This window comes from Oncorhynchus nerka, linkage group LG25 (genome assembly GCF_034236695.1).
Source record: "Oncorhynchus nerka isolate Pitt River linkage group LG25, Oner_Uvic_2.0, whole genome shotgun sequence".
NCBI lineage: Eukaryota > Metazoa > Chordata > Actinopteri > Salmoniformes > Salmonidae > Oncorhynchus > Oncorhynchus nerka.
Window position 1 is genome coordinate 17,837,674 of NC_088420.1, and position 142,998 is coordinate 17,980,671.

At 42.7% G+C, this 142,998-nt stretch overlaps 7 protein-coding genes and 1 non-coding gene across 13 annotated transcripts; 6 read left to right on the top strand and 2 right to left on the bottom strand.

The window, feature by feature from the left end:
* The first annotated feature begins 3,085 nt into the window (after window positions 1–3,085).
* Window positions 3,086–10,724, top strand: LOC115109103 (lipoamide acyltransferase component of branched-chain alpha-keto acid dehydrogenase complex, mitochondrial-like). The gene is made up of 11 exons (XM_029633702.2): window positions 3,086–3,195; window positions 3,856–3,982; window positions 4,338–4,413; window positions 4,593–4,774; window positions 5,011–5,138; window positions 5,691–5,943; window positions 6,074–6,240; window positions 6,905–6,982; window positions 7,234–7,425; window positions 7,659–7,730; window positions 9,571–10,724. The coding sequence occupies exons 1-11, from the start codon at window positions 3,151–3,153 to the stop codon at window positions 9,736–9,738; spliced, it is 1,488 nt and encodes a 495-aa protein (XP_029489562.1). The 5' UTR covers window positions 3,086–3,150; the 3' UTR covers window positions 9,739–10,724.
* Window positions 9,336–9,468, top strand: LOC115109823 (small nucleolar RNA SNORD94). Its single transcript, XR_003860565.1, has one exon. It is a non-coding gene; the product is annotated as a small nucleolar RNA SNORD94 (small nucleolar RNA).
* A 1,654-nt stretch (window positions 10,725–12,378) lies between the features above and the next one.
* lrrc39 (leucine rich repeat containing 39) lies at window positions 12,379–17,473 on the top strand. Its single transcript, XM_029633705.2, has 8 exons — window positions 12,379–13,107; window positions 13,253–13,358; window positions 13,506–13,662; window positions 13,872–14,008; window positions 14,389–14,534; window positions 14,638–14,790; window positions 15,043–15,215; window positions 15,605–17,473. Exons 1-8 carry the CDS (start codon window positions 12,986–12,988, stop codon window positions 15,676–15,678), a joined length of 1,068 nt encoding a protein of 355 aa, XP_029489565.1. The 5' UTR covers window positions 12,379–12,985; the 3' UTR covers window positions 15,679–17,473.
* trmt13 (tRNA methyltransferase 13 homolog) lies at window positions 14,932–25,494 on the bottom strand. Its single transcript, XM_029633704.2, has 11 exons — window positions 25,165–25,494; window positions 20,009–20,058; window positions 19,841–19,907; window positions 18,370–18,432; window positions 18,148–18,217; window positions 17,952–18,058; window positions 17,695–17,862; window positions 17,500–17,572; window positions 17,051–17,125; window positions 16,447–16,870; window positions 14,932–16,304 (listed from the first exon to the last, which is right to left on the bottom strand). Exons 1-11 carry the CDS (start codon window positions 25,297–25,299, stop codon window positions 16,130–16,132), a joined length of 1,407 nt encoding a protein of 468 aa, XP_029489564.1. The 5' UTR covers window positions 25,300–25,494; the 3' UTR covers window positions 14,932–16,129.
* A 123-nt stretch (window positions 25,495–25,617) lies between these two features.
* sass6 (SAS-6 centriolar assembly protein) lies at window positions 25,618–58,320 on the top strand. The gene is made up of 17 exons (XM_029633703.2): window positions 25,618–25,801; window positions 26,151–26,211; window positions 27,660–27,739; window positions 27,811–27,915; window positions 27,998–28,172; window positions 28,488–28,565; window positions 28,682–28,801; window positions 40,144–40,335; window positions 40,587–40,781; window positions 47,055–47,144; window positions 47,387–47,566; window positions 47,763–47,844; window positions 47,986–48,119; window positions 48,655–48,780; window positions 49,133–49,236; window positions 49,467–49,561; window positions 57,637–58,320. Exons 1-17 carry the CDS (start codon window positions 25,737–25,739, stop codon window positions 57,702–57,704), a joined length of 1,950 nt encoding a protein of 649 aa, XP_029489563.1. The 5' UTR covers window positions 25,618–25,736; the 3' UTR covers window positions 57,705–58,320.
* A 9,099-nt stretch (window positions 58,321–67,419) lies between these two features.
* Window positions 67,420–85,606, bottom strand: LOC115109107 (hippocampus abundant transcript 1 protein). Of its 2 annotated transcripts, none has more exons than XM_029633706.2 (12): window positions 85,382–85,606; window positions 82,365–82,460; window positions 81,617–81,679; window positions 81,390–81,517; window positions 81,022–81,136; window positions 80,562–80,780; window positions 75,585–75,698; window positions 73,971–74,042; window positions 70,537–70,649; window positions 70,348–70,445; window positions 69,676–69,842; window positions 67,420–67,723 (listed from the first exon to the last, which is right to left on the bottom strand). In XM_029633706.2, exons 1-12 carry the CDS (start codon window positions 85,460–85,462, stop codon window positions 67,517–67,519), a joined length of 1,473 nt encoding a protein of 490 aa, XP_029489566.1. In that variant the 5' UTR covers window positions 85,463–85,606; the 3' UTR covers window positions 67,420–67,516. The 2 variants fall into 2 exon arrangements, with proteins under 2 accessions (XP_029489566.1, XP_029489567.1); XM_029633707.2 differs by lacking the exon at window positions 85,382–85,606 and adding an exon at window positions 84,419–84,505.
* A 14,744-nt stretch (window positions 85,607–100,350) lies between these two features.
* LOC115109765 (B-cadherin-like) lies at window positions 100,351–104,419 on the top strand. 3 transcript variants are annotated; one of them, XR_010461079.1, is made up of 8 exons: window positions 100,351–101,119; window positions 101,257–101,429; window positions 101,516–101,644; window positions 101,818–101,975; window positions 102,153–102,246; window positions 102,368–102,432; window positions 102,613–102,752; window positions 102,873–103,991. XR_010461079.1 is itself a non-coding variant. In XM_065009625.1 (8 exons), exons 5-8 carry the CDS (start codon window positions 102,380–102,382, stop codon window positions 104,201–104,203), a joined length of 480 nt encoding a protein of 159 aa, XP_064865697.1. In that variant the 5' UTR covers window positions 100,410–101,119; window positions 101,257–101,429; window positions 101,516–101,644; window positions 101,818–101,975; window positions 102,153–102,379; the 3' UTR covers window positions 104,204–104,419. The 3 variants fall into 3 exon arrangements, 2 of the variants coding, with proteins under 2 accessions (XP_064865697.1, XP_064865698.1); XM_065009625.1 differs by adding an exon at window positions 104,142–104,419 and having other exon boundaries at window positions 100,410–101,119; window positions 102,153–102,432; window positions 102,873–103,097; XM_065009626.1 differs by having other exon boundaries at window positions 100,419–101,119; window positions 102,153–102,432; window positions 102,873–103,097; window positions 103,249–103,982.
* Window positions 104,420–116,438: 12,019 nt separating this feature from the next.
* LOC115109110 (B-cadherin-like) lies at window positions 116,439–127,029 on the top strand. Of its 3 annotated transcripts, none has more exons than XM_065009627.1 (13): window positions 116,439–116,613; window positions 122,210–122,294; window positions 122,408–122,445; window positions 122,548–122,688; window positions 122,778–122,933; window positions 123,046–123,190; window positions 123,318–123,490; window positions 123,577–123,705; window positions 123,867–124,052; window positions 124,232–124,473; window positions 125,818–125,957; window positions 126,078–126,302; window positions 126,442–127,029. In XM_065009627.1, exons 1-13 carry the CDS (start codon window positions 116,581–116,583, stop codon window positions 126,603–126,605), a joined length of 1,857 nt encoding a protein of 618 aa, XP_064865699.1. In that variant the 5' UTR covers window positions 116,439–116,580; the 3' UTR covers window positions 126,606–127,029. The 3 variants fall into 3 exon arrangements, with proteins under 3 accessions (XP_064865699.1, XP_064865700.1, XP_029489568.1); XM_029633708.2 differs by having other exon boundaries at window positions 116,440–116,613; window positions 122,210–122,249; XM_065009628.1 differs by lacking the exon at window positions 123,577–123,705.
* Window positions 127,030–142,998: the final 15,969 nt, after the last annotated feature.

Sequence of the window (142,998 nt, forward strand, 5' to 3'; positions counted from 1 at the left end):
TTCTTGCCTTGATGACAGCTTTGCACCCTCTTGGCATTCTCTCAACCACGAAGGGTCAATGATCCACACACAATACTCTGTAATGTCTTAAGTGGAATAAAAAGTATACTATATACTATTATACTTGAATAGATAAGTATTCAACCCCCTGAGTCAATACATGTTAGAATCACCATTGGCAGAAAATTGTGTTTTTTGAGTGTTTTGGGATAAGTCTCTCTTGGGTAAGAGCTTTGCATACCTGGATTGTACAATATTTGGCTGTTATTCCTTTAAAAGTTCTTCAAGCGCTGTCAAGTTAGTTGTTGATCATTGCTAGATAGCCATTTTCATGCCATCGATTTCAAGCAGATTTAAGTCAAAACTGTAACTAGGCCACTCAGGAACATTCAATGTCATTTTGGTAAGCAACCCCAGTGTATATTTGGCATTTTAGGTCCTGCTGAATGGTGAATTTGTCTCCCAGTTTCTGTTGAAAGGCAGACTGAACCAGTTTTTCTTCAAGGATTTTTCCTGGGATTGCTATTATGTTTGCTTTATCCTAAATAACTCCCTTGTCCTTGCCAATGACAAGCATAACCATAACATGATTCAGCCACCACTATGCTTGAAAATATGAAGACTGGTACTCAGTGATGTGTTGTGTTGGATTAGCCCCAAACATAAATTAATTAATTAGCCAAATTTTTTTGCAGTATTATTTCAGTGCCTTATTGCAAACAAAATGCATGTTTTGGAATATTTTTATACTGTGCGGGCTTCTTTCTTTTTACTCTGTCATTTAGTTTTGTGGAGTAACTACGATGTTGTTGATCCATCCTCAGTTTTCTCATATCATAGCCATTAATCTGTTACTGTTTTAAAATCCCCATTGGCTTCATGGTTAAATCCCTGAGTGGTTTCCTTCCTCTCTGGCAATTGAGTTAGGAAGGACGCCTGCATCTTTGTAGTGACTGGGTGTATTGATACACCATCCAAAGCGTAATTGATAACTTCACTATGCTCAAAGGGATATTGAGTGTCTGCTTCTTTTCTTTTCACCCATCTCACAATAGGTGCCCTTTGCGATGCATTGGAAAACCTCCCTGGTCTTTGTGGTTGAATCTGTGCTTGAAATTCACTTCTGGACTGAGGGACCTTTCAGATAAATGTATGTGTGTGGTACAGAGGTGGGGTAGTCATTAAAAAATCATGTTAACCACTATCATTGCACACAGAGTGATTCCATGCAACTTATAATGTGACTTGTTAAGCACATTTCTTTAAATGTAGGCTTGCTATAACAAAGAGGTTGAATTCTTATTAATTCAAGACATTTCAGATTTTCATTTTTTATTAATTTGTACAAAATTCTAAAAACAAAATTCCATATTGACAGTATGCGGTATTGTGCATATATCAGTGACACAAAATCTCGATTGAATCCATTTTAAATTCAGGGTGTAACACAACAAAATGTGGAAAAAGTCAAGGGGTGTGAATACTTTCTGAAGGCACTGTAATTTCCATGCCAAAAGACACAACACAAATCTACAGCCATCAACATACTGTCCTGCAAATCTAATTTGCTTCTTCTATCTATCGTCAGGTACTGACATTGATTGTATTTTGTACTATTTTTGTCATTGTTTTGATGTTTGATTACAAAAAACCTAGTCTGATACCGACTGACAAGCAACAAATCACAAATCTACAGCCATTAACATACTGTTGTCCTGCACATCTAATGTGCTTCCTTGTGTCTATTGTCAGAATAAACACCAATAAACCTTGATCGCTGACTGGACAGTCCTTTCTTTAAAAATACAACACAAGAGAATTATGAAGTACAATGACATCGGTTACATTAACATCCCCTCAAGTAAAGTTGTACTGCGTATGTGTTATGAATTTGCTAATACATTTGAGTAATTTAGCAGACACTCATAAACAGAGCTACTTCCTGGAGCAATAAGGGGTAAGTGCCTTACTCAAAGGCACATCAACAGATTTTTCACCTAGTCGGTTTACCTAATCACATAGTCAGCTCAGGGACTCAAACCAGCAAACTTCAATTACTGGCCCATCACTATTAACCCCATTAAACATCGCCTCAAGTAATGTTGTAACACAGACACAGAGTGTGAGATGGAACGAGATGGATTTTGGCCGATATTCGGCACATTTTCTCGTCGATTAAACATTTTTATTTCAAAATCGTTTTCTTATCCCAAAACTAAAATCTGTTATGAACAGAGTGGACTAAGTTTTTTGTAGACTTTACCGTTTGCAAAACGTTTAAAAATCGCGTTGTTTAGAAGGAGTGCAAAGGCGAATGTAGTTTCTGCACAGGCACACTTCACATAATATGTGTTCCCTAACGGAAATTTGCAGATATATGTTGGAACGCGCCAATAGGATCTCGCTAGCTTGTGCTTGAATCTGCCCACCTCATTGCTTTTTCTGCCCACTGTGACTCTTTATTCCCATTGAAAACAATAGGCTGTGGTCTATCTTGGTTTAGTTGTAAAACTCTTTGGCTGAAGCATCCGTTTAGAACTTTTTCTCACTCCCAACTATGGTAGTGAGAGGCAGTCCAGTCACGGGTTACTTAGCTCAGTAAATACATTTATGTTCCTTAAACTAGAATATGTTAAAATCACAGTGCACTTAGTTTTATAGACTTGACGAGCAATTCACGAGGGAGGCGTTCCTCTATTGAAATATGCAAATATATGCTACAACGCGCCAATGGGATCTCGCTAGCTCGTGTGCTTGGCTTTTCCCACCTCCATGCTTGTTCTGCCCGCTATGAATAATATGCTCCCACTGTAAACGACACATATGAACTATTTTGGGTTAGTTAAACATATATTTGGTTGTACTGCGTATGTGTTATGGATAATGAATGTATTATCAACATCCCCTCAAATAAAGTGTTAAGGAACTTTCTTAGTGAATCAAACAGCCAAGGTAAATGGAACACCAATTTAGTTATTTTGACTGGACTAGCAGTCCAGAATATACTAGTGGACCACTAGTCCAGTCAAAACTGATTTGTTTTCTATTTAGGAGTGGACAATCCCTTCACACTGCCCTATTTGTGACTGATCTCCGATTGGCCATTGAAAGGGGTGTGCAATTGTCTGTCAGATCCGAAAGGAAACAAAGATGGCGGCATTTACTAGAGGCTCATTCACATTTATGAGACGCTTGGTATGTTTGTTTGAGTTTTTCCAAATGTTAATCCCCACATGAAAGCTTTGCATAAATAGTTGATGATGCACAAGTATCATACGTTTAGAAAACCTGCCACTATACCTACTATCTAGAGACTTTACCCATGCAGCTGCTAGCAAACAAGATACCTAGCTGAATGGCTAACGTTAGTTAACGAGTCTACACTACGGTGGGATTGAAATTAAATGTTTCGACATTGCTTTGTATTGACAAAAAATGCTATCTGCTCGCTACTACTAGCCAAAATATGTAGCTAGCCAACAAATTGACTCAAACTCTTGACGTTGTGTGTGATGACAGAATTGAACATGAATGTCAATGGTTACAATGTCTTTTCAAAAAGTTTCCAGTTAACGTTAGCTAAAGTAACTTAGCAACAATTTAGAAACAATTTAGCCATGAATGGCTACAACACTTTGGGATTGACGATTTAACTTTGTTGGATGGTAAATTGGTTAGATAATAAATAACTTAACTTGCTTTGCATCTAGTTAACTTTTGATAGCTACCCAACAGTCATGCTATATAATAACTAAAGATGCTGTGTATAGAAGTAGCGAGCTCCCGCAGTGTCCAACCCCATAAAATTAATGGTAATGACATGGATCTCTTTATTGTCAATGTTTATCATCCCAGATTTTGGAACACCGGCACAAGCGTTGCTGCTCCAGGGTCCAAACTGGCCGACCAGACTACACCCTCCATCCCCACTCTGTCTTCATCCCTCAGCTGTGCAGCACTAGGTTTTTTCGCACAAGTTATGGTGAGTAGGCTTCTGCACTAACAGTATATTCCAACTGAAGCGTGTTCTTTTTGCAGGGCCAGGTGCTGGGGGGTGGGTTTGCTTTTTTTTAGACCATTCCCTTGGTCCTTAAATTAAATCTCCAACCACCCGGGCATTGTACCATTCAAAGCGAACTAGCCCAATAAGGAAGAACGCTGTTGACAGTGTACACACAGGCTGTAAACAATCAATCTTACAGGTTCAAATTATGTTACAAATATTTTATTTTAAATAATTCAGTTCTATTACAACAGATGTCATAGACATAAGGCTATGTGGAAGTTATAGGCTAAAGAATTAATGTTGTTTTAATGATCACTTGTTCTTTTTACAGTCACACCAGGACCAATTCTGCCATTCAAACTTTCAGATATTGGTGAGGGCATCATGGAGGTGACGGTGAAGGAATGGTATGTTTTAAAAATATGGTACACCGATGTGAGCACCACTTTTTTATGAATTAGGTTTTTATAAGAGTTGCCACTAGAAGGCACACAAGTTCAATTATTACAGGGCTTTGCTGCTCCAAGATTTGCTGCTCCAAGATACATCTTTTGTTAGGGTTCAATGTCTCTTTCTCTTCCCATAGGTATGTAAAGGAGGGAGACAAGGTGTCTCAGTTTGACAGCATCTGTGAGGTACAGAGTGACAAGGCATCTGTTACCATCACAAGTCGCTATGACGGTGTCATTAAAAAGCTCTACTATGAGGTGGATGCTACAGCCTTAGTGGGCACAGCGCTGGTGGATATCGAGACAGAGTCCGGTCCGGGTAGGTAGGGCACCAACCCTAGAGTAATGGGAATCTCCCAACTTCTTATGTATGAAGTCGCTGACAGTGAACATTTTCAGAACAGTTGGAACTGGAAACCATTTCCTTTACCTTTTTATATTACCGTTCATCATAAAAATACAAATGTAGAAACACAACAGAATATCTGGAAGTCCGAAAACAACATTGACTCCCATTGGTTGGTGGTGATGGTGACTTTGTGGTCAATCTTTCAGAGGTGGCCCATGAGGAGGATGTTGTGGAGACCCCGGCAATGTCACACGATGAGCACACACACCAGGAAATCAAGGGACACAAGACCCAGGCCACCCCTGCAGTCCGTCGTTTAGCTATGGAGAACAATGTGAGTTATTAAAACATACACACACTGTCAACACAAAGTATAGCAGCACACTGCCCCTTTAACCAGTGGTACCAATGCTCATCCTAGAGAGCTAATGGGTGTGCAGGATTTTGTGGATGTCCACTAGGGCTGGGAATTGCCAGGGACCATATGATGTTATCACGATACCAAGGTGCTGATATGTATTGCAATATGATGTTCCAAACATATTGCTCACTATATGTTCTACTACAGAGAGACAAGAGAGAAAATGAGTTTTGATCAGTCAGGAAAATAACTGCTGAAAACATGGTGTCTCACTGTTTAAAAAGAAGATCGACCACAAGTTATAGGTAGGAAAATACCGCAGTTTAGGCGCAGGTGCAGCCGACTAGCGCCAACTACAGCTATCTACAGTAAAAATATATATAAAACAAATAAATAACATTGCGATATGTAAGTGTATCGACCCCCACCACACTAATGTCCACCTGTCTGTCATTTTACCTCATTGCCACTCCCCATTATTTCTTTACCTCATGTTCACCTGTCTGTCTCATTACTCCTTCTCAGATAAAGCTGAGTGAAGTGGTCGGAACGGGGAGAGACGGACGGATCCTCAAAGAGGACATCGTCAACTTCCTGGCCAAACAGACAGGGGCCATCTTACCCCTGACCCCATTCCACGAGATTCAGCCTCCACTTCCCACAGCATCCGCCCCCTCTTCGGGTGTCAAGCCCAAGGCGAAGTTCCCACCAAGTGTTCCGCTCCCTGCAATCTCCAGGCCTGTCTTCTCGGGCACGGACAGCACTGAGCCCCTGAAAGGTAGAGGCAGTTTTACAGAGATGGTTAATGCTTCCAGTAAATGTATTTGCTTTCTGGGATACATCTCTGATTCAGATAATAATCACTATGGGTGATCCCTTTTTCCCATTGTATTCCTTGGAACGACCAGGTTTCCACAAAGCGATGGTAAAGACCATGACTGCCGCCTTGAAAATTCCCCACTTTGGATACTGTGATGAGGTGAACCTGACCAGGCTGGTACAGCTGCGCAAGGAGCTGAAGGGCCTGTCAGAGGCTCGTGGTGTCAAGCTCAGCTACATGCCCTTCTTCATCAAGGTGAACTTTGACTCCTGACATAATATAATGATGTTGTGAGGTGACATTTGGGTGTCAAGCTGCCCCTGAACAAGGCAGTTAACCCACTGTTCCTAGGCCGTCATTGAAAATAAGAATTTTTAACACATTTCAATGTCATAACAATCATGCCAAATAAAGTGTTATAGTGAGGTGGCAAGGTGGCACTATAACACTTTATTTGGCATGATTGTTATGACATTGAAATGTGTTATAAGCTCATGTCAGTTTATGACCACCCATGCCAAATGACATATTATTATTATTATGACAAATTAAACGGCTTAAATGGCTTCTGTTATGACTGGAGAGCAACCTCACTGCAACAGGTGTCATAAGTCTCATGATGCAGTGGGATGCATCATGCCATTTTTAAAAGTTTATTTAACTAGGCAAGTCCGTTAAGAACAAATTCTTATTTTCAATGACGGCCTAGGAACAGTGGGTTAACTGCCTTGTTCAGGGGCAGAACGACAGATTTTTACCTTGTCAGCTCAGGGATTCGATCTTGCAACCTTCCGGTTATTAGTCCGACGCTCTAACCACTAGACTACCTGCCATACCATACCAAAAGGACTATGTTGGAGGATTTGGAGAAATAGTCTGTTTGCTGTGATGGTGATAAATATCTTGTCTGTTTGAGCAGGCTGCTTCTCTGGGCCTACTCCGTTTCCCCATCCTCAACGCCTCGGTGGACGAGGCTGTTCAGAACATCACCTACAAGGTAAGGCTGCCGGAAGGTCCCCCAGCTCTAGATATTGCAGTGTTATTATAGATAATGACGCATCAAAATATTCAAATAAATGGTGTATTTGTGCTTGATCACGGCGAGCACAATTCTGGACGGTAGAAATAGAAGGAATCATTAACATGAACATGAAGAGTGTTTAAACTTCTCAGATACCCCCCCCCCCCCCTGTCGAAAAGATTGAGAACCCAAACTGGGTCAGCTTCTTTTTCGTCTCCTCCAACCAGGTGTCCCACAACATTGGCCTGGCCATGGACACGAGACGGGGTCTGCTGGTACCCAATGTGAAGAATGTGCAGATGCTGAGTGTGTTTGAGATTGCCGTGGAGCTCAACCGCATGCAGACTCTGGGCGCCACGGGCCAGCTGGGCACGGCCGACCTCACAGGAGGCACCTTCACCCTCTCCAACATCGGCTCGGTGAGAGGGGTTGGGGTTTGGGGGCCTTGGGAGAAACTAATGCTAAAGCTGGGAGGATGCGCTTGTTAAGTAATACTGATAAATCAAACTGGTTGGGCTTTGTGGTATTCATCTAGTAATGCTTACTTGAATAGTAATTGACTGCTAGCTACTGCATTATTTGTTTCCTATGCTTGCATGGGTCGCTTGTTCAGTATTTACATGTCATGTATCTGTGTATTCCCTTGAATCAGATTGGAGGCACGTATGCAAAGCCAGTGATTTTGCCTCCAGAGGTGGCGATTGGCGCTCTGGGAAAGATCCAGGTTTGTGAATCCTAAATGACTTTATCAGCTACAGTTGAAGTCGGAAGTTTACATACACCTTAGCCAAATACATTTAAACTTGGTGGTCCACAATTCCTGACATTTAATCCCAGTAAAAATTCCCTGTTTTAGGTCAGTTAGGATCACCACTTTATTTTAAGAATGTGAAATGTCAGAATAATAGCAGAGCGAATGTTTTATTTCAGCTTTTATTTCTTTCATCACATTCCCAGTGGCTCAGAAGTTTATATACTCAATTAGTATTTGGTAGCATTGCCTTTTAATTGTTTAACTTGGATCAAATGTTCCGGGTAGCCTTCCACAAACTTCCCACAATAAGTTGGGTGAATTTTGGCCCATTCCTCCTGACAGAGCTGGTGTAACTGGTTCAGTTTTGTCGGCCTCCTTGCTCGCACGCGCTTTTTCAGTTCTGCCCACAAATCTTCTATGGGATTGAGGCTTTGTGATGACCACTCCAATACCTTGACTTTGTTGTCCTTAAGCCATTTTGCCACAACTTTGGAAGTATGCTTGGGGTCATTGTCCATTTGGAAGACCCATTTGCGACCAAGCTTCAACTGATGTCTTGAGATGTTGCTTCAATACATCCAAATAATTTTCCCTCATGATGCCATCTATTTTGTGAAGTGCACCAGTCCCTCCTGGAGCAAAGCATCCCCACAAAATCATGCTGCCACCCCCGTGCTTCACGGTTGGGATGGTGTTTTTCTGCTTGCAAGCCTCCCCCTTTTTCCTCCAAACATAATGATGGTCTTTATGGCCAAACAGTTCTATTTTTGTTTCATCAGACCAGAGGACATTTCTTCAAAAAGTACGATCTTTGTCCCCATGTGCAGTTGCAAACTGTAGTCTGGCTTTTTTATGGTGGTTTTGGAGCTGTGGCTTCTTCCTTGCTGAGTGGCCTTTCAGGTTATGTCGATATACGACTCGTTTTACCGTGGCTATAGATACTTTTGTACCTGTTCCCTCCAGCTTCTTCACAAGGTCCTTTGCTGTTGTTCTGGGATTGATTTGCATTTTCGCACCAAAGTACGTTCATCTCTAGGAGACAGAATGCGTCTCCTTCCTGAGCGGTGTGACGGCTGTGTGGTCCCATGGTGTTTATACTTGCATACTATTGTTTGTACAGATTAAATTGTTCCCAATGATGAACCAGACTTGTGGAGGTTTACAACTTTTTCTTGGCTGAGGTCTTCGCTGATTTCTTTTGATTTTTACTATGATGTCAAGCAAAGAGGCACTGAGTTTGAAGATAGGCCTTGAAATACATCCACAGGTACACCTTCAAATGACTCAAATTACGTCATTTACACAATCAGAAGCTTCTAAAGCCATGACATTTTCTGGAATTTTCCATGCTGTTTAAAGACACAGTCAACTTAGTGTTTGCTAACTTCTGACCCACTGGCATTGTGATACATTGAATTATAAGGGAAATTACTTGTCACGCACAAAGTAGATGTCCTAACCGACTTACCAAAACTATAGTTTAATAAGAAATTTGTGGAGTGGTTGAAAAACAAGTTTTAATGACTCCAACCTAAGAGTATGTAAACTTCGAACTTCAACTCTATGTTGTCCATGATGGCTATGGTGAGAAGCACAGGGGTATGGAACTCGGCTGATAATGGGAGCTGAGTGTTGGTTTTTAGCTCAGTGGGTATGTGTCTGGCTGACTGGGAGGTGCAGACACGATACAGATGCCTGACTGAGCCTCATGACTCTCTCTGTACTTGTTACATTATATTTATTTGGTGGTTATGTATGTCTTGATTGCTTTATGAATAATAATCTCCTGACATATTCATGCCCCTTTCAGGTCCTGCCGAGGTTTAACTCAAGGGACGAGATGGTGAAAGCTCACATCATGAATGTCAGCTGGTCGGCAGACCACCGGATCATCGACGGGGCCACAATGGCGCGCTTCTCGAACCTGTGGAGGGACAACCTGGAGAACCCAGCATCAATGGTCCTGGACCTAAAATGAGCCTGCGGCACCCTGGACGGCCTCCTCTGAATGCAGCTCTGCGACGCAAAACCAGTCACCATGATTATGTGAAAATGGTCTACTGTACTCTGACTCTCTGGGTAGTCACATTGACTGGGTGTTACTGGTCCCCATACTGCTCCCGCCTCCTTGGCCTTCCAAAACCTTTCTTCTTCAGAATATGAATGGCTGCACATGCCACAGACACTACAAGTTACCTACTACTCAACATTGTGAAACTAATATCAAGTTGCAGGCTGTTTTATCTTTGTGTGTTGCCTTAGTTTGATTTCTCTCTTCCGGTTGCCTTACTGACATAGGATGGTTAGGAACAGTAGCGCTTTTTGCTGAATGTTGGAAAACAGACCTTTAGTAAACCTACTCTATTTCTGAAATACTGTATGGCTCTGTAAAAAAAGGCCCTGCACCTTTTAAGGGTATTGGTGCCGAAACCAGGGAATAACCTTAAAGGTGCAAGGGCTTTTCTTAATTTTTTTTATGGCCCCACACATTCCCTCAGCAACACTAGAAAGCTCTTTTCAAGAGTGTGTGATTTAGTGATTCCCCTTGAAAAGCATCATTGCACAACACGCACTTGTGAGTGTACACATCTGCTATGAGTGGACATAAGGCTCCTACAATAGCTCCACAATTGTTAGTTTGATAAATGTATCTGTTAGTCTGCTTTTATTGCTGTCAGATAATGTATTGCTTTAAAAAATTATGGTTGGAAGTGAACACCTAGTGTAGGATTTTGGGGAATGTGTACTGTGATCTCTCTGTACTTAAGGGAGATTGTATTATTTGATGGGACAGGAGAAATGCCAGACTGACTCGACAACCACTGTTCTTTCTGATAGTGTGAATCCTGAAAACAAGTTTAATACATTTAATGTGTAAAGCTTTGTTCTTGTGTTGTGCATTATATGTTCCCCAAGACTCGTGAAGCTCATTATTTTGGCAAAATAAAGCCTTTCATTTATCTATATCACGTGTCAATCTCATTCTATGAATGAAGGGCAGAGGGTCTGCGGGTTTTCTCTTAATCGATCTACAGCTATGTATGTCAGCTCAATTTGGAAATGACCTTAGTTTCTGTAACGTTTCATCAATACAGATTGAACAGAGCCCTAGGTTTTCATTGAAAGGAAAAAAACAGCAGACACTAGGACAGGGATCAACTATACTGAAATAAAATATAAATGCAACAATTTCAAAGGTTTTACTGAGTTACAGTACATAAGGAAATCTGTCAATTTCAATAAATGCATTAGGCCCTGATCTATGGATATCACATGACTGGGCAAAGGTACGGGCCTGGGAGGGCATAGGGGAGCCAGGCCCAGCCAATGAGTTTATCTCAACAAAAGGGCTTTATTACAGACCGAAATACCCCCTCCTCCTCAGACGATTCCGCAGTTGAAGAAGAGGGATGTGAAGGTCCTGGGCTGGCGTGGTTACACGTGGTCTGCAGTTGTGACGATGGTTGGACGTACAGCCAAATTCTCTAAAATGACGGAGATGGCTTATGGTAGAGAAATTAAACAAACTTTCTGGCAACAGCTCTGGTGGACAGTCCTGCAGTCAGCATGCTAATTGCATGCTCCCTCAAAACTTGAGACATCTGTGGCATTGTGTTGTGAAACAAAACTGCACATTTTAGAGTGCCATTTTATTGTCCCCTGCACAAGGTGCACCTGTGTAATGATCATGCTGTTTAATCAGCTTCTTGATATACCACACCTGTCAACTGATTGGATTATCTTGGCAAAGGAGAAATGCTCACTAACAGGGATGTAAACAAATTTGTACACAACATTTGAAAGAAATGAGCTTTTTGTGCATATGGAACATTTCTGGAATCTTTTAGTTTAGCTCATGAAACATGGGACCAACATTTTACATGTTGCGTTCATTTTTTTGTTCAGTATTGATTCAGCCGTGGGACAATTTTGTTCTTGAACAGAATTGCTAATAATTTGTAATCCTGCAAATTTACCACAAGAAGCCCAAACATACAATATGTGACTGAACCATAATGTGTAACCTTGCTTAGATTTGTATACGAGCACATATCTCTATGTTGGGAATCATTTGGAACAGTATTTCAAAATTAAAATCACAATTTTGCTGGTGTTTATAGAGTATTTTTGTCCAACAATAATGAAATAATATATTTTTTTTGGGGGGGGGGGGGCAAATCTGGTCCGAACCTTGCACTAGGCCCTCCATGGAATGAGTTTGACTGCCCTTATCTATAGGAACTGAAAAGTTGTCACCAAACCTGAAAGTAAAGCATGGGAGAGAAGTACAGGTTGAACATTTCCAGTATTTATTTATGGCTATTAAAAGGTCTATAGATCACATAGGCCTACAGTCTATTTAAAATGTAACCATCTTTCCATTGACCATTGCTCAATCTTTTAGTCTGTCTTTCAGATTTTGAAACAAATAGAGCTGATCCTAAATTACTCTTATTTCACTCCCTGTTAAACAGAGGACAAACATGTTGCATGGACATTGAAGGTTTTCCACCACAAACTATTTCACTCTATTCTTTCTACCGTCTCCTGAAGGTATGTGTTGTCAGGGGAGACAGAAGTCCATGTGCCAAGTTTAGCATGTGACCACCAACACTATTTTCAGTGTTCTACCCCTGACTAAAATTAGACCTCCTCTAGGGTCACGTTTCATCACCACTGACAGACATGGGACGAGGTCTATTGCTACTCTGTTACAAGATTTTCAAAGCAAAGAAGTTATTCCATCAACACAATGGAATACACTGAAGAGATTTGTGAGGAATTTATTACAAGGGTTTTCTTGAAGCAAATTTGTCCAATCTAGAAAGTTCTATTTGACCATTTCTTACAGGACTACTACAGCTGTGCTCCAATCGGTTTTGAACTCGCACATTGTGTTCGTGCTTCCTTGAACTTTACAGTCTATTTGGTGTGACAGATGTATTTCATCATTTTTGTCAATTATGTGAGAGAGTAATCTCCTCTTGATATGGAAGATGAATGAAGATCCAAATAAAAAACAGGCTACATAATCTTATGTTATCAATCATCATTATGAGTGAGTTTCCTTCTGCAGTGAATACATCTGAGCAGAGAATTTCCTGCATCTGTCCTTGTCTAGCTCTGTCCAGCTAATTAAGGGAAGCAGTGATCAACCAGACTCCAGTCCTGTTTTGAGTTTAGACTTTTTTGGGAGCTGTTTGAACAGTTGGTGTAGGGTCACCATGACCGGGGTGGCAGTGTGCAGTGGCTCCGTCAGCTCTATCAAGTCCCTTTGGGAGACTAGAATTAAGAAAACGAAACAAGATCTGCAGAAGCAACAAGAACAAAGGGCCGGTGTAGGTAGGTGAGTGATATTTATCCTTCATCATTTTATTGAATATTTAATACCCATGGGTAAGCCAATAGGCTTAATTGAAAGTGAATGAGACCAAACCCACTGAGATAACTTGGACCTGTCTATGACGTATTGCTCTACATCTATACCAAAGGGTGAGACATAACTGGGAAGATCGGATTATATTGGCCAAGCTGAAAGAGAAGGTGGTGACAGAGGAAGGACGTGTCATTTTAAGTATAGAGAAAGAAGAATGGAAGGTACCTTCCGTCATCTTACCTCTATGCCGTATGATTGTGTAAAAACACTTGCTGTTCTATTTTGATGACAAACTCTACTTTTGGTGAAAATTGACAAGCATAGCACCAGATAACCTTTTTTTAATGTTGAATACTCTTCTTTGACAGACTTTGCCTCGAGCCTTGGTTCACTTTCCTCAACTCATGGAGTGGCAGCTTCACAGGGTTGGACTACAGACAATCCCCCGCTTTGTTTCCAGCTTTGAGAATCTGCTTGTTCTTGACCTGTCCCGAAATGCCATCACAGAGATCCCAAAAGAGATTGGTCAGTAAACCAGTTACATGTAACATCCCCTCAATGAATGTATCACAGGCGCTGCCCACTGGTTGAATCAACGTAGTGTCCACGTAATTTCATTGAAAGTATGTTGAACCAACATGGAATAGACATTGAATTGACGTCTGTGCCCAGTGGGTGATGACTTGTGCTTCATGTCAGAACACATTACCTACTGTGTAGCTTTCCCTCTCTAGGTAAACTGACCAGGCTAAGGGAGCTGCTGGTGAGCTACAATAGAGTGCAAAGTGTTCCAGAAGAACTGGGCTGTTGTGAGAACCTGGAGAAACTGGAGCTGGCAATGAACAGGGACCTTGACGAGCTGCCTTCAGAGGTACCCAACATGGCATGATTGTTGGTTTAACGTTAAAGGGAAACAAACCCATTTTTCAACTTCATATTCATTCTCTCCAGCACCACCCCACCATCAACATATGTGCATTTTTTTATTTTTTGTAATAAAAAGGATATAGAAATTTAAGTATTTCCAATGACATCATCGGTGTGCATCGTGTGATTTTGACCAGTTGTGAGTAGGCATTGCCTACTAATTTGTTGATGTAATTGGAAACGCTTATCTTTCTCAATATTTTTTACTACAAAAAATAGAAACGTGCCATTTTCACAAATATTCCTTTATTGGAACCTTCTAGGTACATGATGATTCATGTGCTTGTCCCTCGCTGTGCTAATTTCCCATTCTGTTGTCCTCAGATTAGCAACCTGAAGAAGCTTTGCCACTTGGATCTCTCCATGAACCAGTTCACAGAGATCCCAGAGAGTGTGGTGAGTCTGCCTGCCCTGGAATGGTTGGATATGGGTGGAAATCGGCTGCAGAGCTTACCACATGACATCCACAGGTAGGCTTGCACACATCTACCATAACCATATATCCAAGCACAGCATATTGATAGAAATACACAAGAGAAAAAAACTACATACATATGTGCTTGCTCTGTCCAGAATGGAGAAGCTGCATACTATGTGGCTGCAGAGGAACGAACTGGAGTTCCTGCCTGACAACATCTGTTACATGCGAAGCCTGGACACGCTGGTGCTTAGCAACAATAAGCTACATGACATTCCCTCAATGATGGAGGACATGAACAACCTCAGGTGAGTGCCATGTCTAGGGGTGGGAGCTATTGGTTGTTTTGGGGATGAGTGGACTGTAGACAAACAAATGTATTGGCCCAGATCGGCAACAATTAACCTAATAAAAGCGGGTTAACAAATACGTAAGCCAGGAGTCATTAATTGTATTTCCAAAAGCTTTATATTCATATTAAAACTAGCAAAAGATTTCCACCAATGTATTTTATACCAAAACAAATTAATCTTCATTCATCATGTTCGCTATACTTGCAGGTTTGTGAATTTCAGAGACAACCCTCTAACATATGAAGTGGAGCTGCCTGCTGCCCCGAATAAATCTGAGGATGAGGATGACAGAGAGATGTTTGGCCGAGATTTCATGCGCGTCTACTGCCAGGAGGCACGGAAAAGAGTTAACGCCATGCTAAATATGCATCGTGTAAATCGTATGTACCAACAAATATGTACTTGAACTGTATGGTGATCTGTTGACTAATAGCAGGGTAAGCTGACATATTATTGAAAAGTTCATTCAAGTTTAATCCACGCAGAAAAACAAAGTAGGCAAACAAGCTAACGGTACCACTCCCAGTCCCAAGAGGTGAGAAAAGTCCTCAGCTCATCCACCTAACGTTACGTTCTGTACTGTGCCATCTAGTGCAGTTTGACTCACTAGATAGCTTCCAAAAATACGTCATTTGCTGACTACTATGAATATTTATGACGGATATTACTAATTGTTCCTGGAACAAATCGTGCCAAAAGGTATTTGCATTTTTGTAGACCCCCGGAATTGCTCTTTAATGATACTGTCCTTTTGAAATGTCTGTTTCAGCACCTGAGTCAAACTACACCTCAGAACTAAATGTGACCCTTGAAGCTGTGGCAGAATCTGCACCGTTACTGTGACCTACTGTAGCAGTCATTCATGTTGGCCTCTGTCGGTTCCTGCCTTGTCTGTTGTGGACAGCGTCTCGTCTTCCGTGTAGTGACTGCCTGGTCTTGTCAAGCATGTCCTTCTGAGCATTTCTTTCTCTTTTTGGGAAATCTAACTTGTCCAACATTGGGGTCAAATCCACTTAATTTCCTGGACATTTTAAAAATACATTTACAAAAATTAAATGACTAAACTTTAAATGGAATTGACTCCAACCATAGTCTTGTCTGCTATGTCCTGAGCTTTTTGCCTTGTTAACAGTCTGTTTTCTTCTGTTACCAGTGTAATGTTTTCTGTAACTGCAAACAGGTTTCTTGCTTTCTTGGGCTTAAAAAAAAGAGGAAAAGTATCAAGATAAATAGCACTGCTCAAAATAGAGAGTTGTGCTGCCCGTGCACCGTGCACCGTCAATGGAATTTATTTTCACCGCAAGACGGGAAGTGCAGTCAGCAACACGTTTTCTAGAGAAACATCTGAGCTGGTGTAGTAGAGTAGGCGGGAGTCAAATCCCTTCTGCTGCAGGAAGTGAACCCTGCCCTGGTCAATCAGCAGCTTGCACAGGCGTCCTATGTTTTCACGGTCCTCAGCATTCAACACTCTAATAGTACAGAAGAAGAAAAAAGATGAAGCAATTGAGGTTTATGTTGGACACAATGTGACGACAGGTCTTCAGTCTATATTACAATGACTATGCAACATGGGTGAAATGTATGTCTCTACAGCTCAATGGCAATACTCACCCTTCCAAGCTGTCTAGTTCAGCCTCTTCTGTCGCCTCGTGCTCCTCTTCCTCAAATGTTTGGTCAGTTTGACCTTGTGGTGGAGAGGTCTGTCTTGCTTGTCTCGAGCCACAGGTCGCCCAACTTGACATGCGCAGGAAGGCAGCGAACTCAGAGGCACCTAGTCCTTTCTCCTTGAAGAACTCCTTGCCTACATAATGCCTCCAGTCACAGCGGTGGTGGCAGCACAAGGCGATGGCCACCCCACCCACCCTCAGCTCCTGGCCGGCAGCTGTCTCCCCTGCCACCCTGGGAATGGGCTGAAGCTCCGGTCCTGTAGACTCTCCAGGCTGCTGCTGGAGCTTTGAGCGCTTGCTGGGTGGCTGATCTTTGATCCCATGGGGCACAGTCTCTGAGCTGCCCAGTAGGCATTGAAGAGCAAGGTCTATTCAGTGCGGTGGAGGTTAGTGAGCAAGGAGTGACTCAAAGACGCATTAATCAATAACTATTATTTTGGAACCACTTCTATGTTGCCTTTCAAAATTCAACACCATTCAAGATTCCAGTACAAGATCTTTCCCCCCTGGTGAGACCTAGTACTCAGAGATGTAGTGCCTGGTCTTACCTGTTGCTGCGCCACACAAGTGTTTGCCCACTCCAACCACAGGAAGTCCCTTTTCTTGGAGGAGAGGAACTTTACCTAAAAGGCAAATAACAGGAAAAGGTTTCAGAAAAGCTCAACTCAACGTGCCTGCTAATGCTTTGTTCAATTCTTAAATCAACTATGTACTTGGCTGTACAAATCCTTATAATCTTCATAATATACAAGTGTGCTTCTCAGGCAATTTGTCAGTGCCAACTTGTGTTTGAAGGGTGATCTCATCAGGTACATTTTTAGAGGGTGTGGCATCTCTTTCACTGTGTTGAAAAGTATAATCCACTTCACCTCCAGAAAACACTAACAGGGTAGGGTGCCTGTTTGTGATGATGTATTTTACATGATAACTGATTGACTGTTTAATGTGAATAAATATTATTCAAATTAAAATGTGTTTTTTAAATGTAGTTACTTACGCAAATCAAGGTGCTGAATATCCACTTGTAGTCTTTCAAATTTGGTATCAGAATTCTGGTGTTTGCCATCTACCTGAATGAGAATGAATTGGGGGGACAATTACCTAACAGTGAAGATGTGTGCACAGCCAAATAAATCACTTTATGTATAAACGGGTTGAAAGATAAAACATAGCTTAACAGGTGGTGTTATACTTTAAAACGAGCGCTTGATCTTTCCACAAGCAGGAAATGGATGTCGTCATAGGCTTTCAGAGCGACATGGATCCAGTGGGAAAGCTTGCCTTTCCCTGCACCAAACTCAACAAAACACCGGTTAGGTCCAAGCAGGTGCAAATCCTCCATGTTTCCTAAAAGGGACGCCTTTTAAAACAGGCAAATCATACATTCATTTATATTGAAAGATAATGTATATAAATGAATGCAAATCATGTGAGATGAAATTAAAGTACCTGTTGCTTCAGGTGTTTGAATGCAGAGTCCCCATTCTTTGGATCATTCAAAGCTTCATGGAGAGCAGGGTGAAATTGTATATTTTCTTCATGTTTGCATTTGAACCCTGCAGAAACATTGGGGGCTCATACATTAAGCACCACATTGGATTAATCATGTTCAGCATGTCAGTGAATGCTGTTAGGTATTGCTTACCTTTGACGGCAGTCTTCAGTTTTTTTATGAGCAGGTTCAACTCTGCTTTGCTGCGATCTGATAAAGGTACCTAAATAAAAGTGAATCATGTAAGTATGGCCTTAATCATGGTGTCTCTCTATTGTAGGTAATGTCAGCACCTTTCTAAGGTTCTGCTCATAAGACATACACCCAGTTTCTCATATATAATGTCACTTTAGTGACTCAATGCTGTGACATTACCTCATCTTTGAGGGTGTCCTCAACAATGGCTGGTCCAGCATTAATATCTTGCACATAGAACAGCTACATTTGCATAGGAGAAAGAAAGATTAATCAATTTAGGCTAATAGAAGGGACATTTAGGCCAATGTATTTGAGATACCTGGGTATGTATTCTCATAATTACACTGAACAAATGGGGAATACAGATATGCATCTGTTGGTCACAGATACCTTAAAAAAAAAGTAGGGTTATGGATCAGAAAACCAGTCAGTATCTAGTGTGACCACCTCATGCAGATTAACATATCTTCTTTGCATAGAGTTGATCAGGCTGTTGATTGTGGCCTGTGGAATGTTGTCCCACTCCTCTTCAATTGCTGCGTGAAGTTGCTGGATATTGGCGGAACTGGAACACGCTACCGTACACGTTGACCCAGAGCATCCCAAACATGCTCAATGGGTGACATGTCTGGTAAGTATGCAGGCCATGGAAGAACGGCCATTTTCATCTTCAATGAAAATGTGTACTTTTCCTTGCGACATAGGGCCGTGCATTTTCAAGCTGAAACATGAGGTGATGGCGGCTGATGAATGGCACGACAATGGGCCTCAGGATCTCGTCACGGTATCTGTGCATTCAAATTGCCATCGATAAAATGCAATTGTGTTCGTTGTCCGTAGCTTATGCCTGCCCATACCATAACCCCACCGCCAACATGGGGCACTCTGTTCACAACACTGACATCAGCAAACAGCTCGCTCACACGACGCCATCTGCCCGGTACAGTTGAAACTGGGATTCATCCAAGAACAGCACACTTCTCGAGTGTACCAGTGGCCATTGAAGGTGAGCATTTGCCCACTAAAAGCGTTTACGACGTCAAACTCGAGTCAGGTCAAAACTCTGGTGAGGACAACGAGCATGCAGATGAGATTCCCTGAGACGGTTTCTGACAAATTGTGCAGAAATTCATCTCAGAAAATCCTGCAAGTGAAGAAGCCGGATGTTGGAGGTCTAGGGCTGGCGTGGTTACGGTTGTGAGGCAGGTTGGCCTCACAACTGACAAATTCTCTAAAACAACGTCGGAGGTGGCTTATGGTAGGGAAATAAACATGAAATTCTCTGGCAACAGCTCTGGTGGACATTCCTGCAGTCAGCATGCCAATTACACCCTACCTCAAAACTTGAGACATCTGTGTTGTGTGACAAAACTACATGTTTTAGTGGCCTTTTGTCCCCAGCACAAGGTGCACCTGTGTAATGATTATGCTGTTTAATCAGCTACTTGACATGCCACACCTGTCAGGTGGATAGATTATCTTGGCAAAGGAGAAATGCTCACTAACGGATTTGTGCACAAAATCTGAGAGAAATAAGCTTTTTGTGAGTTGGAAAAATTTCTGGGATCGTTTATTTCAGCTCATGAAACATGGGACCAATACTTTACATGTTGTGTTTATATTTTTGTTCAGTGTATATTCAACTTACAGGTTTGGGTTTCTCTCTGGAGTTGCACTTCTTCAGATGTTTTGCTAAAAGATCTTCGAATACAGTACTACAAAGACAGATGAAATCATAGATTTAGAGGTTCTCCTGAAATGGTACAATTTACCTTTTTAAAATTCGGGATGGTGTCTCTCCCAAGTGCCAACTTACTGTTTTGGATCCAGAGGACATGGTATTCTTTTTTTCTCACAGTCCTTTTCCTAAACACAGCACAAGAGGAGAAGTTGCAATATGAAACGTATATCACTCCTACTAGCTAGGTTTTCATCCAATTGGCGACAGATTTTCATGTGTATATTCAAAAATCTGCATAAAAACATATGAGATAGGTTTCCATCATATGTACAAAGGTGCAGAGAAAAGGCTCTGCGTGATGACGTAATGCACATAAAAATACCTTTTGCAGTTAAATTCCATGTACCGAATATAAAATACAAGTTAAATGGGTTTCCATCGCATTTTCAACTCTACTGGTTTTCTCACAAAAATGTTTGTTATAAAAATTGGCTCTAGCCAAAAGAATGCAGATACAGTATTGAGCAGTTGGCTAGAGCGCATCTATAGCCTATATCATGAGATTATTATGGACAAAAGAGCAAGAATATTTGTATTTGTCAAACGGCAGCCTAGTATCAATGATCATGTCACCTGAATAAAACCCTGCATATTTAATAGAAAGGAGAATCAAGCTCATCACCTTGCACTTTCACTACCCTGTGAAGGTCATCATCATTTATTTAATCTGTATCCTAATAAACAGCATGCTTTCCAGACGAGTTGTAGGAGGACCACAAGTCATCACGTGACTCCAAGTGTACTTTGATATGTTATTATATCCATATTTGCGAATAAAAGCATTTCCACCAACATTTCTCGCATAATTAATTTTACAGACACAAAAAGATACCTTGTCTAGCATATTTTGTTTTGTAGACATTTGGAAAGTTCAAATTTCTTTCCCATTTCCATCAGGCCGGTCATAAAAAAAAGGTACTATACTCGCATTAAAAAAGGGTAGTGAGGTCTGCACAACGCATCACCGGGGGCAAACTACCTGCCCTCCAGGACACCTACACCACCTGATGTCACAGGAAGGCCATAAAGATCATCAAGGACAACAACCACCTGAGCCACTGCCTGTTCACCCCGCTATCATCCAGAAGGCGAGGTCAGTACAGGTGCATCAGAGCTGGGACCGAGAGACTGAAAAACAGCTTCTATCTCAAGGCCATCAGACTGTTAAACAGCCACCACTAACATTGAGTGGCTGCTGCCAACACACTGACTCAACTCCAGCCACTTTAATAATGGGAATTGATGGAAATTGATGTAAAATATATATCACTAGCCTTTAAACAATGCTACTTAATATAATGTTTACATACCCTACATTATTAATCTCATATGTATATGTATATACTGTACTCTATCATCTACTGCATCTTTATGTAATACATGCATCACTAGCCACTTTAAACTATGCCACTTTGTTTACATACCCTACATTACTCATCTCATATGTATATACTGTACTCGATACCATCTACTGCATCTTGCCTATGCCGTTCTGTACCATCACTCATTCATATATCTTTATGTACATATTCTTTATCCCTTTACACTTGTGTGTATAAGGTAGTAGTTTTGGAATGGTTAGATTAGATTACTCGTTGGTTATTACTGCATTGTCGGAACTAGAAGCACAAGCATTTCGCTACACTCGCATTAACATCTGCTAACCATGTGTATGTGAAAAATAAATTGTATTTGATTTTTTTTAAATGATGTCAATTAGCCTATCAGAAGCTTCTAAAGCCATGACATCTTTTTCTGGAATTTTCCAAGCTGTTTAAAGGCACAGTCAACTTGCTGTATGTAAACTTCTGACCCACTGGAATTGTGACACAGTAAAATAATCTGTCTGTAAACAATTGTTGGAAAAATTACTAGTGTCATGCACAAAGTAGATGTCCTAACCGACTTGCAAAAACTATAGTTAACAAGACATTTGTGGAGTGTTTGAAAAAAAAGTTAATGACTCCAACCTAAGTGTATGTAATCTTCCGACTTCAACTGTAACTATATAGCTAGGTGTCATCTAAATTAACCCTAATTTAATTGATTAATGGTGGTCGGACCAATCTATGTGGAGCTAGCCACAATAGGAATTAGCCACAGTAGTGGACTTTGCAGTTAGCCTTCAAAATAAAATATGTAATTGACAGTGATGCAAATGAATACAAATTGTAGAAGTATGCCATAATTGAATAGATCATGCAAAATGAGGTTGGAATGTTATATAAAGTCAAAAGACAACAATTTGTTAATTTGACAAAAATCTGTTGAAATCATACTGGATGTATTATACTTTATAATTGCATCGGGGGCATACTTATTTCACTGTACAGCCTTAGCTATGGATTGTGGATCAATGACATGGGGTATCAAGTCTACTTAGTGACACCCAGAGAACATTAGTGTCGTAGCACTTATTGCGGGACTGAAACAACTGTGAATTGAGCCACATTTATTGTCAACCTATGTGTATTGAACAGTATTCCAGAGGAAAAACAATACTGCATGGATGGTTTGGAGTCTGATAACTCTGAGGAGGACTTTGGGAAAAAATATATTGGGTATTGAGTAGACTGATACCCCATTTCATTGATGCCCAATCCTTAGGTAAAGCTGTACAGTGAAATATGAATATCAATACACAATTGGCTGACTGGGGAGGTGATTTCACAGTCACAGTTCTATGATAAGAGCTACAATGCTAATATTTGCGTAAACTCTTCCCAGTTGTCTTCTGTGGGCATCACTTTCAAAGGGTTACTTTTACTTTGAAGGCAAATCACAAATGCCACTATTGTGCCTAATCCTTATTGTGGCTAGCTTCACAACATATAACCTGGTCCAGTCGAGCCTCACTAGCCAGATGAAGCTAGCTGGCTGCTTATAACATTAGCTTTGGGCAGCAGGGTTCGTGGCTTGTTTGCAGACTTTTTTGTACAGCTTTGACAGTACTACTGATAGTAGTGGTGGAGCTTGGCTTGCATGTGCAAATTGAGAACACACAACATTCTATAATAGAACTGTGTTATTTGACAAGTGTCAAATTAAAAGCTTATTTAACACAAAGTGTTATTTGACGTGTGTCTTTTTTGACACACCAAGACCCAAACGGTGTTCCATAGTATGTCGTGAAGCTCAGAGCAGTGACGTTATTGCACATGTAATACAACATTTTTTGTGGCGTCATTACGTCATATAGGTATGTACGTCAGCTTTCACATCGGCGTTATATAGACATCGGGCGGATACCGACGTTGGCATTTTTAGCTAATATCGGCTGATTCCGATATCTTCACCGATATATCGTGCATCCCTAATTTGAACCGATTACTTTAAAATCATACACAGACAATGTTATAAAGATAATTTTGTCGCTAATGCCAGCCTGCAGTACCTTGGTCAGCATTCAACTTGAGTTACTCCATGAGAGGTGGCAGCACTGAGCTGGCCTGCAACATCACTTCCTAGAGCAGGGATCATCAACTAGGTTTAGCCGCGGGCCGTTTTTTTTCCATGACTCGATGGTCGGGCCGGAACATAACTACAAATAATTTGTAAATTGCAATTTGACCGCAAGAATCCCATATAGATCATTTCAAAACTTGCTTACATTTGTATACAAACACGTTTCTCTCTTGTGTGTGAATACTTGGGAATATATTTCCTAAATGAAAATCACTTGAAGCTGATTTCCTGGTGTTTTTAGTCTTTTATGCTTAGAAAAGTTGTGGGGACAAATAAAAACCTCCTGCATGCCAAATTCGGACTGTACATACTTCAAATGTATGATACTCCCCCACTTAACATACTGCTTGACTAGTTGGGCCCAAGCTTGCTGTACAACATTAAAACCTATTCAGTCTGTCTACAAACAGGCTCTCAAAGTGCTTGATAGGAAGCCCAATAGCCATCATCATTGTCACATCCTTAGAAAGCATGAGCTCTTGAGTTGGGAAAATCTTGTGCAATACACCGACGCATGTCTTGTATTCAAGATCCTTAATGGCCTGGCTCCCCCTCCACTCAATATTTTTGTTAAACAGAAAACCCAGACATATGGCAGCAGATCCACAAGGTCTGTCATGAGAGGTGACTGTATAGTTCCCCTAAGGAAAAGCACCTTTAGTAAATCTGCATTCTCTGTGAGAGCTTCCCATGTCTGGAATACACTGCCATCAGACACACATAATAACTGCACCACATATCACACTTTCACAAAATGCTTGAAGACATGGCTAAAGGTCAGTCAGATTTGTGAACATGGTCCCTAGCTGTGTGTTGCCGCTCTCCATGTTGTCTGTTGTCTGTAGCTTGTGAGGTGTGGAAACACTTTGTTGCTTTTATGAATTTTGTCTTGCTGCTTTTTGTTCTATGTTGCTCTGTCTGTATGCTACGTCTTGCTTGTCCTATGTTGCTCTGTCTGTATGCTACGTCTTGCTTGTCCTATGTTGCTCTGTCTGTATGCTATGTCTTGCTTGTCCTATGTTGCTATGTCTTGCTTGTTCTATGTTGCTATTGTCTATATTGTAAATGTTTTTAATAACCTGCCCAGGGACTGCGGTTGAAAATTAGCCGGCTGGCTAAAACCGGCACTTTTACTGAAACGTTGATTAATGTGCACTGTCCCTGTAAAAATAAAAAATAAACTCAAACTGCGGAACACCAGTTGAGGAAACTTGTCCTAGAGTAACTCAAACTGTACATGCAACGTTTCCAAAAACTCCTCCATGTAGTAAGACCCTGACATGCTGAAATGACTTCCTGATAATCAAATGTGCCACTGAGCATTCTCATTGGAAACAATGGGGTGATGGGCTTCATCCATGTTTTTTTACAGTCTAGTTCACGTTCTAGTCGGAACTAGGAAACTCTGGAGTTCAGACTTGCTAATTGGTTGTAGTTATCCACGTGCTGCATCTAACATTTGTGGTCCCTAGTTCCGACTGGCACATGAACGCGGCATTTGATTCATCCATATTTTGTTAGTCTATGGACGAATCGATGTAGTCGGAAATTATTTCCATTTAGCCTGGTCTCTGCATCACTCCGTTGGTGGAGTGAATTTGAAACTTCATTCACCATGGAGTGGAGTTTAGTCAGCTATCTTCAGTTGCCATAACAGTAACCTACACCAATCCCCCACGGTCAGTGGGTAGTTTATGGGGCTAGCCGTGGCTGGGAATATTTTCACAGTTGTGTCAAACAGTGTGGTGGTGTCCTGCTCTACTTACCGCATTAGCATGTTCCCCACAATATGCTTTTCCACTTCCAACTATCATTTTGCAGTATCGTTTTTTCTTTTCCACGTAAAAAGCACATCTTCCAGGCAGAGGTGCAGACACGCCGTCCGCAGTGGGGACCTCCATGTTTACAACTTCCGTATAGTTACCACGTCATCCAACTACAGTACCATAGAATGGGGACGCGTTCCAGGTGGTCTACATTTCACGAAGCTGCATTTCAATGACTGAGTATGTTTTACACATTTATACCCAGTAGTAGCTATAGAGTGTAGTTAATGTGGTGTTGTTGTAGTTTGACTGTAAGAACGATCAACAAGTGAAGCAGCACATTGTGCTATTCCACCACTCGTCTGCAATTTAGACGATCTGGAACGCCCACATTATTTCTCGACGTTACTTCCGTCGCCTCTTTCTCAAGTGGATGTTTCCCCAACGGTTATTCGCGGGAGAGAAGCGCCAAACTCGAAATTGAAGAGACTATTTTTTTAAACCAAGGCCATACAAATCGAACCTTGGAATTTGCAATTTAGACACTACATTTTTGGGATTATGAAACAATCATGACAGAAACACTTTTCAACAAGCGATTGCAAGTGCACGTCAAATGCAAAGATTGCGAAGAAAGGTAAGTTCGATTGATTGCTAACGTTACCGTTCGTTAACTAGCTAGCATAATTAACGTTATCTAGCTACCGTAACTAGCTAGATATCAAGCAATATCGACACTTGCGGCCTAACTAGGTAGCTCATCAATTTGATATAGTCGTGTCTGGGCATCAGCTAGCTACAGACTATCCAGCAACCTGTGCGACGCGTTACATTGCTAGCTAGCTAAGTTAGCATGTTCAGTAACGTTAAATGTCATCTTCGCCATTCGCCAGATGGCGCTTGATAATAACAAATATATCAATGGAGTTGTATGTTACGACTAAAAATACATTGATTGAATCTTTCTGGCTAACTTTACATTACAGGAGAGGAAATATCAGAGTCGGCATTGAGCTTCAATTAACAACTAATCCAGTCCACAAAAGGGTAAGTGGTGCTTACAACCTTGGTTGGTGTTTTGCAAGACTGGATTATTTTCTCATCATCACCCTCCCTCTTTTTATATAGTGTGAATGAGCAGTGTTTCAGAAACCAGTGCATTGATCTCGAAATGCATTGCTTACTGCTGTGGGCATGCATAAATACCCAACATAAAGATAGACTCATCAATACAACATCATACCACAGCGGGGTAACTTCCGCTGAACAGACATCAACAACACCAAAAGTTTCCTGTCACTCACTTCATGGTACAACACATTGGAGAAGCACCAGTCCTAATTAGCAATGCAGCATTACAGCCACATAACTGTTAGTGGGTGTTTTTAATGGAAGTGAAAGTTGCAAAAGGGTGGCTCTCTGGGAGGCATGCATGGGTTAGACTATTCATGGGCCTTAATGGTTTTCAAGGGCTGACCTACAAACATTAGCGACTGGATTCTGCTTAATGATTGACGTTAGTTGACAATGCACTTCCCCTGTTCAAGGGATTCCCTATCACGTCTGCTTTTCCCAAATGTCAGTCCTTCCCTCAACATTTACATTTAAGTCATTTAGCAGACGCTCTTATCCAGAGCGACTTACAAATTGGTGCATTCACCTTATGACCTCCAGTGGAACAGTAGTGCATCTAAATCTTTTCAGGGGGGGGGGTGAGAGGGATTACTTTATCCTATCCTAGGTATTCCTTAAAGAGGTGGGGTTTCAGGTGTCTCCGGAAGGTGGTGATTGACTCCGCTGTCCTGGCGTCGTGAGGGAGTTTGTTCCACCATTGGGGGGCCAGAGCAGCGAACAGTTTTGACTGGGCTGAGCGGGAACTGTACTTCCTCAGTGGTAGGGAGGCGAGCAGGCCAGAGGTGGATGAACGCAGTGCCCTTGTTTGGGTGTAGGGCCTGATCAGAGCCTGGAGGTACTGAGGTGCCGTTCCCCTCACAGCTCCGTAGGCAAGCACCATGGTCTTGTAGCGGATGCGAGCTTCAACTGGAAGCCAGTGGAGGGAGCGGAGGAGCGGGGTGACGTGAGAGAACTTGGGAAGGTTGAACACCAGACGGGCTGCGGCGTTCTGGATGAGTTGTAGGGGTTTAATGGCACAGGCAGGGAGCCCAGCCAACAGCGAGTTGCAGTAATCCAGACGGGAGATGACAAGTGCCTGGATTAGGACCTGCGCCGCTTCCTGTGTGAGGCAGGGTCGTACTCTGCGGATGTTGTAGAGCATGAACCTACAGGAACGGGCCACCGCCTTGATGTTAGTTGAGAACGACAGGGTGTTGTCCAGGATCACGCCAAGGTTCTTAGCGCTCTGGGAGGAGGACACAATGGAGTTGTCAACCGTGATGGCGAGATCATGGAACGGGCAGTCCTTCCCCGGGAGGAAGAGCATATATAGTAGTAGTTAGTGACAAAGCCACTGTAACTAACACAACTTTGCATTCTAGGATCTGCTGGTGAGACTGACAGATGACACCGACCCTTATTTTCTGTACAACCTTGCCATATCAGAAGAGGATTTTCAAAGGTATCTTACAATTCAGTCATTGTGCCCACTATAATGAGCATACACTAATCCTACGTCTTCTCTGTCATCAGTTTGAAAGTTCAACAGGGCCTGTTGGTAGACTTTGCGTCCTTTCCTCAGAAGTTTATAGACCTGCTAAACCAGTGTATCTCGGAGCAAGACAAAGAGAATCCAAGGTGAGAAGACTCTCAGCTCGTTGAATGTCTCCACTAACTGAGATCATGGACATGTGATGTCTCTTTGCTCTCCTTTCCCTAGATTTCTGCTCCAGTTGTCATCTCCATCATCCCCAGTATTAGACCACAGCCCTGCCAACCTCAATGTTGTGGAGACCAACGCATTCAAGCACCTCACTCACCTGTCTCTGAAGCTGCTACATGGCACTGACGTGGAGATCAAGAAGTACCTGGCAGTTTGTCTTTCCTGTGTGAAGGTAAGTGAATCTCCCGTAACTCCCTCAGAAACACTAGTTTCGGGGACACAGATTTAGCCTAGTCCTGGATCAAATTAAAATAAACATTTTTGATGGAGTTTTTCCATTGAGGTTGGTTTTAGTCCTGGAGTAGGATTCATCTGTGTCTGGGAAACCACCCCTAGTTGTCTTTGTGACCTCAGTCTTGGGAATGGTTGGTAGCAGACCTATGAAAGACCTTGGGAGATTCCATGAAGCAACACAGACTGCATTATACTAAAGTCTGAGAAACTTCTTTGTTGTATTTTAAGTTATCCCCCCATTTTGATCTGTCAGGAGGAGAAGCAGCAGTTGGAACAGAGGCTGAAGAAGACTGAAGATGATCTCTCGAGGCAGCTCAGCTACACACAACAGGTAAAGCAGTAGTTGATCTGAATTGATTGATTCATCTAAAAATGTAGGCGGGAGAAGTAACATCTTAAGTGGGTCCCGATTTTTAAGGTCACCTTTCATATAAACGTGTCTTACAGACTCTGTCGGAGAAGAGCAGAGAGCTAGACAAGCTTCGGTCTGAGTGGACCAGCCAAACAAGCGCTCTGTCGAGCCGCCACTCTCAGGACCTCACTGCAGAGCGGGAGAACGCTTTGGAGGTATCAAGTAACTTCTCGTATTATAAGTATGATGTTTAGTTAACTGCCTGAAATCGTCTAAGTGCTATTCCAGTTATCAGAAGCCATAAAACCTTGAATATTTTTTTTATCTATTTGAGATGACTGGAGTCTCCAACAGGTTTATAGCGAGCTACCAGTAGCTCGCAGCCCACCTAATGAGAAGCTCGCCAAACAATTCTGAAATTACATGCAATTTTCACGTGTTCCACCGAAAACTGTCATGAACAAATCTCTCAAGTAGACACCGAAAGCTCCCAGCTACTATCTAATCAACACATTGAAATTATCCCACTATTGGCTTAAAAAGCCAAACCTAACACTATCTTCCAATTCATTTCCAGAAATATTGCACCCGTTTGTCTATCACTCCATTAGTGGCCAGTTTTACATTTAAGTCATTTAGCAGACGCTCTTATCCAGAGCGACTTACAAATTGGTGCATTCACCTTATGACATCCAGTGGAACAGCCACTTTACAATAGTGCATCTAAATCTTTTAAGGGGGGGGGGTGAGAAGGATTACTTTATCCTATCCTAGGTATTCCTTAAAGAGGTGGGGTTTCAGGTGTCTCCGGAAGGTGGTGATTGACTCCGCTGTCCTGGCGTCGTGAGGGAGTTTGTTCCACCATTGGGGGGCCAGAGCAGCGAACAGTTTTGACTGGGCTGAGCGGGAACTGTACTTCCTCAGTGATAGGGAGGCGAGCAGGCCAGAGGTGGATGAACGCAGTGCCCTTGTTTGGGTGTAGGGCCTGATCAGAGCCTGGAGGTACTGAGGTGCCGTTCCCCTCACAGCTCCGTAGGCAAGCACCATGGTCTTGTAGCGGATGCGAGCTTCAACTGGAAGCCAGTGGAGGGAGCGGAGGAGCGGGGTGACGTGAGAGAACGTGGGAAGGTTGAACACCAGACGGGCTGCGGCGTTCTGGATGAGTTGTAGGGGTTTAATGGCACAGGCAGGGAGCCCAGCCAACAGCGAGTTGCAGTAATCCAGACGGGAGATGACAAGTGCCTGGATTAGGACCTGCGCCGCTTCCTGTGTGAGGCAGGGTCGTACTCTGCGGATGTTGTAGAGCATGAACCTACAGGAACGGGCCACCGCCTTGATGTTAGTTGAGAACGACAGGGTGTTGTCCAGGATCACGCCAAGGTTCTTAGCGCTCTGGGAGGAGGACACAGTGGAGTTGTCAACCGTGATGGCGAGATCATGGAACGGGTAGTCCTTCCCCGGGAGGAAGAGCAGCTCCGTCTTACCGAGGTTCAGCTTGAGGTGGTGATCCGTCATCCACACTGATATGTCTGCCAGACATGCAGAGATGCGATTCGCCACCTGGTCATCAGAAGGGGGAAAGGAGAAGATTAATTGTGTGTCGTCTGCATAGCAATGATAGGAGAGACCATGTGAGGTTATGACAGAGCCAAGTGACTTGGTGTATAGCGAGAATAGGAGAGGGCCTAGAACAGAGCCCTGGGGGACACCAGTGGTGAGAGCACGTGGTGAGGAGACGGATTCTCGCCACGCCACCTGGTAGGAGCGACCTGTCAGGTAGGACGCAATCCAAGCGTGGGCCGCGCCGGAGATGCCCAACTCGGAGAGGGTGGAGAGGAGGATCTGATGGTTCACAGTATCGAAGGCAGCCGATAGGTCTAGAACACATATGTCAGAGTCAAGGCCCGCGGGCCACATCCGGCCCGCAAGAAGGTTTTTTACGGCCCCTGGGATGATCTTGATTTATTATTAGAACCGGCCCGCAGCAAGCCGGCAGCCCGCAGATCTTTTACACGCACCAATACTACATTTCCCACAATGCAAAGGTGACGCACCGAGCAGTAGGCTGCTTCATTTCAATATTTATTGGCACAGCAGTCGTCAGCATCACAGTAAAATTAACTTTCAGATACCCATCAAAAATGGCAAAACGGAAGGTGGATACTGAGAACCGGGGTTTCAAACAAGGTGGGAGTCGGAGTATATGTTCACGAAGGTAGCTGGAAAACCTGTGTGTCTTCTGTGTGGAGAAAGTGTGGCGGTACTGAAAGAGTATAATCTGAGACGACATTATGAAACGAAACACGCGGACAAAAACAAGAATATGGACATGGAACAAAGGCTACAAAAGGCAGAGGAATTAAAACGAGGCCTCAAATCTCGACAGGCTCTGTTCAAAAAAGCCAAATCACAAGGCCAGGCTGCTGTCAAGGCCAGTTTTATTTTGGCAGAAGAGATCGCTAAATCAGCCCGGCCATTTACGGAGGGGGATTTCATCAAAAACTGCATGATTAAAGTTTGTGACGAAGTTTGCCCAGAAAAAAGGCAACTCTTTTTAAATGTGAGTCTGAGCAGAAACACCATTGCCGAGAGAGTAGACCAGTTGTCCATCAATCTAAAAGAGCAGCTTGTGAAAAAGGGAAAAGATTTTATTGCATATTCCTTGGCTGTGGATGAGAGCACCGACATTTCTGACATTGCCCAGTTGTCAATTTTCATCCGCGGAGTGGACTCCAACCTAAGCGTGACAGAGGAGTTTTTGGCTTTACGTCCTATGCATGGCACAACTACGGGGCATGATTTGTATGAAGAGGTGTCAAGATGTGTAAATGAGATGAAGCTGCCTTGGGAAAAACTCGTGGGTTTGACAACCGACGGAGCACCTGCGATGTGTGGACACAGGAGCGGACTGGTGGCGAAGATACGGGAAAAGATGCAAGAGGAAAACGCGACAGGTGAGCTGACAGCTTATCATTGTATCATACACCAGGAAGCGTTGTGCGGTAAAGCCTTGAAAATGGAGCATGTAATGAGCATCATCACGCGCACAGTTAACTTTATCAGAGCCAAAGGTTTGAATCACCGCCAGTTCAAGGCATTTCTGACGGAGTTAGAAACGGAGCATGGTGATTTGCCTTATCACACAGAGGTGCGATGGCTAAGCCAGGGAAAGGTGCTTCAAAGATGTTTCGAGCTTCGTGAGGAGATTTGTCTGTTCTTGGACAGCAAAGGGAAAGACACAACACAACTCCGAGACGAAATGTTTCTGTGTGAAATGGCTTTTCTGTGTGACATTACGAGTCATCTGAATGCAATAAACTTGCAGCTGCAGGGTCGGGATCGTGTCATCTCTGATATGTACAGTACAGTGAAGGCATTTAAAACCAAACTGACTCTGTGGGAGACGCAGATGCGGAAAGAAAATTTGAGCCACTTTCCCAGCTGCCAGACCATGAAAGAGAAGCTCTCTACCAGTGCGTTCCCGAGCACACAGTTGGCTGATAAAATAGGTATGCTTGCCGCTGACTTTCGACGCCGATTTGCTGACTTTGAAGCACAAAAAAGCAGGTTGGAACTGCTCGGTAACCCATTTGCTGTTGACGTGGAAAGCTCACCACCAAACCTCCAAATGGAGTTGATTGACCTCCAATGCAATGATGCACTGAGGGCAAAATATGCGGCAGTGGGTGCTGCGGAGTTCGCCCGTTTCCTCCCCGGCACAATGCCCCAGCTGCGCATCCAGGCTGCTCAAACGTTGTCTATGTTTGGCAGCACATACCTGTGTGAACAACTGTTTTCTTTGATGAACCTGAACAAAACATCACACAGAAGTCGACTTACTGCTGAACACCTCCACTCAATTCTGAGGATTTCTTCAGCTCAGAGCCTTACCCCGAACATTGATGAACTTGTGGAAAAGATGGGACACCACCAAGTATCACCCTCAACCTCAAACAAGTGAACATTACTGTGCAATCACATATTTAGAGTTTTTACTCAGTTCAAGTTTAAAAGTTAAAATTTAATATTTGTTTTCACTGCATGTTACTTCTCCTTAAACAAAGTGTTGTTTTTGATTAATAGATTTTTGCACTTTATTTTTTTGTATTTCAATCCAATTATATTTTAAAAATATTTCAGTTGAGTGGATGATAGAAAATTGCTATTATTGTTTTTTCTTTGAAGTAAATTTAGCCCACTTTTGCTAAAATAGAAAATATAGTCTACTGATGGTGCCTTGAATACCGGTTTCTTTCATTTAATGTTCATGTTATGGGGATATTTATATAAAGGAAATTTGTCTTTTGTGTCTGTTGAAAATTAAAGATTACTGACAGAGCCATAAGAAAATATTGCTTTATTTATCTGATCATATTGTAATATATTTGTTAGGTTTTCAGTAGGTTCAATTAGGTTCACTAGACTATATGCGTCATTTAAAAAATTTTCAATGAACATTCGAACAGTCCGGCCCTCGTCTTGTAGCTGATTTTTTTATTTGGCCCTCCGTCCATTTGACTTTGACACCCCTGGTCTAGAAGGATGAGAGCAGAGGAGAGAGAGTTAGCTTTAGCAGTGCGGAGCGCCTCCGTGATACAGAGAAGAGCAGTCTCAGTTGAATGACTAGTCTTGAAACCTGACTGATTTGGATCAAGAAGGTCATTCTGAGAGAGATAGCGGGAGAGCTGGCCAAGGACGGCACGTTCAAGAGTTTTGGAGAGAAAAGAAAGAAGGGATACTGGTCTGTAGTTGTTGACATCGGAGGGATCGAGTGTAGGTTTTTTCAGAAGGGGTGCAACTCTCGCTCTCTTGAAGACGGGAGGGACGTAGCCAGCAGTCAGGGATGAGTTGATGAGCGAGGTGAGGTAAGGGAGAAGGTCACCGGAAATGGTCTGGAGAAGAGAGGAGGGGATAGGGTCAAGCGGGCAGGTTGTTGGGCGGCCGGCCGTCACAAGACGCGAGATTTCATCTGGAGAGAGAGGGGAGAAAGAGGTCAGAGCACAGGGTAGGGCAGTGTGAGCAGAACCAGCGGTGTCGTTTGACTTAGCAAACGAGGATCGGATGTCGTCGACCTTCTTTTCAAAATGGTTGACGAAGTCATCTGCAGGGAGGGGGAGGAGGATTCAGGAGGGAGGAGAAGGTGGCAAAGAGCTTCCTAGGGTTAGAGGCAGATGCTTGGAATTTAGAGTGGTAGAAAGTGGCTTTAGCAGCAGAGACAGGAGAGGAAAATGTAGAGAGGAGGGAGTGAAAGGATGCCAGGTCCGCAGGGAGGCGAGTTTTCCTCCATTTCCGCTCGGCTGCCCGGAGCCCTGTTCTGTGAGCTCGCAATGAGTCGTCGAGCCACGGAGCGGGAGGGGAGGACCGAGCCGGCCTGGAGGATAGGGGACATAGAGAGTCAAAGGATGCAGAAAGGGAGGAGAGGAGGGTTGAGGAGGCAGAATCAGGAGATTTTGAGCAGAGGGAAGAGATGATAGGATGGAAGAGGAGAGAGTAGCGGGGGAGAGAGAGCGAAGGTTGGGACGGCGCGATACCATCCGAGTAGGGGCAGTGTGGGAAGTGTTGGATCAGAGCGAGAGGGAAAAGGATACAAGGTAGTGGTCGGAGACTTGGAGGGGAGTTGCAATGAGGTTAGTGGAAGAACAGCATCTAGTAAAGATGAGGTTGAGCGTATTGCCTGCCTTGTGAGTAGGGGGGAAGGTGAGAGGGAGAGGTCAAAAGAGGAGAGGAGTGGAAAGAAGGAGGCAGAGAGGAATGAGTCAAAGGTAGACGTGGGGAGGTTAAAGTCGCCCAGAACTGTGAGAGGTGAGCCGTCCTCAGGAAAGGAGCTTATCAAGGCATCAAGCTCATTGATGAACTCTCCGAGGGAACCTGGAGGGCGATAAATGATAAGGATGTTAAGCTTGAAAGGGCTGGTAACTGTGACAGCATGGAATTCAAAGGAGGCGATAGACAGATGGGTAAGGGGAGAAAGAGAGAATGACCACTTGGGAGAGATGAGGATCCCGGTGCCACCACCCCGCTGACCAGAAGCTCTCGGGGTGTGCGAGAACACGTGGGCGGACGAAGAGAGAGCAGTAGGAGTAGCGGTGTTATCTGTGGTGATCCATGTTTCCGTCAGTGCCAAGAAGTCGAGGGACTGGAGGGAGGCATAGGCTGAGATGAACTCTGCCTTGTTGGCCGCAGATCGGCAGTTCCAGAGGCTACCGGAGACCTGGAACTCCACGTGGGTCGTGCGCGCTGGGACCACCAGATTAGGGTGGCCGCGGCCACGCGGTGTGGAGCGTTTGTATGGTCTGTGCAGAGAGGAGAGAACAGGGATAGACAGACACATAGTTGACAGGCTACTTATTGACTAAAATGATTAAAATGATACAGTACTGCTGAAGTAGGCTAGCTGGCAGTGGCTGCGTTGTTGACTTTGTAGGCTAGCTGGCAGTGGCTGCGTTGTTGATTCGGGGGCTAGCTGGCTAGCTAGCAGTGTTGATTACGTTACGTTGCGTTAAAAGAACGACAATAGCTGGCTAGCTAACCTAGAAAATCGCTCTAGACTACACAATTATCTTTGATACAGAGACGGCTATGTAGCTAGCTATGTAGCTAGCTACGATCAACAAATCAAACCGTTGTACTGTAATGAAATGAAATGAAAATGTGATACTACCTGTGGAGCGAGGCGGAATGCGACCGGGTTGTTGAGTTCTATTCGGTAGACGTTGGCTAGCTGTTGGCTAGCTAGCAGTGTCTCCTGCGTTAAGGACGACAAATAGCTGGCTAGCTAACCTCGGTAAATTAACCTGTTGCTCCTACCCTCTACTTTTTTGAACATTTTGTTAAAAATCGCGCAACATTTCAGCGCCCTGCTACTCATGCCAGGAATATGCCAGCTGGGTTCTCGTTCATATGGTTAGAATGTGTGGATAGGAAACTCTCGGACGTTTTTAAAACTGGTTAAATCACGACTGTGGCTATTACATAACGTGCGTTACATCGGAAAGCGCAGGAAAACCTGATCACAGAAAATGGAAATAAATATCCTTGTGCCACTTCAAGCAATTGTTAACAGTGAGCCGAATTAGATAAGACCGAGCATTCAACTCCCACAGCATCCCCATGTTGTCGAGTATCTTGTCAATTTAATCATCTTTGATTCTTGGTTGAACCGAAAGAGGGGCACCGCTTACCTCCGGTCTCCGCCCAGATCATTCCGGAAGAGCTCTCTCCTGAAATTTTTTCCAAGACGACAGCTCATGATATTTACATCGCCTACGGATGATTTTTATCGCTTATTAACGTTTACTAATACCTAAAGTAGCATTACAAACGTATTTCGAAGTGTTTTGTGAAAGTTTATCGTCTACTTTTTGAATTTAAAAAAATGACGTTACGTTGTGAAATCGCTGTTTTTTTCGTTTATCACACAGTCTACATATAACGATATCTTGGCTTTATATGGCCCGATTTAATCGAAATAAAGACCCAATAGTGTTTATGGGACATCTAGGAGTGCCAACAAAGAAGATGGTGAAAGGTAATGACTGTTTTCTATTTTATTGTGCGGTTTGTGTAACGCCGAAATGCTAATTATTTTGTTTACGTCCCCTTCTGTGCTTTTCTGTTGTAGTGTATTGGTGCATGCTATCAGATAATAGCTTCTCATGCTGTCGCCGAAAAGCATTTTAAAAATCTGACTTGTTGCCTGGATTCACAACGAGTGTAGCTTTAATTTGATACCCTGCATGTGTATTTTAATGAACTTTTGAGTTTTAACTAATACTATTAGCATTTAGCGTAGCACATTTGCATTTCCAGAGCTCTAGTTGGGACGCAAGCGTATCTTGGATACGAAGACAGCAAAGACAACTATGTAGCTAGCTAACACTACACTAATCAAGTCGTTCAGTTGAGGGTAATAGTTCCTACAGTGCTGCTATTCGGTAGCCGGTGGACGTTAGCTAGCTGGCTAGCTGCTGGGCAGATGGCAGTGTAGACTACGTTAGGACGACGAAATACGATAATTACGCAATTATCTTTGATACAAAGACGGCTATGTAGCTAGCTAAGAAGAAATTGCTAAGATTAGACAAATCAAACCGTTGTACTATAATGAAATGTAATGAAAAGTTATACTACCTGCAGACCGAAGTGCGGATGCGACTGCTCGCTCCAACCCGGAAGTGCAAAAAAAATGTGATAATGGTCTTGTGGGTTGACAGGAACACTTTCTCAAAAACCTTCTCAATTAAATGTTAACTGCAAAGTAGGTTTACCTGGGAGAATTATATAATGAGTAAGTATTTCATTTGTATCTATTATTTATTTGCAAACTTTGCTGTGAAATGAGCAGCAGCAGCACAGAACCATCACCAGACCAGAACATTCGATGGCACATTCCTCACTCGCTAGATGCACAATTAAAGGGCTAGATGCACAATTAAAGGGCTAGATCAGGGGTCCCCAAACTTTTTCCTGTGAGGGCCACATAACTTTTCCCTTCTCTGATGGGGGGCCGGTGTCAGTTTGTAACAGAAAAAGTGTGACGATCGTAGGGGAGCTTAAAAAATTTATTGTTTTCCAGAAAGCCACACATAACCAAATAACCCTTTCCAGGTTCTTTACAGAAAAAAAGTCAGGAAACAAATAATAACACTTTTAATGAAATAAATAATAACTAAATAACCCTCTCTGAGTTCTTCACAGAAAAAACAGGAAATAAATAATGACTAAATAACTCTCTCTGGGTTCTTCATAGAAAAAAAAGCCATGGAACATTAACTTTCTGTCGTGCCATGCACAATCTTAACAGATAAAAGTTCAGCTCAGTTGTCAGAGCAGAATCTCTCTGACACATATGAGCAGTCTCTTAAAGTTCTTGTGTTCCTTCCTTATAATCCTTTTGTAGGTTCCAGTAGGCTTGTAGACACCGCTGTTTGCAGCTCTCTCTCATCAACTTCCCTGTGAAAACCACAAAAGAAGCAGGTTGAGAAACTGAACTAAGTGATACAGCACCTACACAGCACAATACATTTCACTACCAGTATGGTTGTAAAGATGGATTTTATCCCAGTAGATTTTATTATGATTATATTTGTTTATGCTCAGAATGACTCATTCAAGTCAGAAAAGTGAGCTTACCTATGTATGTTCATCAGTGTGAACTGTGGGCCTGCATCTGGCTGGTGAGAAGTTGAATATCAGGTTCCATTCTAGTTACAGCCAGTCTCAAGCACTGATGCAAATGTTCATCTGTCAATCTTGATCTCATCGGGGTTTTCAGCAGTTTCATGCGAGAAAAGGTTTTCTCGCAGATATACGTGCTGCCAAAAACTGTGGACATTTTCATTGTGTGTTTTTTTGATGTTTGGATATGTGTCGTTTGGGAGGGCGGCATAGAAGTCAATGAGACTGTTGGGCTTGAATGCGTCTTTCAGAACATCACAGTTCTGTAACTCAGCCAACTCAAACTGATATGAAGGCTGGGCTTCATCAATGTCGGCAACAAAGGGGTTCTGAAAAAGACGGATTTCTTTTGCATGAACATGTAGTTCACTGAATCGCACACCGAACTCCGCCTTCAGCATTTCCAGTGCTTCCACGCACTTTTCAGCTGGGAACGGGACCGCTGGGTTCTCTGTCGACAGGTTTTGGGTAGCAGGAAGATGGACGAAGTTGCGCTTTTCACTTGTTCCAAAAGCAGCGCTAATTTCACCTCAAATGCTTTTATGTGTGAATACATGTCGCAAATGAGTTTCCCCTCGCCTTCTAGCTGCAAGTTAAGGCTGTTAAGTATTTCTGTCACGTCTGTTAAAAATGCGAGGTGCCATTTCCATTCTGGGTCGATCAGCTCTGGGACCGTTTTGTCTTTTAAATGAAGAAATGCGTTAATTTCGGGTAGCAGCTCGTAAAACGCCTCAAAACTCTGCCCCGGCTCAGCCATCGGACCTCTGTGTAGTACAGCACATCTCCGTGCGTAGACTCCAGTTCAGACAGGAATTCTTGGAACTGCCTGTGTTTAAGTCCCTTTGCTCTGATGAAGTTTATGCACGACACCACAACCTTCATTACAGAATCCCACTTCAACACTTTGCAGCACAGTGCTTGCTGGTGAATTAGGCAGTGGACTCGTAGCGGGGTGGTGAGACCCCTTTTTTCCAACTCCCGGTTCATGCGTCCTATTAGACCGCGAGTTTCGCCCACCATGCTAGGAGCCCCGTCAGTCGTGATGCTAGCTAGCTTTGACCAGTCCAGGTCCAACTTCTCCATGGTTTGGCACACTTTGTCAAAAATATCCTCTCCCGTTGTAGTCCCTTTGAGACTTTGGAGGGCTGCCAGCTCCTCGCATATCTCAAAGTTTGCGCTAACTCCACGAATAAAAATGAGCAGTTGCGCTGTGTCTTGCACGTCCGTGCTCTCATCCAGTGCTAATGAAAAAAGTCAAATTCTTTCGTCTTCTGCTGCAGCTGGGCATATACATTACTCCCGATTTCTTCAACGCGTCTGGTGATTGTACTCGCCGACAGACTTACGGCATTAAATGCATCTTTCTTCTCGGAACACACCTCCTCCGCGACAGCATCCATACATTTCTTAACAAACTCTCCGTCAGTGAAAGGCTTACCGCTTCTTGCTATCAGTTTAGCAACCCGAAAGCTGGCCCGAACGGATGCCTGGTTCAGCTGAGCTTGGCGTACAAATGTATTCTGCTGAGATAGTAGTCCACTTTTTAGCTTTGAGAGTTTGTCTGCTCGTATTTGGCCTTGCAAGCTATCGTACTTGTCTTTGTGACGGGATTCATAGTGTCGGCGAAGATTGTATTCTTTGAATACCGCCACCGTCTCTTGACAGATGAGACAAACAGCCTTTTCTTTGCATTGAACAAAAAAAAAATCGTTTGTCCACTGCAGGTTAAATACCCTGCATTCTGAATCAATTTTTCTCTTACCTAACCTTTTCGCCATTATTCCGTTCTCTCTTTGACAGGGCCGGGCCTAGGATTTTTTTTCTGGAGGCCAAATAGGAAAAAAATTCGATAGCGTCTCTGGTATTGTTCAGAGGGCCGGGCCAAATGTGCTGACGGGCCGTAGTTTGGTGACCACTGGGCTAGATGCACAATTAAAGGGGAATTGCACACAAAAAAATCTTCCAGACATAAAAGTAAGTGTTCTGTGATTTAAGCATTGACATCAACCCAGAACATATGTTGTTTCTTTATGAACTATTGTAATTTTGAGAGTGAAAAAAAAAAAAATCTAAAACCTGGAAAAATAAACTGAGGAACAGAATTTGGGAAAATATAAAACAGAATTTGGGAGAGAAAAAGGGGCCCCCTTGGAGTTGTTTATTAATAAACCATTATTTTACTATGCATATTGACAGAGAACATGGTACACTACGTTCTCTTGTACACTAAAGACATAGGGGAGAGAAGAATGTGCCTATTTGAAAGCTAGAAAAAATTAGAAGCTCACTTCTATTAACGTAGTTCTCATGCTAGATTTTATGATTTCTCTCAAAAATAAGTGGTTTTCTCTTGTGGTGTTTCTCATCTTGCCCTGTGCAGACACAAACCAGGCTGCAGCAGCAAAACGAGCAGCTGCGCCGGGAGCTGGAGGGAGCCCACACTAAGAGCACCCAACAGCTGCAGAGCAGGCTGGCCGAGCTTGAGACCTCCAACAGGGACCTGACTGAGAAGAGATACAAGAGCGAGTCCACCATCCGCGACTTCAAAGCCAAACTAGTGGGACTGGAAGAGGTGAGGGGGGGACGCAAGCGGCCATCATTTAGTGGGGGAAATTTCATAACCGCCACTTTTGTGAACAGTTTACATTTTTAAGTCTGAAACGCTCCTAGGATAAGTATCTGTCGGTTCATATCATGTGTTTTTTTGTTTGTTTTACATCCATATTGAATTCCTGATTTAATAGAGAAATTGAAATCTTGCCGGCCGCCATGTTGACCACCAATTTCTAAATAACCTGCTGACAAGTGTGTATGTGAGAACAGGAGTCTCAGCGAGCGAAGCAGCAGGCCCTGTCTCTTCGGAGGGAGAACGGCACCCTGGACACGGAGTGTCACGAGAAGGAGCGTCAGGTGAACCAGCTGCAGACACGTGTGGCAGTCCTGGAGCAGGAGATGAAAGATAAGGAGCAGCTCGTGCTCCGCACCAAGGAAGTGCTGGAAGCCACTCAGCAACAAAAGGTATGTAGTCAGTCCCCTGGGCAAATGGAGAGCATTTACCCCCTCAATACTGTCAGAAAAGCCAGGATCTTTGTTAAAATTAATATTAATGAATTATGTCAATGTGATATGTATTGATATTCTAGTTTTGTCCCTTTAGGGCACCTGTAACCCCCCTTGCTTACCTACGTTGAATGTTCTTCCTGTGAAATGCATTATACAATGCCGACGTTAATTTCTGTTTCCTTCACATGTCCTGTCCTTATATTAGTTGTATACAGTGTGCTATACAACAAAACTGGGGACGAGGAAGAAACGTTTTCACGTTTGTGCTCATCTTCGGCAGAAATTCTGAGTTAAATTCGTTATTTATTTTTTTCGCTGTAGAAAACCGCAAACAAAACGTGGAGCACTCGACTGAGTGATGCTAGCTAGCCTTTGATGTCACGGCAACGAGAGCCTCGAGGGATAGGAAGAGTTTCGCTGCGGGAGAAAGTGAAGTCAGCATGAGTTAAAAGAAAGGAAAAAAAGGGTCTGGTGTAAGGGACCGTCTGAAAAGTGTGAGAAAGAAAAATAAACCGAAAATAGGAACATTTGATGAATCTATGGAACAATGGAGTTCTTACACAGAACGTTTTGAGTACTTTGTGTTGGCAAATGGAATTAAAGCAGAAGTCGTTGTGCCATCATTTTTGACTGTTTTGGGAGGAAAACCATTCAATCTACTGCGCAGCCTAGTAACGCCTGAAACCTGGTGATAAATCATATAATGAAATTGTGGCTACCGTAAAATGACATTCTCCCAAACCACTGATAATCGCAGAGAGATTCCCGTTTCATAAGAGAAATCAAGAGGGGGAATCACTCAGTTTGTGGCTGTATTTAAACAGTTATCTGAATGAACACTGTGAATTTGGGAGATCAATGAGTGATACTATACGTGATAGGTTAGTGTGTGGCATGCGCAGCGAGGCAATTCAGAAACGCCTTATGACTGAGTAATTTATCATTGCAGAGAGCAATAGAAGTGAGTACGTCAATGGAAATGGCAAATAAAGACGCACAACAGCTAAGTGCATCAACCAAAGTGCTTAAGGTGTCTACGTGGTTAAAAATCAAGGTAGGAGGTGGAAAGCCATGCTATCGCTGTGGGAAACCAGGTCACCAAGCAGAGGAGTGTTGGTGCAATGACTTAGACTGCAGAAGTTGTGGGAAAAAGGGTCACATCGAACGTGCATGTAAAAACAAAAGTACTGAACAAAGGAAAAGCGACTTCAGGAAGTACAAAAAGAAAGTGCATAAAATGGAGCACACGGAGGATGAACAAAGTGATACCTTCTCTGAAGGGGAAGAATCTTTGCATGTTTTGTCCATTTCAGACAATGGATACGGGTACTGGGTGACACCGCTACTGGATGGAAACGCAGTACGGATGCAAATGGACACTGGAGCAGCCATATCTTCGCTGTCTGAGGCTGTATACAAGGAGAAACTACATCACCTCACACTACAGCCCACAGAGATGACGCTGAAAACATACACCGATGAGATGGCTTCAGTGAGAGGAAGCGTGATTGTTACAGTGGAGCTCAACAAACAGAAGGTAAAGCTACCATGCTACATTGTGAAAGGCAACCATCCAGCATTGCTAGGACGCACATGGCTGGTAAAGATCAAACTAAACTGGCAGGAAATTCACATGGTTGCAAAAGAGGACACATACCTACAAGGGATATTGAGGAAACACGCGGATGTGTTCAAAGAAGAACTTGGCAGTATGAAGGACATAACAGTTAAACCAAACAGCAAGCCAAAATGCTTCAAAGCTAGACCTGTCCCATACGCCATAAAACCTAAAGTTGAAATTGAGCTAAACAGACTAGTCGAGAGTGGAGTATTGGATCCAGTGAATGGGCTACACCCGTTGTTCCAGTCATAAAAAAAGATGGCTCACTCAGACTCTGGTGATTTCTAAGTCACCATTAACCCAGTCTTGACTGCTGAAAAATATCCACTACCCCTCATTGACTACCTCTTTTCTGGTTTAGCTGGAGGACAAAAAATCAGTAAGATAGGCCTGACATAAGTCTATCTACAGATGCATGTGGACCAAGAGTCACAAGAACTGTTGATCATAGTGACTCACAAAGGACTGTACAGGTACTGGAGGCTTCCTTTTGGAATCACCTCAGCTCCGGCCTTATTTCATAGAGCTATGGACCCGATACTGAGCGGGCTCACTGGGGTCCAATGTTACTTCGATGATCTACTCATCACCGGCAAAGACGAGCAGGAGCACCTGAGAAACCTGAACGCTACACTACAGAGATTGGAGGAGTACGGTCTGAGGGTCCGGTTGGACGAATGCAAGTTTTTCCGGCCCTCTGTTGAGTACCTGGGCCACGTCATCAACAGTTCGGGGCTCCACAAGGCGCCATCGAAGGTGAAGGCCGTTGACGGAAGCTCCATCCCCACAGAACGTGAGTCAGCTGAGATCATTCTTAGGACTACTGACATACTACGCAAAGTTTGTGCCAAACCTAGCCAACATGTTAAAGCCACTGCATGAACCTTTGAATTAAACCAAACAGTGGAAGTGCACAGACCGATGTGAGGAGGCCTTCAAGAAAGTGAAAACAGCCTTAGCTCAGTCAGAGGCCCTAACCCACTTCAACCCCAACTTGCCATTACAGTTGGCATGTGATGCATTGCCTTATGGCGTTGGTGTGGTTGTGTCACACATCATGCCATCAGGTGAAGAAAGGCCAATTGCTTTCGCATCAAGGACCTTAAGTAAAGCAGAGAGCTATTATGCACAGATAGAGCGTGAAGCACTCGCAATTGTGTTTGTAGTTAAGAAATTTCATCAGTTTCTGTTTGGCCGACTATTCACACTGCTGACGGACCATAGACCCCTCACCTCCATCTTTGGTCCCCACACCGGCATTCCGTCGCTTGCAGCCAGCCGCATGCAGCGATGGGCGTTATTGTTATCTTCTCACCAGTACGATATCAAGTACAGGAGGTCTGAGCAGCACTGCAATGCAGACGGCCTCTCAAGGCTACCCTTACCTGTCACACACACACTAAGCACTCCCAGGCTGAAATCTTCTACTTCAAGGAAATGACGAACGCCCTAGTTACATCTGTCCAAGTGGAAAAAGTTCACCCACACTGATCCCACACTGATCCAGTGATGTCTGAGGTTGTGGACATTGTCACTCGTGGAAAAGGAGATGTCGGACAGCCTACAACCTTACCCAGTGAGGAGAAACAAGCTCACACTTCAGTTTGGATGCTTGCTATGGGGTTTTCGAGTCATCATACCGCCACCACTGAGAAGGCAGGTGCTTGAAGAACTCCATTCAGTGCACTGTGGCATGGTGCGAATGAAGGAGATTGCACGCAGCTACTTTTGGTGGCCAGGTCTGGACACAGCTATCGAAGACAAAGTCAAGTCATGTTCTGCATGTCAAAAGATGAGGAACATTCCTCAGCTAGCGCCACTACACCCATGGGACTTCCCAGAGGCGCCTTGGAAGCGAGTCCACAGACTATGCAGGCCCACTGGAGGATCGTAATTTTCTTAGTCGTAGTTGACGCACACAGCAAATGGCCTGAGGTCACAGTGATGAAGAGCATCTCAGCGGAGAGAGCCATCGAAGAGCTACGGTCAATCTTCAGTCTCTTCGGCTTGCCGACGCAACTCGTTAGTGATAATGGCCCCCAACTGGTGTTTGAAGAGTTCCGGAAATGGAATTCAGCAAATGGAATTCAGCACATCAAGTCAGCGCCGTATCACCCTCCTACGAATGGCCTCGCTGAAAGGTTTGTCCAAACGATGAAGCAGGCTTTAAAATCATCACGAGAACGGCTCCCTTAATGGGTGTCTAAACACCTTCTTGTTAAAACTTCTTATGGCTAGGGGTTCCGCTAGCGGCACCCCTCGACAACATTCCGCTGAAAAGGCAGCGTGCGAAATTAAAAATTATTTTTTTGAAATATGTAACTTTTACACATTAACAAGTGCAATACACCAAATGAAAGAAACTTCTTGTTATTAATCTACCCATCGTGTCCGATTTCAAAAAGGCTTTACAGCGAAAGCACAACATATGATTGTTAGGTCAGAGCCAAGTCACAAAAACACACACAGCTATTTTTCCAGCCAAAGATAGTTGTCACAAAAGCAGAAATATCGATAAAATTCATCACTAACCTTTGATCTTCATCAGATGACACTCATATGACATGTTACACAATACATGTATGTTTTGTTCAATAAAGTGCATATTTATATCCAAAAATCTGTTTACATTGGCGCGTTACGTTCAGTAATGTTTTTCTTCCAAAACATCTGGTGATTTTGCAGAGAGCCACATCAATTTCCAGAAATACTCATAATAAACATTGATAAAAGACACGTGTTATTCACAGAATTATAGAGATTTCTCCTTAATGCAACTGCTGTGTCAGATTTTAAAAAACTTTACGGAAAAAGCACACCATGCAATAATCTGAGTACAGCGCTCAGACGACAAATCAAGCCAAAGAGATATCCGCCATGTTGGAGTCAGAAATAGCATTTTATAAATATTCACTTACCTTTGATCTTCATCAGAATGCACTCCCAGGAATCCCAGTTCCACAATAAATGTTTGATTTGTTTGATAAAGTTCATCATTTATGTCCAAATTCCTCCTTGTTGTTAATGCGTTCCGCCCAGTAATCCATCTTCATGAGGCACAAGGTCCAGACAAAGTCCAACAGTTCCGTTACAGTCTGTAGAAACATGTCAAACGATGTGTAGAATCAATCTTCAGGATGTTTTTTAGATAAATCTTCAATAATGTTCCAAGCGGAGAATTCCTTTGTTTGTAGAAAAGCAATGGAACGAGAGCTACCTCTCACATCACCGCGCGTCACAAGCTCGTGGCACTCTGCCAGACCACTGACACAAAGAGCCTTCTAAAGACGGTTGACATCTAGTGGAAGCCTTAGGAAGTGCAATTTGACGCCATAGACACTGTTTTCAATAGGCCAAGCTTTGAAAAACTACAAACCTCAAATTCAACCAGGAAGTGGGAAATCTTTCTCAGGTTTTCGCCTGCCATATGAGTTCTGTTATACTCACAGACATAATTCAAACAGTTTTAGAAACGTGAGTGTTTTCTATCCAAATCTACTAATAATATGCATATATTAGCAACTGGGACTGAGTAGCAGGCAGTTTACTCTGGGCGCGCTTGTGAAAATGCTGCCCCCTATCCCAAACAGGTTTTAACCTACAGAAACACTCCCCACCCTACAACCAATGTGGCACCCATGATGAAAAGACTGCTTCGCACGTGACTCGACCTCCAAAGACAAGACGGGTTGTACAGAGAGCACAGGTGGAGAGACGGAGCAAAGCAAGAGACAAAAGCTTCATAGCTGGAGAGAGGGTTCTTGCTCAGAACTACTGCAAAGGTCCAAAGTGGATACCAGCCACAGTGGTTGCACAAACAGGGCCTGTGTCCGACACAGTTCACACACCAGAAAACATCATCTGGAGGAGACACGTGGATCAACTGTTGCCAGGAACCAACCTCAGAGATGACTCCTGTCAAGGGACAAACCAAGATCAGCTACTGGAGACCTACCATGACTATGAGCTATCACCTGAACATCCATTGCAGCAACCTACAAATGTGGAAAGTACTCTAGACTCACCTGAACCAGCCAGTGTGCCTACTCAGGGTACTGTTGCACCCCGGTCTGGGCATACACCATCACCACTCAGACTCAGAGATAATGTGACTGTAGACTCACCTGTACGTCGTCATTACCCTGCAAGAGAAAGACGACCCCCTGATAGGTTGACTATTTAGTTCAGACTAACCTCCGACATTGGAGCAGAATAGACCCCTGGCTTAAGTCTGGGGACTGAGGCAGTCTACCCTCTATCCCTAGTTTAGAAAAGGCTATTCTGAAAAGTTCATTTATTTACATCAAGATAACTTATATTAAAAAGAAAACGAGGCAGAACAGTGAATATTTACTTTTTCCTTATGAGTCATCAAAGGTAAAGGAGGAGGAATATGTTGTGTATTGATATTCTAGTTTTGTCCCTTTAGGGCACTTGTAACCCTCCCTTGCTTACCTACGTTGAAATGCTTGGAATGTTCTTCCTGTGAAATGCATTAAACAATGCCGACGTTAATTTCTACTCCCGTCTCATGTCCTGTCCTTATATTAGTTGTATATGTAACACAGTGTGCTATACAACATGTGACATTCTGTGTTTGTGTGTAGAACTCAGTTGAAGGAAATGCCGAAAGCAAACAACTCCAAATGGGAAAACTGGAAGCCACAGTGAAATCCCTGTCTGAGGAACTCATAAAGGTGGGTTACTTACATTTCCAGTCATGGCTTTTTGTTATGCATGTCATGGTCTGACAATACATGGTCATAGACTCAATCCAGTCAAGTTCAAATCCACAAGTCCTTGTCCACTCATGTACTTATTTGAGTCTAAATATAGATAGCAATTTTGTCTTGGGTCTGATCACATCCCCTTTGAGAAAGAACACATTGAGCGTGGGGGTGAAGTACCGTCTTGACACTACCTCGTGTTGACTTCCTAGGCCAATGGCATCATCAAGAAGCTGCAGGGAGAGCTGAGGGGCCTGGTGGGGAAGATCAAGGTGAAGAACACTGTGATGGTGTCTCAGGAGAAGGTGCTTCAGGAGACCCAGGAGAGGCTGCACAAAGCCCAGAGAGACCTGCAGGACACTCAGCAGCAGCTCAAGCATAGAGACGAGGAGGTGTGTGTTTCCATTAGAGTGTCCACTACCTTAAATGCGAATCTGAGAATAACAAAAATGGTCAGGAGTGGCTGCCGAAAGTGTGTGTGTGTGTGCGCGCACAAGCGCAAGCCAAGTTCTGAGGAGTAGTGGGCGCTGACATAATTATTGGGTGTCAAGTTTGGATTGATCTTTTTGGTTGTAACTTCCACTGTAGGTGTCGAAATTGAAGGAGCAGTTGGAGGAGACGGTTCAGAAATTAGATGAAAGCAGGGAGGTGCTGAAAACAAACGAGAATGGTATGGAAGGTCGTTTAAAGAAATGTTTCACAAAAAATACAACTACATGATTTTGCGCTTAACCTTGGCTGTTATCAAATGACCTACTGTTTGTATTCATTTAGTCTTCCCCTGCAACAATGGATTTGTCTTATCCTTCAGTTATAATGTGGCTGAACAAACAGCTGAATGAGAACCAGTTATCCAGGAAGCCGGAGATCCTTGGAACGTTTGAGACTCCTTCAACTCTCTCAGCCTCAACTGGACAGAGGATGGGCGGTGCATCTCACAACATGGTAAGCACTAAACATGTCATAGTACACGGTAAGATATTGGTTTGATATGTTTTAGTTGCAGTGGGTATCGTGTTTTGTGTTTTTAATTGCAGTTTTATATACGTGTGTCGATTTTAAAGTTAATTTGAGTTGTATGTATGCGTCTTAAAGGCAGACTCTGCCATATGACATCATACACAGGCAGGGAAACTTCCTGCTTATAGACGTCAATAAAAATTGAATCTGCTAAGACGATCTGCTGCTGTTGGCATTTGGCAGATTTAAATTGGATTGTTTTCTGTTAGCAGGGATGCGTTACGCAGGCGGCAGGACACACAGTTTTGGAATATTCAGATATATGAATAAACTTGTTATGTATAACAAGGAATCATGTCAGCTCTATTCATGGTATTTCTATCTGCAAGGTTTGCAATGTTGTGAATGATGATGACATATTGTCAAGTCTACCTTTTACGATTCGACCAGTTACGATTTGACCAGCAAAGTGCACACAATCAGATCAGCTCAAGTCACGTGTGCTTGACTTTGTTTTCAGCTGGACAGCCGAGCGTTTCCCTCCTCGGCCGGACAGGGCTACCCCATCACGTCCACGCTGAACTCCAAACTCCCTCTGTCCAGCCGCTCCGTCTTCTCACTACACAACCAGGGCCCTGGAGCCAAGGCAGGCTCATTTTTTTTCTCCTTTGTTATGCTGAAATTCTAATTAAACTTTCATGCTATATTTAGAAGTGTGTTGAAATAGGTGTGGTTTTGCAATGACACAGCCTTGAATTTGGGCCACATCATGAATAGCAACCTGGATGATTTACCTAAAGCAGGTATGGATGTAGGTTTGGATAACAATGAACAATTCCTTACGTCGACTATAATTTAATCTTGGAAGAACCAATAATTCTATGAGGTGTGGGATAAGGCAGCTTGAACTCAATTTTGTTGTATTTCTAACTCGTTTCAGCTGTATTTGGGGGTTTGCTTGAATTCAGACTTTTTTGTTGACCTGGACTGAATTGCAGGTCCAGTTTAACCCGATGAGTACCAAGCCCGGCATGTCTCCTGTGGATGTGAGGGATGGGAGCCCCACAGCACAGCATCCCCCTCAGCCCTCCAACAAAGAGAAGTGAGTCCAGCTCTCTGTTACGTTGTGTGCTTTCAGCATCAGAATTAACTTGGAAGTGTTCAGAAATGTTTTCTCTGCTCACTGTTGCATGAAAATATCTCCGGTTTATGGATGGTCCATCAGCAAGAGCCCAAGACCATCTACTTTATTCTCTGGGCCTTCCATTCAGACTGCCTTTTTTTCCATCTTCATAACGGTCTTATTCTTCTTTCTCTTTTTTGAACTTGTAGTGGCGAGCCTGCTGGGTTGGAGTCCAAGTACTTTGAGAAGCGAGACGACAGCATTCCCCTCCGTGGTCTGTTGTCTGGCATGCACCTCAACAGAGGTAAGACCACATCCATAACTGCTTTGTAGACACTGGGGGTTATTTGTTTGAGTGATGCCAGTTTATGAGGGGAAGTTCACTCTACATGCCTATTAACTTCTTGGTGACAGGGGAGCAGTATTGAGTAGCTTGGATGAATAAGGTGCCCAGAGTAAACTGCCTGCTACTCTGTCCCAGATGCTAATATATGCATATTATTAGTAGTATTGGATAGAAAACACTCTGAAGTTTCTAAAACTGTTTGAATGATGTCTGTGAGTATAACAGAACTCATATGACATGCGGAAAAACCTGAGACGAATCCAACCAGGAAGTGGGAAATCTGAGGTTTGTAGTTTCATTTAAGTGATCGCCTATCCAATATACTGTGTCTATGGGGCCAGGTTGCACTTCCCAAGGCTTCCAGCAGATGTCAACAGCCTTTAGAAAGTTGTTTGAGGCTTCTATTGTGGAATGGTGTCGAATTACAGCTGTTTCAACAAGTGGACTAGGCTGAGGCCAATCAGTTGTTTACTGCGCGGTCACGCTGTTCCTTATTTTTCCTCTGTAATGAATAGGCTTTTGTCCGGTTGGAATATTATTGAAGATTTATTACAAAAAGACCGTATTTAGACATAAATATGGACGTAATCGAACAAAACAAACATTTATTGTGGGAGTCCTGGGTGTGCATTCCGACGAAGATCAGCAAAGGTAAGTGAAGATTTATAAATATATTTATGACTTTTGTTGACTCCACAATTTGACGGGTAACTGTATGGCTTGCTTCTGTGGCTCAGATTATTGAATATTGTGCTTTTGCCGTAAAGCTTTTTTGAAATCTGACACAGCGGTTGCATTAAGAACAAGTTTATCTTTAATTCTGTGTAAAACATGTATCTTTCATCAAAGTTTATGATGAGTATTTCTGTTATTTGATGTGGCTCTCTGCAATTTCTCTGGAAATTGGAAGCATTTCATGGCTCCAATGTAATCTGAGGTTTTTGGATATAAATAGGAACTTGATCTAACAAAACATACATGTATTGTGTAACATTGAGTCCTAGGAGTGTCATCTGATGAAGATTGTCAAAGGTTAGAATTAATCACTATCTATATATCTGCTTCTTGTGACGCCTCTCTTTGGTTGGAAAATGGCTGAATGCTTTCTGTGACTAGTTGCTGACCTAACATAATGATATGTTCTACTTTCACCGAAAAGCCTTTTTGAAAACGGACACGGTGGTTGGATTAATGAGAAGTGTATCTTTAAAATGCTGTAAAATACTTGTATGGTTGAGGAATTTTAATTATGAGATTTCTGTTGTTTTGAATTTGGCTTTGGCGCCCTGCAATTTCACTGGCTGTTGGCGAGGTGGGACGCTAGCGTCCCGAATGATCCCAGAGAGGGCATGTCCCTTCCCACTGGGCACACCACATCATTTCAACATGGAAATGTGGGTGATATTTGGTTGAGACGTTGATCAATGTGATTTCAACCTTTCTGCTATTAGATGAAGCACAGTGAAACTTAAAATGGGTGAATAAAGATCAAAGCTGTTTGAAATTCTGCACAGATTACAGCAATCCACAGACCTGCAACCTTTGCATGCTATCTAGAACATGCAAGTTTTCTATGATTAGATAACAAGACATTTCTAGTTAGGCTACTACATTAGGCTAACCTCAATGTCGCCATGGATGTGTTAATCATTTTAAGGTTGAATAAATACTGCTAGACCTTAGTCTGTAAATCAGCCTTAACTTTTGTCTACAAATAAATAATTGATATGTTGGATTCACGTCTCCATCTCAACCAAAAATCCAAGATAAAGAATAGGACTTAATCTAATCAGACTTAAATAAAGTTTGATTTATTACTATTCTTTAACTTAGATTTTTGTTTTAAAATCAACCAAAGCTTGAAACCCTAGGCCTATATGCATTGTCTATTCTTTTGGTTGAACCCGGGGTTGAATTGAAACTAGTGGAGGATGACTTTGTAAATGCTATATAGGCCTAAATACTATCATTGATTTATATATGACTTTTAAAGTATGGTTGCATTTAATTTGCTCTGTTATTAAACCTAACCTTTGGAATGACTTCGATAGGAACAATAAATATATTTAGTAATTAATCATTCTCATGATGGCACATTAGTAGTAGTCTTTGACAAAGTATTGGAGCAAAATGATTTTATTAGTCTAATGCTGTTGTGACTGCAAACACTTTGTTAGTCACTGGTCATTTCCCACAGCTGTCCAGTAACCTCGTCATACACCCAACAATGGAGTGATTTGTTATTTGTTCCTTATCTCTGTGACACTGAAAGCCATCCAGGTTGAATTCTTCTCCTGTCTGTTTAGGCTCTAAAGAGCATCACTCCCCTATCTTAAGACACACAGGCTGTAAGAACTGGTTAGAACCTGTTTTTGTTTGTTTGAATGCTTTAAGGGAGTATAACTAATTACCCTTATGTATCTCTTTTGTAGGCTTGCCTCCCTCTGAGGGATAAGAAGCTTTTTGTGTTGGTGGAGTATATAAAGACGGAGGGACTTGTAAATAGTCTAGATCCTATCCGGGTTCATCCTGATAGGGAGATCATCCTTGCAATTGCTCAAATAAACCTTGTATTGCTGATAGGAGTTCTGCCTGATTCCATGACTCAGGTCTAAGGCACTGCATTGTCACTACAGATCCGGGTTCACACAATTGGCCCAGTGTCGTCTGGATTAGGGAAGGGTTTGGCTGGCCGGGATATCCTTGTCCCATCGTGCTCTAGCGATTCCTTATGGCGGGCCGGGCGCATGCACGCTGACACGGTCGCCTATTGTACAGTGTTTCCTGCGACACATTGGTGCGGCTGGCTTCCGGGTAAAGTGAGCAGTGTGTCAAGAAGCAGTACGGCTTGGCAGAGTCGTGTTTCGGAGGACGCATGGCTCTCGACCTTTGCCTCTCCCGAGTCCGTACAGGAGTTGCAGCGATGGGACAAGACTGTAACTACGAATTGGATATCACAAAATTGGGGAGAAAAGGGGTTTTAAAAAATTGCATTGGATGGGAGACTAAATCAGTAGGAGGGGCTGCCCAGCCTGCACATTTAATTAATTAATTCTTTAGATAGTGACGTTTCCACTTAGTGTACAACACATTAGGAACACCTTCCTAATATTGAGTTGCACCCCCCCCCCCCCCCGTTTGCCTTCAGAACAGCCTCAATTCTTCAGGCATGGCCTCTCCAAGATGTCAAGCATTCCACAGGGATGCGGGCCCATGTTGACTCCAATGCTTCCCACAGTTGTCAAGTTGGCTGGATGTCCTTTGGGTGGTGGACCATTCTTGATACACATGGGAAACTGTTTAGAGTGGAAAAACCCAGCAGCGTTGCAGTTCTTGACTCACTCAAATCGGTGTGCCTGGCACCTACTACCATATCCTGTTCAAAGGCACTTACATACTTGTCTTTGAATGGCACACACACAATCCATGTCTCAATTGTCTCAAGGCTTAAAAATCCTTCTTTAACCTGTCTCCTCCCCTTCTGCAGTCGTGGCCAAAAGTTTGGAGAATGACACAAATATTAATTTCCATAAAGTTTGCTGCTTCAGTGTCTTTAGATATTTTTGTCAGGTGTTACATTGGAATACTGAAGTATAATTATAAGCATTTCATAAGTGTCAAAGGCTTTTATTGACAATTACACGAAGTTGATGCAAAGAGTCAATATTTGCATTGTTGACCCTTCTTTTTCCAAGACCTCTGCAATCTGCCCATGGCATGCTGTCAATTAACTTCTGGGCCACATCCTGACTGATGGCAGCCCATTCTTGCATAATCAATGCTTGGAGTTTGTCAGAATTTGTGGGGTTTTGTCTGGGGAGTTTCTTGGCCATGGTCCCAAAATATTGATGTTTTGTTCCCAGAGCCACCTAGTTATCACTTTTGCCTTATGGCAAGGTGCTCCATCATGCTGGAAAATGCATTGTTTGTCACCAAACTGTTCCTGGATGGTTGGGAGAAGTTGCCCTCGAAGTTGGTACCATTCTTTATTCATGGCCGTGTTCTTTGGCAAAATTGTGAGTGAGCCCACTCCCTTGGCTGAGAAGCAACCCCACACATGAATGGTCTCCGGATGCTTTACTGTTGGCATGACACAGGCCTGATGGTAGCGCTCACCTTGTCTTCTCCGGACAAGCTTTTATTTGGATGCCCCAAACAATCGGAAAGGGGATTCATCAGAGAAAATGACTTTACCCAATCCTCAGCAGTCCAATCCCTGTACCTTATGCAGAATATCAGTCTGTCCCTGATGTTTGTCCTGGAGAGAAGTGGCTTCTTTACGGCCCTTCTTGACACCAGGCCATCCTCCAAATGTCTTTCCCTCACTGTACGTGCAAATGCACTCACACCTGCCTGCTGCCATTCCTGAGCAAGCTCTATACTGGTGGTGCCCCGATCCCACAGCTGAATCAACTTTAGGAGACGGTCCTGGCACTTGCTGGACTTTCTTGAGCGCCCTGAAGCCTTCTTCAGAACAATTGAACCGCTCTCCTTGAAGTTCTTGATGATCCGATAAATGGTTGATTTAGGTGCAATCTTACTGGCAGCAATATCCTTGCCTGTGAAGCCCTTTTTGTGCAAAGCACAATGATGACGGCATGTGTTTACTTGCAGGTAACCATGGTTGACAGAGGAAGAACAATGATTCCAAGCACCACCCTCCTTTTGAAGGTTCCAGTCTGTTATTCAAACTGAATCAGCGTGACAGAGTGATCTCCAGCCTTGTGCTCATCAACACTCACACCTGTGTTAATGAGAATCACTGACATGATGTCAGCTGGTCCTTTTGTGGCAGGGCTGAAATGCAGTGGAAATGTTTTTTGGGGATTCAGTTCATTTGCATGGCAAAGAGGGAATTTGCAATTAATTGCAATTCACCTGATCACTCTAAATAACATTCTGGAGTATATGCAAATTGCGATCATACAAACTGAGGCAGCAGACTTAATGAACATTTAGATTTGTGTCATTCTCAACTTTTGGCCACGACTACATTGATTTAAGTGAATTTATACAAGTGACCATAGTTCTCACCTGGTCAGTCTCATGGAAAGAGCAGGTGTTCTTACTGTTTTGTACACTGTATAACGTTGAAGGTCCATTTCAAAGGGGGCGGCAGCGTAGCCTAGTGGTTAGAGCGTTGGACTAGTACCTGGAAGCTTGCAAGTTCAAACCCCCGAGCTGACAAGGTACAAATCTGTCGTTCTGCCCCTGAACAGGCAGTTAACCCACTGTTCCTAGGCCGTCATTGAAAATAAGAATTTGTTCTTAACTGACTTGCCTAGTTAAATAAAGGTAAAATAAAAAAGGTACAAATTCAACATATTTTATACAAGAATTGTCTGTTAAATTGGTTACAATTTTGACTTAATCCTGTTGTTGAAATTTCACTCAACAGTTTGCATTGCTTATTAGTTTTTTAAATTTAATTTAATTTATTTTTTATTTCACCTTTTAGGTAGGCTAGTTGAGAACAGGTTCTCATTTGCAACTGCGACCTGGCCAAGATAAAGCATAGCAGAGTGAACAGACAACACAGAGTTACACATGGAGTAAACAATTAACAAGTCAATAACACAGTAGAGAAAAAAAAGGGGAGTCTATATACAATGTGTGCAAAAGGCATGAGGAGGTAGGCGAATAATTACAATATTGCAGATTAACACTGGAGTGATAAATGATCAGATGATCATGTACAGGTAGAGATATTTGTGTGCAAAAGAGCAGAAAGGTAAATACATAAAAACTGTGGGGATGAGGTAGGTGAAAATGGGTGGGCTATTTACCAATAGATTATGTACAGCTGCAGCGATCGGTTAGCTGCTCAGATAGCTGATGTTTGAAGTTGGTGAGGGAGATAAAAGTCTCCAACTTCAGCGATTTTTGCAAATCGTTCCAGTCACAGGCAGCAGAGTACTGGAACGAAAGGCGGCCGAATGAGGTGTTGGCTTTGGGGATGCTCAATGAGATACACCTGCTGGAGCGCGTGCTACGGATGGGTGTTGCCATCGTGACCAGTGAGCTGAGATAAGGCGGAGCTTTGCCTAGCATGGCCTTGTAGATGACCTGGAGCCAGTGGGTCTGGCGACGAATATGTAGCGAGGGCCAGCCGACTAGAGCATACAAGTCGCAGTGGTGGGTAGTATAAGGTGCTTTAGTGACAAAACGGATGGCACTGTGATAAACTGCATCCAGTTTGCTGAGAAGAGTGTTGGAAGCCATTTTGTAGATGACATCGCCGAAGTCGAGGATCGGTAGGATAGTCAGTTTTACTAGGGTAAGCTTGGCAGCGTGAGTGAAGGAGGCTTTGTTGCGGAATAGAAAGCCGACTCTTGATTTGATTTTCGATTGGAGATGTTTGATATGGGTCTGGAAGGAGAGTTTGCAGTCTAGCCAGACACCTAGGTACTTATAGGTGTCCACATATTCAAGGTCGGAACCATCCAGTGTGGTGATGCTAGTCGGGCAAGCGGGTGCAGGCAGCGATCGGTTGAAAAGCATGCATTTGGTTTTACTAGCGTTTAAGAGCAGTTGGAGGCCACGGAAGGAGTGTTGTATGGCATTGAAGCTCGATTGGAGGTTAGATAGCACAGTGTCCAATGACGGGCCGAAAGTGTATAGAATGGTGTCGTCTGCGTAGAGGTGGATCAGGGAATCGCCCGCAGCAAGAGCAACATCATTGATATACACAGAGAAAAGAGTCGGCCTTTACAAATTCCATGTACGTTGACAAATTACATTGAAACCAAATTGATTAAACTAAACCCAATGGGTTTGTTCTGCTTTTTTAAAATCATACACATTATCTGTGTTAGAATAACCATACTAACATACTGTACACTACATACTATTAGTTAATTTTATTATACTGTAAACGAACAGTATCCTTTCAGTTGAGCGTACTAGCTCTTTGCCGGTCTACCTGAAGTTGATGCTGTTGCTATGCAACTTCTTGTTACAAATGACTAGTTGGACAGTTTACGATTTCGGGTGTGTTAATTCTATCCTCCAGATTGAATTTATGGAGCGCACACTGGATGCTCTGCCGAGGAATAGGGTTGATTTGAGCGTTCTGACTTTACAGCGGCAGTCAACCACCCAAGCTGATGTTGGCTAGCTACTTCCAGACACAAATGAGACCACTGACCATTTTACTCGCCCTAGCAGAGCCGGTTAGGCAGTTTATTATCCAGAAAGTTGGTGACTGTACTTCTGGTAACAATTTAATTACGTTTTTTTTGCCGACTTTTACTGACACCGGCCACATTCAATGGGTGTTGGCGCGCTCGTAAATCCATTATTCTGCGCTCTGGTACACTCAGACGAGAGTGCTCTGAAATCGGAGAAAATAGCCAGAGCGAATTTACGAAAGCAGCAGAATGTCCATTGAACGCACAACGACGATAACATTTAGCTAAGAATGACAGGATTAATCAAGTAAATTAACATGGGGTAGTTAGCTTATACTTAACATACTGTCAAGTTTGCTGTATTATTAGCCAACTAACGTTAGCTTACATACTGGTGCATACGGTTGTAATGATAAGCTATGTGGTTCGTAAGGACAGCGTAACTAACAAACTGTCAGCCAACATAACATGTAAGGTAACTTATTTGAAAAATCATTACTTTTTACATTGTTTAACATTGTCATAATTAGTTAAAGCAATGCATTTGTATCCGCTCTCGTTGTATGGGTGCATATTTTCCGCCATTTTCTTAAAATCTGAACATGTGACGCCACGCCTATTTCCTGAATTGCAGTATGGGCCCTAAAGTACAGAAATATAGTGTCCTCTGCATGTTTACTTAATATTTTGGCGAATTTAGTACGACAGCCTGGAACTTTTGGCATACTATATCCATATTATGACCAATAAGCATACTATATACTCAATTAACATCACAAATAGTGCAGTTAGTATGAGTATTCGAACACAGCTATTGTCTTGCACATTGTCAGTAACCTTGCTGAATTAAGATTCAGATTTTGTCTGTCATACGACTTCATTTTCCCCCCCATTTGTCTCTAGATGTTCCAAGGCCACCACCAGCCAAGCCTGGCCTGCACCCTCTGTCGTCCGCTTACTTCCCTGGCTGAGAAGGAATGGAGCCAAGAACTACTGTAATGTCCACTCCACAACACACCACTGAATACCACTGTGACCTAAGGAGAGTGAATTGTTCGACCAACCACAGATTCTCACAGTACCTCCGCCTATGTTAATGTTTTTAACCTGCTGTGTTTCCAAGTATTTATTAAAAAGACAACCAATCAATAGTAATTAAGCCACTTGATCGGTTTGCCAAATATTACGTTTGTTGGTTTGTTTAAAAAATAACTTTGTCGTCACGTCTTACTCATAATTAGCATTGACATAACTAATGCTGTCATCATGTTGCTCTGGGTGTCTTCATAACTTTTAACACTCAATAGTACTCAAGTCCTGGTACGAATGATACGTTCTACCAATGAGTGTTCCTCAAGAAAAGCTGCCGTCTGTTCTCATGGTGCAACAATTTGATAAAAGATAACCAGAGAAAGGTTAACATGTACATGCTAATCGTAAGTCATCACCAGCGTATTGATGAACAGAGCATGAACCACAAAATGATTGCTACTGAAGTGTTTGCTGTGTAAAAACTGTACATATGGGTGTATGAAATGAGTCATTAATGTGTGTGTATATCTGTAGATTAAAGTTTTGTTTTCAGAATCTGTTGTCTAGTCTCTCTCTGATCAACTAGCTACAATGAACAAAAATATAAACACAACATGTAAAGTGTTGGTTTCATGAGCTTGAAATAAACAATCCCAGAAATTTTCCATGTACACTAAAAGCTTGTTCATTTAAATTAGTTTACATCCCTGTTAATAAGCATGTTTCCTTTTGATATACCATCCACCTGACAGGTGTGGCACATCAATAAACTGATTAAACGCCAGTCTCAAAGTCAACAGTGAAGAGGACTCCAGGATGCTGGCCCTCTAGGCAGAGTCCAGTGTCTGTTCTTTTGCCCATCTTAATCTTTTATTTTTTATTGGCCAGTCTGAGATATGTCTTTTTCTTTGCAACTCTGCCTTGAAGACAGGCATCCCAGAGTCGCCTCTTCACTGTTGACATTGAGACTGGTGTTTTGCGGGTACTAGTTAATGAAGCTGCCAGTTGAGGACTTGTGAGGCTTCTGTTTCTCAAACTAGACAATAATGTACTTGTCTTCTTGCTCAGTTGTGCTCCGGGGCCTCCCACTCCTTTCTATTCTGATGATTGTGTGCAAAGTCACAGTTCCCAAGTCCAGAACAGACTATGGGAGGCACACAGTACTACATAGAGTTCCATGTAGTCATGGCTCTATTCTGCATCAAGTAACTGATGCAAGCAGTAAAAAAACAGCTATAAAAAAGAACCTTATGGAACAGACTGTGAAGCACCACAAAACATTGGCACAAACACATGCATGCACATGTGGATTTAGTACTGTAGATACAGTGGGGAGAGCAAGTATTTCATACACTGCTGATTTTGCAGGTTGTCCTACTTACAAAGCATGTAGAGGTCTGTCATTTTTTATCATAGGTACACTTCAACTGTGAGACGGAATCTAAAACAAAAATCCAGAAAATCACATTGTATGATTTTTAAGTAATTAATTTGCATTTTATTGCATGACATAAGTATTTGATACATCTGAAAAGCAGAACTTAATATTTGGTACAGAAACTTTTGTTTGCAATTACAGAGATCATACGTTTCCTGTAGTTCTTGACCAGGTTTGCACACACTGCAGCAGGGATTTTGGCCCACTCCTCCATACAGACCTTCTCCAGATCCTTCAGGTTTCGGGGCTGTTGCTGGGCAATACGGACTTTCAGCTCCCTCCAAAGATTTTCTATTGGGTTCAGGGCTGGAGACTGGCTAGGCCACTCCAGGACCTTGAGATGCTTCTTACGGAGCCACTCCTTAGTTGCCCTGGCTGTGTGTTTCGGGTCATTGTCATGCTGGAAGACCCAGCCACGACCCATCTTCAATGCTCTTACTGAGGGGAGGAGGGTGTTGGCCAAGATCTCGCCATACATGGCCCCATCTATCCTCCCCTCAATACGGTGCAGTTGTCCTGTCCCCTTTGCAGAAAAGCATCCCCAAAGAATGATGCTTCCACCTCCATGCTTCACGGTTGGGATGGTGTTCTTGGGGTTGTACTCATCCTTCTTCCTCCTACAAACACGGTGAGTGGAGTTTAGACTAAAAAGCTCTATTTTTGTCTCATCAGACCGTCATCTTGAACTTCTTCCATTTTCTAATAATTGCGCCAACAGTTGTTGCCTTCTCACCAAGCTGCTTGCCTATTGTCCTGTAGCCCATCCCAGCCTTGTGCAGGTCTACAATTTTATCCCTGATGTCCTTACACAGCTGTTTGGTCTTGGCCATTGTGGAGAGGTTGGAGTCTGTTTGATTGAGTGTGTGGACAGGTGTCTTTTATACAGGTAACAAGTTCAAACAGGTGCAGTTAATACAGGTAATGAGTGGAGAACAGGAGGGTTTCTTAAAGAAAAACTAACAGGTCTGTGAGAGCTGGAATTCTTACTGGTTGGTAGGTGATCAAATACTCATGCAATGAAATGCAAATGAATTACTTAAAAATCATACAATGTGATTTTCTGGATTTTTGTTTTAGATTCCGTCTCTCACAGTTGAAGTGTACCTACGATAAAAATTACAGACCTCTACATGCTTTGTAAGTAGGAAAACCTGCAAAATCGGCAGTGTCTCAAATACTTGTTCTCCCCACTGTACCTGCTGGAACGTGTGCTACGGGTGGGTGCAGCTATGGTGACCAGCGAGCAGAGATAAGGCGGGACTTTACCTAGCAGGGTCTTGTAGATGACCTGGAGCCAGTTGGTTTGGCGACGAGTATGAAGCGAGGGCCAGCCAACGAGAGTGTACAGGTTGCAGAGGTGGATAGTGTATGGGGCTTTGGTGACAAAACGGATGGCACTGTGATAGACTGCATCCAATTTGTTGAGTAGAGTGTTGGAGGCTATTTTGTAAATGACATCGCCAAAGTCGAGGATCGGTAAGATGGTCAGTTTTACGAGTGTATGTGTGGCAGCATGAGTGAAGGATGCTTTGTTGCGAAATAGGAAGCCAATTCTAGATTTAACTTTGGATTGGAGATGTTTTATGTGATAGAAAGGAGAGTTTACAGTCTAACCAGACACCTAGGTATTTGTAGCATCTGCTTCATCTGACCAGTTTTTTATTGACTGAGTCACTGGTGCATCCTGGTTTAGTTTTAGCTTGTAAGCAGGAATCAGGAGGATAAAATTATTGTCAGATTTGCCAAATGGAGGGCGAGGGAGAGCTTTGCAGATGTCTCTGTGTGTGGAGTAAAGGTGGTCTAGAGTTTTTTTTTCTCCTCTAGTTGCACATTTAACATGCTGGTAGAAATGACGAAAATGTATATAAGTTTCCCTGCATTAAAATACCCGGCCACTAGGAGCACCGCCTCTGGATGACCAGTTTCCTGTTTGCTTATGGCCGCATACACCTCATTGAGTGCGGTCTTAGTGCCAGCATCGGTTTGTGATGATAAATAGAAAGCTACGAAGAATATAGATGAAAACTCTCTTGGTAGATAGTGTGGTCTACAGTTTATCATGACATACTCTACCTCAGGCGAGCAAAGCCTTGAGACGTCCTTAGATATTGTGCACCTGCTGTTGTTTACAAATATACGTAGACCGCCACCCCTTGTCTTTCCAGAGGCTGCTGTTCTATCCTGCCGTTACAGTGTATAACCCGCCAGCTAATATGTTATTCATGTTGTCGTTCAGCCACGACTCGGTGAAAAATAAGATATTACAGGTTTTAATGTCCCGTTGGTAGGATATACGTGCTTGTAGTTCGTTCACTTTATTATCCAGTGATTGTACATTTGCCGATGGCAAAGGCAGATTAGCCACTCATTGCCGGATCCTTACAAGGCACCCCAATCTCCTTCCGCGATATTTCTGTCTTTTTCTCATGCGATTGACGGGGACGAGTGTATTGTCGGGTGTCTGGAGTAAATCCCTCTCGCCCGACTCATTAAAGAAAAATGGTTTGTCCAGTTCACGGTGAGCAATTGCTGTTCTGATGTCCAGAAGCTCTTTTCGGTCATAAGAGACGGTAGCAGCAACATTATGTACAAAATAAGTTAAACAATGCAAAAACCAAACAAAATAGCACAGTTGGTTAAGAGCCCATAAAACGGCAGCCATCCCCTCCGGCACCATCTTCTATGGCCAATGAGCAACGATATGTTTAATGTGTATTTATTTTCATTATTTATCTTCATATGACAAGGATTGAAAAGGATTTGCCAGTAGATTGTCGACTTGATTCATGACGATGACTGCTTGTCTAGCTTGCTAGCAAGATTATCAGTCCAGTGAGAGCTACGGTACATATGTGTATTGATGTCATTTTATTCGTGGCCAATGATCTTGGATGGGTACTTCTAATGTAACTCTATGGCAGAACCCAAGAGGCTTGAATTTGAGCTACCCCCCATAGATTTTGTATGACGTAGGTTCCCCATGAGTGACAGAACACTGAGCCAAGCATGGCACAACTAGAGAACATGACCAACCCCTACGCTCCGGATTTTTCCATGGCTGCCCCTCCTGCCCTGAATGACGGGTCGCCACTGGGCCTGCATACTCACCAGACTCACTCACCCTCACCCATTTGGGATGCTCTGGATCGACAGCGTGTTCCAGTTCCTGCCAATATACAGTAACTTCACACAGCCATTGAAGAGGAGTGGGACAACATCAATCCTATGCAAAGGAGATGTGTTGTGCTACATGAGGCAAATGGTCACACCATATACTGACTGGTTTTCTGATCCACACCCCTACCTTTTAAGGTATCTGTGACCAACAGATGCATTTGGAAAGTATCCCGACCCCTTCACACATTTTGTTACGTTACAGCCTTATTCAAAAATTGCTTAAATAGTTTTTTCCCCCTCATCAATCGACACACAGTACCCCATAATAACAAAGCAAAAACATATTTTTTATTTTTGCAAATGTACTACAACTAAAAAACGGAAATATCACATTTACATAAGTATTCAGACCCTTTACTCAGTACTTTGTTTTCTTTGGTATGATGCTACAAGCTTGGCAGCCCTGTATTTGGAGAGTTTCTTCCATTCTTCTCTACAGATCCTCTCAAGCTCTGTCAGGTTGGATGGAGAGCGTCGCTGCACAGCTATTTTCATGTGTCTCCAGAGATCTTCGATCGGTTTCAAGTCTTGGCTCTGGCTGGACCACAAGGACATTCAGAAGCTTGTCCCAAAGCCACTCCTGTGTTGACTTGGGTGTGTGCTCAGGGTCATTGTCCTGTTGGAAGGTGAACCTTCGCGCCAATCTGAGGTCCTGAGTGCTCTGGGGCAGGTTTTCATCAAGGAACTCTGTACTTTGATTGGTTCATCTTTCCCTTCAGCCTGACTAGTCTCCCAGTCCCTGCCACTGAAAACATGCGTCACCGTAGGGATGCTATTGGCCATGTGCGGTGCCTGGTTTCCTAGATGTGACGCTTGGAATTCACACCAGAGTGGTTTCATCAGACCAGAGAATCTTGTTTCTCATGATCTGAGAGTCCAAGCGGGCTGTCATGTGCCTTTTACTGATGTGTGGCGGAGATGGTTGTCCTTTTGGAAAGTGAGCTGTCAGAGTGACCATCGGGAACTGTGGAGCTGTCAGAGTGACCATCGGGTTTTTGGTCACCTCCCTGACCAAGGCCCTTCTCCCCCGACTGCTCAGTTTGGCCAGGAAGAGTCTTGGTGGTTTCAGACTTCTTCCATTCAAGAATGATGGAGGCCACTGTGTTCTTGGGGACCTTCAATGCAGCAGAATTTATTTGTTACCCTTTCCCAGATCTGTGCCTCGACACAATCCTGTCTCAAAGCTCTTCGGACAATTATTTTGACCACATAGCTTGGTTTAATCTCTGACTCAACTGTGGGACCTTACATAGACAGGTGTGTGCCTTTCCAAATCATGTCCAATCAATTGAATTCACCACAGGTGGACTCCATCTCAAGGATGATCAATGGAAACAGGATACACCTGAGCTCAATTTCGAGTCTGTTTTCACTTTGTCATTATGGGGTCTTTTGGGTAGATTGATTAGGATTCTTTATTTTTGTTTCCATTTCAGAATAACACTCTAGCGTAACAAAATGTAGATAAAGTGAAGGGGTGTGAATACATTCAGAATGCACTGTATCTCTATTCCCAGTCATTTAAAATGCATAGGGACAAATGTATTTATTTAAATTCAATCAATCAATCAAATGTATTTATAAAGAAAGCCTTTCTTACATCAGCTGATGTCACAAAGTGCTGTTCAGAAACCCAGCCTAAAACCCCAAACAGCAAGCAATGCAGGTGTGGAAGCACGGTGGCTAGGAAAAACTCCCTAGAAAGGCCAGAACCTGGGAAGAAACCTAGAGAGGAACCAGTCTATGAGGGGTGGCCAGTCCTCTTCTGGCTGTGCCGGGTGGAGATTATAATAGAACATGGCCAAGATGTTCAAATGTTCATAGATGACCAGCAGGGTCACCACTAGAGGGATATTTTCAACCACCAACTTAACATTCTGAGACAAGGCCGAGTATAGCCCACAAAGATCTCCCCCACGGCACAACCAAAGGGGAACGCCAACCCGGACAGGAAGATCACGTCAGTGACTCAGCCCTTGTAATAGGGTTAGAGGCAGAGAATCCCAGTGGAGAGAGGGGAACCGGCCAGGCAGAGACAGCAGAGGCAGTTCGTTGCTCAAGTGCCTTTCCGTTCACCTTCACACTCCTGGGCCAGACTACACTCAATCATAGGACCTACTGAAGAGATGTCTTGGGGCGGCAGGGTAGCTTAGTGGTTAGAGCGTTGGACTAGTAACCGGAAGGTTTCAAGTTCAAACCCGCGAGCTGACAGGGGCAGAACAACAGATTTGTACCTTGAACATGCAGTTAACCCACTGTTCCTAGCCCGTCATTGAAAATAAAAATTGGTTCTTAACTGATTTTAAATACAGGTAAAGGTCGAGACCGAGTCTGCGTCTCTCACATGGATAGGCAGACCATTCCATAAAATTGAGCTCTTTTGGAGAATGCCCTGCTGTTTGCTTTGAAATACTAGGGACAGTAAGGAGGCCTGAGTCTTGTGACCGTAGCGTACGTGTAGGTATGTATGGCAGGACCAAATCGGAAAGATAGGCAGGCGCAAGCCCATGTAATGCTTTGTAGGTTAGCAGTAAAACCTTGAAATCAGCCTTTGCCTTAACAGGAAGCCAGTGTAGAGAGGCTAGCACTGGAGTAACATGATCACATTTTTGGGTTCCAGTCAAGATTCTAGCAGCCACGTTTAGCACTAACTGAAGTTTATTTAGTGCTTTATCCGGGTAGCGGGAAAGTAGAGCATTGCAGTAGTCTAACCTAGAAGTGACAAAAGCATGGATACATTTTTCTGCATGATTTTTAGACAGAAAGTTTAAGATTTTTGCAATATTACGTAGATGGAAAAAAGCTGTCCTTGAAAGTCTTGATATGTTCGTCAAAAGAGAGATCAGGGTCCAGAGTAATGCCGAGGTCCTTCACAGTTTTAATTGAGACGACTGTACAACCATCAAGATTGTCAGATTCAACAGAATATCTCTTTGTTTCTTGGGACCTAGAACAAGCATCTCTGTTTTGTCTGAGTTTAAAAGTATAACATTTGCTGCCATCCACTTCCTTATGTCTGACACAAAGGCTTCCAGAGAGGGCAATTTTGGGGCCTCACCATATTTCATTGAAATGCACAGCTGTGTGTCATCCACATAGCAGTGAAAGGTAACACTGTTTCCAGATAACATCACCAAGAGGTAAAATAGAGAGAAAACAAAGTGGTCCTAAAACGGAGCCTTGAGGAACACAGAAATTTACAGTTGATTTGTCAGGGGACAAACCATCCACAGAGACTTAACATATCTTTCCGACAGATAAGATCTAAACCAGGCCAGAACTTGTCCGTGTAGACCAATTTGGGTTTCCAATTTCTCCAAAATAATGTGGTGATCGATGGTATCGAAAGCAGCACGAAGGTCTAGGAGCACGGGGATAGATGCAGAGCCTCAGTCTGACACCATTAAAAGGTCATTTACCACCTTCACAAGTGCTGTCTCAGTGCTATGATGGTCTACAACCAGACTAAATTGCCTGATTTCCTTATGAATTGTAACTCAGTAAAATCTTTTAAATTGTTGCGTTTATATTTTTTCAGTATCCATTAGCTGGTTTGTCATCTTCGAACTGAGAAGTTGATATGCATCTTGTGGATTTCCTGAAATCATTTTTTTTTATAGGTAAGATAAGAAACATAGCATGAGGTTAAATGTTTTCTTGGTAAAATAACTGCCTGCAATGTGTATTTGACAACAGGCGAGATGGAGTCTCCTTCGCAACACAGTATAACTTGAAAACAAACATACAAAATTATTAATTTATCTTATAGAGTGTACAATTAAAGAACATGGGTGGAACCTTAAAATGCATTGACTACCAGATACAGTATAGACTTGTCACTGGTTTGGATTTGGCTCAATGATCTGTTCACCTAAAATAGCACAGGTTTCCCAGCCATAAATCCAACATACATCAAAATATTCCACTTTATTGAAATGCATGGTTCTATACTTAATGTATATTTACACGGTCAGTCAACAATTTAATGTTTAAAAGGTTGAAATAAGGCAGCAAAACAATATTACAATACATGGAAAAGAAAACAGCATACAGTATTAAGAAATTGCAATGTTTTACATAACACCAACTCATAAATAACTAGAGCACACAACTAATATTTCACAACTTTCATGATTCAATATGTACGTTCTTTTGGTATTTGGTCAATTAGCAAGTTAAAACAAGAGCGCATTGTTTGTACAAGTGAAATGGTTTATAGAAGGCCACTGGAGATGGATCTATGGATTCCGTAACTATGCAACGTGTTGGCTGACGAGATATTTCAAAAAGGCAAACCCTTCTTGTATGATCATTTCCTGTAACTGTACGATCCATACATGTCAGGGACTTGGCCGTGTACACGTACAAATGAGAATAAAAGACTAAAAATACCAAGCCAATCTGTCACACATTCCATGATTTCAGAGAGAGCGATCGGGGGGCGATTCAAGATCTCATTGTGGTCCCGTCAAAAAGTAACACACTCCCAAAGCCAAGGAAAGGCACCAGTCAGTCTGACGAAGTGGTAGTAGGAATTCATATAGGCAGCATTTTGATATGAGGTTCAAAATAAAAGGTGCTTTAAAAATTCAGCTGTACCATTCCAAGTCCATTGCGTTTTCACATTCCATGGTTATGTGGATTAAGGCTTTTTATGCTGAGATCTGGGGAAATGCCACCTGAATTTCCATCTCGGCCCCGCAGTGTCATTTTCTCACACCACGTTCCATAAAGCTGAAGGCCCAATTCTAGAGGACTAACCAGTCTTTGTGATGCATCTATCTTTCTAGGTTGCTTTTGTTGTACAGAGATGCCCTCTTCTGATTGTGGAACACTGTTCAGAAACAGCCCCGTCTTACCAGGTGTACGTCCCTGAGTGAGCTACGCCCCTGTTCAATATCATCAAAACAGTCCAGGGAATATTTTTGTTGTAAAAGTTCAAGGAAAAAACAAAAATCAATAAATATAAGCCATTGCAAATAGTGCCTTTGGATAGAACTTTCTCTCAAAAACATACTCCTATGTATACATATATAGTGGTAACTCTTAATATAGCTTTTAGATTGCTGTCTGTTATACCTATATAAAAGAGCTCTCTTTCTGAAGAGGGAGGGCATCTGGCCTAAGTAGCCAGTGTTACACGTTTGAGTCCTGCAGTAGGGGCTCTTTGGCCTCCCCGGGCGGCCGCAGGCTGTGAGGGTGTCCGTGGGGCGAGCTGTGCTTCTTCCAGCTGCCGGGCCGGAGGCCTAGGTGAGGTTGCTCTGGTATGAAGAGTGCCACCAGGAGCGCTAGTAGCACTGAGCATGCTCCGAAGAGGAAGGGCGGGCCAGGAATGATGGAACTCTGAGGAGAGGAGGAAATAAAAAAAGGTTCACATTTTCCATACCTGAAGTGATTAGGAACATTTAACAAATTATGGTTACACAAGTGTATTGATACTTGATACTTGAACTAGTTAAAATTAAATAGTGCCCAAAACCCTCTAAGTGTGCATAGTGTCTAAATAATCATAGTAACTTTTAAGACAGGGATAGAACCTTGTTAAACTGTCTGGTCATTTTTGAGGAGGTATCCTGGATGTCAAAACAAACCTTCAAAGTGAAATGTATTATCTGACTGGTTCCGGTTGTGTATTGTGAGGACGAGTAGAGGTTTGATTGGGCCTGAAAATTCAAGCCCCGTCGGGTTCGGGCTAAAGATCTAAACAATAAGGCGGAGGAGCTGAAAACGTTGGGGATGTGGCGCTGGGGGCTAAGATGTGGGAGGAGCTGAAAAGGTTGGTGTTAGGGATGTGGCGCTGGGGGCTAAGATGTGGGAGGAGCTGAAAAGGTTGGTGTTAGGGATGTGGCGCTGGGGGGGGCTAAGATGTGGGAGGAGCTGAAAAGGTTGGTGTTAGGGGTGTGGCGCTGGGGGCTAGATGTGGGAAGATGTGGGAGGAGCTGAAAAGGTTGGTGTTAGGGATGTGGCGCTGGGGGCTAAGATGTGGGAGGAGCTGAAAAGGTTGGTGTTAGGGATGTGGCGCTGGGGGCTAAGATGTGGGAGGAGCTGAAAAGGTTGGTGTTAGGGATGTGGCGCTGGGGGCTAAGATGTGGGAGGAGCTGAAAAGGTTGGTGTTAGGGATGTGGCGCTGGGGGCTAAGATGTGGGAGGAGCTGAAAAGGTTGGTGTTAGGGATGTGGCGCTGGGGACTAAGATGTGGGAGGAGCTGAAAAGGTTGGTGTTAGGGATGTGGCGCTGGGGACTAAGAAGAGCTGTTGGGGGGAGGAGCTGAAAAGGGTTGGTGTTAGGGATGTGGCGCTGGGGGCTAAGATGTGGGAGGAGCTGAAAAGGTTGGTGTTAGGGATGTGGCGCTGGGGGCTAAGATGTGGGAGGAGCTGAAAAGGTTGGTGTTAGGGATGTGGCGCTGGGGGCTAAGATGTGGGAGGAGCTGAAAAGGTTGGTGTTAGGGATGTGGCGCTGGGGGCTAAGATGTGGGAGGAGCTGAAAAGGTTGGTGTTAGGGATGTGGCGCTGGGGGCTAAGATGTGGGAGGAGCTGAAAAGGTTGGTGTTAGGGATGTGGCGCTGGGGGCTAAGATGTGGGAGGAGCTGAAAAGGTTGGTGTTAGGGTTGTGGCGCTGGGGGCTAAGATGTGGGAGGAGCTGAAAAGGTTGGTGTTAGGGTTGTGGCGCTGGGGGCTAAGATGTGGGAGGAGCTGAAAAGGTTGGTGTTAGGGATGTGGCGCTGGGGGCTAAGATGTTGGGAGGAGCTGAAAAGGTTGGTGTTAGGGATGTGGCGCTGGGGACTAAGATGTGGGAGGAGCTGAAAAGGTTGGTGTTAGGGATGTGGCGCTGGGGGCTAAGATGTGGGAGGAGCTGAAAAGGTTGGTGTTAGGGATGTGGCGCTGGGGGCAAAGATGTGGGAGGAGCTGAAAGGGTTGGTGTTAGGGGTGTGGCACTGGGGGCTAACCTGTGGAAAGAGCTGAAAAGGTTGGAGCTGGGGGCTAACTTGTGAGAGAAGCAGAAAAGGTTGGGGAGCTGGGGGCTAACTTGTGAGAGAAGCAGAAAAGGTTGGGGAGCTGGGGGCTAACTTGTGAGAGAAGCAGAAAAGGTTGGGGGGGGAGCTGGGGGCTAACTTGTGAGAGAAGCAGAAAAGGTTGGGGAGCTGGGGGCTAAGGTTGGGGTTGGGGAGAGAAGCAGAAAAGGTTGGGGAGCTGGGGGCTAACTTGTGAGAGAAGCAGAAAAGGTTGGGGTTGGGGAGCTGGGGGCTAACTTGTGAGAGGAGCAGAAAAGGTTGGGGTTGGGGAGCTGGGGGCTAACCTGTGGGAGGAGCTGAAGGTGGGCTTGAGTATGGACCGGAGTGTCCCCGTTGCCATCTGGAGGCGCATCCAACTCCACGTGGAAGATGTAGAAGATGAAGCCATAGAGCGCAGGGCCCAGGCCGTTACATAGCCCCCGGATCCCTGTCACCATCCCCTGGCCCACTCCTGTGAGATGACAGCCAACAATCATTTATCAATTGGATTGCATTCAACCTTTACTTCACCAGGCAAGTTAAAAGGATAGTTCATAATAATTATTTCCTTTCCTTGAAGGAAACAAAAATCTTAAATGTCATTTCGCTGAATCAACTGAGAACCATTTTTCATTTCCAATTACGACCAGGCCAATAGATGAATCGAAGAACATGCAAAATCAAATAAAAATGTATTTGTCACATGCGCCGAATACAATTTACCGTGAAATGCTTACGTATGAGCCTTTAACCAACAATGAAGAGTTAAAAAGTAAGAAACAATGTGCTAAATAAACTAAAGGAAAAATAGTAATAAAATAACTACAGTATAAAGAGGCTATATACAAAAGGGTACCGGAATAGAGTCCCTGCAGCGGTATGGGTTAGTCAAGGTAATTTAGCTAATATGTTCATGTAGATAAGAGGGTAAAGTGACTATGCATAGATGCAAAATAAAACTATAACAAAGTACAAACCTTGTTGGTCTGGTTCAGCAGTGCGGGAAACCAAAGCACTGATTGCTGGGAAAGTGATGCTTGACATGGCTGCTAGAGCCCCTGCTGCCCACATCATCCTGTAGAGAGATGAGAGAAAACAGATTAAGTCACTTGAAAGAGTATCTCTTCATTGACCTGAATCAGATGAGTCACTTTAAAAAAGCTTACCATGGCTCGGAGCCAAACCCATACCAGGCGAGCTGTAGTATCTGGAACCCAAGGCCGAGCAAGATAGTGTTCTTGTTCCCGATGGAACGCATGAGTAAACTTAATACTACTGTCTGACAAAGAAAAGAAAAATAATATAATTGGAAACCATTTATTTGAATGTTAATATTGCATGTAATGAAAGTTCTCATCAATGCCCAAACCAGGTTAACATAACATGGCAGAGATTGGGATTACAGCACCTTCAGACAGTATACATACCCCTTATTCCACATTTTGTTGTGTTACAGCCGGAATTCAAAATGGATGAAATACCCCATAATGACTAAGTGGAAACGGTTTAGAAATTTTCACACATTTATTTTGCAGTACTCTGTAGAAGCAGCTTTCAGTTATTTTGGGCATGTCGGCATCACCTTTGCTTATATTTATTAATCTGGATTTGGGGATTTTTGCCCCATTCTTTCTCGCATATTTTCTCAAGCTCTGTTAAGTTAGATGGGGAGTGGCGGTGAACAGCAATCTTCAAGTCTTTCCACAGATTTTTTATGGGATTCAAGTTTGGCCTGTGGCTGGGCCACTCAAGGATTCTTGTTTGAAGCCTTCCCAGCATTGCTTTGGCTGTATACTTGGGGTCATTGTCCTGTTGGAACGTAAATCTTTGCCCCCAGTCTAAGGTCGTTTGCACTTTGAAGCAGGCTCTCATCAAGGATTTGCCTGTTTTCATTGTTTCCTCGATCCAGTCTCACAGTCCCTGCTGCTGAAAAGCATCCCCATAGCATGATGCTGCTGCCACCATGCTTCATGGTAGGGATGGTTTTAGATGGGTGATTAGCTTTGCATCGCACCTTGCAATCAGACCAAATAGTTACATCGTCTCATCAGACCACAGAATATTTTGCCTTATGCTCGCAGTCTTTCACATGCCTTTTTGCAAACGCTAGGGGTGCGGTCATGTGACTTTTTCTCAGGAGTGGCTTTGTCTGGCCACTCTTGAATAAAGCCTAGATTGGTGAGGTGCTGTAGAGATTGTTGTCCTTCTGGCAGGTTCTCCCATCTTAGCCAAGGAACTATGCAGTTCTGTCAGTGGGTTCCTGGTCACCTCCCTGACCAAGGTCCTTCTTCCAATTGTCTCATTCTTCCCCACTCCTCTCCTCTGTAACTATTCCCCAGGTCATTGTTGTAAATGAGAATGTGTTGTCAGGCAACTTACCTGGTAAAATAAGGGTTAAACAAATGTTTTCCTTGGTTGCTCAGCCAGATCTAGGCAGAGTCTGTGTAGTTCCATATTTTTATTTTTTTTCCCAATGAAGGAGACAACTTCTCTTGGAAAATTTCAACACTGAAGAAATAGTTTTATAACCTTCCCCGGATATACAGTATATCATATAGTGAGTACACCCCTCACATTTTTGTAAATATTTGAGTATATCTTTTCATGTGACAACACTGAAGAAATGACACTTTGCTACAATGTAAAGTAGTGAGTGTACAGCTTGTATAACAGTGTAAATTTGCTGTCCCCTCAAAATAACTCAACACACAGCCATTAATGTCTAAACCGCTGGCAACAAAAGTGAGTACACCCCGAAGTGAAAATGTCCAAATTGGGCCCAAAGTGTCAATATTTTGTGTGGCCACCACCATTTTCCAGCACTGCCTTAACCCTCTTGGTCATGGAGTTCACCAGAGCTTCACAGGTTGCCACTGGAGTCCTCTTCCACTCCACCATGACGACATCACGGAGCTGGTGGATGTTAGAGACCTTGCACTCCTCCACCTTCCATTTGAGGATCCCCCACAGATGCTCAATAGGGTTTAGGTCTGGAGACATGCTTGGCCAGTCCATCACCTTTACCCTCAGCTTCTTTAGCAAGGCAGTGGTCGTCTTGGAGGTGTGTTTGGGGTCGTTATCATGTTGGAATACTGCCCTGAGGCCCAGTCTCCGAAGCGAGGGGATCATGCTCTGCTTCAGTATGTCACAGTAGATGTTGGCATTCATGGTTCCCTCAATGAACTGTAGCTCCCCAGTGCCGGCAGCACTCATGCAGCCCCAGAGCATGACACTCCCACCACGCTTGACTGTACTCCTCACCTGGTTGCCGCCACACACGCTTGACACCATCTGAACCAAATAAGTTTCTTGGTCTCATCAGACCACAGGACATGGTTCCAGTAATCCATGTCCTTAGTCTGCTTGTTTGCAGGCTTTCTTGTGCATCATCTTTAGAAGAGGCTTCCTTCTGGGACGACAGCCATGCAAACCAATTTGATGCAGTGTACGGCGTATGGTCTGAGCACTGGCAGGCTGACCCCCCACCCCTTCAACCTCTGCAGCAATGCTGGCAGCACTCATACGTCTATTTCCCAAAGACAACCTCTGGATATGACACTGAGCACGTGCACTCAATGGTCGACCATGGCGAGGCCTGTTCTGAGTGGAACCTGTCCAGTTAAACCGCTGTATGGTCTTGGCCACCGTGCTGCAGCTCAGTTTCAGGGTCTTGGCAATCTTCTTATAGCCCAGGCCATCTTTATGTAGAGCAACACATTTTTTTTTCAGATCCTCAGAGAGTTCTTTGCCATGAGGTGCCATGTTGAACTTCCAGTAACCAGTCAGTATGAGGAAGTGTGAGAGCGATGACACCAAATTTAACACACCTGATCCCCATTCACACCTGAGACCTTGTAACACTAACGAGTCACATGACACCGGGGAGGGAAAATGGCTAATTGGGCCCAATTTGGACATTTTCACTTAGGGGTGTACTCACTTGTTGCCAGCGGTTTAGACATTAATGGCTGTGTGTTGAGTTATTTTGAGGGGACAGCAAATTTACACTGTTACACAAGCTGTACACTCACTGCTTTATATTGTAGCAAAGTGTAATTTTTTCAGTGTTGTCACATGAAAAGAAACTCATATTTACAAAAATGTGAGGGGTGTACTCACTTTTGTGATAGAATTGTGATGACACATACAGTATATCTCGGAGATCTACAGACAGTTCCTTGGAGTTCATGGTATAGTTTCTGCTCTGACATGCACTGTCAACTGTGGGACCTTATATAGACAGTTGTGTTTCTTTCTAAATCATGTTCAAACAATTGAATTGACAACACGTGGACTCCAATCAAGTTGTAGTGAAATCCCAAGGATGATCAAAGGAAATTGGATGCACACAAGCTAAATTTGGAGTGTCATAGCAAAGGGGTGGGAACACTTATAAAATAATATTTTATTTCATTTTCAATAAAATTGCACAAACCCCATCACTCAACACATTTTCACTTTGTCGTTATGGGGCATTGTGTGTAGATGGGTGAGAAAATAATCCATTTAGAATTCAGGCTGTAACACAAAATGTAGAATAAGTCAAGGGGTATGAGTACTTTCTGAAGGCACTGTACATGTTAATTGAATGACAACTAACCTGTGCAACGATTGAAAGCAGTCCTAGAACAGCTATGAAAGCTGCAACACTTTCAGGTGAAAATCCCATAATCTGTAGAAAAAATAAATTAAAAACAAAATGCATATGATTGTATTGCCAGTGAGACCAAAGTAACTACACCCATCATCAAGCAAAGACAATGATTTAGCTAAGTATACACTACATGTAGACACCCCTGAAATGAGTGGATTTGGCTATTTCAGCACACAGCCATTCAATCTCCATAGCCAAACATTGGCAGTAGAATGGCCCATACTAAAGAGCTCAGTGACTTTCAAAGTGCCACCGCCATAGGATGCAATCTCTCCAATAAATCAGTTTGACATTTCTGGCCTACTAGAGCTGCCCAGTCAATTGTAAGTGCTGTTATTGTCAAGTGGATACGTCTAAGAGCAACAACGGCTCAGCCGCGAAGTGGTAGACCACACAAGCTCACAGAACGGGATCGCCGAGTGCTGAAGCGCGTAAAAATAGTCAGCACAAAAACTATTAGTCGGAAGCTTCCAAGAAATGAGTTTCCATGGCCGAGCAGCCGCACACAAGCTTATAATCACCATGCGCAATACCAAGCGTCAGCTGGAGTGGTGTAAAGTTCGCCGCCATTGGACTCTGGAGCAGTGGAAACATTCTATGGAGTGATGAATCACGCTTTACCATCTGGCAGTCCGACGGAGAAATCTGTGTTTGGCAGATACCAGGAGAACGCTACCTGCCCCAATGCATAGTACCAACTGTAAAGTTTGTTGGAGGAGGAATAATGGTCTGGGGCTGTTTTTCATGGTTCGGGCTAGGCCCTGTAGTTCCAGTGAAAGGAAATCTTAACTCTACAGCATACAATAACATTCTAGACAATTCTGTGCATCCAACTTTGGGGAAGGCCCTTTCTTGTTTCAGCATGACAATGTTCCCATGCACAAAGAGAGTTCCATACAGAAATGTTTTGTTGAGATCAGTGTGGAAGAACTTGACTGGCCAAAGCCCTGACCTCAACCCCATCAAACCTAATTGTCCAACATCAGTGCCCAACCTCACTAATGCTTGTGGCTAAATGGAAGCAAGACCCTGCAGCAATGTTCCAACATCTAGTGGAAAGCCTTCCCAGAAGAGTGGAGGCTGTTAGCAAATGGGGGACCATCTCCATATTAATGCCCATGATTTTGGAATGAGATGTTTGACGAGCATGTAGTGTAGCTGCAAGCAGCAAAGAACAGAAATGACCGGTGTAACGGACCATTTGTGAAATTACTTTGCAATGTTCTTCAAATTAACTATAAAACCCCTTTGACAAGTCTGCCAAATATTTTGACTATGAAGGGGACTTGACCTCCGTGACATTGATCATGGCAATAACTCAAAAAGTTAAGTTTGTCTTATGTACAGGAGACACCGTCCAATGAAATTCTTACTTGCAGGTTCCTTCTCAACAATAAGAAATAATACAAGATAAGAATACGAACAAAGTAAATGGTAGTAGAATAGAGTAAACATTTGAGAATAATTTTAATACAGGAAGGGGGTGGACACATCTGACATGCGTCACACACACACACTTTATTTGGGCCATACGTTTGACAGAATACATTGTAGACAGACCTGTCGTAAGTAGAGAAAGAAGCTGGAGTACTGGCCAGCCTCGGGGAGGTAGGACAGGAACACTGTTATACAGATGAGCAGCACAGTGGAATCCTGGCCCACTTTCCTTAGAGACTGGAGACAGAAAGCAAAGGGTTGGTGATAACAATATGATGTACAATGAACACCCATCCACTCCTTCACAAGTCTTATGGCAGAAAGGAGGCCTTCTATGAGAACTGGGTCACAACCAGAGAGCAAGTGAGAGGGAGAGATTTCGCTCAGACTAAAAAAAAAATAATCCTTTAGCCTCATTGTTGTAGGTCAATCCAGGGCTCTAGACTAGCTTTTTCCACTAACCTTTGGTCGCACCAATTTTTAAATGACCTGACTAATAATGACTAGCCATCTTAGCATGCCCTTCTGTTCTTGCATTGATTTGGATATATTTACTCAGGGTTCAATGTTCACTTTTTTTCCTCACTGGCAGTTAAATGCATTGGGGTGTGTGCTTTCTCTCTATATTCAGCTAGTAATAGGCTACATTTGGTTATTATTAATTATGTATTAAAAGCTGTATGATATAATTTTACAATGCAAGACATTACTCTATTTGATACAATTGCTTTAGATTAATTGCGTAAATGTTTGTTTCTAAAGCAAGTCTGTAATTATTTATTACATCTCAAAATAGGATGTTGCCCTTTAAGACCGACTGCTTTTCAAAATAGATATTGATACTGTACGCCTACCGTGGGCTAGCCAAGGCCTACCGTGGGCTAGCCAAGGCCTACCGTGGGCTAGCCAAGGCCTACCGTGGGCTAGCCAAGACCAATGCTAGGTGTCTTTTTGTAGCTTTCTCTTTATAGACTATCAACAATAGCCAGTAGAATATAATTGTTTATCAGTGACAAGTAAGACAACAGATGGTAGCCTATGATTTAAAAAGTAAGCCATTTCATCTAACATATCCAGAGAATTATGGGTGTAAGGGTAAATGTATTCATACGGAACAGTCGGTGATTCGGTCCGCACGATGAACCCGAATAAAATAAATTATAATAATCAAACAACGCCTATAGGCTCTGCACGTTGTAATCGGGAAGTAGTTCTGTACGATTACGAGTGATGGGGTCGATAAATCAGGATTCTCCATCACCGTCTAAATCTCCAGTTTGAAAACATTTTGGCTTCACAGTAGATTACAATGGCGATGGACAGAGAGTTAACAATACTATGTAGCCACTGCTCAACCAGAATAGCCTATGCAGCTCCCAGCACCTCAAATATGTTGACACATTTACACCGACATGACCAAAGTATTCATACCACCAGGAGCAAGGTGGAAACGCAAAAAGTAAATCAAAATAAACTTAATCTCCCCTCTGCATTCAAGCAGCTCTTCGCAGCGGATTCTGACAAGGCCAAATAAATTACAATAGCGATAGGCATGTTTAGCCTATAGCCACGGATATGCTCCCATTCTGTGTGGTTTAGAATAAGGGATTTCAGCACCTTGTTTACGTCCTAAGTACTAAATCCTATTTATTTGCATATCTGATTTCAAATTGGTTATTTTTCCTGCAATCGGAACAGACTGGAATCTTATATTTCAAGCCACCTTCATAGGTGGTTTGAATTCAGAAAAAAAATTGGATTCCTGGCCATGTGACTTGTGTCTGAACGGTCAAATCTGATTTATTTGCCCTCAAGTAGTTAAGACTTAAACAGATCTTGTTGCTTGGTAGCTACACTGTTGACAGTTTGACAAGAACATGTGGTAGCTAACTACCTTGTAAAATGTTTACAAACACAAACAAATGTGTGAATGTGCTAAAATGCTAAACAGCTACCTAGTTGACTGCTGTGTCTAGCCAAAAATGACTTGTTTTAAGTGTTTTTACACTATGATTTTGAACATTCAAAGCAACTGAGAAACGTCCATGATAGGAAGGGTTGTCAACTTAGTTTGAAACATAACTTCTGAGTGATAGGAAGCACAATCAGCCAACACCACTGCACACACACACCTGTCGTTACTATGACAACTAGCATAGCCGTGTCAGTAAATGACTGCTGTCTGAACACACACAAATCTGATTTGGTCACTTGTAACTTGCTGTTTTGACCATCAGTAGTCCAAAACAGATTTGAGCATTAAGGCTTGCAGTGTGAACAAGGCTTTAGTGACAGCCCAGCCCATCTCATTGCCCCAGAGTGGGGGAAGTACTGTGCTACAGACAAGCCCCCTTTATGAGTCTCAAGTGTGCATATTTTTCTCTTTGTAAGAAAACCTTATAGCATATAGCAACCTTATACAATGTCCGAGCCATGTTAACATATTGATTTCACACACATTGCACTTTATTTTAGTGTTGTTGATTAATCATGTTTTCATTTAAGATAAGTTGTTAATCCTGATTGTGCTCTCATCAGGCATTACATGAATATCAGCACTTTGTATTTTTTATTTAACTACAGTAACGGTTGGCATTTCATTTTCCCGCTGTACCAAAACGTGACCCCAAAACTGCAATACGTACCGAACCGTGGGTTTGGTGAACCATTACACCCCCACTTAATAGTTAACTACCGAAAAACGACATGATGTGTTGAATTGGCTATCTCGTTAGTCTGTCATTTTTTAATGGGCTAGGCCTACCTGCTGTAAATGTCTAACTCTCTCCTCTGGCACACACGCAGCTGATGTAGACACCAAGAATTTTCTAAGAATTCCATGACCGTACAAAGACTGTTTGCTGACCAGTAATAGCTATAACTCAGCAAGGAATATCAACAAATGTGCCCACGTGAGTCTCAGTTCCCCCCTATATTCATTTAGCAGTTGCGGACCACTCCAAAAAATCTATACAAATAATTACAATTGTAATCATTTTTCAGGGTAAACTTAAAATGACTAAAACCAGATATAATGTATGTAGAAAAAGATAATGGCACTATATATTTTTTTTAAACAAGATATTTGAGAACTAACAACCACCAAAATAAAACATTGACAGTCAGGAAGAATATAAAATTCCAAAAATGTCATGGCATTGATTGTTATGTTTGAGTCGCTCAGCATATGAACACAGCATAAGCCACGGCAAAATGTGTAGAATTTCAGGAAATTCTCCCTCAGCCCCATGACAAAGTGAGTAGAATTACATGAAATTTGCTTTAAAACTGCAAAATGTACCCCCCCCCCAATTCTGATCAGAGTAATTGTTTAATATGATCTTAGATTTGTTTTACTTGTCCATTCGGTCAACTCAAATCTATATTTTTCTAGTCAGACTATTTGCTTTTCTTGTTCCGGACAAGCATTAATGTCGAGCCCTGTGTGATGTTGATTTATTTTAGCAACATAGCCTTCCCACTCAACATTGCCTGAGGAAGACCTGTTAAGTTGTGCCATGAGTAGCTGCTGTACATTGTGTAATTTAGCTTCAAACATTTAGTGGCGCAGCCCCTAGGCGATTTGGAGTATTATGACATGTGCTTTTCAGACCCCTCTCTATGTATATAATATGTTAATAATTCCCCTGTTTTGCCTCTGTGTATGTAGCACTCCCTCCCCCTTTCAAACAACAGTTTGCGATGTCTCCCCCCAATGAAATTGTCATTTAAAATGGTTACGGTAAGAGTTACATTTAGGGAAGGGACATCCCAAGGATACCAGATAGCATGGACCATCAAAGGGTAGCCTAGTGGTTAGAGCGTTGGAGCATTGGACTAGTAACCGGACTAGTAACCGGAACTAGTAACCGGAAGGTTGCAAGTTCAAATCCCCGAGCTGACAAGGTACAAATCTGTCGTTCTGCTCCTGAACAGGCAGTTAACCCACTGTTCCTAGGCCGTCATTGAAAATAAGAATTTGTTCTTAACCGACTTGCCTAGTTAAATAAAGGTAAAAACAACCCATTTTAGGAGAGTTCAGGTTTGCATAATGTAGAACACACCCTGGTCTAAACGCTTGTTCCTTATGCCAGGTAAATCCCATTGTGTTTTTCAAAAATGATGTTTGTGTGCCATTTCAGCACGGTTAACCGGTTTTGGGCACTGTTGGTTTCTATGCCCAATTAGAAAGACATTGTTCGTAACTAAAAGCGGAGGTACACTAACATGGCCTGTACCAAACAATTCAGTCCAAACACATGAACAAGACCAACTGAGGTGTTGTATGCATTTGTGAAGAGAAACTGACCAATTGTAATGTGGTTAATTGTAAGGGTGTAACCTCTTGCAACTTAACCACATTACAATTGGTCAGTTTCTCTTCCAAAATGCATACAACATCTCAGTTGGTCTTGTTCTTTTATGAAATCTAATGAAAACATTAAGTGATTGAGTTATTGTGGAGGCAAATGGTAAGACTCAGGAGGACCACTGGTAACATGAGTAGCTAGTTGAAAGTGTCAACATACAACCAGATGCTATAATGCTTCTATAAGGGAAGCCATGGCCGTCAGTCAAGAGGACAAGGTCTTGCAGCACAGCCATTCTCACCACATTCTATTGCTGAGCCCTCTTTTTTACCAAGAACAATACCTGCCTCCACCACCAATTCCATTGATACCATTGTCTCCCCCCCACACGTTATTTTTGAATTCTAAACTTTCCCCATCATCAGGACTGTGACGTGGTAGAAAGGAAATGTCCATGTTCCTCCTCGGTCTCAGAGACCCACCAAAGCCTAATACAAATTCTAGCTACTACCACTGATCAGTGCCAAAGTGAAGCACACATCTTCACAGGTTTGAGAATGTTTCCCAAACAAGACAATATATTTGTACATTGGTAGGACTGGGCTAACCCTTTACTTCTTGAATCCTCATGTAATTTGCCATAAATATCGATGTCAAGAGAAGGCATCTCATCTGGCCAATCCAAATCATGTTGAACTCTAAAAGCACACTAATGGGGTACATAAACATAACAGTTAATTCATGGGGTAGAGAAACTGACAGAACCTTTAGAAGTGGACCATGTACTCACAGCAAAGGGGTCGGCCTGTTCCCAGGAGATGGGAGCCCCCCAGGATGCTGGCCGCATCTTCTCAGGCAGAGACTCGGGCACGGCCACCAGGATGAAGCAGATGTCCAGCATAGCGATTGCTGAGGCCAGCACCACCACCAGGCCGTCACCATACACACGGCCCAGGTAGGCTCCGATGGCCGGGCTCGTCACCAGGCTAGCAGCAAAGGTGGCCGACACCTAACGAACAAGAGTAGAGGTGGTTTACTGACTAACTCTTTAAATAAAATTGGAGTTTCACTTTCTTGAGTTTGTGCAAAATGTCTACTTTGTTAAGTGGGACCAAATTGCAAATAGGTTCTAAAGGATATAACTATTTTAGCCACAAATGGACCACAGATCACTGAATCAAAAAAGGTGAGGTGGCAAACATGAAAGTTGAAGATTAGAATAAATTGTGTAGGTAATGTCTGATACACACCAGTCCATAGGCCATGCTGCGTTCATGCTCCTGCGTTATGTCAGCCACATAGGCAAAGACCACGGAGAAGGTTACAGCAAACACACCGGACACAGAGATAACTGCAAAATACCACCTGAAACAGAGGCAGGATATGGCACTCAGTTATTATTACACTTGACTCTCAGTTCCATCTCAACACATCACATTATATTAGCTAATGCATCTTGCAGAAAATATGGAATAGTGCAAAGTAGAACAGTGTGAAATTCAGCACGAAGTTCAGATCTTCCCAATTGGTTTAACCACAATAGATTCCATAGAACTATGATTCATTTGAATGGTGATCTCAGTAACTATGGACTCTCTCTGGTTGCGTGCCATCGTACCAGGGGCTTATCTTCATCAGTGGAATGGGAGCGCAGGTGAAGAAAACAGTAAGCAGGAGAAAAGACTTCCGACCCCACACATCAGACAGGGCACCAATCAGCGGAGCACTCAGGAAAGACAGCAGGCCCTGAAACACAATAAGAAGACACACCCAATGAATGGAAATAGAATTGAAGTGCAATTAGATGTGCTGTTCAAAATAATAACACCTGTTCAAACACCATACCTTTACCCCTTGGATCAAGCCATTCATTAGAAACGTATGCTTCGGGAATGTCTCATGTAGGACCTGGATAACAAGGGGATAAGAACACATAGTAGAGACTTAATTTTGATTATAAACCGGGTGGTTCGAGCCCTGAATGCCGATTGACTGACAGCCAGCAATTAGCAATAAGGCCCAAGGGGGTGTGGTATATGGCCAACATATGGTATATGGCCAACATACCACAGCTAAGGGCTTAAGCACAACGCAACACGGAGTGTCTGGATACAGCCCTTACCCGTGGTATATTGGCCATATAACACAAACCCCTGAGGTGCCATACTGCTATTATAAACTGGTTAAAATGTAATTAGAAGAGTAAGAATAAATATTTTGTCATACTGGTGGTTTACGGTCTCATATACCACCGCTTTCAGCCAACCATCATTCAGGGCTCGAACCACCCAGTTTATAACAGACCGTATACCACGGGTATGACAAAACATGTATTTTTACTGCTCCAATTACATTGGTAACCAGTTTATAATAGCAATAAGGCACCTCCGGGTTTGTGATATATGGCCAATATACTACAGCTAAAGGCTGTGTCAAGGCACTGTGTCAAGGCACTGCGTTGCATCGAGCATTAAAAAACAGCCCTTAGCCGTTGTAAATCGGCCATATACCAATCCCCCAGGGGCCTTATTGTTTAAATAGTTCCATCAGCAGCCACTGTATGAAATAATAGGTAATAAAGACGACAACCTACCACCAAAGTGGGTGCTGTAAGAAGGCCCCAGGCAAAAAATTCCAAAAAGATGACAATTACAGCATGGTAGACGCTGGGAGCTCCGAAACCTTGTGCCTGGTGAACAGAGTGGAACCGTTATGCAAGTATGTCAACAAGCAATACTCAATGATCTTACTTTCAAATAAGATATATTTAAAAGGTAAACTCAGCAATAGGACATCATTATACACAGTGTGGCAACTTCCTGCTTACAGTCATCAACAACAGAATTCATATCTGCCACTATTGACTCTTCTAAAGTTACATTTCCCACATTGGAAGAGCCAGTAGTGGCAGTCATGACAAATTTGACTTTTGTTAGCAGGAATATGATCACCTGTGTATGATTATACACTATGGCCAAAAGTATGTGGACACCCCTTCCAACTAGTGGATTCAGCCGTTTCATCCACACCTCGTTGTCAGGTGTATAAAATTGAGCACATGGCCATGCAATCTCCAAAGAGAAACACTGGCAGTAGAACGGACCGTACTTAAGAGCTCAGTGACTTTCGACGTGGCAGTCTAGGGCTGGGCGGTGTACCGTATTTTAGGATATACCGGTATTGATGCATGGGCTGGTTTGGGTTTTTACTTTACCTTCTATAATGGCATTTGAATGTTTGATTTGTTAAATGTGATACGCCGTGTTTAATGTACATTTTTATAAGTTTATTTCGCTACTTGAGTCATTTCTCTCTGCTCTCTCTCCATGCAGCTTTCCACACAGACCTAGCCCCACCCTGCCACTCAAGGAGCGCATTTGTTGTTCCTCGACCACAAGACACTTGCGTTCAGTCTGCATGATCAATGCAGCACATGCAACAATGTTTATGACAACAAAGCTGTTTTCAATTTGCTTCTTCATATAAATCCAGTAGCGTTCTATAAATTACACTATTAGTTTGTTTTGCTCACATCTGCAAGCAGCTAGTTTGTCTTTTCTTAGCGAGTTGGGCCTAAATCTTGTTAGCCGCTAATCGCTAGGTAGCTTGCTAATAAATGTACGGAGTCAGAGTAGACATGCCTGATAACACCAGTGATGGTGTAGTTCTAAATCAGCATGTTGTTTGTGCAACTGTACCTTCTAAATCAAAGAGGAATACAAGAAGCATCAATATGTTAGCTACATGAAGTAGCTAAGAGAAAACAGTCAATGTAGCCAAAGATTATAGGGTCCCATAGGAAACAATTATCAACACTTTGGTTCCTACCCTATCACAATAACTCCTCCCTGGCATTTTCCTTCGTTTTCATGTCAAACAACACTATTCAAAGTGCCCACTATCATATTCTAACTATAGAATATAGTGTTTTGCTCTAAATCATGTCAAATCGCTATTGCAACATTTGGTTCAAAATAAGGTTTAGATTGTTTGCCCATATAGTGCAGCCCTACATGGCAGTGTGGAAATTATCTCAAATGAGTGCAGTAAATGCAGAAATGTATGAAAATGCAAAAAAATATTTTGGGTGGAATTGAACAGTATAAAACTAATCAAAATGGAGAAATACACATTTAAATCACTTAGAATGTATGTGTTGCCACCCTGAGGTCATGCACTACTTATAAAGCAAATAAAATAAAAACATAAAATATAGTGTCAACATTTTTTTATATACCGTGATATGGTATCTTGGCCATATCGCCAAGCACTACGTGGCACCGTCATAAGCTGCCACCTTTCCAACAAGTTAGCTCATCAAATTTCTGACCTGGTCAACTGCAAGTGCTGTTATTGTGAAGTGGAAACGTCTAGGAGCAACAACAGCTCAGCCCCGAAGTGGTAGGCCACACAAGCTCACAGAACTGTACCGCTGAGTGCAGAGGCGCGTGTTTAAAAAAATAAAATAGCCTGTCCTCGGTTGCAACACCCATTACAGAGTTCCAAACTGCCGCAGGAAGCAACATCAGCACAAGAACTGTTCGTCTGGAACATCATGAAATGGGTTTACATGGCTGAGCAGCTGCACACAAGCCTAAGGTCACCATGTGCAATGCCAAGTGTTGGCTGGAGTGGTGTAAAGCTCACCGCCATTGGACTCTGGAGCAGTGGAAACCCGTTCTCTGGAGTGATGAATCATGCTTCACCATCTGGCAGTTTGAAAGAAGAATCTGGATTTGGCGGATGCCAGGAGAATGCGACCTGCCAGAATGCATAGTGCCTACTGTAAGGTTTGGTGGAGTAGTAATAATAATAGGGCTGTTTTTCATGGTTCTGGCTAGGCCCCGTCGTTCCAGTGAAGGGAAATTAACAGTACAGCATACAATTACATTCTAGACGATTCTGTACTTCCAACTTTGTGGCAACAGTCTGGGGAAGGCCCTTTCCTGTTTCAGCACAACAATGCCCCTGTGCACAAAGCGAGGTCCATACAGAAATGGTTTGTCGAGATCAGTGTGGAAGAACCTTACTGGCCTACACAGAGCCCTGACCTCAACCCCATCGAACACCTTTGGAATGCCAACTGTGAGCCTGGCCTAATCGCCCAACATCACTACCCGACTGCACTAATGCTCGTGGCTGAATGGAAGCAAGTCCCCGCAGAAAGTTCCAACATCTAGAGGGAAGCCTTCTCAGAAAAGTAGAGGCTGTTATAGCAGTAAAGGTGAGACCAACTCCATATTAATGCCCATGATTTTGGAATCAGATGTTCGACGAGCAGGTGTCCACATACTTTTGGTCATGTAGTGTCGCTACCATACTGCTGAGTGAGAAGCTATACCTTTACTAGAGGATAGGTAGCTAACGTTACACGGAACTAAACAAACAGACAACGTTAGTTAGCACCAGCAGATACGTTAGCTAGCTGACGTAGCTAGCACTGTTGTTTTTGATAGGACTAGGAAGAGGCATCGGAACTTCCCCCAGGGCGCTGGCAAGCAGAACGAGCTAGCGCGTTACATTTCACATATTGTAGACAGACATACCACATGCGGCAAACTAATCTCAAGAAATACGATGCCAAATAGTGCGATTTTGGTGTAAACTCACCGTTCCTCCATCCTTGATAATAATTTTTTTCGCCAGCAGGAGACTGCGATTCGCCCGTTTCTTCTTTTTGCTCTGTGTCATATTACCATTCTAGTTATTTGTTTAATAAGAATATATTTGTAAAGAAATTTTAGACAAACTATTTCAATCAGATTATGTTGGATAAGAAACGGAATAAATCAAATGTTCGAACTAAAAGGGCTGTTTCGTCCATTCACTCAGCCACCGCCATCTTTGCAAAAACATTGTTAAAACGTAATGACGTCTCATCACACGATGTTCTGACGTGCATTTTACCCGCAATCAAAGATTACGCCGCCTTCAAAACAACTGTGATTTGGGAATGTGAAATTCTCCGATTTGTGCGTTCAAAACAACTGGGAACTTGGAAAAAAACGAGCTCCGACTGGGAAAAGTACATTTGAACGGTTATCCAACTCGGAATTTCATCTCCTGAACTCGGGCCTCTTTCTTGAGCTCAGACCTGAAGATCACTAACGTCATGAATTGACCTCGTATTGCCGCGTTCAAAACTACTGGAATCTCGGAAAAATATAAGGTCAAATCATGACAAACATTTTCAGTTCATATACATATTATTCATATTTAATTCAGTGATCGAAATTATGACACCATCCTCAGTAGCCTATTCCAGCAGGCTATTGGGAAAGAAGTACTTCTTACCTTGAAATTAATCTTAAACAAGCTGCTTAATCGTTCAGGTTACATTTTGCCTACATCTTTTCTAGGCTACTGTAGACTACTTGAAATTAGATGTAGACCTATCAAGGGCTATAGGCTTCCTGCCTTTATCTAAGGAAACCATGGCAAAGTCAAATTACAATCATAAACTCAGATTTTAATCTGCAGCCTAGGCCTATTAAAATGTAAATCTTGCAAATGGGCCATTTATAACGGTTTGAAGTCTTAGACAGCGGTCTAAGGTACTACATCGCAACGCTAGAGGTGTCACTACAGACCCGGGTTCGAACCCGGGCTGTATCACAGAGGCCGTTATCTGCAGTCCCACTGGCTTGCCTAGTTAAAGGTTAAAGGCACATAATGACAGCACAATTGCCAGAAAATAGCCTAGCATCCGTTTTTTTTATGTTCTTCCAAATGTTTCTTGCTCAGAGATTGAGATTCTGTCCAACTTTCATCCCTCAAACTTTCCTGTTGGATGTATCTATGGTAATGCACATGCACAAAGGGGATTTATTTACAATTATAAACTGGGTAGTTCGAGCCCTGAATGCTGATTGGCTGAAAGCCGTGGTGTATGAGACAGTATACCACGGGTTTGACAAAACAATTATTTTTACTGCTCTGATTACGTTGGTAACCAGTTTATAATAGCAATAAGGCCCCTCTGGGGTTTGTGATATGTGGCCAGTATACCACGGTTTAGGGCTGTATCCAGGCACTCCGTGTTGCGGCATGCGTAAGAACAGCCCTTAGCCATGGTATATTGGCCATATACCATTCCCCCTTGTGCAAATGATCTGGCGAGCTAAATGAGGGCAAATTATATTTTCTCTTGCAACATTATTCAATTTTATTTTATAAAGTCATGTCATAGCTTGCAATAATTATTATTTTGAGGAAAACTGAACTTTGCTTCTTTACACCGAACCCAAACCGGCTGCGCGCGTGTGCTATCGTGCATAAATGTATTTTGTCCCCCTATACCAAACGCGATCATGACACGCAGGTTAAAATATCAAAACAAACTCTGAACCAATGACATTAATTTTGGGACAGGTCGAAAAGCATTAAACATGTATGGCAATTTTGCTATTTAGCTTGCTAGGTAATTTGTCCTATTTTGCTAGCTTGCTATTGCAAGCTAATTTGTCCTGGGATATAAACATTGAGTTGTTATTTTACCTGAAATGCACAAGCTCCTCTACTCCACCAATTAATCCACACGTAAAACGGCCAACCGAATCGTTTCTAGTCATCCCTCCTCCTTCCATGCTTTTTCATCTTTGAACTTACAGTGGGGAGAATAAGTATTTGATACACTGCCGATTTTGCAGGTTTTCCTACTTACAAAGCATGTAGAGCTCTGTAATTTTTATAATCAAAAATCCAATTGTATGATTTTTAAGTAATTTATTTGCATTTTATTGCATGACATAAGTATTGGATCACCTACCAACCAGTGAGAATTCCGGCTCTCACAGACCTGTTAGTTTTACTTTAAGAATCCCTCCTGTTCTCCACTCATTACCTGTATTAACTGCACCTGTTTGAACTCGTTACCTGTATAAAAGACACCTGTCCACACACTCAATCAAACAGACGCCAACCTTTCCACAATGGCCAAGACCAGACAGCAGTGTAAGGACATTAGGGATAAAATTGTAGAAATGCACAAGGCTGGGATGGGCTACAGGACAATAGGCAAGCAGCTTGGTGAGAAGGCAACAACTGTTGGCGCATTTATTAGAAAATGGAAGAAGTTCAAGATGCCGGTCAATCACCCTCGGTCTGGGGCTCCATGCAAGATCTCACCTCGTGGGGCATCAATGATCATGAGGAAGGTGAGGGATCAGCCCAGAACTACACGGCAGGACCTGGTCAATGACCTGAAGAGAGCTGGGATAACAGTCTCAAAGAAAAACATTAGTAACACACTACGCCGTCATGGATTAAAATCCTGCAGTGCCATGTATTGCGAGATCTTGGCCAACAACCTCCTTCCCTCAGTAAGAGCATTAAAGATTGGTCGTGGCTGGGTCTTCCAGCATGACAGCGACCCGAAACACACAGCCAGGGCAACTAAGGAGTGCTCTGTAAGAAGCATCTCAAGGTCCTGGAGTGGCCTAGCCAGTCTCCAGACCTGAACCCAATAGAAAATCTTTGGAGGGAGCTGAAAGTCTGTATTGCCCAGCGACAGCCCCGAAACCTGAAGGATCTTTAGAAGGTCTGTATGGAGGAGTGGGCCAAAATCCCTGCTGCAGTGTGTGCAAACCTGGTCAAGAACTACAGAAAACGTATGATCTCTGTAATTGCAAGCAAAGGTTTCTGTACCAAATATTAAGTTCTGCTTTTCTGATGTATCAAATACTTATGTCATGTAATAAAATGCAAATTAATTACTTAAAAATCATACAATGTGATTTTCTGGATTTTTGTTTTAGATTCCGACTCACAGTTGAAGTGTACACATGATAAAAATTACAGACCTCTACATGCTTTAAGTAGGAAACACTGCCAATTTTGCAGGTTATCAAATACTTGTTCTCCCCACTGTATATGGTGATTGGCATCTAAACTTTCATAGTATTACCACGACTACCGGCAAAACAGTTTGTCTTTCAATCACCCACGTGGGTATAACCAATGAGGAGATGGCATGTGGGTACCTGTTTCTATAAACCAATGAGGAGATGGGAGAGGCAGGACTTTCAGCGCAATCTGTGTCAGAAATAGAAATTGCTTCTATTTTAGCCCTTGGCATCGCAGACGCTCGTTGGCCCGTGTGAGCAGTGTGGGTGTAATAATTGAATAACATGGATTTCTAAATGTATTTTGTGACGCACACCCACGCGACGTGTCCGGTCTGGTCAGCATGTAACGTCCTACAAGTTGCTGTGATATTCCTTATTTGGCTCAATAACATTATGGAAAAAGTTTATTGTATAAATATGGCAACTGGATGGCCAGATAGCTACCAACAATGACAAGAAACTGCCATGTGGGGAATCATAAGTGACTCGTTTAATCTAGTTCTTGATGCCATGGCTGCATTCCAAACACCAAACACATGGCTGCGTTTCAAACTCATAAAAGACACACCCTAATATACTTACCCTCACCTTATGCCCTTGGGGGAATCCCCATGACCATTTTGTCGTAGGTCCAAATGATTAGCCAAGCAAGAAAAGTTTGCAACGTAAACCCCACTGCCCTCGTTTTTAAAGAAGTTTGCGAGTGTTCAATTATGTTCACTTCGGGGCCTGAAACACCCCATAATGAAATTTGCGATGATTGTACATCCGCTAAGAAAAAGTCAGCCAAAACTTAAAACCTCAACATGGAGTCAACATACAAGTGTAAGTAAAAATAAATGGAAATAAGTTAGAAATTGTCCTACTAATGCACAAACACGTATCGTAAAAGTAATTATGTTTTTGTATGGTTAGCTTTTGGAGAAATAAAACATTTTCCTTCTTCAGAAGATCCAGCTAGGCAGGCTGACGTTAGTTAGCTAATTCATTTGTGTAACAGTATAGCTTCCGTCCCTCTCCTCTACCTGGGCTCGAACCAGGGACCCTCTGCACACATAGACAACTGACACCCACGAAGCATCGTTACCCCTCACTCTGCAAGGGAAACAACTACTTCAGCTCTCAGAGCGAGTGACGTCACCGATTGAACCGCTGTTAGCGCGCACCACCGCTAACTAGCTAGCCATTTCACATCGGTTACATTTGCTAGCTATCATACAGTAGGCCTATATTAATAATTATATAGTTAATATAAGTAGGCATGCAATCATAATTGACTGTAGGGCATATAAAGCTCCCACAAGCTACCGGTGGCTGAAAACACAATCATCACGGCATGAACGAGTGACGAATTTCCGGGCAAGGGTGGTTCATTTAAAAATCCTTCCTTCCTCCCTTGCCATTTGCCCTGCAAGTGTATACTCGTCAGATGTCATGAAACGTCATCAGGAGTGTCCACTTAATATGAGGGCTGAGGGGAGTTGGTGGCTGCATTCCAAACACTTAAAAGACATACCCTCTCTGTATGATAGCTTGCAAATTAATTAGCTAAATAACGTTTGCCTGCCTAGCTGGAACTTCTGATGAAGGAAAATGTTTTACTTCTACAATTTCCAAAAGGTAACCAAACAAAAACATCATAACTTTTACGAGACGTGTTTGTGACGTCATGTGCATTAGTAGCACAATTTCTAACTTATTTACATACATTTTTACTTATAGTTGTATGTTGACTCCATATTGGCGTTGAGGTTTAAAGTTTTTTTTAATACAATACAATCAATACAAATCAATACAAAAAGTACATGGGGAATATAAGTACATGGAGTATGTATAACAAACATACAAAGGACATTTGGGCTAGGGGGTACAATATCACATTACACAAGGACCTTAAGGGATATACAGACATATATCATTCTAACAGCTTTACAAAATAATAATAAATTGTATTTAAAATATAGTTTAATTTATTTTTGCAAGGTAATAAAATGTGGTGTTTTGTTTGTAAATTTACATTTGTGAATATGACATTTGGCAACAGAATAATGAAATGAATTACATAAAATAGTTTCAACTTATTTTATCATAAGTAAAGAATCCAAGCAGCACATCTCTCCATAATAGTGTAAAATCTTCAAAAATGTGTTCAATTATAAATCTACTGATGTCTTGACACAAATTCCTTACATGAATACAATGCCAAACAAAATGCAACACTTTTCTGGGTGGTCATTACAAAAGGTACCATTTCAATGTATGTTTAAAAAAAAGAACTTCTTCATGTAGTGGATGGCAGGATAATATTTATGAATAATTTAAAAAGAAACTTCCTTAATTTTGTTAGTAAGTAGGTATGTGTGTGGCAACATCCAAACTTTTTCCCAACAGACATTATCAATAAAACCCATTCCAATATGGCATGACGTAAGGTACAACATCCTTTTGAAACAAGGCTCGTATAGCTCCTTTGTTGTTGAATGGACTAAAAGAAAAACAAATCTTTCCTACTGAAGAGTCAACAGGGGTAATCGTAGGAATATTCTCAGGGTGAGGTCTTGACCCCTTCCCGAATAATAAAGACAACACCTGAGGGAATGGCATCTAAAACAATTGCAAAATCTTTAGATGTTACAGGAATCTTGTAAAGTGATAAGAATTCCTTATAATTAACTTGTCATTCCAATCTCCTTTGCATTAGCGTAGCCTCTTCTCTAGCCTGTCAACTATGTGTCTGTCTATCCCTGTTCTCTCCTCTCTGCACAGACCATACAAACGCTCCACACCGCGTGGCCGCGGCCACCCTAATCTGGTGGTCCCAGCGCGCACGACCCACGTGGAGTTCCAGGTCTCCGGTAGCCTCTGGAACTGCCGATCTGCGGCCAACAAGGCAGAGTTCATCTCAGCCTATGCCTCCCTCCAGTCCCTCGACTTCTTGGCACTGACGGAAACATGGATCACCACAGACAACACCGCTACTCCTACTGCTCTCTCTTCGTCCGCCCACGTGTTCTCGCACACCCCGAGAGCTTCTGTGGCCAGTCCTCTTCTGGCTGTGCCGGGTGGAGATTATAACAGAACGTGGCCAAGATGTTCAAAAATGACCAGCATGGTTGAATAATAGTAAGGCAGAACAGTTGAAACTGGAGCAGCAGCATGGCCAGGTGGACTGGGGACAGCAAGGAGTCATCATGTCAGGTAGTCCTGGGACATGGTCCTAGGGCCCAGGCCAGTTGAAACTGGAGCAGCAGCATGGCCAGGTGGACTGGGGACAGCAAGGAGTCATCATGTCAGGTAGTCCTGGGACATGGTCCTAGGGCCCAGGCCAGTTGAAACTGGAGCAGCAGCATGGCCAGGTGGACTGGGGACAGCAAGGAGTCATCATGTCAGGTAGTCCTGGGGCATGGTCCTAGGGCTCAGGTCCTCCGAGAGAGAGAAAGAAAGAGAGAAGGAGAGAATTAGAGAACGCACACTTAGATTCACACAGGACACCGAATAGGACAGGAGAAGTACTCCAGATATAACAAACTGACCCTAGCCCCCGACACATAAACTACTGCAGCATAAATACTGGAGGCTGAGACAGGAGGGGTCAGGAGACACTGTGGCCCCATCCGAGGACACCCCCGGACAGGGCCAAACAGGAAGGATATAACCCCACCCACTTTGCCAAAGCACAGCCCCCACACCACTAGAGGGATATCTTCAACCACCAACTTACCATCCTGAGACAAGGCTGAGTATAGCCCACAAAGATCTCCGCCACGGCACAACCCAAGGAGGGGCGCCAACCCAGACAGGCTGACCACAACAGTGAATCAACCCACCCAGGTGACGCACCCCCCCAGGGACGGCATGAGAGAGCCCCAGTAAGCCAGTGACTCAGCCCCGTAACAGGGTTAGAGGCAGAGAATCCCAGTGGAAAGAGGGGAACCGGCCAGGCAGAGACAGCAAGGGCGGTTCGTTGCTCCAGAGCCTTTCCGTTCACCTTCCCACTCCTGGGCCAGACTACACTCAATCATATGACCCACTGAAGAGATGAGTCTTCAGTAAAGACTTAAAGGTTGAGACCGAGTTTGCGTCTCTGACATGGGTAGGCAGACCGTTCCATAAAAATGGAGCTCTATAGGAGAAAGCCCTGCCTCCAGCTGTTTGCTTAGAAATTCTAGGGACAATTAGGAGGCCTGCGTCTTGTGACCGTAGCGTACGTGTAGGTATGTACGGCAGGACCAAATCAGAGAGATAGGTAGGAGCAAGCCCATGTAATGCTTTGTAGGTTAGCAGTAAAACCTTGAAATCAGCCCTTGCTTTGACAGGAAGCCAGTGTAGAGAGGCTAGCACTGGAGTAATATGATCAAATTTTTTGGTTCTAGTCAGGATTCTAGCAGCCGTATTTAGCACTAACTGAAGTTTATTTAGAGCTTTATCCGGGTAGCCGGAAAATAGAGCATTGCAGTAGTCTAACCTAGAAGTGACAAAAGCATGGATTAATTTTTCTGCATCATTTTTGGACAGAAAGTTTCTGATTTTTGCAATGTTACGTAGATGGAAAAAAAGCTGTCCTTGAAATGGTCTTGATATGTTCTTCAAAAGAGAGATCAGGGTCCAGAGTAACGCCGAGGTCCTTCACAGTTTTATTTGAGACGACTGTACAACCATTAAGATTAATTGTCAGATTCAACAGAAGATCTCTTTGTTTCTTGGGACCTAGAACAAGCATCTCTGTTTTGTCCGAGTTTAATAGTAGAACGTTTGCAGCCATCCACTTCCTTATGTCTGAAACACATGCTTCTAGCGAGGGCAATTTTGGGGCTTCACCATGTTTCATTGAAATGTACAGCTGTGTGTCATCCGCATAGCAGTGAAAGTTTACATTATGTTTTCGAATAACATCCCCAAGAGGTAAAATATATAGTGAAAACAATAGTGGTCCTAAAACAGAACCTTGAGGAACACCGAAATTTACAGTTGATTTGTCAGAGGACAAACCATTCACAGAGACAAACTGATATCTTTCCGACAGATAAGATCTAAACCAGGCCAGAACATGTCCGTGTAGACCAATTTGGGTTCCCAATCTCTCCAAAAGAATGTGGTGATCGATGGTATCAAAAGCAGCACTAAGGTCTAGGAGCACGAGGACAGATGCAGAGCTCGGTCCGATGCCATTAAAATGTCATTTACCACCTTCACAAGTGCCGTCTCAGTGCTATGATGGGGTCTAAAACCAGACTGAAGCATTTCGTATACATTGTTTGTCTTCAGGAAGGCAGTGAGTTGCTGCGCAACAGCCTTCTCTAAAATTTTTGAGAGGAATGGAAGATTCGATATAGGCCGATAGTTTTTATATTTTCTGGGTCAAGGTTTGGCTTTTTCAAGAGAGGCTTTATTACTGCCACTTTTAGTGAGTTTGGTACACATCCAGTGGATAGAGAGCCGTTTATTATGTTCAACATAGGAGGGCCAAGCACAGGAAGCAGCTCTTTCAGTAGTTTAGTTGGAATAGGGTCCAGTATGCAGCTTGAAGGTTTAGAGGCCATGATTATTTTCATCATTGTGTCAAGAGATATAGTACTAAAAGACTTGAGCGTCTCTCTTGATCCTAGGTCCTGGCAGAGTTGTGCAGACTCAGGACAACTGAGGTTTGGAGGAATACGCAGGTTTAAAGAAGAGTCCGTAATTTGCTTTCTAATAATCATAATCTTTTCCTCAAAGAAGTTCATGAATTTATCACTGCTAAAGTGAAAGTCATCCTCTCTTGGGGAATGCTGCTTTTTAGTTAGCTTTGCGACAGTATCAAAAAGGAATTTCGGATTGTTCTTATTTTCCTCAATTAAGTTAGAAAAATAGGATGATCGAGCAGCAGTAAGGGCTCTTCGGTACTGCACGGTACCGTCCTTCCAAGCTAGTCGGAAGACTTCCAGTTTGGTGTGGCGCCATTTCCGTTCCAATTTTCTGGAAGCTTGCTTCAGAGCTCGGGTATTTTCTGTGTACCAGGGAGCTAGTTTCTTATGAGACATTTTTTTAGTTTTTAGGGGTGCAACTGCATCTAGGGTATTGCGCAAGGTTAAATTGAGATCCTCAGTTAGGTGGTTAACAGATTTTTGTCCTCTGGCGTCCTTGGGTAGGCAGAGGGAGTCTGGAAGGGCATCAAGGAATCTTTGTGTTGTCTGTGAATTTTTAGCACGACTTCTGATGTTCCTTGGTTGGGGTCTGAGCAGATTATTTGTTGCAATTGCAAACGTATAAAATGGTGGTCCGATAGTCCAGGATTATGAGGAAAAACATTAAGATCCACAACATTTATTCCATGGGACAAAACTAGGTCCAGCGTATGACTGTGACAGTGAGTGGGTCCAGAGACATGTTGGACAAAACCCACTGAGTCGATGATGGCTCCGAAAGCCTTTTGGAGTGGGTCTGTGGACTTTTCCATGTGAATATTAAAGTCACCAAAGATTAGAATATTATCTGCAATGACTACAAGGTCCGATAGGAATTCAGGGAACTCAGTGAGAAACGCTGTATATGGCCCAGGAGGCCTGTAAACAGTAGCTATAAAAAGTGATTGAGTAGGCTGCATAGATTTCATGACTAGAAGCTCAAAAGACGAAAAGGTCATTTTTTTTTTTTTTTTTTTTTGTAAATTGAAATTTGCTATCGTAAATGTTAGCAACACCTCCGCCTTTGCGGGATGCACGGGGATATGGTCACTAGTGTAGCCAGGAGGTGAGGCCTCATTTAACACAGTAAATTCATCAGGCTTAAGCCATGTTTCAGTCAGGCCAATCACATCAAGATTATGATCAGTGATTAGTTCATTGACTATAATTGCCTTTGAAGTAAGGGATCTAACATTAAGTAGCCCTATTTTGAGATGTGAGGTATCATGATCTCTTTCAGTAATGACAGGAATGGAGGTGGTCTTTATCCTAGTGAGATTGCTAAGGCGAACACCGCCATGTTTAGTTTTGCCCAACCTAGGTCGAGGCACAGACACGGTCTCAATGGTGATTGCTGAGCTGACTACACTGACTATGCTAGTGGCAGACTCCACTATGCTGGCAGGCTGGCTAATAGCCTGCTGCCTGGCCTGCACCCTATTTCATTGTGGAGCTAGAGGAGTTAGAGCCCTGTCTATGTTGGTAGATAAGATGAGAGCACCCCTCCAGCTAGGATGGAGTCCGTCACTCCTCAGCAGGTCAGGCTTGGTCCTGTTTGTGGGTGAGTCCCAGAAAGAGGGCCAATTATCTACAAATTCTATTGTAATGACCTGACTAGATCATAAATGAACAATTGTCCAGACAGAGGCTTAAGTTTGCGAATTGACGGTTTATTGAACCAACTTTACACAGGCTACTGTTTGGGCCGTAGCACACGCCAAATAGATGACAGATAACCCACAAGCCAATCGTGACCTTCTCTTGTGAAGCCCAGACGTAAGAGAGAGAGAACAAAGGCTGAACCTGGTCTTAACTTCCAATGCCCAACCCCCCTCCACGCCACTCCGCCAACCACCAGGATGCCCGGCATCAGAACATTCCAGGCATTCCCGTGATTGGCAGATAGCAGGTTGATTGACATGTCGGACCCCGCGAACACCGGGTACTGGTCAGTACAACACAACCACCTCCTAGCCTAGCACATAACACACAGCTGTCTGTGCGGGTCGCTACACTATCTTTTGGGAGGGGCAGAAAACAGTTTTCAACCAGCGATTGAGTTGTGAGACTCTGCTGTAGAGCTCATCACTCCCCCTAACTGGGAGGGGGCCAGAGACAATTACTCGATGCCGACACATCTTTCTAGCTGATATGCACGCAGAAGCTATGTTGCGCTTGGTGATCTCTGACTGTTTCATCCTAACATCGTTGGTGCCGACGTGGATAACAATATCTCTATACTCTCTACACTCGCCAGTTTTAGCTTTAGCCAGCACCATCTTCAGATTAGCCTTAACGTCGGTAGCCCTGCCCCCGGGTAAACAGTGTATGATCGCTGGATGATTCGCTTTAAGTCTAATACTGCGGGTAATGGAGTCGCCAATGACTAGAGTTTTCAATTTGTCAGAGCTAATGGTGGGAAGCTTCGGCGTCTCAGACCCCGTAACGGGAGGAGTAGAGACCAGAGAAGACTCGGCCTCTGACACCGACCCGCTGCTTAATGGGGAAAACCGGTTGAAAGTTTCTGTCGGCTGAATGAGCGACACCGGTTGAGCGTTCCTACAGCATTTCCTTCCAGAAACCGTGAGAAAATTGTCCGGCTGCGGGGACTGTGCCAGAGGATTTATACTACTATCTGTACTTACTGGTGGCACAGACGCTGTTTCATCCTTTCCTACACTGAAATTACCCTTGCCTAACGATTGCGTCTGAAGCTGGGCTTGCAGTACAGCTATCCTCGCCGTAAGGCGAGCACAGCGGCTGCAATTAGAAGGCATCATGTTAATGTTACTACTTAGCTTCGGCTGTTGGAGGTCCTGACGAATCGTGTCCAGATAAAGCGTCCGGAGTGAAAAGTTGAGGAAAAAATAAATAAATATATGAACGGTAATTAAAAAGTGAAAACCGTAAAGTTGTCAGGTAGCAAAATAGGTTGGCAACAAAACGCACAGCAACTCGAAAACAAGCCTGCAAGTTGTGACCGGAAATGACGTCTTGCGCAGAGACGCAAGAGTTCGAACTTTACTGAGTTACTGAGGTCTTGAGATGTTGCTTCAATTTATCCACATAATTTTCCTATCTCATGATGCCATCTATTTTGTGAAGTGCACCAGTCCCTCCTGCAAAGCACTCCCACAACATGATGCTGCCACCCCTGTGCTTCACGGTTGGGATGGTGTTCTTCAGCTTGCAAGCCTCCCCCTTTTCCCCCTCCAAATATAGCGATGGTCGTTATGGACAAACAGTTCTATTTTTGTTTCATCAGACCAGAGGACATTTCTCCAAAAAGTACGATCTTTGTCCCCATGTGCAGTTGCAAACCGTAGTCTGGATTTTTTATGGTGGTTTTGGAGCAGTGGCTTCTTCCTTGCTGAGCGGTCTTTCAGGTTATGTCGATATAGGACTCGTTTTACTGTGGATATAGATACTTTTGTACCTGTTTCCTCCAGCATCTTCACAATGTCATTTGCTGTTGTTCTGGGTTTGATTTGCACTTTTCGCACCAAAGTACGGTCATCTCTAGGAGACAGAACGTGTCCCCTTCCTGAGCGGTATGATGGCTGTGTGGTCCCATGTTTTTTATACTTGTGTACTATTGTTTGTACATATGAACGTGGTACCTTCAGGCATTTTGAAATTGGTCCCAAGGATGAACCAGACTTGTGGAGGTCTACAAAAAAAATTCTGAGGTCTTGGCTGATTTCTTTTGATTTTCCCATGATGTCAAGCAAAGAGGCACTGAGTTTGAAGGTAGGCCTTGAAATACATACACAGGTATACTTCCAATTGACTCAAATGTTGTCAATTAGTCTTTCAGAAGCTTCTAAAGCCATGACTTTATTTTCTGGAAATTTCCAAGCTGTTTAAAGGCACAGTCAACTTAGTGTATGTAAACTTCTGACCCACTGGAAATGTGATACAGTGAATTATAAGTGAAATAATCTGTCTGTAAACAATTGTTGGAAAAATTACATGTGTCACGCACAAAGTAGATGTCCTATCCGACTTGCCAAAACTACAGTTTGTTAACAAGAAATTTGTGGAGTGGTTGAAAAACAAGTTTTAATGACTCCAACCTAAGTGTATGTACATTTCTGACTTCAACTGTATGTTTTTCCAGAATAATAACTTTAGATCATGGTCTGATAAGCGTATCACTCTTCTGGAACATTTTTGCTAGCTTGTTAGCTAGCTTGCGCTCCCACCAGTGTTAGAGCTAACATTAGCATTTCCATTCAGAATGAATTAGTATTTAGCATGCTGTTAGTGATTAGCCATTTGTTAGCATTTCTCACTATTTTCTGTGCATATCGCTCATGCTAACTTTTTACTACAGTGGGCTAAATCAAGGTCACATAGTGTTTCTTGGTAGTCTTAAACAAATCTATTTTGAAACAAAAGTACTCACCTCACACACATGGTTATGGGCATAAAAAAAGAAGGCAGCTGTACCATGTCAGATATAGAGTTGAAATATATTAAATGTTGAGTTTGCATCCCAATATTACACTTTATATACATCCCAGAAAACTGAAATATAACAAAACCGTTCGACACATAAACATCGCATTCTCGGCATTTACATTTCTTTTTTATTAGTTATATTAAATATTTACATTACACCCATGAATCCACTAGAGGGCGATTTGACCATTTGACTGCAGGAAAGGGGTGTGTTAATGTTGTGTAGATGTACTGACAACACTACTGTTTACATGAGTATATTTACCTTGTCTACAAGTTCCATAGCCTCTGTTGGTTACTGCCATGTGAACACACATTTCCTGCTACAGTGTATAGCCCGTGCTTTTATACACAAGTCGGTGCTATCTTGTTAGTCATGTTAGGCATGTCAGTGCTATAGTCTTAAGTTTTACCTCTGTTTTCAGAACCACAATCCTTGTCAGACACAATTACTGTCAGAGTGATGTTGGATTTGTGTGTGTGTGGATCATTTATTTAACCCCCTGAAACTGAAATACTGGCTCCTTGTGTTCTGGACGGATACCGGGTGGTGGTTGCTACTGACCTAAAACCAGCTCCCATATATTTTAAACTATGCTTTGATTCTACAATCTAGCCATATTTTTCAGATCCTATTGGGGAAAACATTATCAAAAAAAAAACTCAAATGCATCCAAGTTTGTAGTGTCACAAGCTTGATGTAGAATATGCAACCAAATACTAAACTTTGACGACTGTAAGTGTTTTGTCCAAATACTTACGACTTCTTCAAATGGGGGGACTGGATGTATAAAGTGCTTTCATTTTTAAACATGGGGAACAGATGTGTATGAAAATATGCTCAAGTACAAGCTGGCATTCTGTACTGCTGTATAATATTAAACATTCTCTCTCAAATGTAAAAGGCTGGACTGTTAAGACACATAAAAACGTTTAACTTCATGGCACAATAACAATATTCCTTTTCCTTCAAACCTCAGGGTTGGGCCCTGGGGAGAATGTCTGAGACTTTACAGTCAGGAAATGGCTTTGACTATCCACTGACTGGAGGGGAAGAAACTGAGGGTGACCTATTTGACTGTTTAGAATATTGGCTAATAAAGGAGATTTGTCAAATCAAGATTATTTTAATATGCATTATGCAGAGTAGTAGCAACATACTGTGGTGGCATTGTTTCCTTTAAAACAGTTCATATTCATTTGATCTCCTCACAGAGGGCTTCGGCCATGAGGATGCTGGCATTGTCTCTCAGGTGAGAATGTGGTGCTTACAACTTAGTGTCAGTTTCATTCCTCAATAACTCTATTCATTTTTGTCTTCCACCTGCATAAGTGCCATAGGGATGGTCTTATTTTTCTAATTTGTAAAGATATTTTTTGGCACAGCCTAAATATCTTCCATTTCTAAAGTTTACAAAGCCTTTGGTAGGTCTGGTGAGAAGGAAAAGGGATTGGGTCTTTACACCCATCAACTTCCCAGAGATCCACAGAGACTCCTTCCCCAATAATATGGCGCAGGTGAGTGATTGTAGATTTATGTTGAAAGGACAAATGGTTGGTTCAGGATTTTACTCTGGTTTTAACATGGTTAATATTTATACATTCAGATCAGGTCCACCATTGATAAAGAGGTGAAGATACAGTTCAGCATCACTGGTTCTGGAGCAGATCAACCCCCTGCGAACTCCCGCCGAAGTTCGCTCCCCTGCCTGTTCGGGCGGTGCTCGGTGGTCGTCGTCACCGGCCTACAAGCCGCCACCGATCCCTTTTTCTGTTTGTTTTGTCTTATTAGTTGCACCTGTGTCTAATTGTGTTTTCCTGATGTGCTTCCTTATTTAAGCCTAGTAATCCCACCCTTGTTTTGTGCGGGATTAATTTTGTGTTACGTGTTGTGTGTGTTAGTGCTCCTGACCGTGTACCCTGTGTTTTGGGTTGGTCAGTGTTTTCGTGTATTTTGGTGCCAGATTAAAGTGCACTTTTCCCTTTGGAACTCTCTGCTCTATGCCCCTGATTCTTACCTCACACACCCAGTCCCTCGTGACACTGTGGGACTGTTCACTGTGGACAAAAACTCTGGGATTCTCTATGTGACCAAGCCTTTGGACAGAGAGAGACAAGCCCATTATGTGGTAATGTTTGGAAACAGGACAAATATCTGGGAATGTTAGTTTGTGTTTTACCTTTTGAATTCTAGAACTTTGAATGCATGTGTTGTTTTGATGACATTTTTATTTTCCCCTTTAGCTTTTGGCTCATGCTGTTGCAGATGGTACTGGTATATCAGAAGAACCAATGGAGATTATTGTTCAAGTAATTGATATGAATGACAACAAGCCAGTTCTCACCACAGATGCCTTTATAGGGATCCCTACCAGGTGTGTCTCAGTCAACATTGAGTCAAATGTACTAAGCTGAGTTTTGGAATAAAAGTACAATTACAATATTCAATATCTTTTTTTTATTTATGTCATCCACAAAAATAATTTATTACGTTGAAATATTTTCTTCTCAGGCTTTGAGGTCATGGAGGTCACAGCCACCGATGCAGATGAGCCTGGCTCAGCCAATTCTGATGTCAGATACACTATTATAAATCAGGAACCTGAACTGCCGAGTCCCAACATGTTTGTCATCAACCCTGTCATAGGAGGGATTCGGGTCAATGCTGCTGAACTGGACAGAGAGGTTAGTGGCTACACTACTAGCATACAATTTTAACTTACAGTAACCGCTACATTTCACAATGTGCTCCATCTGGTGTCATTTTCCAGAATATTCCAAAATATACATTGGAAATCCAAGCTGCTGATTTGGAGGGCAATGGTCTGACATGTTTCGGAAAATCCATAATTACTGTAATGGACAGCAATGACATAGCGCCTCAATTTGAGAAGTCTTTGGTAAGTGTACAATCAGCAAACAGTACCGCTCATTAAACAGTAAAGGTGACTTGAAGAGGGAAATATTTTGTTTGAAGGAGCTGACTTGAGGAAAATTTGAACTTGATAAATGGCATACAGCACATCTTCTCACATGTTCTCTTCATGTATTTTCTTTTCGGTGTCTGTCCCAGAGAACAAAGTGAATGCCCTGGTGGTCAAAATGCCAGTGAGTGATGGAGATGAGCCACACTGGGCCACCAAGTACAGGATTGTAGTTGGAGACCCAGGTGGAATGTTCACTGTAAACCCTGGACCTAGTAGACTGGAAGGAATCATTACCACAGCCAAGGTACCTGCTTGGTTTCTTGGTTTCTTTGTTCAGATGAGTATGTGAATGGAGCCAAGTTACAGCACATATGTATTTGACTGTGGTCTGAATTTCACTGTAGACACATTCAAATATTTGACAAAATTGTTGATGTTTTTGTCATTGTCATGAACCTGACTGTGTCTCGTTCCCATTTAGCCCCTTGACTTTGAAGGACAATCGCTACACGCTGTTGGTGACTGTGGAGAATGAGGTCCCATTTGCCACACCCCTGCCCACCTCCACAGTCCAGGTGAATGTGGAGGATAGGAATGATGCCCCTGTCTTTGGCCCAGTGGAAAAGGTTGTTTCTATATCTGAACATCTGCCAGTGGACAGGGATGTCTCATTAAAAGTCTTATTTTCAATGACAGCCTAGGAACAGGATGACAGATTTTGTACCTTGTCAGCTCGGGGATTTGATCTTGCAACCATTTCGGTTAGTAGTCCAACGCTCGAACCACTAGGCTACGGTGCTGCCCCAGATACCTTATGCTGATAAGTCAATTCAATGATATACATGCCCTTTATGATAAAGTACATTCAGATGTATATGCATTAAGATTGCAAGAAGCCTTGTGAATGGTGATGTTTTATCTCAATGTACTGTATATTCTAGGTATCGCATGGACAGAGATCCTGCTAAATGGCTGGACATCAACAGTGAGACCGGAATGATCAAAACCAAACACTCCCTGGACAGAGAGTCTCCCTTTGCCAAAGATGGCAAATACAGAGTTCTCATTCTCGCCATCGAAGGTGGAATTCTGAATTCGTTGTAATCTTGTTCACCAGCAGGCTTCAACCAAGGAACAAGGTTCATTTAGTTGACTTCTTCATTTCTCCATTTGATAAAAGCATCTTGTTTTGGGTTATCAGATGAAATCCCTGCAACTGGAACTGGAACCATTCTGATAGAGCTGGAAGATGTAAACGACAATGCTCCGACTATTGATGACACCCCGTTGAAGCTCTGCAACCAAGACCCCCGTCTAGTGCGTTTGGCTGTGACAGACAGAGACGGGCCAGGCTTTGCTGAAGCCTTCAGTGTAGAACTTCTGGAAGGGTACAATATGTATTGCGCTGCCCAAATGGACGAAACAGGTGTGTATTGCTTTTCACGTTCACTCTACATTAGTCTGTTCATTTGTATTCAGAATAATATTAACAGACCAAGTATGTTCTTTTGACAACATTCTTCACATTCAAAGTTGAAATGTGTCAAATTGGAACTGTGGTTGAATTGACATTCAAGGCCATGAGGAAGCAGAGAAACTTCTACATTAATCTGATGCTGGCGGGCTGAACCAAGACCATGTCATTCACACCACCATGAATGAGGACAGCTGCATGACCTGGGGGGATTTCTGTGTTAGATCCTGACCTATATGACATTTCCTTAGCATTTTTATAGCTTGCAGAGCTGGATTGCTTGTTTTGGGAAGGTTGTCACTTCTTTTGACAGCAGGGGTATGTCACAAAGCCAGAAATTAGTAGGGAAATTCACAGCTAATTTGCCAGTATTTGTTCCATCAAAGTACTGAACATTTTTCGGAGTTACTTATGTCAAGACATGTTTTTTTGTTCACATTTTCTATTTTTTTGCTAGTTGTGGATTTTGACTAGAATATTCCAACCTGAAGCCATATAATCCTATGAGTATGAAATTGATTAGAATTATGTATAACCATAGTCTGTACAATATGTCTATAAACCTTATTTGAATAACAGACAGACTGTGAGCAAGATTCAGTGCTGATCTTGTCTGGGGCCACAGAGTACTTCCCAGCTTCCCATCTTGAGGGAGGATGGGGAGTAAGTCTCCCGGAATCCCGGAATCTTTGTCACCTGGGTAGCAGGACATTGTGTGCTAATGTTAGTGTGAATGTGTGTGAGTATGTTAGTGTGTGTGTGAGAAACCAGTATAAAATGAATTGTTTTGTACAATAGAGCAGCGCACTCTCGTAAATAAATTTTCTGACTATCGTAGCTGGGCCTCCGTCTGCTTAATTTCAACCAGTTTCTTACAAATTCTGGGTTTCAGGTTGAGTAGTTAATTGAATTGGGTTTATGAACATTGAGAACATAATTCTTGTGACAATTTGGTCCTTTGAGCCGGATCTCAATACCTGCCTCTGTCGTCCCAAGGAACTGCTGAAAACCGTGCATGGGCGGATCCAGGATCCGTAAGACAAACACCTGACCTCTGAATTGAGGGTTTATTTCAGGCCAGTGGTGAACTGATACACGATAGAGGTGGTGACGAGATCCAACCAACATTGCTTTTCCCAGTCTTCAAGACAAGGTCGTAATCTTTATTCACGAATTTGGGGGAATGATTTAAGATATAGGAGACTTTTACTTTGTGTATTAGCAAGGAATCAATTTGAGGGAGCAGGTCCGCAATGACCTGAGGTACATGTGCACTACCATAAATAAAAATAGCTTAATAATTGAGGTCAATCAATCCCTATACCAGTCTGCTGTTCCCACATGCTTCAAGAGGGCCACCATTGTTCCTGTTCCCAAGAAAGCTAAGGTAACTGAGCTAAACGACTACCGCCCCGTAGCACTCACTTCCGTCATCATGAAGTGCTTTGAGAGACTAGTCAAGGACCATATCACCTCCACCCTAGACCCACTCCACTTTGCTTACCGCCCAAATAGGTCCACAGACGATGCAATCTCAACCACACTGCACACTGCCCTAACCCACCTGGACAAGAGGAATACCTATGTGAGAATGCTGTTCATCAACTACAGCTCGGCATTCAACACCATAGTACCCTCCAAGCTCGTCATCAAGCTCGAGACCCTGGGTCTCGACCCCGCCCTGTTCAACTGGGTACTGGACTTCCTGACGGGCCGCCCCAGGTGGTGAGGGTAGGCAACAACATCTCCTCCCCGCTGATCCTCAACACGGGGGCCCCACAAGGGTGCGTTCTGAGCCCTCTCCTGTACTCCCTGTTCACCCACGACTGCGTGGCCACGCACGCCTCCAACTCAATCATCAAGTTTGCGGACGACACAACAGTGGTAGGCTTGATTACCAACAACGACGAGACGGCCTACAGGGAGGAGGTGAGGGCCCTCGGAGTGTGGTGTCAGGAAAATAACCTCACACTCAACGTCAACAAAACTAAGGAGATGATTGTGGACTTCAGGAAACAGCAGAGGGAACACCCCCCTATCCACATCGATGGAACAGTAGTGGAGAAGGTAGCAAGTTTTAAGTTCCTCGGCATGCACATCACAGACAAACTGAATTGGTCCACTCACACTGACAGCGTCGTGAAGAAGGCGCAGCAGCGCCTCTTCAACCTCAGGAGGCTGAAGAAATTCGGCTTGTCACCAAAAGCACTCACAAACTTCTACAGATGCACAACCGAGAGCATCCTGGCGGGCTGTATCACCGCCTGGTACGGCAACTGCTCCGCCCTCAACCGTAAGGCTCTCCAGAGGGTAGTGAGGTCTGCACAACGCATCACCGGGGGCAAACTACCTGCCCTCCAGGACACCTACACCACCCGATGTTACAGGAAGGCCATAAAGATCATCAAGGACATCAACCACCGAACCACTGCCTGTTCACCCCGCTATCATCCAGAAGGCGAGGTCAGTACAGGTGCATCAAAGCTGGGACTGAGAGACTGAAAAACAGCTTCTATCTCAAGGCTATCAGACTGTTAAACAGCCACCATTGAGTGGCTGCTGCCAACACACTGTCATTGACACTGACCCAACTCCAGCCACTTTAATAATGGGAATTGATGGGAAATGATGTAAATATATCACTAGCCACTTTAAACAATGCTACCTTATATAATGTTACTTACCCTACATTATTCATCTCATATGCATACGTATATACTGTACTCTACATCATCGACTGCATCCTTATGTAATACATGTATCACTAGCCACTTTAACTATGCCACTTTGTTTACTTTGTCTACATACTCATCTCATATGTATATACTGTACTCGATACCATCTACTGTATGCTGCTCTGTACCATCACTCATTCATATATCCTTATGTACATATTCTTTATCCCCTTACACTGTGTATAAGACAGTAGTTTTGGAATTGTTAGTTAGATTACTTGTTGGTTATCACTGCATTGTCGGAACTAGAAGCACAAGCATTTCGCTACACTCGCATTAACATCTGCTAACCATGTGTATGTGACAAATAAAAATTTGATTTGATTTGAATGGCCAAATGTTTATTTGAGGGATGGCTGAGAGGTTATTAGCTAGGGATATAAATAGGGGAAAATAAGAATTTGTTCTTAACTGACTTGCCTAGTTAAATAAAGGTAAAATAAAAATAGGACGGGGAGTTTGTGCGAACAAATAACTTAAATGGCCAATTAACAAAAGTGAATTAGCCATAGATCTGATTCAAAAGACAATACTGAAATAAAGTCCAAAAAATGGAGAAAGAAGGGAAACCTAATATACCGGCGGAGTGAGATACGAGATATTAACGTCAAAAGAACAAGTAACAACGGAAAAATAGGCTGCTGACTAGGGATTTACGACCCCTGGAAAATAGCTTATAGGTTGTAAGTGAGACCTAATGCCTAAAGTTTCAAGAAAGGAAAAGCACACAGGTTAAGAGATAGCAAAATACTCAGTGTGAGCCCACACATAGGGAGTAGTGACATACACATAGGAGTAATTTAATCAGAATTTTAAAAGTACACAATAGTAAAGGAAGATAGCAATTGAGTAAGAGGTTAAAGAGACACACACAGATTGTGCAGGAGAGCAACTATAGTAATTGGATAACGGGAAAAAGAGCACATACATAGATCATAGAAATACATACACATAGATTGTGAGAAATATCATAGTAACTATAAGGTTTTACTAAACCTGGGTAGTAAATCCTCAAAGGATGTCCCGGAATTATCGGGAGATGAGAAATATATGCAGGGAAAAGATAAGAGGAGCACCTATTTTGGCCCGAAATGGAGGAAAAAGTATGGATTTGACAGACGTTTAAATATAGAAGAACTGAAATCAATGATTAAACAAATAAATAGGGTTTGTGGAGACAAGGCAGAGGGGCTAGACACAGCGAGGGTATGGTTGGCCAAGGTGAGGAGAGTTGAGGGAGAAAAGAAAAAGAAGGAAGATTTTAAGTTGCCAGCAACAGAGAGCAATCACTCCCACTGCTCCTCTGGAGATCCCTCATAAGCCTAAATGATATCCCAATGGGATAGCCCAGGTGTGGAGAGAATCCTGATGATGGAACAGTGGTGGTGTGGAGACGGCAGCCAGTGCTTCCCGTCCCACCACCCCCATATGGGGAACCTCCTGGAGCAGAGGGAGGGGTAGAGTCGGATGAGGATAGGATAGGGCTAGCTACCAAAGGGAAAGTCATGAAAGATTTAACCGAACGAGGACGTAGGCTGAACAAGCGACAGAATGTCGGGGAAAGAGGTAGAGGCAGGGCTTTACCACCCAGAAGGCTGAAGTCGCATAACTAGAGCCCAGGGAGGAGAGGAGTAGCAGAGTGGCTGGAAGACGAAGATGAAAGGGATCCTAGTCAGTACCCTCTAATTGCCTTGCCCAACCCACGGGCTGGGGACGCAGGACAGGATTTAGCAAACTTATTGAGAAAAGTGGATAGAGACAGTCAAAAGAAAGGAGGAGGCCTTAAGGGGAAGGGACCCAAGAGAGAAGGAAAAAAATGGATAGATCCTGAAACAGAAAATGTTACAACTGTAGCAAGTCAGGACATTTGGCTAAGGAGTGTGAGGAACCATGCATGCACTGCGATAATGTGGGCCACAATCACCGAGACTGTAGAAAGGACAGAAAGGATAGGATAGGTTCAAAGGCAAGAACAGAGAGAAAAAGGTCAGGCACCTACAGTCAGACTCAGAGGAGGAATAGAAAAGAAAGGAGATCAGTACCTAATGGTCACTATCGGAGTAACTGTAGATAAGCTTAAAGGAGGCTTCAAGGAAACGGAAAGTAAGGAAGATCAGACAGGAACTGGACATTCTAAGAGTCCAGTTTGAATAGTTAATTAAAATACAACAAGTATTTAAGGACAGTGGAAGTTGATAATGCTCCTGTAATATTAACCTCTCTGGGATTGTTTGGGACGCTAGTGTCCCACCTCGCCAACAGCCAGTGAAATAGGGTCTTTTTATAATAAATCTTCAATAATATTCCAACCGGACAATAGCGTATTCATTACAGAGGAAAAAGAAGGAACGGCACACCTGCGTGACCGCACAGTAAACAACTGATTGGCCTCAGCCTAGTCCACTTGTTGAAACAGCTCTTATTCGACACCATTCCACAATAGAAGCCTCAAACAACTTTCTAAAGGCTGTTGACATCTGCTGGAAGCCTTGGGAAGTGCAATCTGGCCCCATAGACACAGCATATTGGATAGGCAATCACTTAAATGAAACTACAAACCTCAGATTTCCCACTTCCTGGTTGGATTTGTCTCAAGGTTTCGCCTGCCATATGAGTTCTGTTATACTCACAGACATCATTCAAACAGTTTTAGAAACTTCCGAGTGCTTTCTATCTAATACTTCTAATACTATGCATATATTAGCATCTGGGACAGAGTAGCAGGCAGTTTACTTTGGGCACCTTATTCATCCAAGCTACTCAATACTTCCCCCCTGTCACCAAGAAGTTAAAACCAATGTGTTTCGGCCTGAAGACTTCATCAGAGTTTAACAGATAGAAAAATGAGAGGCCAGTTTGAATTGTTCAAATTACAGCTCTTCTTACTTCCTCAAAATGTGTAAATGAGCTGAATAACGCAAAAAAGCCACATGATGGAAACGTTTCTTAACAAACTCCACATTGTCTGTGATCATTTTTGAGAACAATATCCTTTTTGTAAATGTTCAAACTGGACTCTTTAATGGGGAAGGTAAAACTGTTGTTTTCGTACCTTCTCCGCTGTGCAATCTGGTTTCCGAGCCGGTCACGGGTGCACCTCAGCCACACTCAAGGTACTAAACGATATCATAACCGCCATCGATAAAAGACAGTACTGTGCAGCCGTCTTCATCGACCTTGCCAAGGCCTTCGACTCTGTCAATCACCATATTCTTATCGGCAGACTCAGTAGCCTCGGTTTTTCGGATGACTGCCTTGCCTGGTTCACCAATTACTTTGCAGACAGAGTTCAGTGTGTCAAATCGGAGGGCATGCTGTCCGGTCCTCTGGCAGTCTCTATGGGGGTGCCACAGGGTTCAATTCTCAGGCCGACTCTCTTATCTGTATATATCAATGATGTTAATCTTGCTGCGGGCGATTCCCTGATCCACCTCTACGCAGACGACACCATTCTATATACTTTCGGCCCGTCATTGGACACTGTGCTATCTAACCTCCAAACGAGCTTCAATGCCATACAACACTCCTTCCGTGGCCTCCAACGGCTCTTAAACGCTAGTAAAACCAAATGCATGCTTTTCAACCGATCGCTGCCTGCACCCGCATGCCCGACTAGCATCACCACCCTGGATGGTTCCAACCTTGAATATGTGGACATCTATAAGTACCTAGGTGTCTGTCTAGACTGCAAACTCTCCTTCCAGACTCATATCAAACATCTCCAATCGAAAATCAAATCAAGAGTCGGCTTTCTATTCCGCAACAAAGCCTCCTTCACTCACGCCGCCAACCTTACCCTAGTAAAACTGACTATCCTACCGATCCTCGACTTCGGCGATGTCATCTACAAAATGGCTTCCAACACTCTACTCAGACTGCATCCAGTTTGCTATCACAGTGCCATCCGTTTTGTCACTAAAGCACCTTATACCACCCACCACTGCGACTTGTATGCTCTAGTCGGCTGGCCCTCGCTACATATTCGTCGCCAGACCCACTGGCTCCAGGTCATCTACAAGTCCATGCTAGGTAAAGCTCCGCCTTATCTCAGTTCACTGGTCACGATGGCAACACCCATCCGTAGCACGCGCTCCAGCAGGTGTATCTCATTGATCATCCCTAAAGCCAACACCTCATTCGGCCGACTTTCGTTCCAGTACTCTGCTGCCTGTGACTGGAACGAATTGCAAAAATCGCTGAAGTTGGAGACTTATCTCCCTCACCAACTTCAAACATCAGCTATCTGAGCAGCTAACCGATCGCTGCAGCTGTACATAGTCTATTGGTAAATAGCCCACCCATTTTCACCTACCTCATCCCCATACTGTTTTATTTATTTACTTCTCTGCTCTTTTGCACACCAATATCTCTACCTGTACATGACCATCTGATCATTTATCACCCCAGTGTTAATCTGCAATATTGTAATTATTCGCCTACCTCATGCCTTTTGCACACATTGTATATAGACTCCCCTTTTTTTCTGTGTTATTAGCTTGTTAATTGTTTACTCCATGTGTAACTCTGTGTTGTCTGTTCACACTGCTATGCTTTATCTTGGCCAGGTCGCAGTTACGGGCACCATTTCACTTCTGACACCAATTAAGCTAATTCAGGGGGTAGCCTTGCTCACAGATGAAACTGAAGAAATGCAGAATTTACATGACAAATTAATTGCAAAACACTCATTTAAAATACACGTAATACACAACATAAATAGAATATTGAACAATTGTAAACATCACAGGACATTCTTCATTGATGGAAATTTAAATATTAAAATGTGATATAAAAAAATATAATTTTTAAGAACCATGTAAGAGCTAGAGTTATTATACAATCTGATAACAGTGGGTAGAGTGGCATTTCGCAGGCGGTTCATACAGGCAGTTATACAGGACAGTTGTTGGCTGTTTCTCAGGAGCCTGGTGGTGCATTTACCTCTTTTTGGAGGGAGCAGTTCATTCAGTGGATGGTCAAGAGTGTGCATGTCCTTCACCAGATGCACTGCAGCCTGCTCTCGCCTGCTCTGCAGTGAGGGGAGCTGTGGTTGGACTGCTCCACCTCTGGAGATGATCCTCAAGGCCCTCTTCTGCACCCTGTCTAGTTGGGCCTGCTGCTTTTTACTGCATCCAACTAACAGCACTCCATCGTAATCCAGACAAGGCCTGACCAGTGTAGTATAGACTGACCAGATCTTCAGTGGGTGGGCCATTTCTGTCAAGAACATTCAAAGTGCAGGTGTTTTGAGGCCTTCCTCACTGACTGCTCCACATGTGTGTCACCACTGAGTTAAAAGTCTAGATGAAACCAAGATACTTAGTTGTTGTTACCACTGGTACTTCCTGTCCTCCTAGGATTAGTGGTGCAGGTTGTGGGTGGTCTCTAGAAAAACATACCCGAATTTCCAGACTTTTTCCCCGTACAGGAGCATGTTGTTGGATGTGGCACAGTCTTCCAGCTGCTTTGCCTCCAAGCCAGTGGAAATGTCCTCTTTGATGCTGGTTAATGTTAAGGCTCAGCACAGCCCTACATCGTCTGCATACCCAGTGTCCAGTGTCACTGAAAACATTGTTTGTAGTCTGTAGCTGTCAGCCAGGAGTGTGTGGCTTTCACAAGGGCGGTAGTAGTGCTGGACTTTGGGAGGTAGGCATACTGATTAGTGCCCTCAGATAAAACTTATGAACCTCTCCTGGATTTTTCGAAGGCATGATGTTAGAGAGATGTGCCTCCAGTCACTCGTTGTACATGGGTTTGTCACTTTAGGTATGGGACACACATTGGCAATCTTCCAGGCAGCAGGAACAGTCCCCTGCCAGTAGGAGGTGTAACAATGTGTGTGGTGACAGGGGCTAGATCTTCTGCATTCTCTTTTAGTAGCCAGGCTGGAATGCCCACACGCTTTACATGGGCTCAGTCTGGCCAGAGCTTGCTTTATCTGGCCAATGCTGCACAGCTCAACCTGCCTTGTAGGCATGGGCAGGGGGAAGGTGGCAAGAGGTGTGGTGCTTGTCCATTCTTCAGCAAAAAATATATTAAAAACATCAGCCGCATCTTTGTCTTCAGAACCCTTTGTAGTATCTGGGATCTACATCTGTTTATATTAGTTACTATGCTTTTACTAAGCAGTAATGTATTACGGCAATGTTACGTTACTACACCTAATAAGAAATGCACATGCGCACTATAACTACACCACAAATATTACACCCTCGACCTGTAATCTCCCTCCTGATGTTTTCTTTCGTCACCAGTCCTTTGTTAATGTAGTCCCACCATTCCTTAGTGCTTTTCTTCTTTAGGTCCTGGATTTCAGTTTTGTAGTAGTTTGTCTTTGCTTCTTTGATAAGTGTTTGCGCTGTGTTTCTGTATTTTCTCCATTTCAATGTTTTACCTCATCTGTTGAAAATCATCTGTCTTTTCCTGATTGTGGCCTTTATTCTCTCAGTCATCCAGGGCTTGTCCAGTGCTGTTGTTTTCTTATTTCTTATTAGCATGCATACATCAAGTGCAGTTTGAATGCAGGAGTTGAACATCTCCACCTTTGCATCAATGCTCTCCACCTCATATACGGCAGACCAGTTAGTACAGGCCATACATTGTGCCGAGACCTCCTTTCTGTTCTGGGTTACCAGACGTCCTTTTTCTGCTGCACCTGGCTTCTTCCTCCTGATGTTGTGTTTGGGGAGAACAGCAGACATTTGTGATCACTGGATCTGAGAGGAGCAAGTACGATGGGGGTGTTGTAGTGATTCTTCATATTTGCAATGATCAGATCTAGGATGGCGTCCCCTCTGGTCTTGTCTTTGACCACTTGTTTCATGTCTGGATGGGAGTTTGTCAGCATCTTGATAGGCAGGTGATTAAAGTCTCCATACAGACCCATTTGGAGATAGGACATCCTGATCACATCAACAGTGTTTTCTCATTTGCCCATGGTGGATGGTAGAGTACTCCCACGAACAGAGTTGAAACTGAGCTGGGGAGTCGTTTAGGACGGAACTGAAGCCACATACACTCACATTCCTCTTTCTCTAGGTCAGTTCTTCTCTTTGACTGCATACTGTGGTTCACATACTTAGCCAGACACCCTCCTCTCATCCCCTCTCGGGACCTGTCATTTCTGAACATCTGATAGTTATATATGAAAAGAGATTAATCTGGGATATTTTCATGGGCCCAAGTTTCAGTGACACATCCAATGTCTGCATTTACTAATTGAAGAAGCAGTTCAAATGCATCCACTTTGTTTATCAATGATCTTGAATTACAAACAAGCACATTTGGAGTCTCTGGGGCATTCTGGGACGTATTTGCGACATCACATAATTCAGTTAGAGCTCTGCATTGACGTGAGCGATTGTGTTTTTGATGCATTTTAGGTCTGTTACCTTCTATTGTCAGTATTTTCCTGTGTGCCCTTACTAGCTATATTCCCTCTCACCCAGCTTCTTGCCGCATTATCCCGAAGCACTGAAGTTTGTCTCGGATATGCAGTGACAGTGGAGGTGCATGTTTTTTGTAAATCTGTAGAAAATTTCCACAACATTTGTACAATCAATCCATCGTTGTCAAAGCAATGCTTAATCCGTTTAAAAGCAGGGAGCAGTGCGACACAACAACAAAAAACACAAACTATTATTTCAAACATTGTACATATTTTACTCTTGAGTGGCTGCCTGGAAGCACCATGAAAGGAGGCCCGAAACTCTTGACAAGGTGGTTAGGTTACTAGCCTGTTCAACCTCTCTTTCGTGTCGTCTGAGATTCCCAAAGATTGGAAAGCAGCTGCGGTCATCCCCCTCTTCAAAGGGGGGGACACTCTTGACCCAAACTGCTACAGACCTATATCTATCCCACCATACCTTTTCTAAGGTCTTCGAAAGCCAAGTCAACAAACAGATTACCGACCATTTAGAATCTCACCATACCTTCTCTGCTATGCAATCTGGTTTCAGAGCTGGTCATGGGTGCACCTCAGCCACGCTCAAGGTCCTAAACGATATCTTAACCGCCATCGATAAGAAACATTACTGTGCAGCCGTATTCATTGATCTGGCCAAGGCTTTCGACTCTGTCAATCACCACATCCTCATCGGCAGACTTGACAGCCTTGGTTTCTCAAATGATTGCCTCGCCTGGTTCACTACCTACTTCTCTGATAGAGTTCAGTGTGTCAAATCGGAGGGTCTGCTATCCGGACCTCTGGCAGGCTCTATGGGGGTGCCACAGGGTTCAATTCTTGGACCGACTCTCTTCTCTGTATACATCAATGAGGTCGCTCTTGCTGCTGGTGAGTCTCTGATCCACCTCTACGCAGACGACACCATTCTGTATACTTCTGGCCCTTCTTTGGACACTGTGTTAACAACCCTCCAGGCAAGCTTCAATGCCATACAACTCTCCTTCCGTGGCCTCCAATTGCTCTTAAATACAAGTAAAACTAAATGCATGCTCTTCAACCGATCGCTACCTGCACCTACCCGCCTGTCCAACATCACTACTCTGGACGGCTCTGACTTGGAATACGTGGACAACTACAAATACTTAGGTGTCTGGTTAGACTGTAAACTCTCCTTCCAGACCCATATCAAACATCTCCAATCCAAAGTTAAATCTAGAATTGGCTTCCTATTTCGCAACAAGGCATCCTTCACTCATGCTGCCAAACATACCCTTGTAAAACTGACCATCCTACCAATCCTCGACTTTGGCGATGTCATTTACAAAATAGCCTCCAATACCCTACTCAACAAATTGGATGCAGTCTATCACAGTGCAATCCATTCTGTCACCAAAGCCCCATATACTACCCACCATTGCGCCCTGTACGCTCTCGTTGGCTGGCCCTCGCTTCATACTCGTCGACAAACCCACTGGCTCCATGTCATCTACAAGACCCTGCTAGGTAAAGTCCCCCCTTATCTCAGCTCACTGGTCACCATAGCATCTCCCACCTGTAGCACACGCTCCAGCAGGTATATCTCTCTAGTCACCCCCAAAACCAATTCTTTCTTTGGCCGCCTCTCCTTCCAGTTCTCTGCTGCCAATGACTGGAACGAACTACAAAAATCTCTGAAACTGGAAACACTTATCTCCCTCACTAGCTGTAAGCACCAGCTGTCAGAACTGCTCACAGATTACTGCACCTGTACATAGCCCACCTATAATTTAGCCCAAACAACTACCTCTTTCCCAACTGTATTTAATTAATTTATTTATTTTGCTCCTTTGCACCCCATTATTTTTATTTCTACTTTGCATATTCTTCCATTGCAAAACTACCATTCCAGTGTTTTACTTGCTATATTGTATTTACTTTGCCACCATGGCCTTTTTTGCCTTTACCTCCCTTCTCACCTCATTTGCTCACATCGTATATAGACTTGTTTATACTGTATTATTGACTGTATGTTTGTTTTACTCCATGTGTAACTCTGTGTCGTTGTATCTGTCGAACTGCTTTGCTTTATCTTGGCCAGGTCGCAATTGTAAATGAGAACTTGTTCTCAACTTGCCTACCTGGTTAAATAAAGGTTAAATAAATAAATAAATAAAAGGTGTTGGATTAATGTCGCTACAGTGTTCAGTAATTTCTCTTTGCCAAATCCCTCACTTGTACATGTCACTCCGATGGCCTCACGGACGCCATCTCTCTTTTTGACACCAATGTAGTGAATTAGGATGAGATGGAGATGTGAATATCACTTTTGAAATACAATAAATAGCCTATTAACTACTCGTGGACAAGTTAACATATGTTGGATTCACCTCTCCGACTCCAACTCAACCAAAAATCTAAGTTAAAAAATGGGATTAAACATGTTCAAGATAGCATGCCATGGTTGCAGGTCTGTGGAGGTCTTCACAATTGCTATAATAATCTGTGCAGAATCTTGAATGGCACTGATCACTTGCACCATGTACTTTTAATGTAATCTCATCTGCAATCCAGGTCATTTGGTTCTACTATTAGATGAAGCACAGTGACAACACATGAATCTGTTGTATAAATATACAAAATATCTGACATTGTATTCCCATTTGAATTTTTCTGTACTTTTAAAATGGTTAAAAGCGTAACATTGGAAATTCAACTGTCTTTTTGAGTGGGTGAATATAGGTTGTAATCACATTGATCTTCTCAACCAAATATTTCCCAATTATCCCTGTTGTAATTATATTTTATTTTATTTATGTGACCATTATTTAACTGACAAGCCAGTTAAGAACAAATTCTTATTTATGTGTTGTACCCAGTGGCCTGTGGCTACCACACAACCCTTGAATCTGCAAACATGCACAACACACTCTCTTGGTCATTTGTTTTTTTTACCAAGACTGCAAGACAGTGTCATTTCTGCTTTTCGTTTCAAAACATTGTTGTGCCCTACTGATCGTGGCCCTTCATCTGATTACTTGTCCAGTCATTAGTTTATAGATCTGAGGCCTTGTTTGTAAAACCTAAGTAGTTTTCAATACTGTAGTAGTGATAGTTTTGCAATATCTTTCAGTCCATGCAACTATTCATAACCATGTGGTCTTTTGAAGAGTGTCACTTTTCGTTTCCATCAGGAAGTCGTGGCAAACTGACATTGAATGCAAAATTGGTTGATGATAAGTGTCGCTTTAGCCGAATTGAGTTATTTTGTCACTTTTTTAATATTAATCAGTTGTTGAAATTACTAGTATTCCGACTGATGGCATATGACATCACCATCTTCTTGATCTGGGTGAGCTCTGGCTAAATTTGACTAATGAATAGGTCTATATTTTAATGTTTACTACAAAGTAAAATCAAGAAATTAAATATTTTCTGAATGTGGGGACACAAGTGCTTATATACTCTACAACATTTATAAATATAAAGATGCATGCATATGATATCATTTTCTGTACCGCTTTGACATGACAGGTGAAGTACAATCCCCTCAATTTGTTTTTGGACATTGAAGCTAAAATTTAAATTTGGCTCTATTCTACAGCATTTTGGACTTGAGATCAAATGTGTCAGATGAGGCGACAGTACAGAATGTCACCTATTATTTGAGTTTTTCTTTTATACATATCTGTTTTACAGTTTAGAAATGAAAGCACTTTATTTATCTAGTCCCCCCATGTTAGTAAGTCATACATATTTGGACAAATTCTCTTATAGTCTGTAAAAGCAGTCAAAGGTTTAGTATTTGGTCCCATATTCCTTGCACACAATGACTACATCAAGTTTGAGACTCTAATCTTGGATGCATTTGCAGTTTGTTTTTGGTGTTTTCATGTTATGTTTTGCACAATAGGAACTAAACGGTGAATGGTGACTTGAATAATTTCCTTCTAAGATGTTTCTGAACATTTCACAATAAATCCTGATAATGCCATGATTAAGAAAAATCATGAATAAATTATAAATAATGAGTAAGATGCCGTTCAGAGGCTACAACAAACATTCTAACATCTTATCATTACCAATAACAGGGTAAGTTAGCATTTTAATGGTGAAAATGCTTACCCCAAATTTGAAACTCACACGCAGCCTATGTATGCCGGTTAGGCTCAACACTGGTTATAAAGCTGATTAATGTAATAAACTACCCCCTTCCTTCAAGAGCGTGTCCCCATGCTTCTCTAAATCAAGTTCCTCACATGTACACACCCCGATGGCCTCCAGTGACTGTCAGTTCAACAGTTTTTTAGGGGGTATGATCCTTGTGCCTCTGTAACCTTTTAATTCACAGTTCATTCATAATTATCTATAATCATGGTAGCATCCACATAAAAGTACACGTGTTCATAAACATTTTCTATTCTTACTTAGAATAAAATTGACTCCAAAATGGCACAAAACATTATTCGCCATTCTTTTAGTTCCTATTGGTCAATGTCACACCAATCAGTTTTATATCAGCCTATCAACAATAGAATTCCCGGGACATTCAGTGTAGGACCCCAGCACGGGCAGGCAAGATGTCAGAAACGTGCTTTCCCTACCAGGACGAGCACTCCTACTACTCTTCCTCCTGTGGTCACACACCTTAGCTGTCTGATATTTTACTGTGCGTACATCTAAAAATAAGTGCCTTAATATGTTTATGTCTTGTTGATTTCGGAGTTTAAGATTGCCTATTGTTGTAATCAACATTTATGTGGAGATTGTTAGCTAGCTCGCTAGTGTTAGAATATCCATTCAGAATGAGTTATTATTTAGCATTCCTGTTAGCGATAAACCACAGTTCTCACGAGTGCTGCTAGGCTATATTCTGTGTACACCGCTCATGGTAAATGTGTTCATGTTGTGAAGACGTACTTACAATACTGCATTGTTTACATTAGTATATTTACCATTTTCTACAAGTTCCATAGCCTGTGTAGCTTGTCATGTGAACACACATTTCCTGCTACAGTGGTACAGCCCGTGCTGTTATATACAAGCCTGTGCTAGCTTGTTAGTCATGTCCTGCATACAGTATCAGTGCTATAGTCTGTTTTACCTCTTTGTTTTCAGAATCACAATCATTGTTAGACACCATTACTGTTAGAGTGGTTTTTTGTGTGTGTGGATCATTTTTGAAACCTCCTGGAACTGAAATAATGCTTCCTCGTGTTCTCGAAGGACACCCTATGGTGGTAGCTACCGGCCAAAAACCGGCACCTGTGTTGCCCCACCTATTTTTCCTGGTCCTTTCGATGCGGATCCAGTAACTGCTACAGCCCAAGGATGCCAGTTAACAGAGAAGATCTTCCACAAGATGTGGCCCATCTGCACCGACCAGCTCACCTGCCACAATATCTTGATAATTATGGCATGGCTACAAGTCAAGGAACAGACTACCACACACATTCACTTACCACTCCTACGAGGGAGAGCAGCTAGAGGGTTCTCTTGAGCACTCGAAACATGACATACCACCTTTAAAATGACCTTCCCCTTCCACAACTCATCACCCAGGCTGACCAGCAGAATAGAGAACAGAGCCTGAGCCTTTTCATCGGGGTGCTAATACACCGGGGTTCCCACCTCAAGCTAACATCGACCAGAGATCGCAAAGATCAGGGCCGAACCTCGACCAGAGATCCTGAAGATCAGCATCGAACCTCGACCAGATATCACCGGGATCAGCGTTGACCTGAGCGTGGACTGCCAGTGACAACCGGAGCACACACTGTGTTTACACAGCCAGGTGACAAGATTGATGAGCTCATAGAAGCGGTCATGAAGATGGAAGGTTCCTACAGTCCACCCGACCACCATCTCCGGTCCATGTCTGGTGGGAACAGCCTAGTCCATCCTTTGATGTCCAGCCTGCTGCTGTCCAATGATGCCCTGGGAGCCCCCTCCAGTCTTTACAGTCCATGTCTGCTGCCTGTCGCAGTCTTGGGGTTTATGTTAGCCCCTCTGAACTGTGTCCTGCTAGTTCCAGCCTTGGCAGACCCGCCTGACATCCCCGTGGAGGACCCACCTCACCGAAGTGTTCAGTATCCGGTCATAGGTGACACCTCACCCTCTTTCCTAACTAGGTCCTCAGTCTATAGTCCCAGTAGGTCCAGAGCATCTTAGCCTTCAGTCTCCAGTTGTCTATCCCAGTAGGCCCAGAGCTTTCCGTCCTGATAACCCTAATATCCCCTAGCTCACAGTCTGTAGCCCAATCAGGCCTAGGCTACCTGCCCGGGGAGGCAGGTAGCCTAGTGGTTAGAGCGTTGGGCCTGTAACCGAAAGGTTGCTAGATCGTATCTCTGGTAAAAATCTGTCGTTCTGCCCCTGAACAAGGCAGTTAACCCACTGTTCCTAGGTCATCATTGTAAATAAGAATTTGTTCTTAACTGACTTGCCTAGTTAAATAAAATAAAAAAATCAGGCTCCAAGTGGTCACAATATTTTTATCTGATATATTATTGTGCGTGCATCTAAAAATAGCTAGCTCGCTCGCTTGTGTTAGAGCTAACATTAGGCATTTCCATTAAACTACTTTGATGAATTAGCTTTGAGACCTCTTTCGTATGTAGAAAGAAAATGCATTGGAGAGATCTTTGCTTAAGCCTAGACTTTCCTCTCGGTCTCAAAGAGGAAGGCCTTTAGCCAATTCTCTCCAAGTTCTGATCATTTTGAGGTTTTTGGCATCTGGAATCTTTCATCGTGAAACTGTTGATTTGTGTGGTGCCAGTGATGCAACTGTGTAGAAGAGTTTAAAGTCTGCTGGGACATTTGTAAACTGTGGAGCCTTTACATCAAGTTTCCTGATGCTGCTGGCCAAGACAACTATAAATTGCAATTCTATGAATATAGGCACTTCCCAGGAGTGATTGGATGCACAGATGGATGTCACGTTCCCATAAAGTGTCCATCAACTCCTGATGATGAGGAGTACAGGAACTGTAAGAATTGGTTTTCCATCAATGTTCAGGGTGTATGCACACCTAATTTAGAGTTTCCAAACATTGTTGCCCATTGAAAGATGCAGCTCTTCATTGTGTACCTCGTTTCAGAGAGGACAACATAGTGGACTACTACTTGGTGACAGTGGATATGGTCAGAGTAACTTTTTATTCACGCCATACATAAATCCCACAACCGCTGAGCAGCAAAGATACAACCAAGCTCATATCCGCACGAGAGAATGTTTGGAGTATGGATAAGTCGATTCCAGTGTTTACGCAATACACTTCGTTTCAAGTCAAAAAGATGCTGCAAGGTGATCATTGCTACAGCTGTGCTGCACAACTACCTGAAGCAGCATTGCTGTCCTGATCCTCCAATGGAAGATCAGGATCAAGCTAATATGCCCAAGGCTGAGGCAGGCAATGACCAACGAGGACTTGCATACAGTTGCTTTCACATTGCAGCACTTCAACGAGATGAGATGCATTTAAATATGGAATGTATTCATTATGGCTTATCTTTTCTTTGATAATGTTTGTTCTGTACAAAATTAAAATAGTGTGCAGCAAAATTTAAATGAGTGACTAAACCAAGGCTGGTTTAAAATGTGGTTTGTGGTGATCAACAAAACTCTCACTCATGAATATCCAAACAACGAGACATTTATTTTTTACATGTCATATTGTTCACCATGGTTGGTAATCACAATTGTCTCGTTACTGCCTCTCTCTTCCAACTTCATATCGAATTCAACCTGTAGAATTCTCATCTTCATTTCATGTTCTTCCTTCAGATATTTCATTTCATTCTCATGAAATCCTCTGGCTAATCTCAGGTGTTCTCATTTAGGCTTACTTACCTTACTTCCCTTACTCCAGGACTCCATAGTCTCCTACTAACTACGCCAAATTTAGGCCACATTCATGAAAGCTACTTAATATCACACTCTGATCAGTTTCACCTGTCCTTGTTATTGTCTCCACCCCCTCCAGGTGTCGCTTGTTATCCCTGGTGTATATATCCCTGTGTTATCTTCCCCTCTGTGCCAGTTTGTCTTGTATGTTCCAAGTCAACAAGTGGGTTTTCTGTGCGCCTGCCTGTTTCGATGCTCTTTTTCTAGACCTCCTGGTTTTGACCCTTGCCTGTTTTCTGGACTCTGTACCCGTCTGCCCTGACCTTGAGCCTGTCTGCCACTCTGTACCTCCTGGACTCTGAACTGGTTTTGACCTTTTACCTGTCCACGACCATTCTTTTGCCTTCCCCTTTTGGATACAATAAATATCAGACTCAATCAATCTGCCTCCTGTATCTGGGTCTCACCTTGTGTCTTTATACTTAAATGTACTCGTTTTAACTAGTACACATTAAGGCTTAATCCTGGTTTAGATTATGAAACTGGCACAAAAAGGGAATTTGTCCAAATGCTTAAGCCTTTTTCAAATAGGGGGACTAGATACATAAAGTGCTTCCATCTTTAAACGGGGAACAGATGTGTATGAAAACATGCTCAAATAAAAGCTGGCATTCTGTATTGTCACCTAATATTAAACATTCTAATGTAAAAGGCTGGAATGTAGAGCCAAATAAAAGCTGGCATTCTGTATTGTCACCTAATATTAAACATTCTAATGTAAAAGGCTGGAATGTAGAGCCAAATAAAAGCTGGCATTCTGTATTGTCACCTAATATTACACATTCTAATGTAAAAGGCTGGAATGTAGAGCCAAATAAAAGCTGGCATTCTGTATTGTCACCTAATATTAAACATTCTAATGTAAAAGGCTGGAATGTAGATCCAAATAAAAGCTGGCATTCTGTATTGTCACCTAATATTACACATTCTAATGTAAAAGGCTGGAATGTAGAGCCAAATAAAACCATTTAACTTCACTGTCCAATAACATATAGAGGGAAGTGTAGATCATGTTTTTCAATATTCCTTTTCCTTCAAACCACAGGGTTGGGCCCTGGGGAGAATGTCTGAGACTTTACAGTCAGGTAATGGCTTTGACTATCCACTGACTGGAGGGGAAGAAACTGCGGGTGACCTATTTGACTGTTTAGAATATTATATTGCATTATACAGAGTAGTAGCAACATACTGTAGTGGAATTGTTTGCTTTTAAACAGTTCATATTCATTTGATCTCCTCACAGAGGGCTTCGGCCATGAGGATGCTGGCATTGCCTCTCAGGTGAGAATGTGGATCTTAAAACTTAGTGTCAGTTTCATTCCTCTAATTCTAATCATAGGGCTGGTCTAATTTTTCTAATTTGTACAAATATTTTTGGCACAGCCTAAATATCCTGCAAGTCTTCCAGTTCTGGAGTTTCCAAAGCCTTTGGTAGGTCTGGTGAGAAGGAAAAGGGATTGGGTCATTCCTCCCATCAACATCCCAGAGAACGCAAGAGGCCCTTTCCCCATGTATATGGTGCAGGTGAGTGATTGTAGATTTATGTTGGCAGAAAACATGGTTGTTTCAGGATTTTGTTCTGGTTTTAACATTGTTAATATTTATACATTCAGATTAGATCCAACAATGATAAAGAGGTGAAGATCCTGTACAGCATCACTGGTTCTGGAGTAGATCAACCCCCTGTAGGACTGTTCACTGTGGACAAAAACTCTGGGTTTCTCTATGTGACCCAGCCTTTGGACAGAGAGAGACAAGACCATTATGTGGTAATGTTTGTAAATAAGATAAATATCTGGTAATGTCAGTTTGTTTTGCCTTTTGAATTCTATAACATTGAATGCATGTTATTTTAACATTTTTCTATATTTTCCCCTTTAGCTTTTGGTTCATGCTGTTGCAGTTGGTGCGGGTCTAGCAGAAAATCCAATGGAGATTATTGTTCAAGTAATTGATATGAATGACAACTTGCCAGTTTTCACCCAAGATCCTTTTACAGGGATTGTCCCGGAAGCATCCCTACCAGGTGTGTCTCAGTCAACATTGAGTCAAATATACTAAGCTGAGTTTTAGAATAAAAGTACAATATCAATATTCAATATATTTTATTGTCATCCATGAATATCATTTATGCTGAAATATTTTCTTCTCAGGGTTTGAGGTCATGGAGGTCACAGCCACCGATGCAGATGAGCCTGGCTCAGCCAATTCTGATGTCAGATACACCATTATAAATCAGGAACCTGAACTGCCGAGTCCCAACATGTTTGTCATCAACCCTGTCACAGGAAGGATCCGGGTCAATGCTGCTGGACTGGACAGAGAGGTTAGTGGCTACACTACTAGCATACAATTTTAACTAACAGTAACCGCTACATTTCACAATGTGCTCCATCTGGTGTCATTTTCCAGAATATTCCAAAATATACATTGGAAATCCAAGCTGCTGATTTGGAAGGCAATGGTCTGACATGTTTTGGAAAATCCATAATTACTGTAATGGACAGCAATGACATAGCTCCTCAATTTGAGAAGTCTTTGGTAAGTGTACAATCAGCAAACAGTACCGCTCATTAAACAGTAAAGGTGACTTGAAGAGGGAAATATTTTGTTTGAAGGAGCTGACTTGAGGAAAATTTGAACTTGATAAATGGCATACAGCACATCTTCTCACATGTTCTCTTCATGTATTTTCTTTTCAGAACACGGTGTCTGTCCCAGAGAACAAAGTGAATGCCCTGGTGGTCAAAATGCCAGTGAGTGATGGAGATGAGCCACACTCTTCCAACTGGGCCACCAAGTACAGGATTGTAGATGGAGACCCAGGTGGAATGTTCACTGTAAACACTGGACCTAGTAGACTGGAAGGAATCATTACCACAGCCAAGGTACCTGCTTGGTTTCTTGGTTTCTTTGTTCAGATGAGTATGTGAATGGAGCCAAGTTACAGCACATATGTATTTGACTGTGGTCTGAATTTCACTGTAGAACCATACAAATATTTGACAAAATTGTTGATGTTTTTGCCATTGTGTCATGAACCTGGCTGTGTCTCGTTCCCATTTAGCCCCTTGACTTTGAGAAGGACAATCGCTACACCCTGTTGGTGACTGTGGAGAATGAGGTCCCATTTGCCACCCCCCTGCCCACCTCCACCTCCACAGTCCAGGTGAATGTGGAGGATAGGAATGATGCCCCTGTCTTTGACCCAGTGGAAAAGGTTGTTTCTATATCTGAACACCTGCCAGTGGACAGTGATTTGGTTCTGTATACAGCCATTGATCCAGACATCATGGCACATAAACTCATGTGAGTTCATGAAACTTTATTTTATCTGCAATTTATTTCATTCAGTTGAGGTCCTGGTATAAATGTGGAAATCAATTTTAAATTATTATTATTTTTTTAACTAGGCAAGTCAGTTAAGAACAAATTCTTATTTTCAATGACGGCCTAGGAACAATGGGTAACAGCCTTGTTCTGGGGCAGAACGACAGAATTTGTACCTTGTCAGTGTAGCGTGGTTCATTCTGCGTTGTGTACTTTTAATTAGGACGCTGCCACAACTAGTTACTAGTTGAATTATTTTTATTTGCCCTGCACACGAAGAGACAACACACATTATGTTAACCCTTGGCGCGGTCCTATAGCTCTCAGGCACCTTGCTAGCTGAAAGTCAGGCAAAAGAGCACCAAAAGGAAATAACAGATGCTGTGTGCGCACATTCAATGCACAACAGCACAACATACAACACAAGTAAAATGATACAGAACATAATTCAGACAAAGTAAAAGACATACCTGCACACGAAGAGACAGCACACATTCAATGCACAACAGCACAACATACAATACAAGCAAAATGATACAGAACATAATTCAGACAAAGTAAAAGACATACCTGCACACGAAGAGACAACACACATTATGTTAACCCTTGGCGCAGTCCTAGCTCTCAGGCACCTGCGCAAGCACATGGAAACTCACTCAAACACTGTCCCAAGTACTCACAAGTTACAATAGATACCCTAGTAAGCGAGCTTTGTGAAACTTGTTAACATAAATCTTTATATTATCCACATTGTAACAAACTTATGGTTGCATAACAGTCCATTGTGTAACATTATGACGGTTTTATATTAAACCATTTCGGAGCCAAGGAAAACATACCTTACTAGCTGAAGGTCAGGCAAAAGAAAACAATAAGGGGGTAAGGAAATACAGGTAACCCGCGATGGACCAAACAAAAATATACAAAACTTTTACAATCACATGTACAATATTGATATGAAAAAGTGTTTGTACACCAAAGAAAAACATTAGTTATGCAGCTGTAATTAAATTAAAAAACACACTGAATTAAAATCCCCTCTTGACATGGCCTATTTGAATTGGTCCTTGTGTGCAACTTGGTGCATAATCTAGGGGAACAACATCTCACTGCTACATCAGCTTGGGGATTTGATCTTGCAACCTTTTGGTTACTAGTCCAACAATATAACCACTAGGCTACGGTGCTGCCCCAGATACATTATGCTGCTAAGTCAATTCAATGATATACATGCCCGTTATGATAAAGTACATTCAGATGCATTAAGATTGCAAGAAGCCTTGTGAATGGTGATGTTTTAACTCAATGTACTGTATATTCTAGGTATCGCATGGACAGAGATCCTGCTAAATGGCTGGACATCAACAGTGAGACCGGAATGATCAAAACCAAACACTCCCTGGACAGAGAGTCTCCCTTTGCCAAAGATGGCAAATACAGAGTTCTCATTCTCGCCATCGAAGGTGGAATTCTGAATTTGTTGTAATCTTGTTCACCAGCAGGCTTCAACCAAGGAACAAGGTTCATTTAGTTGACTTCTTCATTTCTCCATTTGATAAAAGCATCTTGTTTTGGGTTATCAGATGAAATCCCTGCAACTGGAACTGGAACCATTCTGATAGAGCTGGAAGATGTAAACGACAATGCTCCGACTATTGAAGACACCCCGTTGAAGCTCTGCAACCAAGACCCCCGTCTAGTGCGTTTGGCTGTGACAGACAGAGACGGGCCAGGCTTTGCTGAAGCCTTCAGTGTAGAACTTCTGGAAGGGTCCAATATGTATTGCGCTGCCCAAATGGACGAAACCGGTGTGTATTGCTTTTCACGTTCACTCTACATTAGTCTGTTCATTTGTATTCAGAATAATATCAACAGACCAAGTATGTTCTTTTGACAACATTCTTCACATTCAAAGTTGAAATGTGTCCAATTTTTCTCCTGTCCCAGGAACTGTGGTTGAATTGACATTCAAGGCCATGAGGGAGCAGAGAAACTTCTACATTAATCTGAGGGTCACTGATGCTGGCGGGCTGAAACAAGACCATGTCATTCACGTCACCATGAATGAGGACAGCTGCATGACCTGGGGGGATTTCTGTGTTAGATCCTGACCTATATGACATTTCCTTAGCATTTTTATAGCTTGCAGAGCTGGATTGCTTGTTTTGGGAAGGTTGTCACTTTTTTTGACAGCAGGGGTATGTCACAAAGCCAGAAATGAGTAGGAAAATTCACAGCTAATTTGCCAGTATTTGTTCCATCAAAGTACTGAACATTTTTCGGAATTACTTATGTCAACGCATGTTTTTTTGTTCACATTTTCTATTTGTTTTGCTCGTTCTGTGTGCATTTTTACATTTCAAGGCAAATATGGGTTTGTATACATTTCCTCGGGAACTGCTGATATATTTGACCATTGTTGAGAAGGTTGCTTGTTTTTTATTTCCATGGAGAACATGATCATTTGCATGCTTGCAGAGAGCTTTATGCATGTTTCTAATATAAATTGAATAAAGCCTTTTTGGTTCATTCTCACCTTTTGTTTCTCTGTCCTTGTACATTGAAACCTGCGTCTCTTTCCTATTGGTTAACTGCCCTCATACAACACACAATCTTGATTTGCATCTTGCCTTTTTGATCTAGCCTAGTTTTTCAGAACCATGGAGTGATATTTTTGTCTTATTGTGTATACTGTGCAGGACATCAGTTCCCATCTGTTGGCTGTTCCATAAAGCAGGATCATTAAGCTAACCAGCCAAACATTCAGATATATTTATTGATTTTTAGTTTCATTTAGAAAGCTAAGCTTCAATATGGGTAGACTATACCGAGCAAATTTTCAGTGAGCCCCCTTTTCTACAAGCCTTCTACAAATTAATCTACAAACATTCAGAACATAGCCATGTGTTTACTGGTATTCTCCTCATTCAGACTTCAGCAGCATTTTGCAAGGAGCTCCATTGCTCTGCAGTTAGTAATATGAACACCAATATCAGGTTCAAGATAAGCGAGGATCCTGCTGGTCAGTAAGTCAATGCCACTAGAAGGAGTAGCTGCCACACAATCAGTATCAACATTATAGTTTCAACCATGTTGAGGCTATACAGTGTTAACATTTCATTTACAAACATTGGCGAACAAAACATGCTCTGATGGGGTATGGCTGAAATAAGTTTGAGACATGTGACGACCCTCCCACTCTGTCTGCCGTATTCTGTCTTTGTTCTTGTTTCCTTATTAGGATGCCGGTGGGCGGAGTTGAGAGGGTCGTCAGCTACATGGGAAACACCTGGGCCAGGTGTCTCCCAGGATAAATAGACCTCTTCCACATTCATGGAGGAGACTCTCTCCATGCAGACACCTTTTGTAGATTGTGTTGTGGTTCTTGGTGGCCGTTTGTTTGCTTTGGCACCTTTCAACACCCTGCATTATCACATTCATGCATGCAAAACACTCACTTACACTACTGATTACTGATTACACACACCATTGTATATTATACTTAGTTGTTTTAGTTAATAAATATATATTTTGCTACTCCTTATCTCCACGTTCTCTCCCTTTGTTACGGGCTTTGAGCCAGTTCGTGACAAGTGGGGGCTCGTCCGGGATCTTTGAACTACTGGTTTGGGAGACCGTGGAGGTACGTGTTTGCATATTGTGGTTGAGTTTGATAGGCCCAGTATTGGTTGCCTTTGTTGTTTGGTTTGTGTGCTGCGTTGGAGAGAGATAATGGTTAGTTTCCAGGCCCTGCCTAGCCTGTAAACTCTTGTTCTACTTTCTGTTGGGAAGTCAGTCTGAGGAGGTGAGTAAATCGGCTGTGTACCTCGGTAGGAGATTGTGTAGGGTAGTGAAACTTGCTACCCGGAGCTATAGCCTTTTTCCCCTGATAGGTTTAGCGACGTGTTTCATTTTTTGGAATATGTTGGGCATGGTTAATGTTTGTTATTTTTGTGTGGTGTCTGTGGACTGAGCAGTTGTCTCGGGGCCACATCCGTGGCTTGGTGGAATTTGCCAGCATGCTGGGGAGTTCTATTTCCTTGCCAGCGGGCTACAGTGCGTAAATTCCCACCGCAAATGAAGCTCCGTATCTCATCTCTCTTCTGTGGTAAGGGTGATTGTCAATTCTGGGGTTGTGGTCTGGTGCGCTCAGCAGAAGGGAAGAGCGGGAATTTTTTTTTTTGTGATTATGGCGTCTTATGTAGATAAGTTCATTCACTCTCCATCAGAGGAATTGTTAGATTTAGGTAATAAAGAACAGCTGTTGAAGGTCGCGGAACACTACAAGGTTGAGATTAGTGATAAACGTCTAAAGAATTCTATTAGGTTGATATTGAAGGCCAATCTGATGAGTGGTATTCTTGAAGTTACCACTGGGCCAGCCTCTGCTGAGGATTTGTCGTCTCCCCATAACGTTACAATGGACATTCCATCGGTTAGTCCTAGTAGCCTTCTTTTTGAACAGCAGAAAGAACTGCTTTTGTTACAGCTGGAGCATGATCGTGAGAAGAGAGAGCATGATCGGCAGCATGATCGTGAGAAGCTAGAACATGATCGGCAGCATGATCGTGAGAAGCTAGAGCATGATCGTGTAAAATATGAAAAGGAATTGGCATTTAAACAAGAGATGGAGCGTGCTAAAATCAAATTGCAACAAGAACGTATAGAGTTGGTTAGGGAAGGAAAGATCTCAGGGGAGAGTTTGTTTTGGGAAGGTGACCCAGATTTACCTAGGGGTAGTTCCGCTTTTGGTCGTGCCCCAGAGACATTTGATATTGTTGGGAACTTACGGTTATTGCCTCGGTTTAATGAAAGGGACCCCGAGACATTCTTTTCGTTGTTTGAGCGGGTTGCTGACGCTAGGAGTTGGCCTGATTCTGACCGCACTTTAATGTTGCAGTGTGTGCTGACTGGTAAAGCGCAGGAAGCATATTCAGCTCTTAGTGTACACGATAGTGCCAGTTATGATAAAGTTAAAACAGCTGTGTTACAGATTTATGAATTGGTCCCTGAGGCTTACCGCCAACGATTTAGAACTTTAAAAAGGGATGATAACCAAACTCATGTTGAGTTTGCGCGACAGTTGTCTTTACAGTTTAATCGCTGGTGTTCCGCCTCTGCAGTTGTGACTTTCCAAGGGCTGTGTGATCTGATTATGTTAGAGCAATTTAAGGACACAATTCCTGATCGTATTGCCACGTATATTAATGAACAGAAAGTAAAGAATGTTGCTGAAGCTGCAGTTTTGGCAGACGAGTATTCGGAAAGAGTGGGGGCGTTCGGATAGATTTGGGCTTCGCTCACCGAGATACTTTGGTTCTCGGGCAGAGTTCTATTCAACTAGGGTTGAACCTGACTCCCATGGTAAAGCTGACTTTGGGCAGGAGTGTCACTCCTGTCAAGGTTCAGGTCATTGGAAAAATGAATGTCCACTTCTCAGGTCAAGGGGTGCTTACGCTAAATCTAAGCCTACTGCGTTAGCTGCACCTGTTCCACATCAGTTCATTCATGACTCATTTCCTCAGGCCCAGGAGAATGTGAAAGTCCATATTGATCCAGACTATTTACCTTTCATTACGGAAGGTTTTGTGTCTATGTTAGGAAGTAAAGACCTTGTGCCAGTGAAGATCCTGAGAGACACAGGTGCCTCTGAATCATTTGTGTTGGAGTCTGTGTTACCCTTTTCCGCTGAGACTGATTTGGGGAATAGTGTTCTAATTAGGGGAATAGGTTTGAACACTCTGTCAGTTCCATTGCATAAACTGATGTTTGATTGTGGGCTGGTGAAGGGTGAAGTTGTTGTGGGTGTGCGTCCTTCGTTGCCTATTGAGGGTATCGATGTTATCCTTGGGAATAACTTGGCTGGTGAGCGTGTATGGCCTGTCCTGTTTCCATCTCCAGTGGTTTCCACTAAGCCGTCATTTGTTGGGATTCATGATGAGAGTGTACAGAGTTTCCCAGAGGTGTTCTCTGCGTGTGCAGTGACACGTTCTATGAGCCGTGGCGAACTGGTCACTGCGCCGACTAATGATAATAATACAAAGTATGTCACTGTTTTCCCTGCTATCCCGTTATCTGTAACCCGCTCAGATCTAATCAATGCGCAACGGGATGACCCCACGTTGGAAGAGTTGCGTGATCAAATTGTGCCTATAGAACAGTTGGGAGATGTCGCCCATGGCTATTTTTTCCAAGAGGATGTCCTGATGAGAAAGTGGGTGTCTCATGATAGTGTTTTTCTGGGGGAGGCAATTAGTCAGGTTGTTGTACCAGTTAAGCTTCATGAGTTGGTGTTGGAAACTTCTCACAGCGACGTTGCTGGACATATGGGGGTGAGGAAAACCTACAATCGCATATTAAGACATTTCTTTTGGCCTAGATTAAAGAGGGATGTTTCTGATTTTATCAAAACTTGTCACACCTGTCAATTAACTGGTAAGCCTAATCAAGCTATTAAACCAGTACCATTATTTCCTATTCCTGTACTCAGCCAACCTTTTGAGTATCTGATTATTGACTGTGTGGGTCCTCTGCCTCGTTCTAAAAAGGGTAGCAGTTACCTGTTCACTGTGATGTGTCAGACCACTAGGTTTCCTGCTGCCTATCCTCTCCGATCTATCACAACTAAATCGGTGTTAAAAGCTTTGACTCAGTTTCTCTCATTGTTTGGAATCCCAAAGGTCATTCAGAGTGATCAAGGATCTAATTTTACCTCTAATCTGTTTGGTCAGGTTCTTCAACAGCTCCATATTAAACACAATTTGTCTAGCGCCTATCACGCGCAAAGTCAAGGAGCACTGGAACGTTTCCATCAAACACTTAAGTCTTTGTTGAGAGCTTATTGTACTGAGATGGATAAGGATTGGGAGGAGGGGTTGCCTTGTTTACTGTTAGCCGCTAGGGAAGTTTCACAGGAGAGCACAGGTTTCAGTCCAAATGACCTTGTGTTTGGACATAGGGTGCGTGGACTTTTATCTGTTCTCCAGGATGACTGGAAGTCTCCCGAGCCTCCTCAGTCCCTGTTATCGTATGTGTGTGATTTCCGGCGACGGCTGTACACCGCTGGTGAAATGGCTAAAGAGAAGTTATCATCTTCACAGGAGAGGATGAAGGGCATATTTGATTGCCGAACTGAGCCTCGTCACTTTAGTCCAGGTGACCAGGTTCTTGCTCTGCTGCCAATTGTTGGTTCTCCTTTTCAAGCCAAGTTTCAAGGTCCATATACAGTGGTGCGCCAGTACACTGAGCAAAATTATCTAGTTGCCACTCCAGAACGGAGGAAAGCACACCAGCTGTGCCATGTAAATCTGTTAAAACCCTATTATGCACGTTCCTCTGAGACTGAACAGTGGGATTCTACAGAGGACGGTAAACCTGTTCTTTTGGCTGATACCGTTGTTTCCTTGGGTTCTTGTCGTGCTAGATCTGTGCATGAGGAGGAAGATGTTCCTGGTCCTGACGATTGTATATTGCAGGGTAGATTGAAAAATTCAGAAACACTGGATATTTTAGACAGTCTTCTCACTCACCTACCTGTTGATGGGCGGAAAGAGATGGTTGGTCTGATTCAGAGATTTCCAGGTTTGTTTTCTGATACACCTACACGTACAATAGAACATGATATTGACATTGGAGGTGCTGACCCCATTCGTCAGCGGTTCTATAGAGTTTCTTCAGAGAAACTACGTTGTCTGGATGCTGAGGTCAAGTACATGCTGGAGAGTAAGATAGCAGAGCCTTCTTTCTCCAGTTGGGCTTCTCCCTGTATCTTGATCAGGAAACCGGATGGAACAAAACGTTTTTGTACGGACTACCGTAAGATAAACAGTGTCACAAAGCCAGATTCATTTCCTCTTCCTCGGATGGAGGACTGTGTTGATCAAGTCTGTGCAGCTAAGTTTGTGAGCAAATTTGACCTGTTAAAAGGCTATTGGCAGGTGCCACTGACGAGTAGGGCACGTGAAATCTATGAATCGTTGGAAGTGACTATGAATCGCTGGAAGTGACTATGAATCGTTGTGAGTTGTAAAAATTAAGAAGGACCCTGATGTTCTTTTCGTTGGAGCTTGTAGCTGTTGGTCTTTTGTGCCATGTTCCTGAATGTTTACATGACTGACCATTGTTTCGGGTTGTCATGTTCTATCTTTCCTGTCTGTTCCCTCCTGGTCTTGTGTTCTTCTTTCCTCTTAAAATATTGCTTCCTATGCACAAAGGTTGCTGAGGTCTGGGGAGGAGGTTGGTTGGTGGAGGTGTGAACACATAACCCCTTGTCAATTTGGGACGCAGAGGCCTGTGTCAATTTGGGACGCAGAGGCCTGTGTCAATTTGGGACGCGGGAGGCCAGTATGTTGTTCCGGGGTCCTTGTTGGTCCCCGGTTTTATGGGGGGGAATGTGACGACCCTCCCACTCTGTCTGCCGTATTCTGTCTTTGTTCTTGTTTCCTTATTAGGATGCCGGTGGGCGGAGTTGAGAGGGTCGTCAGCTACATGGGAAACACCTGGGCCAGGTGTCTCCCAGGATAAATAGACCTCTTCCACATTCATGGAGGAGACTCTCTCCATGCAGACACCTTTTGTAGATTGTGTTGTGGTTCTTGGTGGCCTTATGTTTGTTTGATTTGGCACCTTTCAACACCCTGCATTATCACATTCATGCATGCAAAACACTCACTTACACTACTGATTACTGATTACACACACCATTGTATATTATACTTAGTTGTTTTAGTTAATAAATATATATTTTGCTACTCCTTATCTCCACGTTGTCTCCCTTTGTTACGGGCTTTGAGCCGGTTCGTGACAGACATTAAAAACAAATGAATCAAGAATCAATGGGTAGGTATCACTTAAGTCCAAAAATGGATTTTAACAACTGCTGATTGCCCCTTTAAAAGCAATAAAATATTTCAGAGAGGACTGGCTGGATTGGAACCTTGTACATGAAAGGTGAGTGCAGCAGCCTGTTACAAAGAGGAAAATGTGTGGTGTGACTATGTTTGAAATCAATATGTTACAGCCTTACTCTAAAATATATCACACATTTTTTCCCTCATCAATCTACACACAACAAAGCAAATGTTTTTTGTTGCAATTTTGTTACAAATAAACAAATACCTTATTTACATAAGTATTCAGACCATTTGCTATGATGCTTGACATTGAGCTCAGGGTGCATCCTGTTTCCACTGATCATCCTTGAGATGTTTCCACAACTTGATTGGAGTCCACCTGTGGCAAATTCAATTGATTGGACATGATTTGGAAAGGTACACACCTGTCTGTATAAGGTCCCACAGTTGACAGTGTATGTCAGAACAAAAACCAAGCCATGAGTTTGAAGGAATTGTCTGTAGAGACAGGATTGTGTCAAAGCACAGATCTGGGAAAAGTACCTCAGTACCTCCAGGCTCTGATCAGGCCCTACACCCAAACAAGGGCACTGCGTTCATCCACCTCTGGCCTGCTCGCCTCCCTACCACTGAGGAAGTACAGTTCCCGCTCAGCCCAGTCAAAACTGTTCGCTGCTCTGGCCCCCCAATGGTGGAACAAACTCCCTCACGACGCCAGGACAGCGGAGTCAATCACCACCTTCCGGAGACACCTGAAACCCCACCTGTTTAAGGAATACCTAGGATAGGATAAAGTAATCCTTCTCACCCCCCTTAAAAGACCTAGATGCACTATTGTAAAGTGGCTGTTCCACTGGATGTCATAAGGTGAAAGCACCAATTTGTAAGTCGCTCTGGATAAGAGCGTCTGCTAAATGACTTAAATGTAATGTAAATGTAAATGAAAAGGGTACCAAAACATTTCTGCAGCATTGAAGGGCCCCAAGAACACAGTGGCCTCCATCATTCTTAAATGGAAGAAGTTTGGAACCACTAAGAGTCTTCCTAGAGCTGGCTGCCATGCCAAACTGAGCAACCGGGGGAGACGGGCCTTGGTCAGGAAGGTGAACCTGATGGTTACTTTGACAGAGATCCAGAGTTTCTCTGTGGAGATGGAAGAACCTTCCAGAAGGACAGCCATCTTTGCAGTACTCCACAAATCAGGCCTTTATGGTAGAGTGACCAGAGGGAAGCCACTCCTTAGTGAAAAGCATATGACACCCCGCTTGGAGTTTGTGAAATGGCACCTAAAGGACTCTCAGATTATGAGAAACAAGATTATATGGTCTGATGAAACCAATAATGAACTGTTTGGCTTGAATGCCAAGCGTCAAGTCTGAAGGAAACTAGGCACCGCTCATCACCTGGCCCATACCATCCCTACAGTGAAGCATGGTGGTGGCAGCATCATGTTTTTCAGTGGTAGGGACTGGGAGACTAGTCAGGATTGAGGGAAAGATGAACGGAGTAAAGTACAGAGAGATCCTTGATGAAAACCTGCTCCTGGGCACTCAGGACCTCAGACTGGGGAGAAGGTTCCACTCAAAACAGGACAACTACCTTAAACACACAGCCAAGATAACAAAGGAGTGGCTTCTGGCCAAGTCTCTGAATGTCCTTGAGTGGCCCAGCCAGAGCCTGGACTTGAACACGATCTAACATCTCCGGAGAGACCTGAAAATAGCTGTGTAGCGACACTCCCCATCAAACTTGACAGAATTTGAGAAGATCTGCAGAGAAGAATGGAAGAAACTCCCCAAATACAGGTTTTCCAAGCTTGTAGCCATACCCAAGAAGACTCGAGGCTGTATTTGCTGCCAAATATGCTTCAACAAAGTATTGAATAAAGGGTCGGAATACTTATGTAAATGTAATATTTCAGGCTTTTTATTTTTAATAAATGTGCTAAAAATTCTAAATCTTTTTTTGCTTTGTCATTATGGGGTATTGTGTGCAGATCGATGAGAAAAAACAAACAATTTAATACATTTTAGTATAAGGCTGTAACATAGCAAAATGTGGAAAAAGTGAAGGGGTCTGAATACTTTCCGAATACAATGTACCTATAACTGGGCTAATAACTCGCTAACTAGCAAAGAATATCGACAAATGTGCTCTGTGTTCTGATCTGAAAAGCATATTCACTCCAGGGTAATTGAAAGACGCTTGAGGGATACCCATCAATAGAATTGCTCTCAGTTGAGATCTGGCTCTCCCTAAAACAAAACCATAGACTCAATCTTGCAAAGTTAGATTTGTTTTCTTTTTTTTGCATTAAAAAGGGTCTGATAAAATGTTGATTCGATCCCCGAGAAACTTTGATCGATAAAGTGCAAACTTATGGGGCGAACTCAGTGAAATTCTTGCGCCACTGCACAGTTTAGAGGGAACATTGCAGTTAATACATCTGTTTTCATTCATGGTTAATTCACTAGAACATGTAATATTTTGTCTTTCATTTTAAGTATGTAGCTGGTTGTGCACATCAGTGAAAATAAATTAACATTTGATTATTTCTACGCATGAAATGAAGGCAAGAAAGCAAAAACTGGATGTGAAAAATTCCACTTGGGCACTGTTGATATAATTGACCATTGTTGTGAAGGTTGCTTGGTTATCATTTGCATGCTTGCAGAGAATAAAGCTGTTTTGGTTCATTCTCACCTTTTGTCTCTGTCTTTGTATAATGAAACCTGCGTCTTGATCTATTTGTTAACTGCTCTCCATACAACCATGGAGAGTGAAGTGGAGAGTGAAGTTTGTTCCTGAAAGCAGACTCATGAATTAAGTTAACCAGCTACCCTTTCAAATATATTGACTTGAATTTATTACAAGAGACAGAAACACGGTAAAAAGTCTGATTGCAGTCAAATCAGAGCTGATTTACTGTGTGTGGAATATACAGCACACAGGCAGAATATGACCGTACTCCACAGATCTGTTAAGGGCAGTGAACCAACTGGTCATCCACTGAATGGTGTGTGCCAGCCGCATCGACACATTGATGCCATCTCCCACAGAGATTCTATATCAATTGTACAGTATTTCATCTCCATTGAAACTGATCTGAGTGTGAGAGAGAGTAGATCCCAAGTGCCATTCCAGATAGTTAGCTGATGGGACCATGGGAACCTCTTCCCCACCCTGGAGTAGCAATGCCTATGTCTGATTGAGATGCATGCTATCATTGCTCCCATGTCCTCACCATGCACTTTAATTGTATTTTAACACTGATGTTGTCCATTTCAATAACTGTCCTGGTTAAAGAATAAATCAAATGTATGTGACATCTGCGTAGTGCAGGGAAATTGGCTTGGACATAAAACTATTTCCTACACTCTTAAAACTAACCAAAAAGGGTTATATTGCTTGCTTCATATATGGCACCCCTAAAGTTTCTATATAGAGCCTTTTTGTAGGGTTCTTTGAGAACTCCAGGGGTTCTTTTTTAGTGATCCAAAATTGGTTCAATATAGTTTTTTTTTTTAAACCAATTTCGGTTCAGAACCTTAAATGGTGCCATATATGAAGCAAGCATAGAACCGTTTTTGGTTCTATCCAGATACTTTTTTTTCTAAAACTCCAGTTTGAGTAGTTAAGAGGAAATTTAAATACAACAAGTATTTGAGGACAGTGGAAGTTGATAATGCTTCTGTAATATTAAAAACAATGTGTTTCGACCTGAAGACTTCATCAGAGTTTAACAGATAGAAAAATGAGAGGCCAGTTTGAATAGGTCAAATTACAGCTCTTCTTACTTCCTCAAAATGTGTAAATGAGCTCAATAACACAATAAAGCTACACGATGGAAAAGTTTCTTTAACAAACTCCACATTGTCAGTGATCATTTTTGAGAGCAATATGCTTTTTCTAAATGTTCAAACTGGACTCTTTAATGGAGAAGGTAAAACTGTTGTTTTCACATAATGAAACGTCCCAATAGCCACACACTGGTTGAATGGATTTTCAAAAGTTAAAGTTATCAGGGTGAAATTGCATCTAAAGGATCATGTGTCCATGATAGCCAAATTTCAACATAGACAAACCATAAATAAAATATGTTGACTTTGTTTCTTTAAGACAATGTTTATTACTCCAACCTCGTGAATGTGACAAACTGACAGGTTTTCAAATGACTGCCTTTGATTTGATTGCCTGCACATGCAGTTTGGAGCGAGACGAGCGTTATCCCCAATGAATTATTTCTGCATCTGAGGTTATCCAGCCAACGACGCCATGACATAACCCACAAGTATGATTGGGAATTTCTATTGGAGAAGCAGTTTCTGCCTATCTTCATATTGTCTATAGCTACCCTTTGGTGTCCCATCCAGGGTTTTAAACAAGCCCTGTTTAGCTATGACATTTGTCACTGTGAGAATGATTGCTGAGAGATCTCCACTTAAAAATTAAATAGATTCACTGTTACTATCAAAGTCATTCCAAAGGGTAGGTTTAACAGAGCAAATGAAATGTAACCATACTTTATTAATCATATACTGTATCATCAATGATGCTATTTAGTCACCATCAGCTATTGTTTCAATTCAACCCAGAATTCAACTCAAACTAGAAAATACAATAGGCCTAGGGTTTCAAGCTCGGGTTCATTTCAAATGTGACAATATTGTAGCAAATTCCGGGGGTAGTCCGAACCGAGACTCAAACCCTGTTTCATCAACTGTCAAGCCAACACATTAACACCAAGAGTTCTGAACCTCTTGACGAGGTCGATAGGTGTTGGGTTATGGTTGCTATATTACCCCCTTCCTTCAGGAGAGCATGTCCCCACGCTTCTCTAAATCAAGTCCCTCACATGTACACTTTCCCATGTTTACTACAGTATGTATTGTATGCTATGTTTTACTTGTCAGACTGCACAGTAGCCTAAAAAACAAATGCAGGTGTCTTTTATCTTCAAAGTAATTTAAATGTTCTTTATCCAAATGTAAAAGCATATACTGTACAGTACTGTATTTCTTCATCAGCATCTTTATGCTTTTGTTAATAAAATAATGAAAAAATACTCTTTCAAAATGCTGATGGTTACTTAGTTATGGATCCATAATCAATTACTTGTTCAAATATTCCATGATATTCTTTAGATATGTGTTGACTGAATATAAGCAAGTGATGTCTGCTGAATAATCAAGTTAGGTTTCTCCAGAAATAAATCATTCTAAATAGCAAACTGGCTTTATTTACAAATGAGTGAGAATGTCTCACCCTGTGTCCAAGAATGGCCTTTTTCTCACTCACTCTAGGTTAAATGCAAACGAAATCTCCAAAATATTGTTACTTTGAAACAAAGAGATTATTATTATTATTATTAATTAATTTGGAATGATATAAAAGCCCCTTAGGATCTGTGAGAATATCTAACGGAAAATGTCCCTTAGATATGAATTTAGAGTCCTCCAATCCTCTAAATGTAGTTATTGGCGGAGAGTCACGTCATTGAAATGTTTTTTTTTCAATATACTGTGGGACTACCGTAGGCGAAATGAGTCTCAATGGTGTTGAGTAATGTGCTGTTAAAAATGGTGTAGGTCTTATTTACTTAAAGAGCATATAAAAGTTAGAAGCAAACGCCTACAACTATTTTAGCACCGTTTCGCGCTGCTCTGAGACAAGCATGGGGACTGATCTTGAGAAATCAATGAGATTTTTACTTTCACTTAATCTCCATTTGGGTATTGTTTAGACAATAATTAGAAAATGTATGTTATGCTCTTAGTGTAACCTTTATTTAACTAGGCAAGTCAGTTAACCTTTTAAGGTATAGGGGGCAGCATTTTCACTTTTGGATAAATAGCGTGCCCAATTTCAACTTCCTGCTACTCATGCCAGGAATATAAGATATGCATATTATTAGTAGATGTGGATAGAAAATACTCTGAATGTGAGTTTCTAAAACTGTTTGAATCATGTCTGTGAGTATAACAGAACTTACGTAGCAGGCAAAACCCCGAGGACTAACTGTTACTGTTACTTTTTGCCTCTGATTGCTCCCTCAGGTGTCTTTGCCAAGGGATATCTGATAGGAACCATTTTTCAGTTCCTACCACTTCCACTGGATGTCACCAGTCTTTGGAATTTGGTTGAGGTTATTAATTTGTGAAACGAAGAAGAAGCACATCCTGGAACAACGTTACACTATTGAGAGTTGCGCAAGACGTAAAAAGGAACATGTTTTTCTTGCTGTATTGAATACAGATTGCCCCGTATACAATTTGATTGATTATTAATGTTTAAAAATACCTAAAGTTGTATTACAAAAGTATTTTGAAATATTTTGGCAAAGTTTATAGGCAACTTTTGAAATGTTTTGTAGTGATGTTGTGTTTTTGTAAGCTGTTTTTTCTGGATCAAACGCGCTTTATAAATTGACATTTTGGGTATATATGTACGGAATGAATTGGAAAAAATGACCAATTATGATGTTTATGGGACATATTGGAGTGCCAACAAAAGAAGCTCGTCAAAGGTAATGCATGTTTTATATTTTATTTCAGTGTTTTGTGTAGTGCCTGCAGGTGTAGCAAAAGCCTACAACTATTTTAGCACTGTTTCGCGCTGCTCTGAGGCAAGCATGGGGACTGGTCTTGATAAATCAATGAGATTTTTACTTTCACTTAATCTCCATTTGGGTATTGGTTAGACAATAATTAGATAATGTATGTTATGCTCTTAGTGTAACCTTTATTTAACTAGGCAAGTCAGTTAAGAATAAATTCTTATTTACATGGACAGCCTACTCCTTCCTCGTGTCCTGCGGGGATTCTTTAGCTAAATAGCCCAGTACTGTACTGCCAACCGTCACGTTGTACAGCGCCATATTTTTCATTCCATCCTGATGGTTTTTCTTGGAATAGAAAAAACATAATATTAATCAAATTAATTAAGCAAGTACCAGTCAACAGTTTTGACACACCTACTCATTCCAGGATTTTTCTTTATTTTGACTATTTTCTACATTGTAGAATAGTAGTGAAGACATTACAACTATGAAGTAACACCGGTCTCCCGCGCGACCTGCATTCTGTAGTACAGACATGGCCTGCTCTTCCTTATGTAAGGACTTAGCTACTTTCCCATGTTTACTACAGTATGTACTGTAGACTGCACAGTAGCCTAATAAACAAAGAAACACATTTCATTAAAAAAATAATGACAAAAAAATACTGTTTCAAAATGCAGATGTTGATTTAGTTGTGGATCCATAACGAATTACTATGGGAATAATATCACTCATTTACAGAAATATTGGGACAAAGTTGTCTAATGAAGGCAAACTATTTAGAATCCTCCAATCCTGTTGCCTACTCCCGACCATCACATTGTACAGCACCATATTTTCCATTCCATCCTAATGGAAACTGAGGGTTTCGTTTTTCTCTGAATAGAAAAAACATCATATTAATTCAATTAATTACGCCATATACTATGTGATTACAAAAAAGGTTTTAAATTCTCTGGTAATGCCAATACGGAATACTATCAAATGCTTCTCAAAGATGCCCTTCGGTGGTCAAACTAGCAATAACTTGCAGTAACAGAAAAAATGGCTGACAATTAAATGACGTGCCACAGAATGCTGCGGCAGCACGCAAGGTGTGCCACAGTATGCTGCAACTTTTAAAGGAGGAACCACTGTACAGACCCCTCCAATGGCCTCATGGGCACCATTTCACTTCTGACACCAATTAAGCTAATTCAGGGGGTAGCCTTGCTCACAGATGAAACTGAAGAAATGCAGAATTTACATGACAAATTAATTGCAAAACACTCATTTAAAATACACGTAATACATAACATAAATAGAATATTGAACAATTGTAAACATAACATGACATTCTTCGTGATGGAAATTTAAATATTAAAATGTGATATTAAAAAATATAATTTTTGGGAGAACCATTTAAGAGCTAGAGTTATTATACAATCTGATAGCAGTGGGTAGAGTGGCATTTCGCAGGCGGTTCATACAGGCAGTTATACAGGACAGTTGGTGGCTGTTTCTCAGGAGCCTGGTGGTGCATTTACCTCTTTTTGGAGGGAGCAGTTCATTCAGTGGATTGTCAAGAGTGTGCATGTCCTTCACCAGATGCACTGCAGCCTGCTCTCGCCTGCTCTGCAGTGAGGGGAGCTGTGGTTGGACTGCTCCACCTCTGGAGATGATCCTCAAGGCCCTCTTCTGCACCCTGTCTAGTTGGGCCTGCTGCTTTTTACTGCATCCAACTAACAGCACTCCACCGTATTCCAGACAAGGCCTGACCAGTGTAGTATAGACTGTGACCAGATCTTCAGTGGGTGGGCTTCTGTCAATAACATTCAAAGTGCAGGTGTTTTGAGGCCTTCCTCACTGACTGCTCCACATGTGTGTCACCACTGAGTTAAAAGTCTAGATGAAAACCAAAATACTTAGTTGCTGTTACCACTGGTACTTCCTGTCCTCCTAGGATTAGTGGTGCAGGTTGTGGGTGGTCTCTAGAAAAACATATCCGAATTTCCAGACCTTTTCCCGTACAGCAGCATGTTGTTGGATGTGGCACAGTCTTCCAGCTGCTTTGCCTCCAAGCCAGTGGAAATGTCCTCTTTGATGCTGGTTAATGTTAAGGCTCAGCACAGCCCTACATCGTCTGCATACCCAGTGTCCATTGTCACTGAAAACATTTTTTGTAGTCTGTAGCTGTCAGCCAGGAGTGTGTGGCTTTCACAAGGGCGGTAGTAGTGCTGGACTTTGGGAGGTAGGCATACTGATTAGTGCCCTCAGATAAAACTTATGAACCTCTCCTGGATTTTTCGAAGGCATGATGTTAGAGAGATGTGCCTCCAGTCACTCGTTGTACATGGGTTTGTCACTTTAGGTATGGGACACACATTGGCAATCTTCCAGGCAGCAGGAACAGTCCCCTGCCAGTAGGAGGTGTAACAATGTGTGTGATGACAGGGGCTAGATCTTCTGCATGCTCTTTTAGTAGCCAGGCTGGAATGCCCACACGCTTTACATGGGCTCAGTCTGGCCAGAGCTTGCTTTATCTGGCCAATGCTGCACAGCTCAACCTGCCTTGTAGGCATGGGCAGGGGGAAGGTGGCAAGAGGTGTGGTGCTTGTCCATTCTTCAGCAAAAAAGACATTAAAAACATCAGCCGCATCTTTGTCTTCAGAACCCTTTGTAGTATCTGTGATCTACATCTGTTTATATTAGTTACTATGCTTTTACTAAGCAGTAATGTATTACGGCAGTGTTACGTTACTACACCTAATAGAAAATGCACATGCGCACTATTGTGTGGGGCTGTAGAGCACGAGAGCTTTTGACTAAACGAAAACAAACTGTACTGCCGTCTCCTGCCTGGTCATTTCTCCACAACACAAATATTACACCCTCGACCTGTAATCTCCCTCCTGATGTTTTCTTTCGTCACCAGTCCTTTGTTAATGTAGTCCCACCATTCCTTAGTGCTTTTCTTCTTTAGGTCCTGGATTTCAGTTTTGTAGTAGTTTGTCTTTGCTTCTTTGATAAGTGTTTGCGCTGTGTTTCTGTATTTTCTCCATTTCAATGTTTTACCTCATCTGTTGAAAATCATCTGTCTTTTCCTGATTGTGG

Bases quoted from the DNA above. Each gene is read 5' to 3' on its own strand.
- trmt13 (XM_029633704.2), bottom strand. From the start codon at position 25,299: ATGGAGGTCCCCACTGCGGACGGCGTGTCTGCACCTCTGCCTGGAAGA. The intron at 19,908-20,008 runs GTAAGTTGGCAC...CTGTCTTTGTAG, and splicing joins TGTCCTCTGGATCCAAAACA to TACTGTATTCGAAGATCTTT. The intron at 16,871-17,050 runs GTAAGACCAGGC...CGCACTGAATAG, and splicing joins CTTGTGTGGCGCAGCAACAG to ACCTTGCTCTTCAATGCCTA.
- LOC115109110 (XM_065009627.1), top strand. From the start codon at position 116,581: ATGGCATATGACATCACCATCTTCTTGATCTGG. The intron at 123,191-123,317 runs GTGTGTCTCAGT...TTTTCTTCTCAG, and splicing joins CCCGGAAGCATCCCTACCAG to GGTTTGAGGTCATGGAGGTC. The intron at 125,958-126,077 runs GTGGAATTCTGA...TTGGGTTATCAG, and splicing joins TCTCATTCTCGCCATCGAAG to ATGAAATCCCTGCAACTGGA.
- LOC115109103 (XM_029633702.2), top strand. From the start codon at position 3,151: ATGGCGGCATTTACTAGAGGCTCATTCACATTTATGAGACGCTTG. The intron at 4,775-5,010 runs GTAGGTAGGGCA...TCAATCTTTCAG, and splicing joins CGAGACAGAGTCCGGTCCGG to AGGTGGCCCATGAGGAGGAT. The intron at 6,983-7,233 runs GTAAGGCTGCCG...TCCTCCAACCAG, and splicing joins TTCAGAACATCACCTACAAG to GTGTCCCACAACATTGGCCT.
- lrrc39 (XM_029633705.2), top strand. From the start codon at position 12,986: ATGACCGGGGTGGCAGTGTGCAGTGGCTCCGTCAGCTCTATCAAGTCC. The intron at 13,108-13,252 runs GTGAGTGATATT...TCTATACCAAAG, and splicing joins CAAAGGGCCGGTGTAGGTAG to GGTGAGACATAACTGGGAAG. The intron at 13,663-13,871 runs GTCAGTAAACCA...TTCCCTCTCTAG, and splicing joins AGAGATCCCAAAAGAGATTG to GTAAACTGACCAGGCTAAGG.
- LOC115109107 (XM_029633706.2), bottom strand. From the start codon at position 85,462: ATGACACAGAGCAAAAAGAAGAAACGGGCGAATCGCAGTCTCCTGCTG. The intron at 81,137-81,389 runs GTACGATGGCAC...CCTCTGTTTCAG, and splicing joins CTGATGAAGATAAGCCCCTG to GTGGTATTTTGCAGTTATCT. The intron at 69,843-70,347 runs GTTTGTACTTTG...GTCATCTCACAG, and splicing joins TGCTGAACCAGACCAACAAG to GAGTGGGCCAGGGGATGGTG.
- sass6 (XM_029633703.2), top strand. From the start codon at position 25,737: ATGACAGAAACACTTTTCAACAAGCGATTGCAAGTGCACGTCAAATGC. The intron at 40,336-40,586 runs GTGAGGGGGGGA...ATGTGAGAACAG, and splicing joins AACTAGTGGGACTGGAAGAG to GAGTCTCAGCGAGCGAAGCA. The intron at 49,237-49,466 runs GTGAGTCCAGCT...TTGAACTTGTAG, and splicing joins CAGCCCTCCAACAAAGAGAA to TGGCGAGCCTGCTGGGTTGG.
- LOC115109765 (XM_065009625.1), top strand. From the start codon at position 102,380: ATGACAGATTTTGTACCTTGTCAGCTCGGGGATTTGATCTTGCAACCA. The intron at 102,753-102,872 runs GTGGAATTCTGA...TTGGGTTATCAG, and splicing joins TCTCATTCTCGCCATCGAAG to ATGAAATCCCTGCAACTGGA. The intron at 103,098-104,141 runs GTGTGTATTGCT...TGTCGTCCCAAG, and splicing joins TGCCCAAATGGACGAAACAG to GAACTGCTGAAAACCGTGCA.